Source organism: Taudactylus pleione, unplaced genomic scaffold (genome assembly GCF_031769625.1).
Source record: "Taudactylus pleione unplaced genomic scaffold, aTauple2 ptg000179l, whole genome shotgun sequence".
NCBI lineage: Eukaryota > Metazoa > Chordata > Amphibia > Anura > Myobatrachidae > Taudactylus > Taudactylus pleione.
In genome coordinates, this window is record NW_028284581.1 from 11,761,139 (window position 1) to 11,887,598 (window position 126,460).

The 126,460-nt window shown below is 44.0% G+C and overlaps 3 protein-coding genes across 6 annotated transcripts in view; 1 reads left to right on the top strand and 2 right to left on the bottom strand.

Annotated features, from left to right (window-relative positions):
• Positions 1–2,628, bottom strand: part of GPLD1 (glycosylphosphatidylinositol specific phospholipase D1) — an 85,536-nt gene extending 82,908 nt beyond the window's left edge. For both annotated transcript variants that reach the window (XM_088475961.1, XM_088475959.1), the window contains exon 1: positions 2,541–2,628. In XM_088475961.1, the coding sequence (XP_088332087.1) occupies positions 2,541–2,628 (88 nt within the window). The remainder of the gene's footprint in view (positions 1–2,540) is intronic.
• A 20,559-nt stretch (positions 2,629–23,187) lies between these two features.
• ALDH5A1 (aldehyde dehydrogenase 5 family member A1) lies at positions 23,188–37,793 on the top strand. 2 transcript variants are annotated; one of them, XM_088475860.1, is made up of 11 exons: positions 23,188–23,427; positions 23,800–24,036; positions 24,921–25,004; positions 26,229–26,399; positions 27,990–28,106; positions 28,189–28,332; positions 30,455–30,598; positions 32,232–32,390; positions 32,673–32,842; positions 33,990–34,048; positions 36,008–37,793. In XM_088475860.1, the coding sequence occupies exons 2-11, from the start codon at positions 23,812–23,814 to the stop codon at positions 36,211–36,213; spliced, it is 1,479 nt and encodes a 492-aa protein (XP_088331986.1). In that variant the 5' UTR covers positions 23,188–23,427; positions 23,800–23,811; the 3' UTR covers positions 36,214–37,793. The 2 variants fall into 2 exon arrangements, with proteins under 2 accessions (XP_088331986.1, XP_088331985.1); XM_088475859.1 differs by having other exon boundaries at positions 23,188–24,036.
• A 12,669-nt stretch (positions 37,794–50,462) lies between these two features.
• On the bottom strand, positions 50,463–117,004 carry KIAA0319 (KIAA0319 ortholog). 2 transcript variants are annotated; one of them, XM_088475862.1, is made up of 23 exons: positions 116,582–117,004; positions 113,190–113,381; positions 109,931–110,203; positions 100,605–100,726; positions 94,722–95,428; positions 91,825–92,017; positions 87,464–87,562; positions 81,562–81,659; positions 80,926–81,013; positions 76,699–76,791; positions 76,218–76,350; positions 72,693–72,921; positions 72,139–72,262; positions 66,777–66,909; positions 65,275–65,423; positions 63,761–63,912; positions 59,682–59,820; positions 57,262–57,421; positions 55,901–56,043; positions 55,549–55,671; positions 54,048–54,138; positions 53,412–53,503; positions 50,463–51,538 (listed from the first exon to the last, which is right to left on the bottom strand). In XM_088475862.1, the coding sequence occupies exons 4-23, from the start codon at positions 100,669–100,671 to the stop codon at positions 51,360–51,362; spliced, it is 3,192 nt and encodes a 1,063-aa protein (XP_088331988.1). In that variant the 5' UTR covers positions 100,672–100,726; positions 109,931–110,203; positions 113,190–113,381; positions 116,582–117,004; the 3' UTR covers positions 50,463–51,359. The 2 variants fall into 2 exon arrangements, with proteins under 2 accessions (XP_088331988.1, XP_088331987.1); XM_088475861.1 differs by having other exon boundaries at positions 53,391–53,503.
• Between the last annotated feature and the right edge of the window lie 9,456 nt (positions 117,005–126,460).

Sequence of the window (126,460 nt, forward strand, 5' to 3'; positions counted from 1 at the left end):
TTAGGGGGCCCTGCAACGCATCCCCTGCACCCAAAGTATATTTACCTTGTGCCAGAAAGTGGTTCTCTCCTCTGTGACGCCATCTTCCCATTGACATCTTCAGGAATTGATGGAAATTAATTGACTTGGACTTAAGGCCCATACACACTAGACAATGTGTACTGGGCGATGTCCTCAGCGGCGGGACTGGCGGGGGCGCTGGCATCGGTAAGTGCATCCACACTTGCTGATGCCGGCCACAACGAACGATGGCAGGGGGGCGGGGCCATGCTGCATTCGGCAGCATGGCATTGTTAACGATTTCCCCATATTGAGCTGCGTGTACAGCCAACTGGGGATATCGTCCCACGGGAGTGCGCATTGTTCGGCGGTGACTGCCTCTGGATCAGGTACTTCCATTTTCATCTCTCACACACAGTCATCCCGAACAGAATCAGATTTATGTGCACAGAAATAATAGTGCAAAAGTAACATTCAAAAATGTTACTTTTGCACTATATTATTTGAATACAGTATGTGTAAGATATTGCTTTTGTGAAGAAATTGGTCTGACAGATTTGTTAATATTTACCATAAACCAGCGACTAACTCACTCTCTCTCTCTCTTTTAATTTTAAACCATAGAGGCCCCTCTTTACTTAAGTGTATCAATCCCCCAAACCTTAATCCAGCTCTGTGGGTATAGCAGGGGATGTATTTATGAGACCGGCAGCCGCGATGCCACCAGTCTCAACCTTGACAAGGATATCCCGACAAGGGACCTAAAATAGGCATCGAAATACCGACGCCTATCTTAATCCTGACGCTGGAACGCCGAAGGACGCGTGCCCTAATGCGGTAAATCCGGTCATCTCCTTAGCAATAGCCAATGGGGGGGGGGGGGTTAGGTTTAGAGAGCGTAGCGGGGTTAGGTTTTTTGGGGGGGTTAGGGTTAGGCACCCTAGGGAGTAGGGTTAGGAACCCCTGCGGGAGGGTTAGGTTTAGGGTGTGGTAATGGGGGTTAGGGTTAGGCATCCCCGGGGGAAAGTTAGGGTTAGGCACTATGGGGGAGGGAGTTAGGGTTAGGCACCACTAAGGGAGGGTTGGGGGGAAGAGGGGTAGGGTTAGAGTACCTACCTGCGCTGTCGGGATCTTCTCCCTTTGGGCTGCCGGCTTCGGGATATGAACCAGCCGCTATTTAGCCACTGGGACTTTATACATAATTCCTATAGCATGTAGTGTAAAAACTATTTGCTAGAACATTAGTACAGATACAGATACACTATATCAGTATTTCCCAAACTGGGTGCTATGGACACTTGCAGGGCTGACATGTGTTGGTGGTCAAGGAACAAATTCATTTATTTATGGTCATTGTGATAGGCAAAACCAGAACTGGTGGCTGCCAATCATTTGGGGGAAAAGAATTGCAACTCTGTTCACAACCACATAACTGAACCTAATGATGACATATAAGCACCAAAGGCTTCATTTAAATGCTGATACTCTAGGGCGCCGTGATTCCAGAAAGTTTGGGAACCAAAGCTGCACGCAACAATCATAGAGCATATTGGCACTCGTGTGCCAGGAATTGGTGGCTTAAACTACCTGCTACTGTATGTGCAGTCAGATACAGACGGTAGTCACTGAGATCCTGGGAGGAATTCGTGCAGTTCCAGTGTCCATGCCTCACTAGCCTTACACACAGACTGTGCTTATTTTCTGCTTGTACTCAATGGTACTGAGTACTGGCACATGCTTTCCTCTCCAAAAAAGCACTGAGGACAGATAATTGTCTTCACGTAAAAGCATCAGTTCCCAATTAAGGGCCAGATGTGGCCGCAGTGTGTGCTCGGAAATAAATATGTATATCCGTCTGTATTCAGAGTTTGCTACGTTTGGAGCAGCTCCATCAGATCCATTTGCTTGTGAAAGTAGTCATCATCACTGTCAGCACACAACTGCATACGCCTAACTTGGAATAGTCCGTAATTGTACCTACACACCCACAACACACTCGGGCATAGCTGGCCATTCTCACGTAGGCTAGGTTCAGTGTTGACGGCATTATGCGCTATGCAGAAAGAGCTTTTACACCTAGTATAGGACTGATAATGATGACGGCTATGAAATTAAGCATACAGATAGGAGCAGTCTGGCTGCATTTATTTCCATGCACACATTGAGCAATTACGATCGACTTACATTGTGCTATTAATCTGGTAATTTAGGTTCACAAATATATATTGATATTTAGCAATTTCTTCCAGATCAACAAGATGGACCATGAAATTACATTGGATAATGTTTATTCTCAAAAACAGCTGGATGGATTTTGGATGGATCAATTCTACAGAAAATAACTGAATCAAGTTTTGTAAAATAAAAATGTAAGAAGAAGACTGTAATAGTTAAAAAAAAAATTACAATTATCATTTGAATGATCTCATCTCTGGATTTCTTCATTCAACGATCTCTAGGGGTTGACATGAATACTTATTATACATATATTTTGTTACTGGGGTTCTCCAACAATAAATCACAATAACACTCTCACTTACCTATCTCTATATGTGCTGAGATTCCACATGTTTCACTTTGTTGCGTAAAAAACAAAAAAAACAAAAGTAATGTAATGTGACCAGTCATGATTTTCAAATGGCTATACGTAACACATGATGAGTGAAACTGCTCTGGAAATTGGCGGAACAACCTTTGGAGTTTCATGCGCTAGTCCTACAGGGACATCAATATTGACACAAAAGTTAAACTGTTAACTAGGCACCTGGGAATAAATGTACTTGAAAAAGAACAGATCCTTAGACATGCGCAGGGCTGGATTGGGAATGTAAAGTGGCCCTGGAAAAATGTCAGAAAGTGGCCCAACATTGGGCAAATGAAAGAGTAAGTTATGTCCTTTTGCACCTGAAAAAAATGGGCGTGTCCTTATGAGAAGGGACGTGTCATGTGAAATACCGTGGCTGCGAGCCATGCCTCTTGTTTTTGTCACACTTGGGGCATGCCCAGCCCTCCAGGAGCACGTCCCCAGTCTCTCTGTCTCCAGTGAATGGACACCCTGCGCATGTGCACAGTATCTATTCAGTGGGTGAGAGGGGGCTTCCCAACCTCCCCCCACCGCAAGGGGAGATCTGTCTCACAAGACAAGGATGCGTATTTTCTTGTACAGCTTAATCTGTGAAGTTCATTTTTTTACTTTTTATATATACAGTATGACGTAGTTTTGAGGACCTTTTCTATATTGGCTTAGACAGTGCGTTTCATTAAGATGCTGTATCTCATTTCTACTGCCATCTTGTGGCTTTGGGACTAAATGCACTGAGTGAATTGTCTATCTGTTTTTTATCCAGCCATCGTAGGGATTCCTGGGTAGCGCCTGGAGGCACGTGTCGCACTTGGTGTGACTTCACCAGGACCCAGCCGGCGGCAAATGGGGCATGTCAGCTGTCTAATCACCGGGGATCTTTTATTCTGTATAAAGGTAAGCACGATGCACTGTATCGTTGTCCTAACGAAATAGGAGTTTCCCTGATCAAACTATTTTATATAAAATAGATTTGCTAATTTTGTATAATTTGTATAAGTAATACGGTTTCATTAGAATTGGTGTCTTACTGAAGATTACTGTTCCCCAGCCTTTTCTTCTAAACCTACCAGTGGTTATATCTATGTGTGTCTCCAGCACCAAACCCTGTGTGTCTCGACCTAAATAACCCTCAGTATGTGACCCCCTGGCCCTGTTTTACCTGCAGTAAGGGCCCCCTGCCCCTGTATCACCCACAATTAGTGCCCCCCTGCTCATGTATCATCCACAATTAATGTCCTTATGCCCCTGTTTTCACCACATTTAGTGTCCCCCTGCCCCTGTATCACCCACAATTAGTGCCCCACTGCCCATATATCGCCCACAGTAAGTGCCTCCCTGCCTCTGTTTCATCCACCATTAGTGCCCCCCCTGCCCCTGTATCACCCACAATTAGTGCCCCTCCTGCTATACCACAATTAGTGCCTTTCCAATAAGTGCCCCGCAGTAAGAGCCCCCCCCTTGCCCCTGTATCAGCATGGCCTCAGTAGGCCTTTATCTCTTCCCACAGGAGCTGCTTATCCCAGCTGATGGCTATGTCAGTTTGGCTGTCTGTAAAGCAGGCAGAGGCCTCTTCATGGACGGCTTCACCAGGCACCCCCTTGTCCTCCTCTCCGGCTTCCTGCTGTACATGGCGGAGGGTTCTTCTCCTCCTCCACCATGATGCTGCTGCTGCTGACTCGGCTTTGCCCACCTCCGGGCTCCTCCTCACTGTTATCAGAGCTGGACTGCTCTGTTCTCCATATCCCTATGACGCCTTCAATTGCTGCTGCGCTCATAGCCCAGCTCCACCTGCCTCCCATACTGTCACCCACGGTCCCATCTCCCACACTGTCACTCGGTGCCCCCGCCTCCCACGCTGTCACCCGTGGCCCCACCTCATTCACCTGTTTGTTTGTTTTTAATAGGAAACAAAAAATAAACAAAAACTGTCTGACAGGCGGCCCCACAGTGTGTCGGCCCACCGGGAATATTCCTGCTACACTTTACAGCCAATCCGCCCCTGCCCAGGGTACATGTGCAACTAGTGTTACGGGCCATTCATACCCATCTTTGGGGAGGCCATCTCAGAGAGGAAAAAAGCCTAGATCATATCCTGCTCTGATTCTTTTGGCCAGGAGTGACGGCCAAAGTCAAACAGTTTTGCCAACTGTGTCCCGTGTGTCAGAGGACCAACCCGAGACCCCATTTAAGGGCCACTCTGGTCCCATTGCCTATTATCGGAATACCATTTGACCGCATTACAATGGATCTCGTAGGTTTGCTGGAGAAATCAAAATGCGGTAACCAACATGTCCTGGTAATCTTGGACTATGCTACCCGTTATCCAGAGGTGATACCCCTGCGGAACACCAAGACAACTACTATTTCCAAGGAGTTGCTGCTACTCTTTTCTCGCCTTGGATTTCCTAAAGAAATTCTTACAGACCAGGGGACTTCATTTATGTCCCAGGTGATGTCAGAGTTGGGAATAACCCGTCTTCATACCTCAGCCTACCACACACAGACGGATGGGTTGGTTGAAAGATTCAACAGGATCTTAAAATCTATGATCCACCATGCTGTCCTGGATAATAAACGAGAGTAGGTTGAAGTACTCCCTTATCTCATGTTTGCCATATGTGAGGTACCTCAATCATTAACCGGGTTTAGCTCTTTTGAACTTCTCTTTGGAAGGCAATCAAGTGGCATTCTAGACATTTTGAAGGAAGGTTGGGAACAGCAGAAAATAGAGGAACCGAACGTTGTGTTCATTAGAAAATTTTATGAACGGCTGTATAAAAGAGGGCCCATTGTTGACAAAACCTTATAGAGGCCCAAGTTCGTCAGAAACGAGCCTATGATGCCAAAGCTCAGGTCAGAAAGTTTCATCCAGTTCTAGTGTTGGTGCCGACACAAGAGAGTAAGTTGTTTGCCCATTGGCACGGGCCCTGCAAAGTGGCAGAACCTATAGGACCGGTCAGACAGCCAGGAAGGAGACATGCAGAGCAGATATACCATGTCAACTTGCTCAAACTCTGGCAAGAGTACGATCCCTGTACTCCTAACTAGACCATGCAGTTCTCCCACTGTCCCTTTGAGGGATACATTGTCTACAAAACAGAGGAAAATAGTAAAATCCGGGGGAATGATGGATGTTTACTCCTTTCCCAGAACGCACCACATTCTTCAGGTATGAGGAAGATGCACCTGGAAATGTGTTCAGGAAGCATCAGTCTGGTAAACGAACCAGGTACACAGACATCTGTTCCAGGGAATTTAGGAAGTCTGAATGGCCTCGGCTTTCACAAAGGAAGATGTGCACTTCTCCAAGCTTGGAAAAGTGAAAGGGGGGGGAAGGGATGTGTGATGAGAAGGGTTTCATCTCACCTGAATTACCCACATTCCTGTGAGATCAGCTCCCTCCAAGTGAGACTAAAGTAAAACCTGTGCTGTTGCAGTAGCAGTGGAGGTTTGGAACTTCGGGTTTTCAGGATTGCACAGGTACAGCTGCAAGTCATTACTGAAAGACAGGAACAGTTTAAAACTCTCATTCATCCAGTGCTCTGGGCACTGACGCCAAATAGTGGCCAGCAAGTAGACCTGAGTTTCCATGTGCCAGGAACTTTCGGATTTGGGAGTGCTAGGAAGCATAGCAGACTGTGACTGCATACTATTGCAGCATTCTGAACATTAGCACTTTGGGTGCGGGATCATTTGTTTCCACCTGCATGTCTAATCACTGTGCCAGCTTGTCCAGGCCTTTGTGTATATATGTTAAACTGCAGTGTCTGCTGCCATTAAAAGACACTGTTTCAACGGGAACCTGCCTGTCGTGTGTCCTGCTTTCTGTGACCCTATATATATATAGAAATAGAGAATAATATGTCTTTGCAAAAAGTTCTTAAGCTGTATTAACCAGCACTCTTTTTTCAAGGTAACATGTAAAAAAAGAGTGTGTGTGTGCTCTGAAACATTTGTGGTGATCGCTGTAACATGCAGGCAGCTGAACATTATGGGAGTTTGAGTGCCAATCCAATTGTCTATATTATAAGGGAACGGTCGTACCCTTATATTGAGGCTGAATCAAATAAATGGAATTCTCCCATTGGGAATTCCTGAGATGGGGACATGGGGCCTGATTCAGAGCCGCTTGTAAGCGGCCGCTCGTTCGCTCCGAGCGATGTTCTCACAACTGCGCATGCACATGGGTCGTAATGCGTATGCGCCAACCAGTCAGTGCGGTCGGAAATCGAGCGCTCGCAAAATAGCAAGTGCCTGCTTATTTGAGTGACAGGATGAGGCGTTTGTGGGTGGTAACAGGGGAAGGTGCTTGAAAACGGGGAGTGGAGATCCGAACGCAGGCGTGCCAAACGATCAAAACGGGCGTTTTAAGGGTGTGCATAATTAACAAAGCAGCGTCATCGGCCACGTCAGTTGGTTGTCTCTTAGCCTGAACTGTTCGCATGATTGCGGTAGGAAAATCCTACCACAAGCACTGCGAGCAGTTCAGACGCCTTTCGATGTACTCGATTAATCAAATAAATAGCGGAGATGATGTAGGATGCGAGCGGCCAGGGGGCGTCTTTACAAAATAGCGAGCGCATGTTTCGTTTGCTCGCGTAGACATAGAGGCGTCAACAGACCGCAAAGAGCGAGCGCTCAATTTAAGTAGCCGGCCCCTTTTTCTGAACGAGCGAGCACAAATAGCGTCCGGGCTCTGAATCAGGCCCATGGTGTGTGAGGGGCTACATCTCAAAAGCTATTGGACGTACTGAGCTAAAATTTGGCATGGACGGGTTGAACTCTCGCTCGGTGCTGCATGCCAAATTTCATGGCAAAAAACCCCCAAAAAATTAGTAATTGGGAACAATCTAAAGTTTAAACTAGAAGAACAAAGAAAGAGACTCCGCACTGGATTGGTATAATTAGAAACACATTCAGAAAAAAAACAACATATAAATCGCTCTATAGGGTGTTGAGAAACACATCCCAAGCTTATAAACTGGTTGGTGGTGCTCCCCAGGAGTAAGGGCTATATACAACTTGAAAAGATTGTCCTATAGAGTAGGACAGCAGAAAGAAACTCCTTCTTGGGGGCACTCTTAATAGATCATATACAAAAAATTATTACTTAATACGTAACCTTTATTTATGGATGCACTAAAAAGGACAAAGACAGACAGACAACAGTAAACAAAAACCATGGTATATAAATATTTTTTAAAAAGAGAAATATCAGCTCCACAGTGTTTAGTACCATATATAACTGTAGAGCATGCACATAGTTTATACCACGGGTATTAACAAATCAAGTCTAACCTTCGTGTATAAAACACAAAGCAGAAGTGGGACTGGATATATAGTATAATATCCTATTATATCCCTTTACCATCCAATTGTGATGAAAGAGAATCTGGCGAAAATATTGAGTATGCTTGATACCATAAAAAACAATAATCAATTACCATATAGACTGGTTCTTGTGTTCAAGCAAAGACAGTGGCAGGCATCTGAAATTGCAATTCTTGCACTCTAGTGCATAACCATAGAATCTTTGTTAAGTGTAAGTACAATGGTTCATAATACTCGTACTAACATGTACATTGCAACCTTCATACACCAGAGAGATATATAATTGGTAATAATAGCCCTATAAGTTAACTGTTTCCTAAGTTAATATTTCATATATATGCACATTGTAATAGTCCTCCTCTGAGTAATAATTTTTTTACGACGTATATGACGTTTTTTAATGTGTATATGTACAATGTTTGTGTAAAATATGAATTGGGATTTTTAGAACTAAGTGCATTGCAGAAGTGGATATGTTGTTAAAATATTTTTAGTTTTTGAAACAACCTTTTGTTAGGTGGTATCCGTTGATTGGATGTTAGTCACATGTGATCTTAGGGTATAAATACCCATTATGGATTGTTCACCTCCACATCCTGAGGAAGGAAAATACATTCCGAAACGCATTGATGAGTTGTAGGATCCCACAGGTTATGAACTATCTCTAATATTGGCTGTATATTTTTCCATTCTGAAGAACGGTTCCATATCCCATCCTTATGCCCGGGACATGAGTGGTGAGAGGAATGTGTTCTCAGCCTCAGTACAGTAGAGGAGAACAAACCTAAATATATGTGGGATTTGTTATTTTTAATGTTTTGAATTTTTGTCCTTGTATGTATATTTTTATGATTAAAAACTTTTTTGAAGTAATAAGGAGTCCATTTCCACTTGAGTGCCATCCAGTTTTTGGTTGCATTTGGAAGGAATTAGGAACTACTAAGGACAAGCTTACCTAGACGAAAAAGATACCTTTATGTGCATGCAGCGGCTAACTATTTGGTGAGTTCTATTCCATGGGGAAAATTGAGCTATAGTTGGGTGCATATAGAGAAGAATAAAGATACCTTTTGATGAATGCATTTAACATATTTGCGGTGAGTCTGGAAACACAGTACACTGTTTAGTCTGGCTACAACAACTTAAGTCGGAGAATGCATGTTCTCGCGACTTAACCTGGGTGTTTAGTTGTGAGAACCGGTATTCTGTAATTAAAGTGCTGGCCGCGAGGATGTTATTGCTGCACTGCGCTGGCAAAGAGCCTCACGGCCAGCACTTTTGTTGGATTTCTGCTCTCACCTCAGGAGGGTAAGAGCAGTGAATCCGCTAGTCGGACTAATCAACGCGGTCAATTGAATAACTCTGGGGACTCCTTTCTGGCACTATTCAATATTGCGCTGAATTGAATTGTCCCCATTGAGGCAATGATGTGCTGTCATCAGTGAGGCAGCGACCTGCTGCTATTTTGTCAGTAGTGTTTCTGGGCGGAATGTACAAAAGTGCAAAATGTGGTGAAACCCCTGAAAATTCAGTTATATGGGGTTTTACAGCATTTTCCATACGTACAAAGTACCGGAATTGCTTTGTCCCGATGGGTAACACTATCTTCAGGTGATGTTACCCTATAGAAGCCTATGGGCTTTTTTCTGGGATGCTCTCCCTGAAAGGGATCCAATCGGATCCCTCCCATCTCCCCCCCCCCCCCGTGGCCCGCGGTCTTCTGTGCATATGTGCAGAAGGACGCCAGAGGGGCTGCTGTGTGTTATACCCGGAAGTCCCTCTATCCGTGGATATCACAAAGGTCAGTGGTAATCAACTGCGGTATGTACTCGATGAGAGGCAGGATGTACCACAATGTTGATGTGGTGCTTAGTACATCCCACCTTCTGTTAGTGATGCTAGTGTTTACAATTGGATCTGTTTACAGATAGTGCTGTGACAGTTGGAAGCAGTGCAGGTGTGCAGTTGTACTTGAAATTGCGGCTGCTGGTAAATAATGCACAGTCATGTGACCTATAGTGCCCAATTATGTTACTGAGTTTTATATATATATATTATATTATTCTTATTCTATTATTATATTATACCATTTGGCTATCGTGCCTATAGATAGTGTGACAGAATCACCAGTGTGTGCTGGGAAGTCACTGTTGGCTATGAAGCCAGGGGTTAGACCTACAGGAGGTAGGGAGAACCCTAAACCTCTGAAAGACTGTGTTGAGACTGCAACTGTGAGGCTGTGGCAGCCAGCCTGCTAAAGACCAGGCCAGAGCCTGTGTCAGGACAGCTGATAATTGAGCAGCCAGAGGCCAAGCCAGGCAAAGCTAAATATCCCAGTGCTACTCTGCAGGAAGCAGAAAGAAACTTTGGACTTTATTTGCAGACTAGCTGCCCAAAGGTAGTCAGGGGCAAAGAAGTGAGTCATGGTCTGAAATCTGGACTAGGTGTTTGTTATTTTCCTTCTAAAGTATGCTGACAGTAAAGCACTTTTCTTTTATTTAAACCTGAAAAGATTTGGACCATGATTGAGCGCCTTAGACACTGCACCACTGACACCCATCTACCAGCTAATTACCCCAAGTTATCACAATAGATAGATATATATGCATACGAGTTGCACCCACCTTCCAGGTCAATTGCTGGGTGCAGTATAAAAATCTCTCCACTACTGCAGCCTGAAGCAGACTGCACTACAAGAAATATACCAGCACTTCATGTGTAATGCAAAAAAATCATTTTTACTGTGCCATCAACAAAATATAGCCATAACCATGTGCCAATAAAATCAGTATAAATGCTTATCAATCTTCATGATATCTTAAAGAGGGAAGCAATCGGGAAGCTGACTGCCTAAATACCGGCAGCCGGCTTCCCGACTGTCTTATCCCGCCATGGGTGAAATGCTGGGCGTCTAGATGTAGACGCCCGCATTTCCCCGACGCCGGGAGACCGGTGCCCGGCATCACGATCGTAGTGATGCCGGGCGCCGCGAGCGGACAGTCACGGGGGGGAGGGTTAGGTTTAGGGCTCCCGGGGGGGGACTTAGGGTTAGGCACCCCCGCCGGGAGGGTTAGGGTTAGGCTAGGGGGAGGGAGGGTTAGGGTTAGGCACCCCCGGGGGGGACTTAGGGTTAGGCACACCCCCGGGGGACTTAGGTTTAGGCAGCAGGGAAGGGGGTGGTTAGGGTTAGGCACTTAGAGGGGGGATTAGGGTTAGGCACTTGGGGGGGAAGTTAGGGTTAGGCACCCCTAAGGAGGGTTAGGGTTAGGGGGGTTAGGTTAGCAGATACTTACCTTGCCACGATCGGGATTTCTAGCGCTGTCGGGCTTCCGCTGCTTCGCACTCTGCTCCTGTCAGGCTGCCGCTGATGGGAATCGAACCGTGCGTCCGGCGGTATATCATACCCATTCCCTTAAAGAAGCCTGCTGGTTGCAAGCCATATAACAGACATAGGGCCTGATTCAGACCCACTCGCTAGATGTGGCCGCTCGCTCCCAGCGTATGGAAATTCAGCTAAGTGACGTCAAGGCAGCCGCTCGCATGGCAAGGCATAAGCACGCCCACTATGTCTTGTCGAGCGATCACTTTGTGTTTACAGATGCCCACCAGTCTGTCTTTAGCAGCCCACTAGCATCGGGTACATCGGGTTCCATCGGATCTGCCCGCAGCGATTGCGGTTGACTGTACCCTACCACAAGCACTGCGAGCAGTTCATTGTGTTATTCAACCAGGTGACGTGTACTATGACGCTGCCTGTTAGTTATGCATGCCCCAGAAACGGCATGGAAAAACTCAGGCAAGCCTGCGTCCGCAACTCTACTCCCCAGTTATTACTGGCCTGCCCTTGTTACCACCCACAAACGGCCTCTCCTGTCACTCATTCCACTGGGCTGTCTTTGCAGGGAGAGTGAGCACATTCCGATCACTCAAACTAGTTTGCACATGTTCACTGCGAACTACGCGCATGCGCACATTAGCGAACATCGTCTGCAACGAGCGGCCGCTTGCTAGCAAGCAGGTCTGAATCAGGTCCATAGTCCCAACAGCTATTTCTGTTTTGTCAAAGCTGGACAAGATCAGTTTAAAATTGAAGCGTGCGCGACGCCATCTTGCAAATGGCAGCTAGACTCCATTTTAGAAATAAGAATCTGCAAGACGCCGTTTTGCGACCAGCGTCACTGAAAGTATCTTGATTGTCTTTCACCAGTTTAAATCTTTATTGAAAAGCATAGGATTTTGTCTCAGAATGGGAGCCATGCAAATAGTAGAAGATGTTAGACAATGATGTGCTGCTAATGAAAGCTCCAATTGGATCGGCCCGTCGTATTATGCATACTAAGGCCCTCATTCAGAGCCGTACGCTCTGAGCAGAGCGCACGCTCTGCATGAGGGCCGGGCTCCATTTTCATGGAGCGTCCTCCTGGACGCTCGTATAGCTGTGGGTCACCACCCACAGGCTATACGAGCGTGCATTTTGATGGCCGCGATGGTCATGACCATCGCGACCATCGAAATTGCGAGCCGGAGCCTGCGGTTGAGGTTTTCAACCGCAAGCTCCGGAGTGATTTTGGTTCTATCAGAGCCAAAATCACTCCCACTGACATCACTAGTGATGTCAGTGGGCCGGCTTCTGACGGGAGGCGTTCCCATGGGAACGCCCCCGTCAGGGAGGCACGCCCCCGGCACGCCCACCAAAGGGGTCAATCAACATTGACAGCACGCCCCCTTTGATCGGACACAACGAGCGAAGGAAAGTCCTTCGCTCGTCGTGTCTGGCGCATGCGCACGACGGAGCTCCCTCCGTCGTGCGCATGCTCAGTGCAGACCATCGACCCACTTGCGAGTGGGTCTGAATCAGGCCCTAAGTACGGTACTTATGCAATAAGGTATTGTGATGTATGGTTTAAAATGACGATGAAGAGTGTTAGACCGTTTTCCAGAATTGGTGGTTTTGATAAAAATGTGTTAGATAATGTCCGGGATCACATCAGTCTGATGCGCTCCCGGGATAAAAAGGTTAAATATTTTGAGCGTTTAAAACTGTGGCGGCATGAAGGGGATGCGTGGCTTAAGAACGTGCAAACGACGCAAACTAGCGTTGTGAGCAGCGCTACCAGTCTGCATCCCATTCGGACAATAACTGTTCCAAATGGAAATGCAGATGCGAACGGTATAGTGCCCCTGAAGGAAGTAGTAATGCATTGTCCTCGGACAAGAGCAGAACTAAATTCCATCATACATGATTTCCCCGATCCCAAAAAGGAATTAGCCAAATGTCAAAGATTTTTGAGAAATTTGGGTAGTTCACATGAACCCACTAATAAAGATTGGCGTGTGGTGTTAAGGGCCTGTCTACCACGCAATACCGACGTGACAAAATTTATCACGGATTGTGTATTGGATGGTGACGTTCCCTTAACAGACCAAGTAAACCAAGGTAACATTTCCCGCATTGTAACTCAATTGGGTATACATTTTCCAGTAGTAGTTAACTGGAACAAAATTTTCACCATTAAGCAGAAGGAGAGTTTAAAAACCCGGGTTCAGACCTCACAACCTGGCTGGAGGGGAGTCACAATAGATACACTCATAGAATCTGCCATAGAGCATAATAAAAATATCACAAAGAAGAGATAGAGGCCCAGAGTGAAAAACTAATGGCTGTCAGTATCCAAGCTCTGGAGGGAATGACAATAACATCACAGCCAACGGACACACCTGCACCCACACACACACCTGCACCTGAATAGTTACACATCCTTACCCCACATATCATACACAACCACAGGCCTCATACTACCCACAAACTTCATACCTCCCACCATACCCTTATCCTCCACATCCTTACCCATACCCACCACCTTTCCCTCTTGCTCAACTCCCACAACAATCCTTTCATCCAACCCGTTCAAAAACATGTTTTAACTGCAACCAAGCAGGACACATAAGTAAGTACTGCAAAGTAAAGAACACCACACAGGAACACGAGTTTCCCATGGGTTCATAGGCAACCCCAGTATCTTCTCCCAGGCCTTATATGACTGTTTACAATCTTTTCAACCTGCCGATGGATCTGTTCTAGTGTAGAATGTGGACGATTTATTGTTGTATTTAGGTAATGTTTAAATGATATTAAACTGTTGTGCTTTGTCTCCCACTCACAGGACACAAGGTTGATAAGGATAAACGGCAGCCATGCCAGGCTAAGGTTGACTACTCGGAATATTATCCAACCCAGTGGCCCAGGCATTATTTAGAGCAGTAGCTATTAATAACAAAATTTAATTGCAGGAACCTGTATGCAGATACTATATCCCTAGAATTATTAAAAATGATAGGGGGACTTATTTTACAGGTGACGTTTCCAAGAACATGTGTAAGGTGATGGGTAACAACACTAAGATTATCCCAGACTGTCTTTTCCATTATTTGCCCCCCTTTGAGATACAGGGCTTGATTCAGAGCCGCTCGTAAGCGGCCGCTCGTTTGTTCCGAGCGATGTTTGCACAACTGCGCATGCGTACGGATCGTAATACGCATGCGCGAACCAGTCAGTGCGGCCGAAAATCGTTTGTTCGCTAAATAGCGAATGCCTGCTATTTTGAGTGACAGGAGGAGGCGTATGTGGGTGGTAACAAGGGAAGGTGCTTGATAACGGGGAGTGGAGATCCGAACGCAGGCGTGCTTAAAGGTCAAAACGGGCGTTTTATGGGTGTGCATAATTAATACAGCAGCGTCATTGACCACATCACTGGGTTATTTTATAGTCAGAACTGCTCGCAAGATTGCGGTAGGAAAAACCAACCACAAGAATAGCGAGCAGTTCATACGCTGGTCGATGTACTCGATTAATCTAATAAATAGCGGACATGACATAGGATGCGAGAGCGGCCAGGGGGCGTAGTTATCCAAAAAACGACCGCAAGTTTTGTTCGCTCGTTCAGACATAGAGGCGTGAACAGACCGCAGAGAGCGAACGGTTCATTTGAATAGCCACCCCTTTTTTTGTGAATGAACGACCGCAAATAGCGTCCGGCTCTGAATGAGGTCCACTGTTCAAACAGGCAGCCTCATGTGAAAATATGATAATGAGGTTACTGTACAGGGTCTCACGAAGATGAATGCGAATAACAGAAATTGAAAGTGTTATTAACTAACATATTTAATGCAAACTGTCATGATGCCAAATCTGGAGAATTTGTTATGATCCAAATTGTTTTAGCTCAGGTTGTTTGACTGATCGGTGGAAAGGTCCGTATCTGACGATACAACATCCACAAAGGGTGGCCGAGGAAGACACGTGGGTCCATTCCACTCACTATTTGGGGAGGTTAACCAACCGGTGGAGATACAAGGCGGAGACAAGGCCGGTAACGTGGACCTGTCGATTGCGAGCTTGTGCTGGAAGGATTAAAAAGGTGACGGTGAGATATCTGAGCTAAACAAATGTGTAGATCAGTGCTTCCAGCAATGGAGTGGTCTGCTGTGGTCATCCTAGTTCTGTTTTTCTAGAGTTTCTGTCGTGATGATCTGTTTGGGGATACCCAGTGTCTGTGATGGAGGACCGATAAAGGAAACGTGAGCTGATGGCAGAGCTGATGGAGTGGAGTCAGGAGGAGGAGTGCTATACGAAACTAGGGGAGTGTCTGACCAGTCTTAGTATTGTAATTGTTATGTTATTTGGGAAGAATACTTCCAGAACTTATGACCCTCACACATGTTGAAATGCTTGGTATACGTAAAAAAAAAACATACCATCACCATATCTTCACACGCAATATGAACACAGAGGCAAAAGAAACATACCTGGTGATGTGCATAAAGCCGCTCAGTTAATCAGTGAGACAACTGGCTTTCAAGTTTTAGTCGCATTGGATCCCACCAGGATTGCTCTGGGTACATTAAATTTTAGATATATTCAGGAACTTGCTAAATTGATAGATAATATCACTGAGGTGTATGATGACACATTCAGGTATACAGGGAGAGAATTGCAAGAGTACAAGAAAGAACTGGTGCAACACAGACTAGTGCTAAATTATTTAACTGCTGTTACTGGAGGGTATTGCGTAACGTTAGCCACCCAGTTCGGAGTAAAATGTTGCACCTATGTCACCAATGATACCAGCAACCCTAAGGAGGTTATAGACCGGAGGATGGATGAAATTCTGCAGCTAAAATGGGAATTTCGTAAGAACCATAATGCTTCAGTGGCTGAAGTAGGGGAAAAGATAGAAGGATGGGTGTTATGGCTGAACCCAGTGAAATGGTTCTCAGGTCTAGGGGAATGGGTCCAGGAAGTGATCGCCAGCATAGGCAAATTCTTGATCCTTATACTGATTGTCATCATAATTGGCATATGCGTCCGGTGTGTTCCTATTGTGTTGAAGTGTGGAAAATGTAAAAATAGAGTAAAACGAAAGAATTAAATTATGATGGTGGCCAGTATGAATACCGAGGTAAATACAGAACTGCATTACAACCCTGAGCTAGGAAATACCATCATTTAATGTATTATATTTAGCCATGCATAGAATACATTATCTGAGGTGTTCTTATAAATAACATTTCAATAATACAAAGTCTCAATTCCCCTTCAAGACTGCTTTTATAAGACTGGTGCATTCCCACACCTTTCACATGATCTTCCAAGATCCGCGGTGTGCGTATAATAGTAGTTTTATGTCCCCACCCAGAGACACATTATTGATGGATTAAGAACCACCTTGTGCCATCCCATAATAACACTAAATAATATGTAAATGTAAGCCTAAACTAAATTCTAATAGCAGATTGTGATAGCATGTTGTTCGCTATCAAAGGGTGGACTGTTAAAGCTGTATAATTGGCTGAGACAAGATCAGTTTAAAAATGAAGCGTGCGTGATGCCATCTTGCGAAGGGCAGCTAGACTCCATATTAGAAGCAAGAATCTGCAAGACGCCATTTTGTGACCAGCGTCACTTTAAGCTACAACTCACGAGCTAAGAACAGATGGCAATGTTTTTGATAATTTGAATAGAATAGACAATGCACCAGAAACTGTGAGTATTTTCCATACAAATTGGGAATCCCTTTTGGCAATTGTAATATAATCCAGGCATTGATCTACACAATTGGATTTGTCTGAATCCAAACAGGTTTTAGTTTCATACCCAGACAGGATGGTTTATTTTCACAACTGGAAGTCACATTTGCATTGCAGTCTGAAACTGTGAGTGAGGAATGATGTGTGTGTATGTATGTATATGTGTATATATATATATATGTGTGTGTGTGTATGTGTATATATATATGTATATATATATGTCCATCATAGATGGAATCTCATGCATAAACACCGCACATTACGCACAATTGAGCTGCTAACATGACGCCCAGTAGCGAATGCACAATTATTAGCATCATGCAATTGCATCTTTCACCATTTTACATACACACATTATGCTTAAGACCCCGAATGAAAATACCGTTTAGTAGCTAAATGCGCACGCATCTGTCCCCAGTTAACGAGCGTCTTCATATCAAACCCCGTACACTCACACATTACATATTCACTTACAAGGTTCCATTAGCTTTAAGATATAAGATTTAAGTTTATTCAGTTAATATAAACACTGTGAAATAAAGATATTTGATAACTAAGGTTTTATACATGCTAAACAAGTCGTGTTTGGTTTTGTAATGATGCGTACTCTTTTTACAGTATTCCGGTGTTATCGGTGTGGAGGTTGCATCATGCATTCTGGAGTTATGGATCGCAGAGGCTACAAGCAACAAAATGTATATTTCATGAACAACTGTTAGGATGTTACAGGGGGCGGGAAGGGAAAGACACCCAGCTGTTGGAGGCAGGGAGAGTCTATTTGAACCAGCCTGTTAAATGTTTTGTAACAAATGCTTCTCCCCTGGGAACCAATGGCATCAGCAGGAAAATTCTCTATTGTCCTGTCTATTCTGGGGGGTATAAATATGTGTGCTCCAACACTGGGTCTTTAGTCTTCTTGCTGAATGCTGACTGAGGGGTTTCTTGCTGATGCCCAACATCTGGTACCGGAAGCGCTGCGTATGTATACTGTACTTGGGTCTGTATAATTCCTTTTGCGCCTAAATTGTGTCTGGATCAATTGCGTGTAACTGTCTGAACTTTTACTTGAATAACACTTGTGCTTTGGAACCACAGATTCCAGGTCTAAGTCTTTATTTACTGTATGACTGCGTACGCAAATTAGCGTCATCCTTAGAGGTTTATAGGAAGAATTTTAGAAGGTACAGGCAGGGGTATATAGAGGTTCTTTTTAATATCATCAGTGTGAAGACACCTTTCTCAAGAGACCATCTAACAATAAGTTGCACATCTCCGGCTAATATAGAATAAAGCATAAGCTAACAGATCTCACCTGTGCGTCCAATTCCCACTCACAGTCGCTACCGGTCACCGGTATCTCAACACTCGTAACACCCTGCACAGTGACTGAGAGCGTCCCATGCCACCGGAAGTCACACCAGCAACAGGAACAAATCTCTCCAGTACTGTGAACGGGGAAGAGAGAGCAGTTCCCCTGTACCGGAAGTGACATAGCATGTCGACATAAACAATAACAAAAGTGACAGTGACTTATTGATTATACTAACACATACGCAAAATAGCTGTGTGATACAGACCATCAATTATTACATACAAATATACATATACGTATATATACATTAATCCATATGAGAAATAGGTCCTAGGTTAAAAGTAAACCATTATAATCATTGTGAGATGAGAGCAAATATCACAATAGGATATGTCAAGAATAACATATCTAATTGATGTAACCTAATCAAATACATGCAGTTTGCCAAAACTATTCACAAAAAGACTGATAGTGAAAAATCTTCATTCAGTCCAGAAGGTGGCATAGTTTGTAATTTATGGATCCACTGGCACTCCCACTGTAGTAACATTTTGTGCCGATCTGCTCCCCTGCGTAGCCGTGGTATATGATCGATAGGCATAAAGAGGATATCCTTCATAGTGTGTCCCTTCACTGCCCAATGTTTCGCGATTGGTGGTGTGTTCTGTTCAATCAATTGGTTAGCTTTTTTTAATTGATGACCTGTGCAATGCAATTCTTTCTTTCACCATGCATATGGTTTTGCCCATGTACTTACAGGGACACGTTTTTATATAAATCACGTATTTGGTCTCACAGTTCATCCGATGGAGTAGTGAATATTCAGTCCCCAGCTTGGGGTGTCTGAACTTGTTGCCAGTCAACATATAGTGACAATTGACACAGCCTAGGCATCAATAAGCACCAATTTGGGAGCTCAATCAGCAGTTTTTTTGTGGGGCTTTGGCACTTATATCAGAATGGCTTATGAGTTCTTTGAGGTTATGGCTTCATTTTTAACAGAAGAGAGGTACATTTTGGCACTTCCTACTAGTATCAGGTCCGTGACAATGAAATGCCAATGTTTCAAAATGTTTTTACGCAATGTCCTGGAGCTGATAGAATATGTACTCGAGAACACCTTCCTCTCAGGTTTAACTTCACAAGGTTTAACCTGTAATAGTTGTTACCTATCCAAAGTAAGACAGTTGCCAATGGCATCTCTCACTTATCATTTATCATAACACCTATTTTCCAGCGCCCCAGTTAGCTCTCCAGTGTCCAAAGTAATGCGAACTACTCTTATCAACTGGGAAAGAAGAAGTCCTTTTTTCAAAGGTTGGGGATGGAAACTTGACGCCAACAGAAGAGTACTTTTTATCAGTAGGCTTCTTAAAAATTTCAGTGGAAAAACCTTCCTTGTGAGCAGTTATGTTGATATCCAAAAAATCTATTTTCTGTGAACTGCATGTATAAGTGAACCTAATGTAACCAGGCAACATGTTTAGGGTATCCACAAACCGTTTAAGCAAAGCTTCGCCTCCAGTCCACACCATAAACAGGTCATCAATAAACCTTACATAGAATGAAATATACCTAGAAAATCTATCATTGGTCATAATATGCATTTGCTTATATTCATACATATAGAGGTTCGCATACGATGACCCCCATCGCAGTTCCCTTTAACTGCAGAAAAAAAAGCATTGTTGAATAAATTTTTTTTGTGTAGAATCATTTCCATCAACAGTAACAAAAATTCAATAGGAAGACCTGTATAATGTGGACCTGGGGCTCAAGGCTCTACTAACTGCCTGCATTCCCTCAACATGGTTTATGTTGGCATATAAGCTCGAGATGTCTTGCGTGCGTGAGTACACAATTAGCAGGTGGCTTACCAAGGGTGGTCAACTTATTCAAAAAAATCAGAGGTATCCCTCAAGAAATAGTGGGTGCTTCACACCGAAACAGCTGTCGGGACTATGTCTGTTATATGGCTTGTAACCAGCAGGCTTTTTTAAAATATCATGAAGATTGATAAGTATTATGCTGATTTTATTGGCACATGGTTATGGCTATATTTTGTTGATGGCACAGTAAAAACAATTTTTTTGCATTACACTTGAAGTGCTGGTATATTTCACAGTAAAACATAGTTTACAGCGCTATGGGCCATACTTGCTGACTATTAGCTCCCTCCTTTCAGAAGGAAGCTGTTGGGCTTCCACAGCGGGGGGGCGTGTCGTGGCAAAAGGAGGCGTGACCTGGCAATGATGCATCATTGGAGGCGGAGCATTGAGCATGACAGTGTGATTGCGTCATCGTGGCATTGTGAAGCAGGGGGCTGGCCACGATGATGAGATTCAGCATAAATCACGTCACCCTCCCCTCTGCCGGGGTTTATACTGTAACCGTGGGAGAGGGGGTGGGGGGGCGCCGCGGGAGGCTTGCCTGCCTTTCCAGTGTGCTGGGAGCAGCACCTGATTTTCGGGAGGCTCCCGGCCAAATCGGGAGGGTAGGCAAGTATGCTATGGGCAGGGCCAAAACTTGGATTTTTGTCACCTGGGGCAAGGCCATAATTTGGCGCCCCCCAAAAAAATTACAACATAGAGGACGAAAAGGGTGTGTGGTTTTGTGACACAGTAATACCCCTTAAAACACATTATGCCACACATTAATGACACTTATGCAAGGGCATATTTATAATGGGTGCAGAGTGTGTGGGGCACACGGGCCCGCACCGCACACCCTGCACCCATAAAACTTACCTCTCCGGAGTCCCACGTCGACTCCAGTGTCTCCGCCTGTAAAGATGGCTGGAAAATGCCTGCCACGGCCATTTTCCCGTCATTTGCGCATGTGCAGTACATGGAAAATGGCCATTTTCCCGGTGACCTGTGCATGCACTATAGACTCTGGGCACACTCTATTGCCCAGCGTCTCACGGAGTGTGAGTGACCACCAGGCAGGAGGGATTGTTCAGTCATTTAAATAATAGGTGGCTCTGCTGTCACTGCCTTTTTTTTTGGATCCCACACCAGCATTTTTAAATTTAAAATCATGTCCTTGCACTGGAATGCGGCTTGATATAAACAGGTCCTGGGTCTGACGACCTTGGTTACTTGTTTACACTGAGCTTTACTATGTAATACAGATTTTCCATTATACTGCTGGGTTGCACCAGGGATTATGTTCACACGCCCATCTCGACAGGCAGGCGTGTGAACAGACAGGCTGCCCGATCCGGCACTAATGCCGGGTCAATGACACCATCGGCATCATGTGTGGAGCCGGCGCTTGCATAGAATGGGACCTGGGTCGCATCGACCCAGGTTATCCGTTCACACTGCTTCACGAGCTCATTGGCAAATGCAGGGGGGGTTTCCGTCTGCCTGGAAACCCCCACCCCCCAGCAGACACCATGACCACAATAGAAATAGTAATATAATAAGGTGCATACACACGGTCAGTTATGTCAGATGAACGATTTTTAAAATCGTTGCCGGCAGCTGTGTGTTTGTTTCAGCAGCTGATAAGAGTCTGTCAGACTCTCATCGGCTGCTGCTGCTGCTCCCACTGCGGGAGCCATCTTCCGGCTCCCGCAGTGGGTAATGGGAGAGACTTCAAGACGTCATGAAGTCTCTCCCATAATGCAAAGCGGCCATGGAGAATGGTCGGGAGTAGCTGATATCGGCAGCGGGAGCAGGAGCGGGGGGTTAAGGTAAGTGTTTTTTTTTTATTACGTCTGTCTCTACTGGGGGGGGCTACAAGGGGGGATTACTACTGGGGGCACTTGAAGGGGGGATTACTACTGGGGGTACTTGAAGGGGAGATTACTACTGGGGGCACTAGAAGGGGGGATTACTACTTGGGCACTTGAAGGGGGGATTACTACTGGTGGCACTAGAAGGGAGGATTACTACTGGGGGCACTAGAAGGGAGGATTAATACTGGGGGCACTTGAAGGGGGGATTACTACAGGGGCACTAGAAGGGAGGATTACTACTTGGGCTCTAGAAGGGAGGATTACTACTGGGGGCACTTGAAGGGGGGATTACTACTGGTGGCATTAGAAGGGAGGATTACTACTGGAGGCACTAGAAGGGGGGATTACTACTGGTGGCACTAGAAGGGGGGATTACTACTGGGGGTACTTGAAGGGGGGATTACTACAGGGGGCACTAGAAGGGAGGATTACTACTGGGGCACTTGAAGGAGGGATTACTAATGGGGGCACTACAAGGGAGGATTACTAATGGGGCACTGCATAAGGGGACTACTACTGGGGGAACTATATAAGCTTACTAATGGGGGCACAAGGGGCACTGCACAGGGGGGACCACTACCGCGGGCACTGCATGGGGGGGCGCCAAAAAACCTACTCGCTTACCAAAAAATTTGGGCTAGGGCCGGCCCTGATCGCTGGTCCTGTATATGCTGGAATTATGCAACACAATACACTTTGTATGTTACATATTAAAGCTGGATAAGTGCTAATTATGCCCTTTTATGGACAGGCCACACTCACTCTAAAATCAAGCATTTGGAAACCCCCTTCTAGAAATCCTGCGTTTGCTACTGGAGCTTCACTACTCGTGATCAGGCTTGAAATGCTGTGTCACTCGACAGGCTTATTTCAACCCTGCCCTTTCACACTGCACAGTAGACATGGTTGCTGCGCGCTCACATGCAATAATCCAGGTTAAAAGCATACAGTAGCTAGCAAATAGCTGCAAACTTGGACCGGTTAGCTAAACATTAAAAATGCTGACATCCCACCAGCAGATGGCGCTAAAAGTTCCAAACAGGATTTGTACGAGGTTGCTCCACTCTTGATTCAGCGAGATGAAAGCGTCACGCAGATGATTGGAGGACACCGGAGGGCTGGATCCTGGAGAGCGTGTGATTGAAGGAGAGGCGGTGACTCCCTCTGCATGGAAAGAAACAATCGCAGCCTGCAAGACCTAGGTTCTGTGCGCTGCAGCGCTGCTATACAAGCTCTGCAGCCAGTAGTCACTGTGTGTGCATACGGGAGTGTGGTTCTACAGCTGCGGCCATTACTGTATTGTCACCTGCTCATTTTTTTGAATCTGCAGAGAACAGGAGTGGTTCTGTAGCTCCTTGTCTGTGTCAGGTCAGGGTGATGCTCTTCGTGCGGCCCCGCTGTCATTTCTGATAGAGATTGTTTTCTATATTGCTGCAGGAATATTAGTAACAATCCGGGTTTTTTTCTCCCTCCCTATCGCTTCCATGTTTATTATACTAAGATTAATCATTACACTGCCTTTACCAGATACATGGCCACTGGCCACACATGTATTGCATTTTATAAATAATTAAGCTACTTGTGTATTTGTCAGTTATATAGTGTAAGGATTGCTGCTTTTATTACATGTAAAGGTTGCTGAGCACTTAGCAGGTGGAGATTATCCTTTTGCTCCCAGTGCTGTGAGTTCAGTACTGAGAGATAATGCTGTCACATCTGCCCTTGTCTGGCATCCTACAGCTTCCATGCAGGATGTCCTCCTCTGTGGCCTCAGCATTGCCCGCGTCTCTCTTGCGCTCTGCTGCCTATGTTGGGGGTTCCTGGCTGCAATCCTTTGACTCTGCAACTTTCCCTGTGGTGGATCCTGCAACTGGCAAAGAACTAGTTCAGGTCACTGACTGTGGCCCCAGCGAATGTAGGGAGGCAGTCAAAGCAGCCGCTGGAGCCTTTCGGACTTGGAAAGAGGTGCCCAGCAAGGTGAGCATGAGCTTATTAAGATACCCTGCTCCTGTTATGTTTTAAATCATAGAGCCAGAAACTAGAACTTTAAAGGCCCCATAGCAAGATTGTAAAGGGCATCCCATTCCAATGTGGCATTGTTGTGCCCCCAGTTCACATTGGTGACCTTTTACTTACCAAGCTCCTCGACCCTGGCTGCTTTTTCCCTGCGCCAAATCTGCACACAGTATATTGTGAGGCGCATGCTGGTAGAAAGGGACATTCTACAAACTACTCCAGAATCCAGTGTATTCAATACACTAGTATTGTGGTGTTTCTTATTACACTGTCTAACACTGATGCCAATATGAGCTGGGCACATGGGAGGCGGCGGTGGGCTGTGGAGGTGCCCCCTTACTCCTGCTAATGTTATGCCCCTGCATATTCATTCTTTGGAAATAAAAGGAAAATAGGCTTCTCATTTTTTTCTTTACATTAATGTCCTGGAATATGTTTAGTTTTCGTCTGTAAGTAAATATTTACACAATACTTTTATATACCTTCTGGTTGTTGCAAGAGTGTTAGGATAAAATTGAAAATATAAAACACATCTACCACTACTACACAACATTAGCTATACACATGTCTTCCACCTCCCCCAAGACATTTCCCCTATGACTCGTAAATTCCTGTGATATACTTCATGCAATATTGTGACACAGGGGGTCCTGACATAATATTTGGGAATCACCCATGAACAGTGGAAGTGATCCTGATTTATCAGTTTAGTTACAACTGTCACATTTGTAAGAATATGATCACGTCTGGATTTTTCAGCAGTGCTGAGTCTTTTGTGCCATAATATCTGTACTGTAATGTGAGCCGCATTAACTGCTTCCACATGCTCTTGTTTTTTATTTTAGGAGCGAAGTAACTTGTTACGCAAGTGGTACGACCTAATGATCCAGAACAAAGAGGATCTTGCTCAGATTATAACAGCAGAAAATGTAAGAATACTGAATTGTGTTCTTGTGGTTTTATGGAATATGTTCTACAGGGAACTGTAAAAATGAGTACTGTAATCCAGACGTGCAGCCTATGGGTTGGTGCTGCAATGGAGGTTCCACCATCTGTTTTCGGTGTCCTTAGTTTGTCAGCTATTAGCAGTATATTAGCATTTCCTTCTGGGGTCCTGCAGCAATGACATGTTACCACTTGGGCTCCTGGGACAATGACACACCAACACTAAGGATTCTATATTTAAAAATGGAATTTTCTTTATCTTCTGCAGTGTAAATGAAAAGTGTACAGAATATGATTGGTTGGCATCTTCATCTCTAGTTACCTGTAGGACCGGTCTCACATACAGATATTTCCTTCCTTGTCTATCTGCCGTGCGTTATAAGTCGCTTTACACAGGGTGCATGAGAGCAACCGGCTCCCGTGCAACTCGGTCGACGGAGGCGTCTTTTTCACCGCAAGTGATTCTTATTTGCTATGTGATGTGAATAAAACACGATCAGACTATGCTGATTAAAATGATATGTGACATGTGTATGTTCTGTGTGTGACCTAGTCTGTAAAATCATTACAATGGAACGTGGTATGTGGAAAACAGCCGCTGATACTGTAACGTAGCATTTCATATACAGCTGCAGTCACACACAGAACAAACACATGCCGCATGTCATATTAATAGGCAAAGTCTGCATGTGCGTCTCATGCACATCGCATTGCAAATAAGGCGTATTTGCGGTGAGTAATACGAATACTCACATGGGACTAGGCGCGACTAGAAGGACTGTTTAACGTGACTGCAACATAAAACATTGGAGGACACATTTGTATGTCTCCTATTGTGTTTTGACGTTTACGTTGTTGTGTAACTTATTTGTATGTCAGGAGTCCTCAAACTCTGAAACCAGTCAAGGTTTTAAGCATATCCATGCTTTTGCACAGATGGTGTAATAAAACTAATACACTAATGAAGTCACCTGCGCATAAGCATGGATATCTTTAAATCCTGGACTTGAGGACCGAGTTTGGGAACCACTGTTGTATACAATATTTGGTTACAATCAGTGTCAGATACCTGGTGATTAAAATGTATAGTTCATACAGACTTGGTTTGAGCTATTTTATATACCTGCTGCAACTTTAAGTATTTTACTTTACAGAATGACTGCAGTGACTTGTAGCATGTGCTGTAAGATTTCTGTTTTCCTTTACAGGGAAAACCTACAAAAGAAGCACTTGGGGAAATAGTTTACGCTGCTGGATTTCTGGAGTGGTTTTCAGAAGAGGCTCGTCGCATATACGGAGATGTCATTTCTGTGCCAATGAGAGACCGCAGGGCTTTAGTCCTCAAACAGCCTGTTGGAGTTGCAACTGTTATTACGCCAGTGAGTATATGTAAGAACCCCAAAATGTTATGTTATATAGGTTCACTAAATAAGCCAATGTGGTGATTTGTACTTTGTGGAATTATTTTCCAGAGCTTCAAGCTTGGTCTCCATTACCAGGCTCTGTAGCTGGCTCTAGACCAGGGGTAGGGAACCTCAGGCCCCCGGAATCATTTGGTCTGGCCCTCTGAGCTTTTTCTGCTAGCCTCATCTGGCTAGCAGGGTGCCTAGAATGGTACACTGCAGCCAGAATCTATGCAGCAGTGCCGCCTGGGGCGTCCTTAGGATGCTTCAGATGGTCACACTGCCGGGCATTGCTGTAATCACCGGTGATTGTGGCCCCGCCCCTTGTGACATCACATGGAGGGTGTGTGTCCTGCAACGGCCCCCGAATAATGTTATATATATCAAAATGGCCCTCGGCAGAAAAATGGTTCCCCACCCCTGCTCTAAACTGCGGGCCAATATTGTTTTTGCTCGTAAAAGTTATTTTACATCTTTGTTATTATAAGTTTGAAATTAAATTAGGTTTTACATATTCTGTATATGACAGATTTATGAGAGATACTCTGTAAACAGTGTTTGTTTGTCTTGCAAAAATTAACTTGACTTTGTGCATTTTGGATGCCTTTAAATTCTGTTTGTCTAACTCTTATGGAGCATACACACTGTCAGATTTGTCAGATGAACGATTGAACAATTTTACCAAAGTTTTGAACGATTGAACGATTTTTGACTGCATTAAAATGAATGGAATCGTCCAAGTCTGACTGCAAACACATCAGATGTCAGATATCGTTATCTGACAAACGGGAACGCGCATCGTTCATCGTCCATCGTTCAGGCATGTTAGATATGTCAGATTTTCCTTCAGATATGAACGACTGAACGATTTTTAAATCGTTATCGTTCAGATCTGAAGGAAAAATCTGACCGTGTGTATGCACCATTATTCCGCTGATGTTAGAAATAGGGAATAAGATTATAGCAATAGGTGTAGAGCACACTTATTGATGAGAATTGCTCTGTGGAAGTATAAACTGGTCAGTTAAAAAATTCTGACAAAAGCTTTCATTTGCTGCGCGGTTTAGCCTTCTTTAAGTCCTCTTTGGGGCAGATTCCTTTAGGAGCGAGCTTCTTTGGCGCACATAACTGGAAAATCTTGCTTTTTGTTAACACCTCTATATATCACAAGCAAAAACAGTCAAGGTTTTCCTGCCATTTATAACCCTAGTAGTATTAACATAAATGCTCCCCACCACCATCTTTCTCATAAAAACTGTGGTAGGGGTGGCCATTTTAACCTGCCATTTCATCGTGCACTTATACAATCGGCTGACTAGCTGAAGATGACTTCCATGTTACTGAGGGCATCTCCTTCCCTAAATATACTGCAGCTATGACCGACCTATTGTAACAGTAGTACTGAGCTAGCAAAACCAGGAATGACTTGCAGTGTATAACTGATATTAAGTATCTGGATTGTTGGTGATACAATTCATAATTTGGTTTGAAACAGTCCTTTTTGTGTGTTTTATTTGTTTTAATATTTGCAATTAACCTGTTCCTTGTCTGTTCTTCCGATGTCAGTGGAATTTCCCCAGTGCTATGATCACGAGGAAGGTGGGTGCTGCCCTAGCTGCTGGATGTACAGTTGTGGTGAAGCCTGCAGAAGATACCCCATTATCTGCCTTAGCACTTGCCGAGGTATTACTTGTATGTAATAGGTTGTGTTTATCACTGTATGGTATTGCTGCATGGCCCTAACACCTCTTGTGTGTTTTTGTAGCTTGCTCACCAAGCTGGGATCCCAGCAGGAGTTTATAATGTTGTACCATGTTCCCGGGAGAAAGCTCCAGCAGTCGGAGAGGTTCTCTGTACAGACCATTCTGTAGCTAAAATTTCTTTTACTGGGTCCACGGCAACGGGAAAGGTAAAACATGAGCTTAAGCCCTTTAGTGTATTAGTGCCTATTAAGCTGTTTTCAGATTTTAGTACGTGAACATAATATATAATTTAATCTGCTCTTGCTGTTATATTGTGGACTAAGGCCCTGATTCAGAGCCGCTCGTAAGCGGCCGCTCGTTCATTCTGACCGATGTTCGCACACCTGCGCATGCGTACGGATTTTAATACGCATGCGCGAACCAGTCAGTGCGGCCGAAAATCGTTTGTACGCTATATAGCGAATGCCTGCTATTTTGAGTGACAGAATGAGGCGTATGTGGGTGGTAACAGGGGAAGGTGCTTAAACGGGGGAGTGGAATTAGAACGCAGGCGTGCTTAAAGGTCAAAACGGGCGTTTTAAGGGAGTGCATAATTAATATAGCAGCGTCATTGACCACGTCACTTGGTTTTTTTTACTCAGAACTGCTCGCAAAATAGCGGTTGAAAAAACCAGCCACAAGAATAGCGAGCAGTTCATACGCTGTTCGATGTACTCGATTAATCTAATAAATAGCGGACATGACGTATGGCGCGAGCGGCAAGGGGGCGTATTTTTCAAAATTACAACCGCAAGTTTTGCTCGCTCGTTCAGACTTAGAGGCGTGAACAGACCGCAATGAGCGAACGGTTCATTTGAATAGCCACCCCTTGTTTTATAACGAACGACCGCAAATAGCGAGCGGCTCTGAATGCGGGCCTAAATCAACATTCATGAAAGTACAGTTTATCAATTTAGAGGGAGCCAGTGACCTCACAGAGATTGTAGTCTACCCAAATAGTCTGGACCAGTAGCCTTGGTGAGGCTTTTTTGCCTAATAAAGTAGTTTAACTATGTGCTTCATGGACTTCTTATGGATATCGGCTCCACCAACTGTGTACAGATAACTAGTGCAATTTAAGAGACACGGGGCCTGATTCAGAGCCGGACGCAATTAGCGCTCACTCGTCCAGAAAATAGGGGTGGCTATTCAAATGAACCGTTTGCTCTTTGCGGTCTGTTCACGCCTCTAGGTCTGAACGAGCGAACAAAACTTGCCGTCATTTTTTGTGAAAATACGCCCCCTGGCCGCTCGCATCCTACGTCATGTCCGCTATTTATTAGATTAATCGAGTACATCGACCAGGGTATGAACTGCTCGCTATTCTTGTGGTTGGTTTTTGCTACCACAATCTTGCGAGCAGTTCTGGCTATAAAATAACCCAGTGACGTGGTCAATGACGCTGCTGTTTTAATTATGCACACCCATAAAACGCCCGTTTTGACCTTTAAGCACGCCTGCGTTCTGATCTCCACTCCCCGTTTTCAAGCACCTTCCCCTGTTACCACCCACATACGCCTCTTTCTGTCACTCAAATTATCAGGCATTCGCTATTTTGCGAGCAAATGAATTTCGACCGCACTGACTGATTCGCGCATGCGTATAACGATCCGTACGCATGCGCAGTTGGGCAAACATCGCTCGGAGCGAACGAGCGGCCGCTTACGAGCGGCTCTGAATCAGGCCCACAGAGTAGCCACAACCTGCTGCATGCACTAGCCAACCAGATGCGCTTTGCTCAGGTCTGTAGTGTTTGTGAGGTTTAAAGTGGTATAGTTGAAGAAAAATGAATTGGCGTCTGTTCTGATTGTTGGGCATAAACTATACAATTGTACTGTGTAAGCGCGTTCGATCCAAATATATCGATTGGTCAGGCATGCCGGATCATCCATCATGTTCGCTCGATGCGATATTTTGAAGTTACAAGTTGGCCGCACCTGGCTGTGTAGGCACTGCCGCGGGCCGACCAATGGGCATTTACCCTGTTCCTTCACAGAGTAGGAACAGGGAAATGTCTCCTCCCCAGGGGAGGAAGCCAGATATCTGGTGCCATACACTGTGACATATCTTACAGTGTATATCTATGACATCTGCTGGGTGTCATGCTGTCAGATTGAATACCTGCTGGTCTGACACACATTGTATCTGTCAGTGTATGCCCAGCATTAGTAGATTTAAATATATTGAGTTAGAAAGTTGTGAATAGTTATATGCTTGAAGTTACTTTGTATAACAGACAGGTGTATTACTATATACTGTATATGTGACTATATTTATTTTTCCATGTAGATTCTGCTTCGCTATGCAGCAGAGTCTGTGAAGCGAGTGTCTATGGAACTCGGTGGACATGCTCCTTTCATTGTTTTTGACAGTGCTAACGTTGACCAGGCTGTTGCCGGAGCTCTTGCTTCCAAATTTCGCAATTCTGGCCAGGTAGGTTTGTGTATGTGTATATATGTGTGTAGGTTTGTGTGTGTATACTCATTTTCACTGTTATGTACTTGAAGTTGGTTTAAGTAGTAATATTTTTCATTTCTTGTTTTCTTTTCTCTTCTGTGATTGCATTTCTTAAAATCAGCCATGTACCCGTCCTTGTTAAATGAGCAAGGGAAGGTTAGACATCAATATCTGAATTCCTGTATTGTGGTGTAAATAGTCAGTTCATAGAGAATGTAAACATATGAATTTAATAGCTGTACATAGTGAGTTTTTATCCTTCCAGGTGTATGAATGTGACTCCTACATCTCTTATTGATTCAGTATTGTGAGGAGAAGAAAAACTGCCATGTGTTATTAGATTTACATAGTGTCGTCTGCTTTATGCTGCATACACACGGTCAGATCTGTCAGATGAACAATTGAACGATTTTTACCAACGATTTGAATGATTTCAGACAGAATTAAAATGAATGAAATCGTCAAAATCTGACTGCAAAGACAGACTATGTCAGATATCGTTATCTGACATGCGGGAACGCTCATTGTTCATCGTTGCAGGCCCACATGTTCAGATCTGAAAGAAAATCTAGACTATTTTTAAAATAGTTATCGTTCATATCGGACAAAAAATCTGACCGTGTGTATGCACCATTACTTATATGCTGGTTACAGAGTACTTTCCCTTGTTGTCCGATGACTCCTTGCATCATTAGACTCTTGTAGTGTGGTTGGGCGATGACCATACACACAGGCCAGTAGTTTTTCTCATCCAACCCCATCCAGTAGCAGTGCACGATAATGATGGAATAGGGTATTAAATCAGACGATCAGATGTGATATACCAATTTTGATCATTATTGGGAATCCTGTTTTTTTTCGCAGGTAGTTTCTCAATACTGCAGCCCCTTTGGGAAACATTACTTTACCAAGACCTATAGCCAACATCTGCAAAAGATAAAAGATTTCACAGGTTTAAGCCAAAGGTTATAATTTTGTTTTTTATTTAATTTGAAGACTGGTTAATATAAGCATTTTCTTTAGCCATTAGCTGTCTTTGTTCTGTGACCAGTAGGAGGTCGCTGGACAGATTCTTGGCTTTATAATAAGAAGGGGAAGCTAAGTAGAGAGACTGCAGGTATAATTGTATATTTGATTATACCCCTTTCACACTGCCAACAATGACCTGGGCTATTTCACGTGAATGCGCAGCAACCCAGGCTACTGTGCAGTGTGAGGGTCCAGTTGAAATATTGCAGGTCGAGCGACCTGGCATTTCAACTTGGGTAACGAGCCTGGGTTCAACTCTGCTTATGGTGCAATGTGAGTGGGTAACCCGGGTCGATGTGCCCCAGGTCCAGTTCACAGCATAGGAAGAGCTGGAGCTTGGAGATGATCTCATCTCCAAACGCCAGCTCAGCATGTGATGGCGGTGACGCTATCGACCCGGCAATAAGCCAGGTCAGGCCGCCAGTCTGAAAGGAGTTGCACCCGGGATGGACCTGTGTACAAAATCCCAGGTGCCACCTGGGTTTGCAATGTGAAAGGGGTAGTAGTGACCATAGATAATGCTTGTGATACCTGTGTGTTTTTATAGACCCTTTTTTTCATCTTGTTGGTTTTGTTTCAGACATGCGTATGTACAAACAGATTCCTGGTTCAGAAAGGGATCCATGATGTCTTTGTGAAAAAGCTGTCAGCATTGATCGAGAAGGACCTTCATGTTGGAAATGGATTTGAAGAAGGTGTTACCCAGGGGCCACTCATAAATGAGAGAGCAGTGGAGAAGGTTCTGGTCTTCTGCATGATAATTGTGTATTTGAGTTCTGTACAAATTGATACAGTAGCATTGAGTAATCATCTAACTGCAGCTGCAACACAGGTTGCTTTCCAGAAGTAAACTATGTGTTGATGGCAATATACTTAGGAAGCTTGATCAAACTTTAGCAAAGATCTATCTGTCAAACTAGCCTCACCTGCATCGCTTTGTAATTTGAAATATCTACGTGTACTTTTAGCCTAATGGTTGATTATGGTGTTGAGGGTGATTTTGCTATGTGTTTGCCTGCAGGTGGAGCAGCATGTAAGGGATGCAGTGTCTCAAGGGGCACATGTTGAAACTGGAGGAAAACGATCTACGTTTGGGAAGAACTTTTATGAACCAACATTGCTCAGCAATGTTACCACAAACATGCTCTGCAGCAGGGAGGAAACATTTGGGCCTTTAGCGCCTGTCATCAAGTAAGAAACCTTTCAGTTGGGTCTTTGCACCAAACATTTACTTTTGAACATTTATCCTGCAAAAAAGAATGTAAAGCACATCTTTAAAAATAAAACCACTGAGTATCTTATATGGAATGCACTAATCCTTGCTAATACATTTATTTTTATTAACACTTCCTTATATATTGCAACATATTCCGTTGCGCTTCACAATTGGAAACATTAAAAGAACAAAACTGGGTAATAACAGACAGACAGACATTTCTACTTATACATAATGAACATTTCACATCTTACTCAATCAGAAATATATCTGGTGCCTACTTATAATGAGAAGCTCCTGCATTGGGGCGGTAAATGCAGGGGCAGTGCCAAGCTGAAGCGGAAAACCTGTACCAGCCTATATGAGCTAACACCACAATAGGAGTTTGACAGCAGCATGTATACATAAATAAACCTGCACTATACTTTAGCTGATCTGTTAAGGATAGTTTTACATCTTTCAGGACCAGATTGCAGGGATCTTTTATCCAGCTGCTGCACATTAGCAGCGCCCAGAGCAATATGTGACTGGACAGAAGGAGAATCATTTACCCTGGTATAATGTGAATTAAATAGACAACACCAGCATTCAGTATTCTCATTTGGCCAATTTTTATTTCCCTAACACTTTAAAAGAAAAATGTTCTTCACATTTGATTGGCTGCCTGCCCTAGTCATTATGTGCTTTTCATGCAGGTGTAAATGTCTAGCCCTAGAAAAGGGTTGTAGAATACCTAAAGCATCTTTCTCCGCTAACACTGTAGTTTTGTCAGGGGCTCTTGGTGGTGTATTGGCAGGCTGTGTCCATTTCTCAGTGCTGGTCTAATATGCCTGTCATAGAACAGTATCAAGTTATTTGTAAAATGTGGTTTCTAGGTACCTTGAAAAAAATTGTTGACCTAAGTGCAAGTGTCATCAGTCATGTGTTACTAAGAGAAGACATTACTGTTTAATATTTATTCCTGTAACATCCACATTTTGGTGATGAGTAAAACCTAATACATAAAGATGTGTTTGGAGGATGCAGACTGTTACCTGGTGTTAGATGGGAATGTTTCAAAATAAATAAAGTACTTTAAATGTTAACTACTTGGTGTTGATATTGTGTGTTTCCATTTGCCAGGTTTAACACTGAAGATGAAGCCATCACCATCGCAAACTCAGCCAATGTGGGCTTAGCAGGTACACCCCCATTTTCAGTACAATAGAAGTCAGCTAGATGACCACTTAAAGACTTTTTTTTTACATTATTTTTTTAGAAGATTCTAAAGTGTTTTTCAATCAATTGCCAATAATTAAAAGACAAATAGCAAATGTCCAGAAGCATTACTGCAGTATAATAACACTCATATCTGAACTTTAAGGATATAGGGCCTGATTCTGCGTTACACACAACGTGTAATATCTGAATCAGGCCCTAACGTGTAATGCAAACCGAATGCTAATGCAGCTGTACGCATCTATGTGATTGCACCACCCCACGTTTCTGTACGTGAGAGCAGCCATCATTATTAGCCCATGCTAGGTACAGGAAATCCGTCTGCCTTTGGCATCCAGAATGCATACGCACAACTCAGAACGGTTCTGTTGTGAGCGTTCCCATCCAGTTATCATCCAAAAACATTCATTTAGCGTCCACAGAGAAACAACTGTGATGCATACTACTTTGTATGGTGCCTACGTTCATAAAGATGCATTTGCAGTGTGGCGGCATTCGAAGCTGCGTGCAACCCAGAATCAGGCCGATCGTACAGCCAACACTGGCAATTCTACAACAAGCAACTGAAAAAGTGATGAGGGAAAGGGAAAAAGAAAAACTGGCAAAACATTTAAGAGGGAGAAAGGGAAGAGGAGATATCAAAAGACAATGTTACAGTTAGAATATTAAGAAATAAAAAGCCATTGACATTATGACAAGGTAAAACGTGAAAAGAGAAGGCAAAGACTGAAATATACCAATTACAACGTCGTATACAGCAAAGAGTTAGACATCTACTCCTGGAGGAAGATCTTGGTGAGGCCATATGTGTAGAACAGTAGTCAGACCATAGTCACATTTTATTAGGGGTGAGGAGGCTGAAGAGGAATATTTGAAACACCCCACTTGAGATTTCAGCAGCAAATTCAAGACCCTCGTATTATCTGGTGCTAAAGTCAACTTGATCCTGATTTACTGAGCGAGGAAGTAGGGGGTTAAGTCTGTTAGCTGACAATTTAGCAAATATCGTTGAGCTGAGAAGGGCTATAGTTCGATAGTTTTGGGGACGTGCCGGGTTCTTCCCAGGTTTATGGACGTAATAATCCTAGCCATTAACATTTCATAAGGAAAACCGGAGTTCTTTGAGGCATTCAAGTACAAATTAGTAAGGATGGGCACCAAATCCGAAAGAAAGCCAAGATCAAACTGTTCGTAAAGCCATCCGGGCCAGGTGCAGGGCTACTAAACTCTAAAATTGAAGTTGATACAATATGAAACTGCTCTTGACAGAAATGAAATGTGTTGCTTACGGCCTTTGAACGGACTGCAGGAGATGAGTCCAACTATTCATTATGTACTGTCCACAGGAAGTTGTGTGGATGGTGGTGGGGGGTCTGTATAGAACAATAACACATTTCTTTGTATGAAATTTTCATAGCTCAGTGTAGTGCATTGTCATCTGTGTGGAGTTTGAATATTCTCCTAGAGTTTGTATGGATTTTTTCCATGTGCCCCAGTTTCCTGCTACGGTCCAAAAACTTTGTGATATTTTAATTGGCTGCTGCTAACTGAATTGACCCGTGAGTTTTAGGGCAGTGGTTCCCAAACTTAGGGGCTGATTCAGTTACGTGCAATGCTGAAGGCAGATTAATGATTATCAAGAATCGCACGCAGCCCCTACTATGAAACCTCGGTCGCAGTGCTGGGATTGCAGATGCATACACCTCCTGCTTCATACACCTAAGCCAATGTGCACCTAATTGAATGGACCCCTAAAAGGTAACGTATTTAAGCCCATGATTACAAGGGGTACTTCCTCCTGTAATCTTTTATTTCATGTAGCTGAGACTTATGTATTCCAAGGCAAGGTTCTCTTAGCTAATGGACAAGTGTGTTTTATATACAGGATGTAGTATAATTTTTTATTCTAAATCTGGGTGCAGGTTACTTTTATTCGCAAGACCCAGCGCAAATATGGAGAGTGGCTGAACACCTGGAAGTTGGGATGGTGGGGGTTAATGAAGGCTTGCTATCATCTGTCGAGTGTCCATTTGGTGGCGTGAAGCAGTCTGGCCTCGGGAGAGAAGGATCAAAATATGGCATTGATGAGTATTTAGAAGTTAAATATGTTTGCTTTGGGGGCCTATAATGTATGCACTATTCTATAAATATAATATACAGTGTTTGTACCAGTAGTCAGTGGGATAGATACTGTACATAGGCACAGTGAATATGTAATAGCGATATATAGGATTTGAGTCATGAATCGGTTGCCTGTTAGTTTTGTGTGGGGAGAGATTGATTCTCTTAACCTAATTTGTACTGTTTATGAATCTGTAAAGCATAGTAATATTGTTGAATGAGAGTTAAAAACTGAATTTAAATTCAATGTTCTTGTGAAAGGGATTGGATGTCCACAATTTTATACATGTTAAGTGCTTTTGAACAGCAGTGAAATGTGCTCATAGACTTGCGTCTCCTATTCCTACTTGTGGAACAAAATTGGATTTGGAAATTGTTTGCAAGACTGTTAAAGCCCTTTGCCTGCAGACAGCTGTCCAGGAGCCCTTCTCCCACAGTGGTTTCCTATGCTGCAATTGGCAGAGCACTAACAGACTTGTCATTGGTTATCATGCTTGAATTGTTTTATAGTGATATTCCTAGAGTTCACCAGCCGTGTGCATATGAGATAATACATTATCATAGCATTACTGGCGCTATGATGAGAAGAGGTTTAGATATGGCAGAATTTTTATTTCTAATCAACTGTGAAATAGTTGGGTTTATTACATGTATAGTGCCAAATTTATAGTTATGTCCTGTCATTTCTGGATCTTTGTACATGTTTATATAGTTACAGGAGTGCCAAATCTCATTTTCTTGTTCAGTAGTAAGAAAAAAAAAAATCAACAATAATCTATTTTAAATAGGAACCAGAGATCTTGTATATCAAATGTATTTAATGCTGTAAACATTGCAGAAAACATGTTAGAAATGCACTAATATTAATATTTATAAAATATGAGTAATTATTATTTCATGCCAAGCAGTATACAGAATCTTACTGTATACATGGGTTCACCACAGCTGCTATTAGGCATAAATATAGAATTTACTTAGCAAAAAATATATTTGTCTAATTAAAATGTTAATGTCCAGCCATTTACCTGTACCAAATACAGATATTCAATATGGCTGGGTCTAAAAGCACAATGTGAAGATTTGCAAACAGTTAATTGTGACAGGACAGGCGGATAGGCCAACTATAAATATAGTATTTTGTGAACAATGACATTTATTAAATATAGTTTTTTTTTTTTTATTTACATGTGTCTTCACAACTTTTCTGCCATGCCAACACTATTTGATTTTCTAACTTAGCGCAGTGCCATATACTGACTCTGAATAAGGCAACGTTTGAGAATTTCAAACAATGGCAAGAAAATTAAAAATGTATTGCTGTACTTTTAAATAACATCTATGCATATATTAACAACTCCCACATCTGTACTGGGATAAATGTGAGAATGACCTGTATTTCCTCTAAGAAAAACTAATGCCCTCAGGCTGGTTAGATCCACCATCATGTGTAGATATAATCTTAGAAAATTATTGTTGTATCTGTTTTCATTTATGGTTACTGATAAATACTTGAACTGACATAATACATATTATTACTGTACCATACTATTCCTGTCTAGCTACGTAATGATAATAAACAGACTTTAATTAAGGACTAAGCATTGTGTATTTCTTGGTTATTGTACTGTAATAATAGTGCCACTTGTCATCCAGTAACTAAAGGTGACCTGAATGGTGGAGGTACATGGAGAAGATGTGATTTAATATAATTGTGAGATAATACTTATTGATCAACTAGATTTCCCACCATTAAATTACTTTCATCCACTGAGCTGTACAATAACTTCTACAACTTTACTAAAAATCTTTTTCTGGTTTAATTAACTTTTCAGTCATTTATTTAGTTTATTTATTAACTGTTTTTATGCAGTGACAGCATATTCCTCTGTGCTTTATATAATCATTTACCAGCATTATGTTGCCTAGGATATGCACAGAGTACAGAAGAGCTGTTTTTACAAACCAGACTGCTGTATATCTCCATTGCTCTGGGGGCATGAAAGGTTTATAATATTACTACTGATATTAATTATTTAAGGTGTCCTGAAGATAGACAAACTTTTAAAACACATATGTACATTATTTACAAAAAGTAATACTATATGACAAACTTTACAAATTAACCAAACTAGGAAAACAGTGTATGTGTGTATGTTGGGGTGGTTTTGTGTCCTTACAGCGAAGGTTGGCACAAAACCATGCAAACATTGGAGGAGTTTGTACATGTTGTAAACATGAGCGACTCCTATGTCTTAGGATATACATTTTGCTTTGATTTTTACCATTTGTAAATGTTATCAAGGTTTATCATTTCCATTTAACACAACCATAAAGCAATTCACTACAATACTATGATTTGTTCTAATACTCAGTATCTAGACCATTTATCCCAGAATTTGGAGGTCATTTGAACCTATTTCTCTTATTGCTCAAAAAAGGAACTGTTTTTCATAAGAATGCATTGTTACTAACTAATTATATGGGAACCACAAACTATAGATATTAATGTTTTAAACATTGATGATAATGGTCATTATGTATTAGAGCTACCTAGAACATCATATTTTTATATATACTTTAGCGCAGTTGCACACCACCCTATTGTAACAATCGGAATATAACCACAAAGTGCACCACAAAAAGCTGCCTGGGCCAAAATGAACCACACTTTCAAAGAAAATATAGAATACATAGTAAGATATCTTAGTTTTTGCACTTAACCAAAAAATAAGGAGTTATGGTAAAACTTACATTGGTTAACTCTTTCTTCGAAGTCCACAGGGAGACAGTGGGGTGTAGGTGGGACCTGGAGGACCAGACACCTACAGCAAAGCTTTTCAGTCCCAGGATTCTCCAGTCCTTTCCCCTATACCCCGCCCACAGCCTGATGGCACTTCCGTATTGTTAACAAGCCCAAGGCAGGATAGGAGAGAAGAAAGAATGGAACACTGAGGAACCACACTGTCACACAGAGAAGAAAACAAGTGACCAGCAGAAGAAACCCATAGAAGCTAGGAGCATCAGGGTGGGTGCCCTATGGACTTCGAAGAAAGAGAGTTAACCAAGGTAAGTTTTTCCATAACTCTCCTTTCTTCTTCAGTGTCCATAGGGCTCCACAGGGAGACATTGGGAATGCCCCAAAGCAGTTGTTCAAGTGCGGGAACGCTCCTGAGCTGATATAAGTACCCTACGCCCGAAGGAAGCATCCTGAGAGGCAAATGTATCAAAGGCAGAAAACCTAAGAAAGGTGTGGACAGATCATCAGGTGGCAGCCTTGCATAGCTGTTCAGCTGATGCGCCACGCCGGGCTTACCACAAGGGCGAGTAGAGTGAGCAGATACTGAAGCTGGCACAGGAAGCCCAGTCTGCGTGTAAGCCTGTGAGATAGTCAAGCGAATCCATCTGGCCAGAGTCTTTGTCAGCTGGCCATATCTTCTTGTGGAATCCATATAGGACAAAGAGGGAGTCCAATTTCCTGATGGAAGTAGTGCGGTCCAGGGAGATCTTCAGAGCACGGACCACATCCAACGAGGCCTCACCTGCCGAGAGGTCTGGTGAATGAAATGCTGGAACCACAATTTCCTCATTCAGGTGGAAGCGAAAAACCACCTTGGGAAGGAAACCTGGGCGTGTACAAAGAACAGCCCTGTCCTGATGAAATATTAAGAAGGGGGAGCAACATGAAGCGCCCCCTAAATCTGATACCCTAAGGGCTATAGCCAGACGAAACAGCCACTTGTCATCCACTGATTCCAGGGGTTCGAATAGAGGTTCCTGAAGTGCTTGGAGCACCATTGACAAATCCCATGGAGCCACAGGAGGGACAAAGGGAGGTTGTATACGTAGAACACCTTGCAAGAACGTGTGAACATCCAGTATAGTAGCATTTCTGCGCTGAAACCAGATAGACAAAGCAGAGACCTGCAGTTTCAGAGATGCTAGGCGGAGGCTTAGATCCTGTCCAGCCTGAAGAAAGGCAAGAATTCGAGAAACCTTAAAGACTTGCGGGTCGTAGTTTCTTGGAGCACACCATTGGAAATATATATGCCATATTCTGTGGTAAATCCTGGCTGAGGCCGGTTTACGTGCTCTGAGCATGGTCTGGACCACAGAGCTGGAGAAACCCTTAGCCGTTAGGAGGGATATCTCAAGAGCCAAGCTGTTAAAGACAGATGGGCTAGGTCCGGATGTAGACATGGACCCTGAGACAACAGGTCTACTCGTAGAGGAAGTTGAAGAGGAATGTCTATGGAGAGCCTTTGAAGATTGGAGTACTAATGACGTCTGGGCCAAGCCGGAGCTATGAACAGGATTGTGCCCCCCTCCTGTCTGAACTTTCAAAGCACTCGAGGAAGTAGGGATAATGGAGGGAAGAGATATGCCAAATGGAAGTTCCATTTCACCAACAATGTGTCCATGAAGGCCGCGTCAGGGTCCTGTGTTCTGGCTCCATAAATTGGAAGTTTGTTGTTGTGTCTTGAAGCCATGTGATCCAGTTCGGGGAGACCCCATTTGTCCACTAGAAGCTGCAAGACTTCTGGATGTAGAGACCATTCTCCTGCATGCACGTTGTGACTGCTGATGAAAATCCACTTCCCAATTAAGAAACCCCAGGATGAACACTGCGGAGATGGCTGGGAGATTGCGTTCGGCCCATGTGAGAATATGGGACACTTCTGTCATTGCTGACTGACTTCAAGTGCCCCCTTGGTGATTGAGGTAGGCCACAGCTGTGGGGTTGTCGGTGAGCCAGACTGAGAGCTCTGTAGATGACTCGAAGTTCCAGGATGTTAATTGGTAACTGCCTCGACTGGGGACCATCGGCCCTGGAAAGAGTGCTGGTCGGTTACTGCACCCCACCCTTGGAGGCTTACGTCCGTGGTGCGGCGAGCCCAGTCCGGGATCCAAAAGGGACGACCCTTGTTCAAATGAGAAGTCTGTAGCCAACAGGCTAGGAACAGGCGAACCTCTGGGGGGAGGCTCATCGTCTGGGATTTGAGCAGATGGGGGTAGCCTTTTCCACCTGGAGAGGATCAGGTGTTGTAGGGGCATGGAGTGAAACTGGGCGAACTCCACCATGTCGAAGGTGGACACCTAAGGTCTGCACTGCAGAGTGAATTGACATTCAGCGATTGTGGAGCAGTCGCCGTAGTCTGTGCTGGATTGCTGAAATCTTGTTCACAGTTAGGAAGATTCTCTGAACTCGAGAGTCCAGTAGGGCTCCCAAATGTACCATCCTTTGAGAGGGTGTTGGGGAAGATGTTTTTCAGTTGATCAGCCAACTGTACATTTGAAGAAAGGCAATGGTTACCTGTAGATGGTGTTGAAAAGTCTCTGGGGAGCTGGGCAACCGCAAGAGATCGTCCAAGTATGGGAGCAGTCTGATCCCTTGACGACAGAGAGGCTGCCATGATCTTGGTAAAGACCCAAGGGGCCGTTGAAAGGGCGAATGGCAGAGCCTGAAATTGGTAATGTTACTGTAGTATAGTAAACCGGAGATGATGATGAGAAGACTCTATAGGTACATGTACATAAGCGTCCTGAATGTCTAGAGATACCATAATTTCTACTTCAGGGTCCATAGGGGTCCACAGGGTGACCTTGGGGTATAGCTGGATCCTGGATCCTCGGGCACCACGGAGTTAAAGCTTTTAGCTGCTCCCAGGATGCACTTGGGTCCAACCTCCCCTATACCCCGCCCCCGAGCCACAGGCATCTCAGTTTAAGATGGTGCCCGGCCGGAGTCGGGTCACGCTGCGGGGGGGGGGCAGCCCCCTAAAGCTTTTTATTTAACTAGGTTAAATTTATTTTTACATTAGTTTTGTTCTCCAGAGCGGCAGCGCTGGGCTGTCTGTACAGACGCCCACGCTGCTGCTCCTTCTCCCTGCTGGCGCCGCGACGCCAGCACTGAACTGGGGATCGCGGCGGGGGAAGCCAGAGTCTGTACTAGCCGGACTCTGGTTTCCCCCGGGACTGCTGCCGGAAGACGCCGGGCAGCTTAAGGTAAGCCGCGCGCCGCTGATTAGCGGCGGTGCGCGGGTAATGCCTTTTATATGCAGTCCCATGCCCCCGGTCTAGGGGACAGACCGGGGGTGCTAGCGGTGGCGGCGGGCCCCCCCTCTATCGGAGGCATACCCAGTCAGACCACTAGACCACCAGGGTAAATTAAGCGGCAAGTGGGATGCCGCAACCCGGGGGTTAATATGCTAGCCAGGGGAGGAAGCCTTCCCTGTCTAGCGGCTCCTCCCCTCAGCTCAGCGCGCCTTTCAGCACAGAGTCTGGCGTCGCTGAGCTGCAGCTACTCGGGCCACTCCTCCTCTGAGGTCTCCAGCGGCCATTTTCTTCAAGTGGCAGCGCAGATCTTCAGGGAGCACGCGGACCGGTCCCCCTGTGTACCTCTCCCCTGCAAAAGGACAGTGTACACAGCACTATAGCCCTCCCAGACACTGAATCTGGGAGGTTGATTGTAGTGGAAAGGTGCAGTGAGTATATCTTCCTGCATGGTATGTGACTTTTGCTAGTGCTGCCTGTCTGTGTCTTTTTTCTACTTACTGTCAGCCTGTACCTATCCCTTTCCTTCTCCTACAAGCCCTACAGGTGTGCGGGGGAAGGGTGTTTCTACTGACCTCACCTATATAGATCACGTATTTGTGAGGTCCGTCACATACAGTTGTGTGCTACACGGTGCCATATTGTGGGCTGTTGTTCAGCACACTGGTGAGTGCGTACGTTTTTTTCCTAAGTCATGTCTGAGGAGGAGATTGAGCACTGCTGGGGTGTTCTGCAGGAGTGGATAGGGAGGATTTGTCACAGGACGGCCTGTGCGGACGGTGCCAGGCGGTCCCTGGTACGTCTAAACCTCCCATGTCGCAGGAGCCACCATGGGCGATGTTTTCCCAGGTGCTGGTGTCCATCGCGGACCGTCTGTCGGTCCCGACTGCCGCCCCTACTAGGGCGTTGCCCCAGCCTGCCATCCCCCATTCCCCGGGTGTCCCACAATTATTGCAGACTCCCCCGGGGTCTCAGCCTGTTGGTCCCTATGCGGGGTTGCCAATGTATATTCAGTCCACTCCTGTGGCACAGCCGGCTGTGGTGCCGTTTCAGGCTCCTGTGACAGCTCCTCCACCCTGGGTGGATGCGCTTTCCAACACTGTCCAAGATTTGGCGGCAGCATCTTCGGCTTTTCAGTCGATGTTGCGCAGTGACGTGCCCTCCAGGGCGTCTAAACGCTCAGTCATGGCACAGGCTGCGCATCTTTCGGATTCTGAGGGGTCCTCGGATGATGGTGAGGTGCAGGATGACTCAGCCTCAGATGCCTCAGTCCAGGAGGTAGACACTAAGTCTTCCATCAATGTGCGGGCTCTGGTTAAGGCGGTGCGGGCCATTCTTCTGATTGAGGATGAGGCACCCGCTCCCAAGTCAAGGTATCCTAGTTTTAAAAAAGCTAAGGTTACTTCTACAGCGTTCCCCTTGTCTGATCAGTTGACTGATCACATGGCGGTGGCCTGGCAGACGCCCAGTAAGCGTTTCCTGCCACAGAAACGCTTGGCGTCCAATTATCCATTCCCGGAAGCGCATTGTAAGAGATGGGAAACTCCGCCTGCAGTCGATTCCCATGTAACACGCCTCATCAGGAGTGCTACTTTGCCATTGCCGTCTATATCCTCGCTGAAGGATCCTACGGACAGGAAGGTGGAGACTTGTCTAAAGTCTATTTATTCTCTCTCAGGGGCTGTAGCCCGGCCGTCCATGGCCATCTCCTGGGTGGCCAAGGCCATTGAGGGGTGGGCCAACGCCTTGGAGGACACGTTTACGGATGAATCTCCGGACGTCCAGAGGGCGTTGTTAGGACAGATGAGAGATGCCGCCTCCTACATTGGAGAAGCATCTTTGGATGCTAGCCTGTTGACCTCTAGGGTTTCGGCGGCAGCAGTGTCTGCTCGTAGATCCTTGTGGTTGCGGTCTTGGAGAGCAGACGCGGATTCAAAGAAAGGCTTGGAGGCCTTACCTTTTAATGGGGAATTACTATTTGGTCCGGACCTGGACAAAATAGTAGATACCCTGGCAAAATCCAAGTCAGCCTTCCTCCCTTCAGCTACTACACCTGCTAAGGTCCGGAGCTCGGCGTTTCGTTCCTTTCGGGTTCAGGGCAAGGCAAAGGGTCAGTCCTTCCCGAGGCAGTCCGCACCCAAGACCGCCTCAAAGCCAAAGAAGCAAGCCTGGAGTGCTAGGCGCCCTTCTTCCAAGCCAGAAGATAAGCCTTCTGCGTGATGGGACGGGCCTCCCTCTGGGGGACCCCAGAGTGGGAGGCCGACTTCTTCAATTCGCCCAGTGCTGGCACAATACCACCACGGATGCCTGGGTGCGAGAAGTGGTCTCCCAGGGGTACGCCCTGTCTTTTCGGCACAAGCCGCCTTGCCAGTTTTTTTGCACAAGTCCTTCTCAGGACAAAACCAAGGCCTTGCAGGTTGAGGAAGCCATAGAGGCCTTGCTGACGGCGGGGGTCATTATACCCGTACCACAGTCTCAACGTGGGATGGGGTATTACTCTACGCTGTTTCTGGTGCAGAAACCCAATGGCTCTCATCGCCCCATCCTCAATTTGAAGTCCCTGAACAGGTTTCTCAGGGTTCCCAAATTCAGGATGGAAACTTTGCGTTCCATCATACTGGCGATGGAACCGGGGGATTATATGGTCTCTCTGGATATCCAGGACGCCTACCTCCATGTGCCTATAGCAACATCGCACCAACGGTTTCTGCGGTTTGCTATTCTCCACAACCACTACCAATTCAGGGCTCTACCCTTTGGTCTCTCCCCGGCACCAAGGGTATTTACCAAGGTGATGGCGGTCATGGCGGCTCACCTTCGGAGCCAGGGGATACGGTTGCTACCGTATCTAGACGACCTCCTCTTGCTGGCAAGCTCCCCGGAGGTACTGATCCAGCATCTCCACCTGACGGTCGCTTGTCTACAGGCGCACGGCTGGTTGATCAACTGGAAGAAATCCTCCCTCATCCCATCACAACGGATGGTTCATTTGGGGGCCCTGCTGGACTCTCGTCAGCAACGGATTTTTCTGACTCCAGAGAAGGTCTCCTCCTTACAGCTGCGGATTCACAGTTGTCTGAGCAGTGGCAGAGTGTCGGTGCACTCAGCGATGAGAGTTTTGGGGTCCATGGTGTCGGCATTCGACATGGTGGAGTTTGCCCAGTTCCATTCCAGGCCCCTGCAGGGGCTGATTCTTTCGGAATGGAACGGATTGCCACACAGGATCCGCTCTCAGATGCTGGTGTTGTCCTCGGAGGTGCGTCTGTCCCTAGCCTGGTGGCTGCAGACAGCTCATCTCCTGGAGGGGCGCCCCTTTTGGATCCCGGAATGGATTCTGCTCACGACAGATGCCAGTCTCCGGGGGTGGGGGGCGGTGACAGGCTCCTTGTCACTTCAGGGTCGTTGGTCGGCGGAGGAAGCGATTCTTCCCATCAACATCCTGGAACTGCGGGCAGTATACAGAGCCCTGCAGTCGTCCGGCACCGCTCTTCACGGAAGGGCCGTTCAGGTGCAGTCAGACAACGCCACCACGGTGGCGTACATCAATCACCAGGGAGGGACTCGCAGTCGAGCTGCGATGTCGGAGGTGTCCCGCGTCCTGGCTTGGGCGGAGCGCTATCTTCCAGCTCTCTCGGCAGTTTTCATCCCAGGAGTCCTCAATTGGGAGGCAGACTTCCTCAGCCGTTACGATGTGCATCCCGGGGAATGGTCGCTTCATCCAGAGGTATTCCAACTACTCGTGGACAAGTGGGGGCTGCCAGAGCTGGACCTGATGGCGTCCCGTCACAATCACAAGCTGCCTGTGTACGGGTCAAGGACAAGGGACGCAGGCGCAAGTCTGATAGACGCGCTGTCGGTGAAATGGCTGTTTCAACTGGCTTACTTGTTCCCTCCGATATCTCTGCTGCCTCGGGTCCTGCGCAAGTTCAAACAGGACGGAGGCACACTGATCCTGGTGGCCCCAGCGTGGCCCAGAAGGCCGTGGTACTCCGATCTGCGGAGCCTGTCCATCGACGCTCCGTACCTCCTACCTCAACGGCGGGACCTGTTGTCTCAGGGGCCCTGTCTTCACCCGGATCTGGGTCGACTATCTTTGACGGCGTGGCTCTTGAGACAGCCGTCCTGAGGTCTCGGGGCTTTTCTAGCTCCGTTATTACCACCATGCTGAGGGTGCGCAAGCCTGCTTCCGCGAGGATCTATCACAGAGTGTGGCACACTTACTTTCAGTGGTGCGAGGCCAGAAACTATGATCCCCAGGTGTTCCGGGTTTCGCGTATTCTGGCTTTCCTTCAGTCGGGTTTGGACTTAGGATTACGTCTTTCTTCACTGAAGGTACACGTGTCTGCTCTGTCGGTGTGGTTCCAGCACAGGATCGCTGCTATGCCGGACGTACACACCTTTTTCCAGGGTGTTTTGAGAATCCAGCCTCCCTTTGTGCCACCTGTGGCCCCGTGGGATTTGGCGGTGGTTCTTCGGGCCTTACAGGGTCCTCTTTTTGAGCCCTTGGAGTCAGTGGAGCTCAAGTGGCTAACTTTTAAAACTGTTTTCCTCTTGGCAATTGCTTCTGCCAGGAGGGTTTCAGATTTGGGGGCGCTTTCTTGTCGTCCCCCTTTTCTGATTTTTCATCAGGACAGAGCGGTGCTTCGCACTCGTCCTGATTTCCTGCCTAAGGTGGTTTCCAGGTTCCACATTAATCAGGAAATTGTTGTACCAGCCTTTCAGTCACCTGATCTTTCGGCTGGGGAGACTTCCTTAGACATTGTCCGGGCACTCCAGGTTTATGTGGACCGGACTAGTTCTGTGAGGAAGTCGGATTCTTTGTTTATCCTCTTTGGTTTTCACAAGAGGGGTTGGCCTGCCAACAAACAGACTCTAGCCCGTTGGCTTCGTTCTGTTATTGAGGCTTATATGCAGGAGGGTTTACCTGTTCCAGCTTCTGTTAAGGCTCATTCCACTCGGTCCGTGGGCCCTTCTTGGGCTGCTAGCCGTGGCGCCTCTGCTGTTCAGCTCTGTAAGGCGGCCACCTGGTCTTCCATTCAGACCTTTTTGAGGTTCTATGCGTTTGACACCTTTGCCTCTCAGGATGCATCCTTTGGGCGCCGGGTTCTCCTATCAGCACAGGAGCGTCCCCGCCCTTAGTTGGACTGCTTTGGGACATCCCCAAGGTCACCCTGTGGACCCTGAAGTAGAAAACAAGAGATATGGTAAGAACTTACCTTTGTTATCTCTGTTTCTACGAAGTCCATAGGGTCCACAGGGCACCCGCCCTGACGCACCTGGCTTCATATGGGCTCTGTGACTGGTCACCGGTTTTCCGTCTCCCATTTCTGTGAGTATGGTTCTTGTGTGTTCCAGTCTTCCTTCTCTCTGTTTCGTCTCCTCCTCCGGCCTGGGCTGCTTACCAACTGAGGTGCCTGTGGCTCGGGGGCGGGGTATAGGGGAGGTTGGACCCAAGTGTATCCTGGGAGCAGCTAAAAGCTTTAACTCAGTGGTGCCCGAGGATCCAGGATCCAGCTATACCCCAAGGTCACCCTGTGGACCCTATGGACTTCGTAGAAACAGAGATAACAAAGGTAAGTTCTTACCATATCTCTTGTTATCCCCAGGCTCTATAGCTAGGATAATGGAACGGAGGGTTTACATACGAAACTTGGGCACCCTGATAAACTTGTTCAGAGATTTGAGGATAGGCCAATGAGACCCGTTGGGCTTCTTAACTAAGAAAAGGGTAGAATAATAGCCCTTGCCCCGTTGTGAGGAGGGGACCCAAATTATTACTCCTGAATTCAGTAAAGACTGAATTACTTTTTGAAGCAGCAGGGCCTTGGTTGAGTCCGATTGAGGTCCTGTGCAAAAGAACTGCCTTCTCATTCCTCGCCTCAGGAATGAGAGGGCATATCCGTGGGAGACCACTTCCCTTACCCAGGCATCTGATGTGGTGTGATGCCAAACCTGGGCGAATTGAAGAAGTCTGCCTACCAGACAGAGAGGCGCACCCAGTCAGGCTGTAGGCTTGTCCTCTGACTTGGCAGGTGGATGTCTAGTAGCCCAGGCCTGTTTGGTCCTAGGCTTGGAGGCCTTGGTTGATGTCTGCAGTCGTGGAAAAGACTGACCCTTGGCTTTTCCTTTAGGGCAAAACGATGACGTCCGAGGCTTTGTATTATATGCAGAGGGCAGGAATGCAGTCTTGTTAGCCGCATACGTAGTCACAATTTTATCCAATTCTGGACCAAATAAGATGTCTCCCTGGGGGGGAGCAGCCCAGGGAACACCTAGACCACAGTGGAATGGTGCCCTGGACAGGGGGAGGGGCTAGAGGGAGAGCACCGTCTCCCCTTGCTGTCAGGGTCCCCTGGCCTCCTTACATATGCCCTGCGCCAGTATATTATATGCCCCGGTGGTCTGAATTAGTTGTGGGCGCACCAGTGTCCACATCAGCGCCTCTGGTCTGTCTCGTGAGACCGTAGGCAAGACTGCACAACAATGCGGGTCCTGCCTCACCTGTCCCCTGAATTCCAGGCTGCAGTCTGGGGTCCGAGGAGCCCCGCCGAGAGTACCTAGCACAGGCTTGAGTCACGGTGCCTCGATGGGGTGTTAGGGCGGCAGCACAGATGGCCGGAGGACAGTCTGGTGCTGCTCTCCCGTTATAGTAAAAAAATAGAAATAAATTAAATCATAAAATAAAAAGCTTGGGCTGCTTAATGCAGCCCCGTTATAATGGTGGTCCAGCTCCCGCTGGACACCAACGAAACCGAGTTGCCCTCAGGCTGTAGGCGGGGTATAGGGGGAAGGACCAGGGCATTCTGGGTTTGAAAAGCTTTGCTGTTGGTGTCCGGTCCTCCAGGTCCCACCTACACCCCCAATGTCTCTCTGTAGAGCCCTATCGACCCTGAAGAAGAAATAACAGGTAAACCACATACATAAAGCCAGTGTGTATCTGATAAGTCCAGTAACCGTTCATGAATAAATTCTAAACACCATGGTCACAAAATCCCCTCCAAGAAAATGTATGGAATGAGAAAAGCGAGAGGGACAATATGGTATGTGATGTACACAATGACAAAACCCACAATTTGGTAAATGGACATGTTGATTTAGACTATGTACAAATCACGGTATTATCATAATATTAACAATGTTAGGTTATGTCTTTGATATGTCTAGCTCTTCCATACATTCTGTAAACACATTACCTTAGGTATAGAAGATCTAGGCATATACAAGACTTTTTTAGATTCAGATTCTCCACTCTGGTCTTCTCTCAACCAAAGTGGTGGAAATGGTCAACAGTCAGTGGTTGCCCTGGGAACACCACCAGACTGCATAGGCTTCAAGGAGTTTGTTGTCCATCAGTTCATACAAACATTGGCTAAAGAAGGGTGGCTGCTGCGTTCCTTTGTGGTATTAGTAGCCTTTATGGCTGAAATATCTTCACCCCTGTAATTGCTATTTTTATCTAAACTATGGTCAGCGCTGCTCATATCCTGTCTATTCCGGGGGCATGTCACAGACTTTGATCCCATATACAGTAAAAGTGGCTCTGGCTCTTCAGTTCCCATGGGCATTCTGCACAACCGATAGGGCTGATCAGATGGTCTATTATCAAGCGATGTGCGGCCGATGGTTGCGTCCCTGTACGTGAGCGTCAGACTTGATAAGCAGTCAGTGGGTGTCTTAACACAAAGCTAGGAGGCTGTGACATTTGTATATTATCGCAAGCGTGCTGCATATGGGATCGCAGCTGAGCGCCATCTACATCCACATCTGCATCCGGCACAATATTCCTATATACATGTAGAAGGACAGCTCTCTAAGCAGTCATTCAGGTGCTCTTCTGTTTTTATTGCTCTATCATTCAAACAAGTTATTGAGTATTTATGCGCTGATTAGTTACCGTATAAGTCACCATGCCCAGACTCATTTCTAAATGATCCTTAAACAGTGGCCAGCTACCATCTTGTATAATTATCCCCAGCAACCAGACATTACATCATACAAGTGGCAGGCAAGAACCGGCTCATGAGGAGAAATTTGGAAACTCTTTTATCAGACTAAATTTCTGCATTAAATTATAACTTTGTTAGTACAGTGCAACAATATATAAAGGGTAATAACCGGTTATAAATATTGTGAATTTCACTTAAATCCTCATGTTCTCATAGTTTGAAATAAGCAAAATAACACCAGAGACTTAAAAGTGGTAACAGTACAAACTTTTACTAAAAACATTGTCCATTCCATTTGTGCAAATGCCTCCATTTGATTACACATCTCTCTATTAACATTATAGACAAGTTATTCACGTTTACATGTATATAGCATAGTATTATGAGCATAGAAAATATGGAGATTCTCACTTATACCTGTAAGAGTAGAAGGATCAGTTGAACAATTATATAGTAAAATCTTACACAAAACTGATTATTCTTCATAAAATCACCTGTATCGGTTTATTCTCACATGTGCTAAGCCTGTTCTAAACCCTCTTTCCAGTATATTCCTAAGAGCCATCTATTGTCAGTATTCTCCCGTACAGATGATTCCTCATATACCGAGCCTTCGGTCGCGCCACACAGCCCCTCTTGGCGTGCCAGGTCCCGTGCGAAAGTCTGAATCTGTATATAATGAGCTACGATGCAGCAGCCGCAGCTTTTTCTCACACCGCGTTGTGCTTCATGTGCGACACTGCACCTGTTTAAAACTAATTCTTGCATGGTGAACGTCACAGGCCAGTATCTAGTACACGCTGAGTGGTGTTTCGCTACATCTGATGCGATTAAGACGTAACATTTAAAGAAAAAGATGGTACGCTCTGAGCTATTCAGTCGCACTGGGCGTATTGTAGTTATATTCTCATATACCTATCTGTATGTGGCTGATGCATTTAGAAGCAGCGATGTAACAGCACAGTAAATATAATATTCCTCAGAAAATCAGTTTGATAAATTACCATGGTCAGTTGCAATGACATACTTACAGATATTTTAAAATGTTTAATTATACAATAATGTTTTAAAAATCTGTAAGTCCTCAACATTTCCATTTTCAAGTGCAATCCGACACATGATCCTGAAAATACATTTCTTCTCTTTCGTGCTCAGTTTATCTGCACTTTGAACTAAAGTTAAATGGAGCGCCATTCTTGAGGGCTCCGCTAGCGATATTTTTCGGGTTCACCTGTTCAACCTTCTCACGACTAAAAATCGTATCTTGGTCACTGTCGAACTCCGACTCCGATACCATAAGGCTGGAATTGTGTTCTGTACTCCTGTGTTTTATACCTGTGAAATAGAAAGATTAAGTTAAACTAAAACCCAAAGGGTAAAATTACCCACAATTCACAGTTTTCACTGAAATTAGTTCGTATGATCAATGTGGAACAAAATAAAATAACTGCCTCCCCTGACACCACATTTAGTTGCAAGTTACAAAGTATATTATATATTATTTAATATATTTTATATATAATCTCCAAAACGTTTTGTTTAACCTCCAGCAGTTTACTGGTTACCTTTGTACAATTATAGGTTATTCTATACACTTGAATAACATATACACATACTAGCGCCCAGATACACACAGGAGCAATTTCATCTCGCCACAGCCTCCGGCATCTCATAACAAGCTACACCATGTAACCACAGTCCCCTGCATCTCATCACAGCCTACTGCTTCTCACTCCTGCTCCCTGCATCTCACAACAGCCTCCTGCTTCTCACTCCTGCCCCCTGCATCTCACAACAGCCTCCTGCTTCTCACTCCTGCCCCCTGCATCTCACAACAGCCTCCTGTTTCTCACTCCTGCCCCCTGCATCTCACAACAGCCTCCTGCTTCTCACTCCTGCCCCCTGCATCTCATAACAGCCTCCTGCTTCTCACTACTGCTCCCTGAATTTTACCCCAGCTCCTTGCATCTCACCAAAGGCTCCTGCTTCTTACCACAGGACTTCTGCATCTCACCGCAACCCCCTGCATCACCACCGCACCCCGCTGATGCCCTGCGGCTGGCTGGGACCCAGTCACGGGGATGTGCTAGGAAGGGCAGGAGGATCATGGATGACAGATTTGTATTGTAGCTACCAAAAGCATTATCAACAGCATGTCCCTGTGGCTGGGGTACCTGTGCATATTTCTGCAGCGTCCATGCGCACCCCTCCACAGCTGACAAACGTGGCGATGAGCAATGTCCTCTTTGCACAATGTAGCCTGTATTTCCTGTTGAGCTTTCTTGCCATGGTGCCCCGTTTGAGAACAGCGCTGACTTCCATGGGAGGTGCCTCCTGTTCACTGAGGGCATGAAGCTGAGCGAGAACATGAACTGGAGAGGGAGCACTTCACAGTGGAGGAGTGGTGGCGAGAGTCTTCCTACAGGTTCACTGTAGGATGGACATTACTAACTAACCATCGTTACTAACCATCAATGTTTTTGTACCATTTGATGGTGGTGGTCTGATGATAGCTACAGATATGCCCAGCTATATACTTGCCGCTGGTGCGGCAAATCGCGAGACGCGCCCACGAGCGGATATGCGCCTCCATAGGAATGCATGGTGCGATCGCAGTGCGCGCCATAGCATATGCAGACGCTGAGAATTGCATGGCGTGATGCGTGCGTGCGTACGTTTGTGGCACAATCAGCCACAATGTAACTGGGCACATCTGTATGCCTCCCCTGGCTCCTGTGTCTGCATCAGGGCATCTTCATGGGTTAATTGGAGGCTGCCTCTCATTCTCTGTCTGACTCAGAAGTGAACCTGCTCAGTCCCTGACTCTCTCCCCTCTCTAGGCTGCTGCTAAGCAACAGGGCACATTGTGATTTCTGATTGGCTTTCACTGTCTTTTGCTGTTTCAGAACCCTGGTCAGCTCCTATACAGCAACTTAGTGCATGATTTCTTTCTGTGACTTAGCTTCACTGAAATAGTTACTGCTCGGCTCCTTTTTTGTCATGGATGAATGGTTCATACACCTAAACCTTCCACAACCAATGCTGTATAGAATAGTGAAAACCCTATCAAAATCTGTTCAGTGGTTCAAGAGATTAGCCCAAACAAACAGACAGACCCCTAAACCGGGGACTAATGTCACTAATTGTTAGTGAAGTAATGGATAATTACACAGTGCCAGTTAGTTACCTGTAATGTCTTTGTACATACCATACTTGGGTCTCAGTGCCATTCTTTCTTGCTCATCAAAGTTATCCAGTATAGTATATTTAGTTTTTTTCCGTATTTTTGTCCTTTTGCGGCTGTTATGAAACAAATATATAAATTTTATGTACAAACCTAGATACGTACGTGCATATATTAATGTGAAACTTGACAAAAATATTAATGTAATAATTTTACAATAAATTGACCAGTCATGCAAGTTGGCTACAAGCTTGGAAGATTCTCCTAACAAACATACAAAGTTCTTATTTAGGAACTGGACGCACAATTAGTAATTATGAATAATTATTATTATTATTTTTTTGCTTTAATGTTAAAAGTCCAGAAAATACAAAGCAAAGGCAAAGTGCCAACAACACGTTATGTATGGTGCAGTACACATTTGTGTATGTCATTTTATTTTTGGTTTCACTTTTTTTGTCACTAGCAATCTGTCCTAATTTTTCATTGTATTGCTTTTATTTCCTGTATCTATATAATTTGAGAAAAATATGATGAAAAGTGGACAAAAAGCAGGAAGGTTTATAAGGAAAATGTGTGTCCAGTGCTATCAGGCCTGACATCTGAATACCTTGAAATACAGAGGCAAATATGGAGGGTTCTCCATCCAAAGTGGTTTACCTCTTGTAGCAGCAAATGCAAAACCATGTTAGACCCATCAGGAAGGCAACCAAGGCGAATGTGAGCACACTGATATAAAGGACACTCCATTCTGCAAGACAAATCAACAACTAGGAAATAATCCTAAAGGATTACATTGAAGTATGTATAGAAATTGTACAATTCAGTCCTACACCTGCCATACAGTATATAGTGCCTGCACCTACACCTGCCATACAGTATATAGTGCATGCACCTACACCTGCCATACAGTATATAGTGCATGCACCTACACCTGCCATACAGTATATAGTGCATGCACCTACACCTGCCATACAGTATATAGTGCCTGCACCTACACCTGCCATACAGTATATAGTGCCTGCACCTACACCTGCCATACAGTATATAGTGCATGCACCTACACCTGCCATACAGTATATAGTGCATGCACCTACACCTGCCATACAGTATATAGTGCATGCACCTACACCTGCCATACAGTATATAGTGCATGCACCTACACCTGCCATACAGTATATAGTGCATGCACCTACACCTGCCATACAGTATATAGTGCATGCACTGCTCTGTGACATCATTTGTATTACACAATCACTTTAAATACAATCAGATTTCAAACCACGGGATTGTAAGTGGGTCTTAATTGTATATTAATGTTGTATAGAAATTCAATCAATAGAAGCATATGGGACTAGCTTGATGGATCCGGTTTGTTTGAATAAGACTAGTGATTGTGTAGTAGACCATATCTGTAACAAAAGGCCTTGTGCCTGAAATAACAGATAAAGATGGCTTACATTTAGTCACAAATATCAGAACATATCAATGTTATTAGTCATTTCTTTTTCATCTATATAGCGGGATGTAGTTTCCATCCTGGTGGTCGGGCTGGCGTCGCTTTGTAGATTTAATGAACCTATAGGATGCACAGATAACTCGCACAAAGATGGTGCTAGACACCACTTGTCTATATCATGTTGCTGATGGCGCATTACTTTAATAGATTGTCTGTGCAGTGTCTCAAAAAGCTAACGTGACAGGCTGCACAGCAGCAACACTGATCAGTGGTCCAGTCACCTCCATGGATAGTATGGGCACTGCACATAATGTGATGTGGGGGCCATAGCCTGGTACAGTACGGGGCTTCACAGACTGATGTGGCTTCCTGTGTTACAATTTAGGGATGCCATCAGACAGGATCTGATCTGTAAATATATATTGCAAATGGGATGTAATTAGGAGGTAGCGGAAGGCAGTAATGTGTATAAGGGGTATATGTACTAAGCCTTGGAGAGAGAGAAAGTGGACAGAGATGAAGTACCAACCAATCAGCTCCTGTCACTTCACAGGCTGTGTTTGAAAAATGACAGGAGCTGATTGGTTGGTAGTTTATCACTTTCCAGAGCTTAGTACATCTGTCCCCAAATGTGATAAGATGGCTGGAATGGGAAGAGTAGCTGGGCAGTGATTTAGGGAACTGGCTATAGAGTGTACTTACCACAATTGCTCTCTCCATCATTTATATAACGCTGGATCAAGTTCTCCATCCAAAACGGATAGCAAAGACAGGATTTTGTGATTGGATCACAGTGTCCGTGGCCCGAACATTTCAAAAGACAGACTAGTAATAAGAGTAATTAAGGGTTAACTGAAGTGCTGGAATCATGGATATATTGTCTTTTGATTTAAATAAACACATTGTGAACATGTCTGGATGCAAAAAGCAGTTGTATGCGTGCATTGAAGGCACACACTTTATTATAGTAATAATGCACTTTGTCCAAAAGTTTTATAAAAGAGCAATAAATGTGTTTGCAAACTAAAGTACTTAGTACATATATATTACTTACCAGCAACATCTACTCTGATCACCTTGTACAGTAGGAAATCTGCCTTCTCCTTCAAAAGCTGTTTCTGCAGTGTACGTGCTACATCTGCTGCCTTTCGTATTTTAAGGGGGTGACCACTTTGGACATAGAATAAAATGACCGTGCTATGTGGAGATATAAAATCGAGGTAGAATAAAATGACCGTGCTGTTTTGGAGATATAAAATAGAGGTAGTCATACAGAGGTATGTTGTAAGTGTTAATAAGCTAAACATTGTAAAGACAATCTCTTTTGCAAAGTAAGTAGAACATTGAGTAAAATCATGCTGACGTCACTAATACCTCTTTTCCACCAAAAACCCAGGTCCGACCTGGGATTTTGGACATGGTTCCAACCCTGGTCAGACCCATTTACACTGCACTTTCGATCTGGGTAACTCCCAGGTCAGCCCTGTTCACACTGAACTCAGGTCTGCCCTGCTAAACCTGTGAGGTCATAAAAAGTGGGAGGTGAATGCCCCACAACCACCAATCAGCTCATTTTAGGCATGACCCAGGTCAGATAACCCGGGTTGCACCGTTTACACTGCACCATTTCCCGGGTCCATCCTGGGTCCAACCCTGATAGCTATCTGGGTTGGATTGCTGGGTCACTTGACCTGGGTTATTTTTCAGGGACCCTTTTACACTGAGCTGCGACCCAGGTAGACCCAGCAAAAACCTAGGTTTTTGCTCTGGTGTAAAAGGGGTATAAGGTGTGCATTAAAACCTTGGGCACAGCACAGCTTTCTCCATACAACTACACGGGCTGTTCTATAGCGGAAGATGCCCAACTAGGGAGAGATCTACTGAGAGGGGATTTTCCAACCTCCTGTATACTGATCAAAGTCATCAGACATCAACATTAACCCCCCCTCCCCCCAAAAAAACCACAACCATTCATTCTATGAAGAAGATTTTTTTCTCTATTCCATCTTATTTTAGTGATTTATCCCAATCTTGGCTGGCAATGAAGAAAGCCTTAAACGGATATTTTCACATTTATTTCAATGTGCCCTTTCATTTCAATGTAGTTATGCAATAGAAATATAGCACATTGTGGAAACAGTTGTCCTAAAACTTATAAAGCTCTTGAACCTAATTATTACATATTTAATACATTTATGGTTCCCTAATTGTTAGTTGTTATGAAACACCTGCTGCCAGACAGCATACTGTATAATGTCTATTTATCAACAAAAAACAACAATTGTCTAACACTTTTGTGACATCCAGCTTCTCATCTTTAAACACTGTTTGGGAATCATTTCTATTGTTAAAACTTTGCAGTTTATTATTTCACTTTCTTATATACAAAAACTAAAAGGAGTATTGGCAGTATACCATAATTCTGAATGTGCTTGTATCTTCTCAACCTTAATGTCAGAGTCGAGTACATTAAGCAGGACTGCCAGCTGTCTCACTAGTGTGTCTTTCTGTTGTTCGCTCAGCTGACCGACTGTCACCTCTAAAATCAGCTCTACCAAGTTCTGTTTCTTTGGATCTTTGAAAACAGTTACAATATCACAGAAGAGAAAGTAAAGTACATAGTTATGCAGATGCTTCATACATAATACTGAAAGTGAGCAGATTCACAGCTACAATGAGAAGACATACCGTATAGATAATAGAATACCATCTATTTCTCCCTGTGAGAGGGGGTGGAGGTCACTGTACTCTAATATTTTAAATACAGAAAACCAAATTACAGTCACAATATTTAACTACAAAACAATGGTAACGTCGATACTGATATGGCAATGCAATGGGCTGGTATTCTGACTGCTGTCAGGATTCAGTCTGCCGGCATTGTCTGAGCCAGGATGCTGACTACACTTCCATACAGCAATACTGTTATAAAGCAGCACTATGCACCATTTTCTTTGAATAAGATACATGGAGTTATATTAAATAACAAAGTCTAAGTTCAGAAATGTATTGTAACCCATACCAACCATTCAGATGATATATGTCATTTGTAAAGCTGCATTAGAACTCTGAACCCCAGAATATGATTTGGTACTATAGGTTATAGCACATTTGACAGATTGCACCGTTATTAAATAAGCCCCCTGGACAAGTGAAAGATGACAAAAAACTTTAACACCTACAATAAATGACAAACTCCCCCATCAAATGTCAAAGCAAATCTTCAAAGTGAAGAGTTGCTTATGCTGAATGATATCTTCCCTGGTGACACTATCACCATATCATGTGGTCTGTGTGGCCAGAAGGTTAGCCTGCACTGTCTATAGCTCACATCACAGAAGGACTTGATCCATAGAGCTCTACTGAAAAAAGACAAGACCATCCTTATAACATCTTCAGGTAGCAGGGCATAAAAAATTTACCCGACACCAAATAAGGGTAACACATAATTATGGCACCACAGGCTGAAAGATCTACAGTAGAGGGAGGGGCAACACAAGGTAAAGACCTAGTTCACTTTGGAGACCACACCTTGGGATGAATGTTTATAAAATAGAACATATTCAAAGTATAACTACAAAAATGGTTATGGGAGTTATCATGTGTAGCTTATTATGTCCTGCTTGGAAGAAAGAAGAGAATCTGGGGAAGTAGCAGCAGCCATGTCTGAAAAATCCAAACGTTTTCAATGGTATCTGGATAGAAGATTGACAATGAATAGGTTGACAATCAGTAGGTCGACATGCAAAAGGTTAACTGACAAAAGGTCAACAGGTTCAAATGGTCGACAAATGCTTTTTATTTTTTTAATGGTTTTTCAACATTTTTAAGGTTAGGGTTAGGCACTTGGGGAAGGGTTAGGCTGACAGAGGGGAGAGTTAGGGTTAGGCAGAAGAAGGAGGGTTAGGCTGACAGAGGGGATAGTTAGGGTTAGGCAGAAGGAGGAGGATTAGCATTAGATAAAAAAAATAAAGTTGAACATGTGTGTGTCGACTTTTTAACTTTGTCTACCTTTTGCACTGTTGACTTTTTGTCCCTGTCAACATATTGCAGGTCGACCATTTGGTGTCGTCATTTATATCGCATGATTTCAATAACCTCAGACCAAGTACACATCTGGAAATTAAAGGAGTAGTGTTAAAATAGTAGATGTCTGTAAAACAGTGGGGCATTAAAGGAATGTAAACCGAAGTCTGTTCTGGTATGTATATGTATTAAGTAAAATGGGCACACAAAATGGATCAAGTGCTCTTTTTGGCCAATGGTCAACTGGTCTCTGTATGAAAAGCTGCATTCTGTACAGACAACAGGAAACTATAATAACTATTTACCAACAGAAATAATGATGTGTTCTATTTCTATACCATAGTGACAATAAAATCTACAATATGGTTTCTTCACAATACTTATTTATCCACAGTGACCACTATATACACATTCAAAGCTTACTATGCAAGAAGGCGTTCATTTTCCCAAACTCATTCCTCAGGAAGCACTAACAGTGCATGGTTTCCATTGTTCCTAGTTGGTGCACAGGTGTAGTCATTACTGGCTGACACACTTCAATAAATCCACAGGTGGAGCTAATTATTTCACTTGCAATTCTGTGAGGAGACATGGAAAACATGCACTGGCAGTGCTCCCTGAGGAACGAGTTTGGGAAACACTGCCCTATATCATTGGTTCCCAAGCTCAGTCCTCAAGGCACCAGTCCCGGTTTTAAGGCTATCCTTGTCATCGGTGCACAATCAGGGACATACTTAAAACCTGGACTATGAAGGTGCCTTGAGCCATATAGCATAGGTTTCATCTACTTGTCCTTAAAACTTTCATACCAGGACGCACTTCCACTGTTGCTGTGTCAGTATCTGACTCTCCTTTGGCATCTGTGACCTTCAAATGAAATAGATATATTCCTTCTACTAGGCTGGTAAGTTGCAGGACTGGCTTGTGCTCAGATTGGTCCATCACATCCTGCCAAATACAGATGTACATATTTTATGGTTTGGAAGACATTTTAACCAGCTGTGAAATGGATTAAAAATAAAGTATATGTTTCAACTCAAAATCAAAGACCATGTAAGACTGTTGTGTATTACTTGTGTATATTTGTAGTTTAGTTGTGAAAATAAATGTGCATCTTGTCCATGAAACAATCCTGGCTAATAGGCTACCAATGAATGGGGTGCAGTGTAAGAGCGCCCATAGACATGGAGATTTCAGTTTATACCTAATGTATGTTTGACTACACAAATTATACCGTATAGGGTCCAGTTGTTCAGCCAGAGTGCTAAATAAATACCTGGGTCTATCTTATTTATCCACACGAGTATGTGACATAGGGCCTGATTCAGACCCGCTCGTAAGCGTACGCGCACGCTCGCTCTGAGCTATGGCCACACAACTGCGTATGGTTCGCAATGCGCGTGCGCAAACCAGTCATTGCGGTCAGAAATTGAGCGCTCGTAAAACACAGAGGGGCTGCTATTTTGAGTGACAGAATGTGCCGTTTGTGGGTGGTAACAGGGGAAGGTGCTTGAAAACGGGGGAGTGGTTGTGCGAACACAGGCGTGCCCAATGGTCAAAACGGCGTTTAATGGGAGTGCATAATTAGCAAAGGAGCGTAATCGATCACGTCACTTGGTTGTCTTTTAGCCTCAACTGCTCGCAGTGATTACGGGAAGTAATTCCTACCTCAAGCCCTGCGAGCAATTCAGATGCTGTTCGATGTTCCCGATTAATCCAATAAAAACAGGAGATGACGTGATTTGCGAACGGCAAAGGGGCGTCTTGAAAAAATAGCTAGCGCATTTAGCGGACGCTTACACAGACATAGAGGCGTCCTCACACCGCAAAGAGCGAGCGCTCAATTTAAATATCCATTCCATTTTTGAGAGCGAGCGGCCGCAAAAAGCGTCCGGGTCTGAATCAGGCCCATAGATCATTCCGCTTGGTAACTGGAGCTGCCCATGTATAGTTTCTAACATAACAACAAGAAACCTAACACCTCATATATGAAGTGCCAATGGTGGATTTATAATGGGTGCAGGGTGTGAGGTGTACATGGGCCTTTGTGTCCAGGAAGGCCCACACCACACACTCTGCACCCATATATAGTTATACTCTCTGTAATCCTGCGTCTGCTGGTGGCTCGGAGCTGCGTGGCAGAAAAATTTACAGTAATTGGGACAGCGGACATTTTCCCAGTGATTTATGTAGTATTCCCACTAGGCTGTATCAGCGGGGCGCCGCACCCTGCCCAATTTCTAGAGGGCAGAAAGCACCCTCTCTTCCGGTGCGGCACCCCACTGAAACAGCCTGCGGGTTCTGTCCCCTCCCACGGGCATCAGTGTCCCGCGGGTGGGGAAAACAACGATGCAGCGGTCACCGCCAATCCATTCACAGTGATCGCAGCGCTTGGGGGTTGCCCGGCATGTCAGTAGGTGGCAGGCATGCCCTCTACAGTGACGAAAATGGGATGCGTCATAAATACATACCCCCTTTTCAGGCGCGCGCAGAAGTACCCTTTCTCTAGGTCCAGCGCCGGACCTAGAGTGAACACTATTACGCATGCACACTGGAGATGTCCCTGGGAATAAGGTGTGGGCGCCATTTTCCCAGAGACCTGCACATGCACAGTAGGCTCTACTGCGCTGTCAGAGGGAAGGAGGCCCACATGGAACCTGCACTTGGGCCCCGCTCTTAAACCGCCTTTGTGAAGCGCCCAGGATGGGCACCATAAATGACTCCCACTATGGGGAAGGTTATGGGCAGGAATTAAGGATAGAGGAGAAATACTTACTAAAACTGCCACTCGTCAGAAGTCTGCCCTGGAATTGCTGCAAATGTCACCGCTGGGACTTGAAAGACCACGAAGACACTGTTGCTGATGGGAACAGGTAAGTGACCGCTGGGTCACCGGGGACGTTAGGTCGACATTCTATCATGTTGACATGTCATCTGTGTAGACATGATGAACGTTGACATGGTCACAGGCAACATCTTAAGCATGCCATTTTTTGACCATGTCGACATGAGAACTGTTGACTAACACACCACACCCATAAAAAAGGGAGGAAAAGCTGTTATATATGACTAGGCCGGGACAGTTGTAGAAGAACACGCTATATTACATTGAGTAAGCTCATAAATCCAGACAGTGTTTCTCCTAAAGTAGGAAAGGAATATCGGTGACTGGATGATCACTATACATGTATCCATACGTACATTTAAAGGGAACTACAACCATTTATCTGTTTGGGAAAATATATATATCACACTATTGATAATAATAAGATTAACAAAATCGTATACGTTTTCTCAGGCAGCCATAACTATTGATGGATTTTGAAATTGTTGCAAGAATGTATTAGTTATCTGCAATAGTCAGACTAGGAGCCCTCGTCCATTAGCTTCAAAGTGCATGCTAGTACTATTTGTTATTGTGTTTTATAGCAGTAAAAGCGCGGGAATGGACTGGATTTGACATGTGGTCTCAGTGACGTGTAACGCAAAGCTAATGCATAAGGCTCCTTACTACTACATAGAAAGAAACTCACTGTAAATCAACATTTAGGGGGGAAGAAAATAATAAAAAAAAACATTGCAAGTAGTTTTATCAATGGAGGATAGGAATTAAAAAAAGAAGAGACATCTTATATTTGTTAAACCCAAATTGGCCCTAAAAAGCAGCTTGTGTGGTCAACCAAACAGTAGCTTGACCCAATCTGACTGCATTTAATCCAAACAATCCAGTTGTAGTTGCTCATTTTCTATTGCAACACAAAGCTGCTCTCTGGGTGCAAGTGCTTCTAAAGGCCCCCATACTGTACATCAGTAATCTGAAAGCCACAATTGAACAATTTGAAGATTCGTTGCCCGATTTTAGGATTTCTTAATCTAGCAATCTGCGCCCATACATTACAGATCTTTTTCAGTGATTTGCAGATCGATTGCAGCAAACACAGATCTGACAATCTTGAAAGGCCCATCATTTTAATAGTAACGGTCTGCAAATCTGCTGATCATGTTCATACACTAGCAATCTACAGCCCCAATCCATCTGTGAAATCCAACATGCTGGACAATCTGATTTAACAATTCCAATCACTTTTTGGTTGCAGTCTGCGATCTGTGAAGCCCATACATTGCAGATTTTTATACACAATCGATTGCAGAATTGCCTTAATTCAAAGAGCACAGCCAAGTTGTGTCTGGATCACAGGTAAAGACCCCCTTACATAAGCAATCGATTGTGGCAATTCTGCAATTTGCAATCGATTGTGTATAAAAATCTGCAATGTATGGACTTCACAGATCGCAGATTGCAACCAAAAAGTGATTGGTATTGTTAAATCAGATTGTCCAACATGTTGGATTTCACAGATGGATTGGGGCTGTAGATTGCTAGTGTATGGACATGATCAGCAGATTTGCAGACCGTTACTAGTAAATTTATGGGCCTTTCAAGATTGTCAGATCTGTGTTTGCTGCAATCGATCTGCCAATCACTGAAAAAGATCTGTAATGTATGGGCGCAGATTGCTAGATTAAGAAATCCTAAAATCGGGCAATAAATCTTCAAATTGTTCCATTGTGGTTTTCAGATTACTGATGTACAGTATGGGGGCCTTTACAGAAGTGAACATTTCTACCTGCCTATATAACTACATGCTTGAAAAGGACAAAAATGATGCTAGAAAAATACAAATACATTAAGTTCACCTGAAGTTGATAAAACCCTTTATGGCTGGTTATAGCTTATATTACTGAGTACTAATTCAATTCTCCATCAAAATTGATTCTCCATCATTACAAATCCTATGTTATGGTATTAAAACTGATGAGAAATTGGTTTATGTCATTTGTCTCTGTATTTCATTATTTGTATATAAATAAAAGCGTATGTAAGTACCCCGGCTGCTGGACTCTGGCCATCTCTCACCCACTGGTATGACACTATTCCCTGATCATCAACAGATTTTGATCCATCCAAAGAAATGGAGCAATTAGGGAGCACAAGAACATGTGTCCCACCAGCATAAGCTTTAGGGGGGCTGTTCTTTCCTAAAACAAAAATATATATTATGTTATATACATAGGTAACAAAAAATAAGGACACAATTATTTTAAAGGCTTCATACATTCTGGACCTTCAAGGTGTCTAAGTAAAAAGGCCGCTATACCCAATACATTACAAGCATGTGCTAATGATACATTTATCTGTACTAAAGCATAGATTTTATTCAGAATGGAAAATTTGTGAGATACGGCTACATGCAAAAGACTTAGGAAGATATAACAATGGTATCTCAAATATCTACAGGTATGAAAGGTTACATATATTCAGTATATTTAGATTGTATTAGCACAGACCCAGCAAGCTTTTCCAGCTGATTGGTGGGAGGGCATGCTAGGACTTGCAGTTCTACAACAGCTGGAGAGGCACAGCTTGGCCGGGCCTAAATTAGTATATCCATTACATAAGATAATATTTTGATACGATTTTGTTCCAGTTTGAACTCTAAGAATTGCTTCAGAAATAAGCTTGTATCAAACTTACCGGACTATTTATCTAAAGAACTCAGGGCACCGGAGGTCACTTGACAGCAATCACTTAATAGTTCTATGATCCTGCTCAGGGGGCTTACTCTTTAGAGGTGTTGCAATTGGTTGTTAGGAGTTTAAATTGCAGGGAGTGTAGAGTCTTCCTGACGGTGATAGTGTTTCTTCCTGTACTGATCCTGCACATTGTGTGTTTTACAGTGTCTGTTTTCTACTTCTTTTAGACCTTTGGCTTTTTTTGCTTATTGGATTACTCTGTCTGCTGCCTGCCCTGAACTTCTTGCTATGTCTACTGGTTTACTCTTACTTGCTGCCTGCCCTGACCTTTGTCATATCTTGCTGATTTCCTCTTATTTGCCCCCTGTCTTTACCTGTGGATTGTTCTATGTTATTTTACCGCAACTATCAAACCCAGTTCCATTGTTCCACTCTGTTTGTAATCCATCTGGTACTTCACTTATCTCCATACTTCTTCATTAGCTGACCCTCAAGTAAGTCCCTTCTACTCTGAGTCTTAGGTAAGCACAGGCTCTACAGTTATTGTGGAACTACAAGTTTTAACATGCTAAGCTTGCTGGGATTTTAGTGACCAGCTGGGATGCTACAGGCTGCCAGCATTTGGCCCAGAGAATACAAGGAAAGATGTAGTACAACAACTGTATTTAAGTATTTACGACTTGCTGTATGAAATAGTATTGCTTTTATATTGGTCTGAAAAACATAAGGGAAAATCTAAACACTATACTGAATGAATTTTGATGCAGTGAACAGCCTACTAAGATCGTAAAACATGTAATGACAGGTTTACAATGCTTTAAGTCATGTGCACACATCTTCGCTATAGCTAATCTCCGTAATGCTTACCTTCTTTAACAGTTACAGACAGAATAGCTGTGCTACCTAGCCCTTGATGGTCTTTGACAGTCAATAGAAAGCGATATGTTCCAAGTTGCAAGTCAGACACAACAGCCACTGGTTTCTCACAGTCCTGAATTCTCACTGTAGTTGGACCACTGAAACATTGACAAAGAAATCACTGTTAGTTTCTTAAATCTAAATAAAATGATGGATCTTTATAGATGTGAACGAATATTAATTGTCTAATAGGTAATGTAGCAAATAGTTTAATCTTATATATAAAATTTGCTTAGTCCCTTTGTCCGGAACGCTCTTTGAATTTGAATATATCAAAGACTAAGATATTAATGTGATTCTTTTGCGACGGATTTCAATGAGCAATAAATTACAGAATATTGAAAAAAACTGTATAACATTTGATGAAAAAATAAAAAAAAAATTGCCAAAAACCATAATAAATGCTTTGGTATAGCTAACCTTAAAATGTCAAGAAAACTAAAAACACAGAGCCGGCACAGTGACCTGGGGAAAGCGGGATTGGGGTGACCGCCGCCCGCTGCTGTTCTCATGCACTACTAGTAGTCTGTATTCTTACATGGACCCGGCGCCCTAGCCATGTGCGGACAGTTTACCTTCTGCCCAGTTCGGCTCCTGATTGGCCGCTTGGCTGCGTGACGTAGTTATTATATAATGAGGGCGCGCGGCCGGCACAACATGTGACACTGCTGCCGTAGGGGGCGCTCTTCCCTCACCTATTTTCTCCAGCACCGGGTTTACGCCTCGAAAGCAACGCCTCTTTTCTCTGCTTTCCACGACAGCTGCCGGCAGCTGCTGATTGGTGGGAGGCTGGGAGACGGTGAGGCGGAGTAACAGTGCATTATCATTTGCATCCATAGGGGTTCAGTTTGCAATACCCTGAAAACGGGGTCCATTTTGCTTCAGAGTCCATGGCCAAATATATAATCGCACTTACAAATTGGCGAAATGTTACAATTAAAAAATCCCCCCCAAACCATAAAAGGGCATGGCTTAGTCAGTTATGTTTCACACACATCTTTTATTACCCGATTCCGTCGTTTTAACATATGATCTAGCCATTATCTAGCGAAGCATTTTCCGTACATATGGTCTGGGTTCAAATTGGCGATATGTTTGCCACGGACATACTAGTTAATTTATATTTAACTAAAACTGAAAAAGTTATGCATTTCCAAAGAGGCACTCTGTGTTATTATACTATACCACTTGGCCAGTCAGGTTCTGCAATATTGTGGAAAATACAGTATCTATGGTATAGTGTAAGTGAACCAAACCAAGCACAAGTGTATAAAACTATTTAAAATGTTTACAGTAGACATCAATCCACAGTACCTACTACAGTGGCTGTAAGTATAATAAGCTAACACATTAGTCACAGGCAAACTGTAATAGACACTGCAACGAGAAAAGAATGTTTAGATTGGAAAAGTTAACAAACGCTGGTAACAATCTTGCTGAATGTTTTGTACCTGATGTTGTCCCATTCATAAGAGACAATGTCATGATCATCTCTACTTTTGCTCCCATCTAAAGTAGTAGATTTCACTGGGAAAGTCAATTCTTTATCAGGCCCGGCCTCTGCTATCGGTGGACTGTTACTCTCTATGGACAAAATACAGAAATGTCTTTCATATTATATACAGTACTACATTCTGGACCTTATATTGGCAGCCATGTCTAAGTCTTTATGCTAATGCTGCAATTGATTTAATTAAAACTGAGATGCCCACATGCAGCGCCTTGTGACGGTGAAAATACGTCTTCATGCATCTTTAGACGGATCATCGGTGCGCCATTGGACGCAACATTTAAAACTTGTGCCAGCACTATGTCAGGTGTCTTTAGACAGAGCCACTGTCAGCGTCATGCCATAACTGTTTCCTCCCAGAAATGCACACTTAACTCCACACTGCCTTCATCCAAATTTGTTCTGCATCTCCGTAACCATCGTATGCACAGTATTTAAACATCGCCCAACTGTGTGCATATCGGCATTGTGTGCAACTCAGAATCAGACACTCTATATTTACATTTATATGTTGAATGCAACATTAGTAAAGGTATGGGATCTGCTATCCAGAATACTTGGGATTTTCTGGGTTAGTGGATTTGTCCATAACTTGGAGAACCTTGCCTAAAATACACAGCTTAACAATTACACCAGTCTAATTACTTACTGCATCTAGCAAGGGATGTAGTTAATATACCTACATGCGGCATCCCGGCTGAGGAAATTCGGGCGCCGGAATGACAGGCTAGAAGACCGGTGCCGGGATACCGACAGTAGGTGACATGCCGACGCCGGAAACCCGACAGCCGGGATGCTGAACATAAGTATAGCGGGCTTGTTAGGACTTAGCCACCGGGGGGGGAGGGTTAGGTGTAGCCGTCACAGGGGGAGTTAAGGTTAGGCTAGGGAAGGGGGAGGTTAGGGTTAGGTAACCCCTGGGTGGGTTAGGGTTAGGCACCACTGATGGGGGTTAGCTTTAGGCACTAAGTAGGGATGGTTAGGTTTAGGCACCAAGGGGAAAGGGTTAGGTTTAGGCACTAATGGGGAGGGTTAGGTTTAGGATGGGGTGGGGGGAGAGTTAGCGTTAGGATGTAGGAACAGAGGGTTAGGGGGAGAAGGGGGAAGGGTTACCATACTTACCGGCAGGGGCTGGCTGGCAACTTTTAGCCTGGTGGAGCAAGCACACGGCACTGACCCATGAGCAGCCTACCACTCTCGGTGCCCGGAGGCAGTGTTAACTGAATTTTTAAGTGGGGGTATGAAAAATGTCAGTGGAACCCCCAACTACAAAGATTTTGATAATGGGAATTAGCCTCTGCTTCCATCTCAACACCCTGCACCCTCACTGCCTAAATCCTTCTCCTACCCCCTGCACTCACTGCCTACGTCCCTCTCCTACCCTCTGCACTCTCACTGCCTACGTCCCTCTCCTACCCCCTGCACTCTCACTGCCTAGGTCCCTCTCCTACCCCCTGCACTCTCACTGCCTACGTCCCTCTCCTACCCCCTGCACTCTCACTACCTACGTCCCTCTCCTACCCCCTGCACTCTCACTGCCTACGTCCCTCTCCTACCCTCTGCACTCTCACTGCCTACGTCCCTCTCCTACCCCCTGCACTCTCACTGCCTATGTCCCTCTCCTACCCCCTGCACCTCTCATTGCCTATGTCCCTCTCCTACCCCCTGCACCTCTCATTGCCTATGTCCCTCTCCTACCCCCTGCACCTCTCATTGCCTACGTCCCTCTCCTACCCCTTGCACTCTCACTGCCTAAGTCCCTCTCCTACCCCCTGCACTCTCACTGCCTACATCCCTCTCCTACCCCCTGCACTCTCACTGCCTACGTCCCTCTCCTACCCCCTGCACTCTCACTGCCTATGTCCCTCTCCTACCCCCTGCACCTCTCACTGCCTATGTCCCTCTCCTACCCCCTGCACCTCTCATTGCCTACGTCCCTCTCCTACCCCCTGCACTCTCACTGCCTACGTCCCTCTCCTACCCCCTGCACTCTCACTGCCTACGTCCCTCTCCTACCCCCTGCACTCTCACTGCCTACGTCCCTCTCCTACCCTCTGCACTCTCACTGCCTATATCCCTCTCCTACCCCCTGCACTCACTGCCTACGTCCCTCTCCTATCCCCTGCACATCTCACTGCCTACATCCCTCTCCTACCCTCCTGCACCTCTCACTGCCTACGTCCCTCTCCTACCCCCTGCACTCTCACTGCCTACGTCCCTCTCCTACCCCCTGCACACTCACTGCCTACGTCCCTCTCCTACCCCCTGCACACTCACTGCCTACGTCCCTCTCCTAATCCTGCACTCTCACTGCCTACGTCTCTCTCCCCTACACCCTGCACTCTCACTGCCTACGTCCCTCTCCTACCCTCCTGCACCTCTCAATGCCTACTTCCCTCTCCTACCCCCTGCACTCTCACTGCCTACGTCCCTCTCCTACCCCCTGCACACTCACTGCCTACGTCCCTCTCCTACCCCCTGCACACTCACTGCCTACGTCCCTCTCCTACCCCCTGCACTCTCACTGCCTACGTCCCTCTCCTACCCCCTGCACACTCACTGCCTACTTCCCTCTCCTACCCCCTGCACCTCTCACTGCCTATGTCCCTCTCCTACCCCCTGCACCTCTCATTGCCTACGTCCCTCTCCTACCCCCTGCACTCTCACTGCCTACGTCCCTCTCCTACCCCCTGCACTCTCACTGCCTACGTCCCTCTCCTACCCCCTGCACTCTCACTGCCTACGTCCCTCTCCTACCCTCTGCACTCTCACTGCCTATATCCCTCTCCTACCCCCTGCACTCACTGCCTACGTCCCTCTCCTATCCCCTGCACATCTCACTGCCTACATCCCTCTCCTACCCTCCTGCACCTCTCACTGCCTACGTCCCTCTCCTACCCCCTGCACTCTCACTGCCTACGTCCCTCTCCTACCCCCTGCACACTCACTGCCTACGTCCCTCTCCTACCCCCTGCACACTCACTGCCTACGTCCCTCTCCTAATCCTGCACTCTCACTGCCTACGTCTCTCTCCCCTACACCCTGCACTCTCACTGCCTACGTCCCTCTCCTACCCTCCTGCACCTCTCACTGCCTACGTCCCTCTCCTACCCCCTGCACTCTCACTGCCTACGTCCCTCTCCTACCCCCTGCACACTCACTGCCTACGTCCCTCTCCTACCCCCTGCACACTCACTGCCTACGTCCCTCTCCTAATCCTGCACTCTCACTGCCTACGTCTCTCTCCCCTACACCCTGCACTCTCACTGCCTACGTCCCTCTCCTACCCTCCTGCACCTCTCAATGCCTACTTCCCTGTTTCACTCCCTGCACCTCACAGTGTTCACCTCGCCCCCAGTACCTCTCAGTCCATCAGCGCTGACAGAGACCGGCTCCATCTCTTCCTCCCCGTCCCCTGGCTGGCAGTGGGCACCGCAGGCGGCTCGGCACAAGCAGGGGCACTTTTTCTCCTCCTCCCCATCCCATGGCAGGCAGTGGGCTCTCCACGGCGGCTCGGCACAAAGCAAGTACACACACACATCTTTGATCTGTGCTGGGACAGAGTAGTGGGTCCCAGCGCCAGGTCATGAGGGCTGATGTGGCGGCAGTTTAAACTTTGCGCCGGCCGTGAACCAATCACAGCGACTGACAGCCAATCGAAAGCAGCCACGCAACTGCTTCCGATTGGCTGCCGGACCACAAGCCATTATTGGCTAGTGGCCTGTGACAAAATGAAAGGGCTATCACAGATTCCTCTCTTTGATTGGCCACCGATCCGAGATTGGTTCACGGCCGGCGACAACTATAAACTGCAGTGCTGCTGCATCCGCTCTGGAGTTGGGTCTTATGCGCAGTCAAGCCAGCGCTGACCAGAGATGTGTGCCTCCAGCTGGACACATCTCCAAATAATGCTGCCGGCCCAAATCATTCAATAGTGCACCGGACAAGGGGGCACATGGCCCCCTGATCCCCGTCCCAGCCCGTCCCTGCTAACCGGACCCTTGTCGGGATCCTGAGCATCGTGATGCCGCTGACACTATATTGACAGCAGGCATCCCGACTGCCGGGATTTCATACCCATTCCTCTAGCAATCATGTCTTGTTCAATAGTGGTCCTCAGAGAGACTATAGAAAATGCACACTGTGTATAACAATGTTACTGAATAGAAAGAATTATTAACTTGGTTGTTTTTCTGTTTTTAAAAAAAAAAAAACTTTTTGGATGAAGGATTTTTAAGTATTAACAGTAAATGACAGTATCTTTGTAGTGGTGGTAGTAGTTTATCTGTCTCTTCATTAACCTGCAGGCATGGGCCAGTCCACTTTCAGATCATATTAACTTTAACTTATTTTTATTTATTTATTGTCAAGAAAGTGAATAAGCTACTTACAGCATGTTAAAAGATGCTGCTTTGCAGTTGTAATGCCGATCAGATTAACATGTAACTAGCATGTTAACCTTCTTGACATGCATGCACCTGCATTCTGAGATCAATATCGTCAGGCCCATCTCTTCCATTGGGCTTGTTGGGCAGTTGCCCAAGGGCCCGAAGTTTGTAGGGGCCCACCAACCAGCCCCCCTGCAGCCGTGACCAGTTGGTAAATTTGTGATATTTTTATAAGACGGCCGCCGGTGCACTGTATTCCGATCTAACCTCCCCCACCCCATCCCCCCCCCGTGATGAGTACTCACCTCAGTCCCAGTTTCACTTCATCTAGTCAGACAGAGTCTCTCTGCATGTGTGGGAGGTCTGATGGGCATGCAAGAGAGTTTAATTTTATTGACCATTTAATTTTTTTTCCCGTGAATGGATGGATAGGGGCCCCAGTGCATTGCTTTGCCCAGGGCCCACACTGCTGTTAAGACAACCTTGAATATCGTCACTGTCGACATAGTGACTGTCGTACCTGCATACCCAATTCCTGTGAAGCTCAAGCTATGGAATCGTTTAAATGTCACTGTCCTTCACATATGCCCATGGTACACAGGATACATTGTAGCTAGCTACAAACATGTGCCATTCATTCTTATGGGTGGTGTTACATGAGCGCTTTTCACACCATATAAAATGCAGCACCCAATCATTCTTTTGTACAAGTAGAGCAAAGAGGAAGTTATATGAGCACTTTAATGGAGAGTCCAAAGACTCTCCATTTGAAAAGATTATATTTGATTATTCCATGTCAAGCAAAGCAGTCGATCCAATTAGCCTCGAGGGGAACGAGTTGCTGTTGGAACCAAACATTTTTTCAAATCATAAAAGTCATTTATGTAGGAATGTATGGTGAGAAGTGTCACCTACCAGGCAGTACAGTCACCATCACCTGAGCAGTGGATTGTTGCTTGGAGGAATCAGTAACTGTCAGTTGAAATGTATAATCTCCAACCTGCATTGTAGTAGCTTGAAGATATGGAGAGTGCACACCCTGTGTAACACAAGAGGTAAGTTATATGTACCCCATAAAACCATCCCTGGAGGTATACTGAAATACTGAAATACTTGTTGCTAGAATACAGCCCCTAGCAGCACACTGCAAGCCAATGCCCAAAGTCTATTGAATCCTACAATGTTTTGATATATAACATTATCCAGAAAAAAAATATTTTTGAATTTATAACTAATATATTTTTCCAGTGTAAATAATGACAAAATGTGAAGTTGATTTTGATGAACAATTTCTCAATTTCAGCAATAAAATTTGTTATACTTAATGTTGGTTCCAAGCGTATATTTGGTCTGCATTGCCTATGAATTCTGACTTTTGTATCTATATGAACAGGACAACCTGTATGTGCCCACACATGATGCTGCCTCCATATACCCACTATTGTCAGCAGACATATTATCCCCATTACCTGCATGGCCACCACTTTTCCTGCACTACTGGGGCTCAGGGACCACTCGTAGCTGACAATGTGATGGTCATCACTGCTCATATTTCCATTCAGAGTGATGTGATTTAGGGGAAGGGTTATGACTTGATTGAGTCCAGCACTGGCAATGGGTGGGTTGTCCACAGGATCGGTCACGGTCACACAGGCTTCAGTAGAATTTGTACTTCCATCAGAATCAGTTACAGTTAACCTGAATACATAAGAACCAAGTCTAAAACGAATGTAAGCAAGAAACTCTTATTACATCCCTTCACTCTACATTATGAACACATGCATGTTACTAAATATTTCTCATGCTACAAATGATTGCACTGTATTTCCTTACAGTGGTCCTACCAGGAAGGTAACCAGAGCTAATATCAGGATAGCAGAGCTGTTTTCCTTTCTCGTGTAGACATCAAAGTCTCCCCCTTGCCACTGTTGTTCTGTCTGGTCATCGTATCTGTCTTTCCATGTATCTGCTACTTGCCCTGTCAGTCACTATATTTCCTGCCTATCTGCCCAGTGTGACAATTTCTCGCTATCCTGGAAATCTGTATAGAGTATGTCCTCATACTGTCTGTCCAAGTCCTTGAAGTCAGCATATTCTGTCTGTTATTGTCATGTTCTTTCAGTCTGTGTCTGTGCTCCTCCTTCCTTACTGAGATGTTTTCTTACAAAACTAAATAAATACATTTCTATTCATGTTTTTTTTTAATTGAGGGAACAGTAAGAGGCCCATACATCAACAATCAATTGGGGCAATTCACCATTTTGCAGATGAATGTGTAAAAAAAATCTGCAATGTATGGGGTTCACAAAAAGTGATCTAAATCAGTAAATCAGGTTGTCCAATATCTTGGATTTCACCAACCAATTGGAGACGTAGATTACTAGTGTATGCAGGGACGGTTCTAGGGGCAGGCTAACAGAGCCGTCACCCTGAGCGCTGACCCCTGGAGGGCGCCGCTGCGTCCCTATATATAAAAAAAGAAGAATGTCTTTATTGCCGGGCAGCGCTGAGTCCTGACTCCTGAGCACTCGGCTCAAACGCTGCCTGGCTGTGCGCAGCGCTGTGGCATGACATCAAAGGTCGCGCAGCGTCTCACAGTGCAACTCCATGCCGCCTGGGTTGCTGCTAGATCCTATGTGGAGAAAGGACCTCTGTGACGTATCAACCACGTGACCGCTGCAGGAGGGCTGGACCGCTCCTGTGTTACCATCGACGTGGGCATAGAGGGGGAATAAATATTTGTGGCGAGTGTAGTGAGCCACCGTGCCTGAATCGTGGCGAGCGCAGCGAGCCCGCGAGGGGACACTTTTGGTCCCCCGTTAGCATCCCCGCCCCTCCCCCTTTGATGCTGGGTCACGTGGGTTTGACGTCACAGGTCCATTAGAGCTCTCTAGTCTAGACCTAACCATTCCACCTGTCCTCCTTCACCGGCACCCACCCGCAGGCTGCATATTAGACAGTGGAGCGCTGACACAGGCACACTAGTGCCTTTCTGTCATATCCCAGAGTGCAGAGTCTTAAGCAGAGGAGGACTGAGCGGCATGGCTGTGGGGGGTAGTGTGGCGTCAGGCAACCAGTGACAAACTGTTCGGGAGAAGGGAGGGAAGTAGCCCTGCTGCTGCTGCACCACCCCCAGGGAAGGAGCCATGCTGCTGCACATTGAGGGAAGGAGCCATGCTGCTGCACATTGAGGGAAGGAGCCATGCTGCTGCACATTGAGGGAAGGAGCCCTGCTGCTGCACATTGAGGGAAGGAGCCCTGCTGCTGCACATTGAGGGAAGGAGCCATGCTGCTGCACATTGAGGGAAGGAGCCATGCTGCTGCACATTGAGGGAAGGAGCCATGCTGCTGCACATTGAGGGAAGGAGCCCTGCTGCTGCACATTGAGGGAAGGAGCCCTGCTGCTGCACATTGAGGGAAGGAGCCCTGCTGCTGCACATTGAGGGAAGGAGCCCTGCTGCTGCACATTGAGGGAAGGAGCCCTGCTGCTGCACATTGAGGGAAGGAGCCCTGCTGCTGCACATTGAGGGAAGGAGCCCTGCTGCTGCACATTGAGGGAAGGAGTCCTGCTGCTGCACCCCCAGGGAAGGAGCCCTGCTGCTGCACGCCCAGAGAAGGAGCCCTGCTGCTGCACGCCCAGGGAAGGAGCCCTGTTGCTGCATGCCCAGGGAAGGAGCCGTGCTGCTGCAAGCCTGCACCCCCACACAGTGACTGACTGTCAGTCTGGCTAGAGCACCCCTTGCTGCATGGCTGCTGGTTTGGACGAGACTGGACTGGAGAGTGAGACGAGTCGTACATACAGTAGTGGCTTGGGTGAGTCTCCTCTCTGAGGATGATGTATATTTTATTTGCAAATTCATCATGGGCCTCCTGTGCTGTGGTATGGGGAAAGGGGGGGCTGGAAGCCCTGGGGCCAGGGCTGGCCATAAATGTTAATTTATTCCTGTTGCGGACTGTTGAGGCCCGGCCAGGGGCCATTAAAGATTAATTTTTTTCCTGTGGGCCTGTGCTGGGCTATGAATGTAATTTTTTTTTAGTACCTGTGGTACTGGGAGGCCCCGGCTGAGCCCTAACACCACAGAAATAAAATAACATTCCAGCACAGGCCTGTACGAAAAAAAAATATATTTTTATTGACCAACTCCCAACATCCCAGGATTGAAAAAACAGCCCGGGGTGGGTACCGTGGTATGTATTGTTGTGCAAATGTGTAACTGTATATGAATATATGTATACCTATGGATATTAGTGTATGTATATATGTAGCTATGTATATGTGTATCTGGTATCTGTACATGAGCGTGTCTCTGTATATATGTACCAACACTATGTATGTGTATCTTGTTTTTGTTTCTAGATATTTGTGTACCTAAGTGTGATGATTTGGGGGTGTTCCGCAAGGACACGCTCCCTCCCTGATTAGTCAAGCCCCCTTTCCAGAAGCCAGAAAGAAACACCAACTATAAAACTTTTTTTTTTTGATGGGGAGTGCAACTGGGTACTTGTGTCCACAGTGTCTAGAACCGGCCCTGAGTGCATGGTTACGATCAGCAGATTTGCTGACCATTACTAGTAAAAGATAGGGCCTTTCACAATTGGTAGATATAATATTTGCTGAAAATTATCTGCTAATCACTGAAACTATCTAATGTATGGGCGCATATTGGGGGATTGGGGAATCTTGAAATAAGGGGAAAAAAATGCAGAATCATTTTATTCTGATGTATGGGCCCCATTAGTCACATGGGAAATATGTTTTGGAGCCTGTCAGTACAGTACTGCACACATGTTAATAACTACCACTCTCATTATTTTAACATACTTTACTGTGCCTGGCCTAATACTTAGAGAGAAACTTAGCTCTGGTAGAATATTGAATATAACAAATAATGTCTACTACAAATAGTACCTCTAACATAGCCTCTATTGTATGCCATTATAATTTTAAGATACAACAAGCATAGTCAGTGTAAATCATACAGTGCTAGCCTCACCTAAATGTATAGTTTCCAGTTACCAGATCAGACAAATGCAAGATTGGTTGATCTCCTAATGTCTTCAGTTCTTGTAAAGGTCCTCTAATCTCTTCCCAATGATACGCTACTATTTTATCATCATCTGTGCTTTCTGTGTTAGAAACATAAGAGAACACACTAGTTTGAAGCATCTCTCACAAATTATATTTATAAAATAAAATTATATGCAGATTAATCCAATAAACCTCACATACATATTGCATATGCTTAACCAACAATGTGCTTTAATGTTAATGAGCAATGTGCAAAAAAAAAACATAAGTAGACAGATACATAACTTACCCTTTATCTTGATCATTACAAATAAGCAAAAGAATATAAACAATAAAGGAAATTAAGGAGGTGTATGCAATACATGCAGGTCTGTGATTACTGGGCAATATAATAAAACTGTATATAGCATCTATCAAATATAGAGAAATTATTATACAGTACTTACGAGTTGCATCAATAAAGACCGAAGTTGTAGGTAAGTATACTTCCTGTGTTTTTGGTGATACAACTGCAACTGGAAGCTGATTGATTCTGGCTGCTTCAGAAAATAACAATCTTATGTTAACTATTTGTACCATGCATTATACTTAATACTTAAGTGAAGGTGATCAATGTGAATTTCTACAGCAAACTGGGCTGAAATGCTAGATGCAAATATCCAAACATACTGTATTACAATCATTTTTCAATCATACTTTATGTGTTGTTTGATGGTCACCTGGCATGGTCTAATAATATATGCACATGACCAGGGGTATGAGATCCAGGTGGTTGGGATGCCGCCGGTCAGAATACTGAAAGCGGCATCCCAACAGTCAGAATTCCAACATCCTTAGGTAAGTATCCTAACCCTCACCTCCTACCCCTCCCCGCTGCCTAACCCTAACCTCCCTCCTTAGTGCCAAACCCTGACCTCCCCCTCCCTGGTGTCTAACGCTAACCTCCCTCCTTAGTGCCTAACCCTAATGTCTCCCTCCTTAGTGCCTAACCCTAATCTCCCCCTCCCTGGTGTCTAACCGTAACCTCCCTCCTTAGTGCTTAACCCTAACCTCCCCCTCCCTGGTGTCTAACCCTAACCTCCCTCCTTAGTGCCTAACCCTAACGTCTCCCTCCTTGGTGTCTAACCCTAACCTCCCTCCTTAGTGCCTAACCCTAACCTCTCCCTCCTTGGTGTCTAACCCTAACCTCCCTCCTTAGTGCCTGACCCTAACATCTCCCCCCTGGTGCCTAAACCTAACCCTCCTTCTAACCCCAGAAACTTACCTTCGTTATGCCGGCAGTCGGGATTCTAGTTACAGGACCCTAACGCTGTCGGGATTTCGGTGCCGGTATTTCGACCGTCGGCATCCCGCACGCTGGGATGTTGACTACATCACCACATGACCTTCATGCTGATAAAGCATGCACAAGGAGTTGTCACTCATTTTAATAGACACACACACAGGGCCTGATTCAGAGATGAAAACACTCAGACATGGGCTAGACGGACACTGAGCAGAGAGACCGATAAGGTGGAGAAGTTGTCTATAGTAACCAATCAGCTTCTAACTGTCATTTTACAGACTTCTCCACTTTCTCTCTCTCAGAAGTGTGATACATCTCCACTAGGGTGAGAGGATGCTAAAAATAAGATATGAGGAGCACAGACATATCAAGATATCTCAAAAAGGTACCTAACATTTTCAGTATTGGTGATGCAAAATCTTAACACAAAAAGTGGCCACAATGTGTTCTCAATGGTTAATCCTAAATAGGGGTTGGGTATGGGATCCCGATGGTCAGGATGCAGACGGTCAGAATAACGACAGATTTCTGTAAGTATTATAACCAGGGCCGTTTCTAGGGGCGGGCGACCCATGCACACGTACTGGGCGCTCTGCCTTCCACCCTCAGCTAGCCGTCCCTGACACAATGCTGTAGCGGCCACTGCACAATGCTCACCGCTCCCCCATCCCTGAATGTCCTGGCTCACCCTTCGCATGACGTGGCTGCGTTGTGACGTCACATTGAGCAGCCCGCAGAGGATCCCGGGTGCTATTCCTGCTGAGAGTGGGAAAAGACGCCACCGCCAACCGGGCACGGGGCTCCCACCTGCCCTCCCATCCATCTATCCACCCGCATGCCCGCCCACACGCTGCAGCTCTGCTCAGCCCCAGCGGCCAGCCGATGAGAGTCAGCAGGTAAGTGTAGTTTTATTTTATTCTGTGGGGGAGCAATGTTATTTGATCTGCGGGGGAGAAATTTGTTTTTCTGTGGAGGGCAATGTTCTTTTTTTCTGTGGGGGGGGGGCAATGTTCTTTTTTATGTGGGGGGGCAATGTTCTATTTTCTGTGAGGGAGCAATGTTCTTTTTTCTGTGGGGGAGCAATGTTCTTTTTTTCTGTGAGGGAGCAATATTCTTTTTTCTGTGGGGGAGCAATGTTCTTTTTTCTGTGGGGGAGCAATGTTCTTTTTTTATGTGGAGGGGGCAATGTTATTTCCTCTGTGGAGGGGCAATGTTATTTCCTCTGTGGGGGGGGGCAATGTTCTCTTTTATGTGGGGGAGCAATGTTATTTCCTCTGTGGGGAGCAATGTGCTTTTTTCTGTGAGGGAGCAATGTGTTTTTTTCTGTAGGGGAGCAATGTTATTTCCTCTGTGGGGAGAAATGTGTTTTTTTTTTCTGTGGGGGAGCAATGTTCTTTTTTATGTGGGGGGGCAATGTTCTTTTTTATGTGGGGAGCAATGTTATTTCCTCTGTGGCAATGTTCTCTTTTATGTGGGGGAGCAATGTTATTTCCTCTGTGGGGAGCAATGTGTTTTTTTTCTGTAGGGGAACAATGTTATTTCCTCTGTGGGGAGAAATGTTTTTTTTTTTCTATGGGAGAGCAATGTTATTTTCTCTGTGGGTGAGCAATGTGTTTTTTTCTCCTGTGGAGGGAGGGGCTAATGGTGTGTTAGAACAGGAAAACAGCAGTTGGTTTTACTGTCCCTAATCATAATTTATTCATAAGGTAGTCTTTTCATTTGAGGTCATGCCCCTTATTGTGAGACGACACCCCTTACAGTGAGGCCACGCCCCATAATGTTTTGTACTAGTTTTTTGGGGGGACGTATTTTGTCTATTCGCACTGGGAGCCCCAGCCCCTAGAAATAGCCCTGATTATTATAACCCTAATCCTCCCGTCCTGCAGCCTAACCCTAATCCTCCCGTCCTGCAGCCTAACACTAACCCACCTGTCCCGCAGCCTAACACTAACCCTCCCATGCTGCAGCCTAGCCCTAACCCTGCCCTCTCACAGCCTAACCCTCTCCATAGTGCCTAACCCAAAGCCCCACCCTAACCCTAATACCTCCGCAATCTGTTAGTATTCTGACAGCCGGGATGCTGACTACATCCTCTAAATCAGTGATGGGAACCTCCGGCCCGCGGGCCAAATACGGCCCGAAAGATCATTTCATCAGGCCCGACTGGCTGAGGCTCTCTCCCCTTCAGTAGCAGCAGTGACAGCGCAGCGGGCATCCCCCTCAGTGGCAGGCATAGGAACGCGTGGAGTGGTCCGAGTGCAGAACACCCTCCCCTCCTCCCTCTGCACCCAATGGCTTGTTAAGCAGCGTGAGTGGCGTTGATCGTGGTCCAATAAGCGCGGGAGCAGCAGAAGTGGCACCCCACCAAGCCTTTCGTGTGGAGGAAAGTGGGGGGGGGCGGCTTAGGTTTTGCCATGTTACGGAGCGCTCAGTCCCAGCGGATCTCTGAAGATGGTGGCAGCTTCAGCGGTGGGAGGAAGGTCATCTTATTACGGGACTAAGGGTGGCCGTGACCCAAAGAGAATAAAGACAGGCGGTAGCAATGACAATGCAGCGTCGGTAAGAGTGCAGCCCTGTGCCTGGGATGGGCTGGCGGGGGCCCTGTGTGGGCTGTATAACAGTGTAGAAGAGCCACCATTGTGTGTGTGACCGCCTGGGGCCTACCAGTCACTAACACTGCACACTGGTATGCACAATGCACAATATAGGCATGCAGTATAGGTTCCTTTGCCCTATATACAGACATTTCCCAGTAGATACTGCGAAGAGTGCTGCTAAAGGTAGCGCTTTTAGTGTAAGGGTCAGTATGGGGGGAACAGCAGGGCTGCTGGGTGATACATCTCTTACATTGCTTGTCTGCAACTCCAGAGATCCTATCCCAACTTTATTGGTGCATATTCCACACACTGTACTTTATAACTTTTAATAATATGGGATATATCTCCAATCCTTATCTGTTCTGTTTTAGACTAAAGTTGCCACCTTACATTATGAATGCATAGCACTGTGTGTGGGTTGTCTCACCTAAGTGGTCTCATTGTATGGCTGCTCTTAGCCTGGTTCCATTCACTATCGACCCCCCACCCTTCCATTGCAGTAAGGTAAATTTGGGGGATTGGGATTTAGGGGGGACCACCTGTCATCCTGTGTGTGTGTTTGTGTCTCTTAAGCTGGGTACACACTGTGTCAACACAGTGGATTCGCCGGCACAATGGCCGGTATGACCCCCAACTGATTTTATAAATATCCAAATGGCCATTGGCAGAAAAAAAGGTTTCCCACCCCTGCTCTAAATACATAGTGTGTTTGTAAATATATGAAAAAGTCATGTTAAATAGTATTAAATGCTGCAAAGTGATAACTCTGTGCATAGGAATATTACAATTACCTGGCTTAACAGTAACGTTAACAAATCCTTCTCCAACAGCATCTTCTCTTGAGACAGTCACTCTCAGTGTGTACAGGCCTGCTGTAAGCTGCAATAGTCATTCGCACATGATAATCATGTCTATCACAGTGCACTTTCAGCCTAGCAATATCCGAACACTTCACTAGTAATGACTAAAGTAATAAATGGCACACACTTTAATATAAATTGCAAGTTAAACTGAAGTTTATTGTTTACAAGTTTGATATTGTTCTAGATCTACCACTGACTTGGTGTTGCTAACAGGTAGAGACGAGTGCAAGTGTAAAGAGTGGAATGTCCCCTGTCATTATTTATTAACTGTTTTATAGAATTATAACATAATAGCAAAACATATTCCCTCATTTAAGGGGCGTTGTATCAAGCCTTGGAGAGAGATAAAGTGGAGAAGTTGCTCAAAGCAACCAATCAGCTTTTAACTATCATTTATCTAGCACAGTCTTTGAAGCTGATTGGTTGCTTTGGGCAACTGTTCCACTTTCTCTCTCTCCGAGGCTTGTTACATCTCCCCATTAAAGTGGTTTGCAAGGGCTATTAAGAGCAACACAACACAGAAATAGAAGATGTGTAGAAAAGAGAAGGGGAAAGCTCACTTACTTCTGACAGTATTGGTGACCTTGTATTCTTCATTTTCAATTCCCCCTGGAAATCTGATGGCTGCATTATCGTCTCCCACGCAAATGTATATGGCATGTCTGTAAGTGATAAGACGTTACAGCAGACAGACCCACTGTATATACATGTACTTTTATGGAGCAACTCCTATTCCAATTAACAATTGAAGATACTTAAAACATTACAGAACTGGTGAAATTTGCTAAGTGGAGTTTTGGGTGTGGAAGATTTGTTTGTGAGGGAATTTCTTTTTTGGAGTTTTTTCATAAAACAAGTGTGTGTGTGTGTGTGTGTGTGTGTGTGTGTGTGTGTGTGTGTGTAATATATATATATATATATATATATATTATACACACATACATATACACACACATATATATATATATATATATATATATATACAGTCAGGTGCATAAATATTGGGACATTTACAGAATTTTCATATTTTGGCCTCTATTCACCACCACAATGGCTTTGAAATGAACCAAACAAGATGTGCTTTCACTGCAGACTTTCAGATTTAATTTGAGGGTAATTACATCCAAATCAGGTGAACGGTGTAGGAATTACAACGGTTTATATATTTGCCTCCCACTTTTTAAGGGGCCAAAAGTAATGGGACTATCAACTCAAAAGCTATTTCATGGACAGGTGTGGGCTATTCCCTCGTTATTTCATTATCAATTAAGCAGGTAAAAGGTCTGGAGTTGATTCTAGGTGTGACATTTGCATTTGGAATCAGTTGCTGTCGACTCTCAATATGAGATACAAAGAGCTGTCACTATCAGTGAAGCAAGTCATCATTAGGCTGAAAAATCAAAACAAACCCATCAGAGAGATAGCAAAAACATTAGGTGTGGCCAAATCAACTGTTTGTTTATTAAAAAGAAAGAATGCACCGGAGAGCTCAGCAACATCAAAAGACCCGGAAGACCACGGAAAACAACTGTGGTGGATGACAGAAGAATTATTTCCCTGGTGAAGAAAAACCCCTTCACAACAGTTGGCCAAATCAAGAACACTCTCCAGGAGGTAGGTGTATATGTGTCAAAGTCAACAATCAAGAGAAGACTTCACAAGAGTGAATATAGAGGGTTCACCACAAGATGTAAACAATTGGTGAGCTGCAAAAACAGGAAGACCAGATTAGAGTTTGCCAAACAACATCTAAAAAAGCCATTACAGTTCTGGAACAACATCCTATGGACGGATGAGACAAAGATCAACTTGTACCAGAGTGATGGGACGAGAAGAGTATGGAGAAGGAAAGGAACTGCTCATGATCCAAAACATACCACCTCATCAGTGAAGTATGGTGATGCTAGTGTCATGGCGTGGGCATGTATGGCTGCCAATGGAAACTGGTTCCCTTGTATTTATTGATGATGTGACTGCTGACAAAAGCAGCAGAATGAATTCTGAAGTGTTTGGGGCAATATTATATGCTCATATTCAGTCAAATGCTTCAGAACTCATTGGACAGCGCTTCACAGTGCAGATGGACAATGACCCGAAGCATACTGCAAAAGCAACCAAAGAGTTTTTTAAGGCTAAAAAGTGGAATGTTAAGCAATGGCCAAGTCAATCCCCTGACCTGAATCCGATTGAGTATGCATTTCACTTGATGAAGACAAAACTGAAGGGAAAATGCCCCAAGAACAAGCAGGAACTGAAGACATTTGCAGTAGAGGCCTGGCAGAGCATCACCAGGGATGAAACCCAGCGTCTGCTGATGTCTATGCGTTCCAGACTTCAGGCTGTAATTGCCTGCAAAGGATTTGCAACAAATTATTAAAAAGTGAAAGTTAGATTTAGGATTATTTAGTTTGTCCCATTACTTTTGGCCCCTTAAAAAGTGGGAGGCACATATAGAAACCGTTGTAATTCCTACACTGCACCTGATTTGGATGTAATTACCCTCAAATTAAATCTGAAAGTCTGCAGTTAAAGCACATCTTGTTTGTTTCATTTCAAAGCCATTGTTGTGGTGAACAGAGGCCAAAATATGAAAATTCTGTTAATGTCCCAATATTTATGCACCTGACTGTATATATATATATATACATAAATATATATTTTATGCTTTCCCTGTAGTGTTTTTGTACTTCCCCTGCAGTGTTATAGTCTTATTGTATTTCACTATGTACTTGTTAGATGTTATCCTTGTGGTTGTGTCCTGTATTACATTCCATACTATTCAGTTAATTAACCCCGCCCAGCTTCAGGTTGTTTTTATTCTCTCTCAAATCAGGTTAGTTAGTTAGTTAGTTAGTTAGTTAGTTAGTTAGTTAGTTAGTGTTTTACCCCTCATTACTTGCCACATAAGGGGCTTCATTAGAGACCAGAATGGCTTGTTCAAGACTCTAGTTCCATATACTGGTTGATATCAACTTCATATGAATTCCTCTACACTAGGAAAGCCAATACAGGGATCCCGGAGGTTTTTGAATACCTGGTATTATAATCATTAACTCCCAAGTATTATGAGATTCAAAAGACACTGTGGATTGGGCCAGGGCAGTGGTATAACACTTATCTTCTTGGTTCCAGTTGTATTATCCGGTCCTCTCAGGTTCTCCCAGCTGCCCGTAGAATACATGGGAGTCCAATTATGAAGTTGCTCTCAGTTACTGATAAAGTGGGAGCGCACTGCACGGTGACATCATCACTGTGCGGCACACTCTAAACCAATCAGTGACTGAGAGCAGCTGCCTCACACACACCTCCAGCTCTTCTACTGCAGCTGAGCCTGTGATAGGACCGGACAACGTGTCCTCCAACAAGAGCTGCCCCTTCTCACCACCGCTGTGTGACTTAGGTAAGTGAAAGGGGAGGGGTGAAACGGGAGTGGGGTGCCTTGGGGGGGGGTTGAAGAGGAAGGAAGACAGGGACCGGGAGCGGAGGAGGTTTTGATGATATCTGTACAATTCAATCCTGGGATTCCCGGGACTGAGATTTTTTTCAATCCTAAATTTTATGATTACAAAAATGGGGCGGGACTGGCTTCCTCACTCTACACTTATAACATTTAATGAATTCTTTCATTGATCTTGAATGGCATCTGAGGTTGTGACATTGATTAATTTGGCAAATTGTGATACCTCTTGAATACCTCAGATTATTATAAGGAACCTGCAACTGTATTTTTGTTTTATTTTTGATGTCTGATCAACTGTACCCTGTGAAATCATGAAAAATAAGTAAATATAGAGGTATCCGTGGATCAGGCACTAGATAGTGATCTACAAATAATTTGTGAAACTGTGCAGATTTCTACTATAATTCTTTTGTGACTGTGTTCGCTGCTACACAATGGAAGTATTTGCACTTCTATAATTTAATCATGTTGCTAGTAATATTTTAGTTGCTTCTTATTAAGATAATATTGAGCTCTATCGTTGCTTTTACTCATGTATGTTGGTTTGTATATTTGCGTATTTTAGATGGATTAATAAAAGTGAAGTTTTAATATAACTAATGAGTGCCCCCCAAAAAAGAGAGTTCCTTTTCTCCATATCTCTTGCTCTGTCTAATATTATACTCTCAGGGGTGCACCCCCACATTGGTGATATTTGGTGATAATTGCATACCAGAAGACTCATTTTGAATAGTGGGTAATCTACAATCAATTTTATGTCATCATTGTGTTATTTAACATTTCTTACCAGTGCTTAGGTTTTCCCTCGTTCCCCTTTTTTCCCTTGTGATTAACATTTAATGAAGCTCAGTTTTCTGTGAAGATTGTATTCACTCTAACAGATTAATATATATCCTATATATTGTTAAAAAATAAACAGACACAACGCTTAATTAATTTCATCCCCACCTAAGGTTTTTCTGATGCCATCATTCATAATAAAAAAGTGACACATGACATTAATAATGACGCCAGGTAGAATGTTATCTACTACATCACTGTCAGAATTTTTTTTTGTCATGTAATTTTATGAATGGTGTAATCAGAAAATTCCTGGTGGTGGTTAATGCTTGAGTGTAGCATTAATAGCAAAAAAAATGTACAGTCAGGTCCATAAATATTGGGACATTGACAGAATTTTCATATTTTGTCCTCTATTCACCACCACAATGATTTTGAAATGAAACAAACAAGATGTGATTTAACTTCAGACTTTCAGATTTAATTTGAGGGTAATTACATCCAAATCAGGTGAACGGTGTAGGAATTACAACGGTTTCTATATGTGCCTCCCACTTTTTAAGGGGCCAAAAGTAATGGGACAAACTAAACAATCCTAAATCTAACTTTCACTTTTTAATACTTTGTTGCAAATCCTTTGCAGGCAATTACAGCCTGAAGTCTGGAACGCATAGACATCACCAGACGCTGGGTTTCATCCCTGGTGATGCTCTGCCAGGCCTCTACTGCAAATGTCTTCAGTTCCTGCTTGTTCTTGGGGCATTTTCCCTTCAGTTTTGTCTTCATAAAGTGAAATGCATGCTCAATCGGATTCAGGTCAGGGGATTGACTTGGCCATTGCATAACATTCCACTTTCTAGCCTTAAAAAACTCTTTGGTTGCTCTTGCAGTATGCTTCGGGTCATTCTCCATCTGCACTGTGAAGCGCCGTCTAATGAGTTCTGAAGCATGTGACTGAATATGAGCATATAATATTGCCCCAAACACTTCAGAATTCATTCTGCTGCTTTTGTCAGCAGTCACATCATCAATAAATACAAGGGAACCAGTTTCATTGGCAGCCATACATGCCCACGCCATGACACTACCACCACCATGCTTCACTGATGAGGTGGTATGTTTTGGATCATGAGCAGTTCCTTTCCTTCTCTTCTCTTCCCATCACTCTGGTACAAGTTGACTTTGTCTCATCTGTCCATAGGATGTTGTTCCAGAACTGTAATGGGTTTTTTAGATGTTGTTTGGCAAACTCTAATCTGGTCTTCTTGTTTTTGTGGCTCACCAATTGTTTACATCTTGTGGTGAACCTTCTATATTCACTCTTGTGAAGTCTTCTCTTGATTGTTGACTTTGACACATATACATCTACCTCCTGGAGAGTGTTCTTGATTTGGCCAACTGTTGTGAAGGGGTTTTTCTTCACCAGGGAAATAATTCTTTTGTCATCCACCACAGTTGTTTTCCGTGGTCTTCCGGGTCTTTTGGTGTTGTTGAGCTCTCCGGTGCGTTCTTTCTTTTTAAGAAAGTTCCAAACAGTTGATTTGGCCACACCTAATGTTTTTGCTATCTCTCTGATGGGTTTGTCTTGATTTTTCAGCCTAATGATGGCTTGCTTCACTGATAGTGACAGCTCTTTGGATCTCATATTGAGAGTTGACAGCAACTGATTCCAAACGCAAATGTCACACCTAATATCAACTCCAGACCTTTTACCTGCTTAATTGATAATGAAATAACAAGGGAATAGCCCACACCTGTCCATGAAATAGCTTTTGAGTTGATAGTCCCATTACTTTTGGCCCCTTAAAAAGTGGGAGGCACATATTGAAACTGTTGTAATTCCTACACCGTTCATCCGATTTGGATTAATTACCCTCAAATTAAATCTGAATGTCTGCAGTTAAAGCATAACTTGTTTGTTTAATTTCAAAACCATTGTGGTGGTGAATAGAGGCCAAAATCTGAAAATTCTGTCAATGTCCCAATATTTATGGACCTGACTGTATGTATTAGTACATTTTTTACATACAGTATATTTCCTGTATTTTATTTAGACCTAAAACAAAAATGGTTATTCTGAGATTGCGATTCTGAGCAAGGTGCATCTCAGCCATTGCCCTGTTATGGCAGAATGGGTGTTACTGGGTGGCAGTGGGGTGGTCACACAGAGAAGAATCAAGCAATTTAATTATCATTTTAGTATATACAGTAAATTACCCAAGTTACCTGCTTGTGCTTCAGGGTGAACAAAGACATTAAGCTGAACTTCATGGGTCGGCAAAGTCACTTCAATGCTGCCTGCAGTCGTCACTGTTACAGCTTGCACTACAATTTCAATGATACACCAATAAATGTGATTTCTATAGCAAGTACACACACATACACACGCACTTACACAAGCACACACACACACAATTACTTCCAACACCAAAGAGGAATATTTCCTTTACACGTAGACATTTGAAACAACAAATATAAGTTTCTGTATAATTAGTTGTCTATAAATTATTATATACTAGTATATTGTACATGGCATATGCCAGGTCACCTCGGTCCATCTACTGCTCTGCCCCGTCCCATTCCCGATGTATATACTTATTGCTTCCTGGTGCACGGTGGTCCTCCATCCAGGCCTATCCCATAGCTCACAGCTCACTGTAGTGGGAGCCATTGAAGGTGTGACCTGGCACCCACTGTGCATACATATTGGAGACGGGACAGATCTTAAAACAGATTATTATATAGATTGGATGATTTTTTACCAAGTTATATTGGGGTGCTATGAATTCACTAAATAAAACTGTTTTGGTGGCAAGTGTCCCATTTCATTTCCCCATCATCTTCTATCGCACCTACCTATTAATTATTATTAACTAAAAGAATGGCAACTTATATCGGCTTATGCATCTGTACAGGTACAGATATGTCCTCTTGCATCTTTGCATCAAATCGCACCATGCATTACATGAGTCGAAAAACCTGCAAATGGGTACGCGCACCTGCAACTCCATAAGATTGCATGGTGCAAATGCAGCACGCTACATGGCGTACCATTGCGCACACAGCCTGGCTAAGAGCATGGCCCGATGTGTGCGCACGTTTGCAACGTGGGCGGCAAAGATGCAAGAGGTCACATCTGCATGGCTGCAGGATTTTGAAAGGGGGGTTTCCAATTCCTTGGTTACCTAACTAATGAAAAAACATCTAGCCACAAATGTAAAAAAAAAATATATATATAACAGCTTACACAGGATTTAGGACCACTACAGTAAAATATACCACTGAGCCTATGACGGGGTACACACACACTGACACAGACACACACAGACAGGCACACACACACCTCTATCACTAAAAAACATGAATGCAGCAGGCAAATAAATACAGACAGCACGATTTAATAAAGACCCCCCTCCCCCCAGTAGTGCCCCTTATACAGTGCCCCCAGTAGTGGTCGCCCTATGCAGTGCCCCCTGATACCATGCCCCCAATAGTGCCTCTTATACAGTGCCCCCAGTAGTGCCCCTTATGCAGTGACCCCAGTAGTGTCCCATATACAGTGCCCCCTGTAGTGGTCCCCCTCTGCAGTGCCACCAGTAGTGCCCTTTATACAGTGTCCCCAGTAGTGGTCCCGCTATGCAGGGCCCCCACTAGTGCCCCTTATACAGTGCCTCCAGTAGTGCCTCTTATACAGTGCCCCCAATAGTGCTAGTGCCCCATATTTAGTGCCCCCTATGTAGTGCCCCCAGTAGTGGTCCCCCTATGCAGTGCCCCTATGTAGTGCCCCCAGTGGTGGTCCCCCCTATGTAGAGCTCCCAGTAGTGGTCCCCCTATGTAGTGCCCCTTATACAGTGCCCCCAGTAGTGGTCTCCCCTATGCAATGCCCCTTATACAGTGCCCGCAGTAGTAGCCCCCCTTATTCAGTGCCCCTTATACAGTGCCCCCAGTAGTGGTCTCCCCTATGCAATGCCCCTTATACAGTGCCCGCAGTAGTAGCCCCCCTTATTCAGTGCCCCCAGTAGTGGCCCTCCCTATGCAGTGCCCCTTACATGTATAGGACAAAGACAAAGAGTGAGCTCCAGGCCGGCTCCGGCAGTGGGCGCAGCAGCCAATGAGAGCCTGTCTGACTCTCATTGGCTGCTAAAACAAACACACCGCCGCATTGTAGTACGAGTGTACTAACCGTTGCCGGCATGCTTGTTACTGTGTAGTGCGGACTGCACTCACTGCGCTCGGCACTACATTTACTGATCGGCGGGAAGGGGGGGTTTCTGGGTACTCAGAAACCCTCATGCGTGCGCGTATGATTGGTATACTTGAAAGGCTGTGCAATGAGCTGACTAACATGAAATAACTGAATGTTTATACTTTCACTACATATGTCCACAAAGCTGTCCTTCTTTCCTCTGCAGAAATGTGCTGTTTGTTGTGTACATGCTCCCGCACTAAGCATATGCAACTACAGGAGATGCCGAGTGGTACACAAACCAAACATATTTCTATTTGCGCCTGAAGGGCTATAACAGGGCTGTAACAGGGTGTTCTCACTTTGGCTAAATTCAGATATGGAACTGAATTGCTGGCTATGCATTGTTGTGCATACGTGCAATTGCACCTGTGGTCAGGCAGCTCTTTTGCACCAAGGATATGGCTGGTGTAAGTGCCCACTCATAATGATGACAGCTATGAAACCAAGTGGACAGGGGAGGTCCATACAACTCTGCATATGGGAGAATATACATATAGTTCCGTGCAAGCAACTGCATGAGCATTTACGGCTTTTTTGGGTACAACTCTGGATCAGGCCCATAGTAACTAAAGGTGGGTACACACTAGACGATATGTCGCCCGGCGGATCGAGCTAATGTATCGTCCACATCAGCCAGTGTGTACCCACTATGAGCAACCATGTGCCCTCCCACGGGGTCGTTCATCGCATCGACAGATCGAGCTTACATGCTGCTCAATCTGTACATTTGATGAATGACCCCATGCATTTGGATGCGTCTGGTGACTGACATATTGTGTGGTCAGTCACCAGATCGTGCTGTGTGTACACACGATATTCATCTGTAAAATGTCCTCAAGTAAACAAAAAAGTAGATATCCAAGGGCCTATACACAAATGAAGAAAAACTATCACTATGTACAGTACTACCTCATATAAGCTGTATATAAAGGAATGCTAGAAGAAAGCAGTACATATGCTAAATTGCACCTGTATCATATGTGTCAGGTATTAATGAGGCATATGTAAGGTATACTTACAGTAACTTACCCTAATGTTTTGATTTTAAATGACGCAATCATTGTTAGTTGTGAATATAATAAATGAACCCCCCGGAATACAACATGCACAACTCTCCTTTTTGTGTACCAATAAAAATGAAAAAACATTCTTCCTAAAATGTGCTCACACAAGCAATTCAGTCAGCCAATCAGCAGCGCTTATCTAGTGCTGGCACCTGTCATGATCATGCCCTAAGCCTGGTACAATGAAATGGCTGGCAGGCGTATCGGCATCTCTGTAATGATCTGCATCTGTTTACAATTACACAAACATGCCATTACTATACTGGGCCTATGTTAGAATGGCCCATCTGTTCCCTGCCTCTCCTACCCAGTCGCGAGCAGTCATGTCAGATTCATAGAAATCTACATGGTCACAAATGCTTTGCCCAGTTTTCTGGGAATGTGCAGGGCTTAATTATTATTCTGCGTTATGAAAATTGGCTGGAGTCCAAGTTCATCTCTGCATCATCCCCTCTATGTCTAATTTTCACCTAGATCAGGGGTTCCCAACCATGGTCCTCAAGGCACACTAACAGTCCAGGTTTTAAGGATAGCCACACTTGAGCACAGGTGACTTAGCTACTTTGATTTAACCATCTGTACTTAAGCATGGATATCACTAAAACCAGGACTGTTGGTGTGCCTTGAGGACCGAGGTTGGGAATCACTGACCTAGATGATCTCTGATGGGGGAGTTAAGGCTTTCTCTCCCGGTCTTGTGCCACACTAGATGCTCTGATTTAGCACATTGCGACCCATTATAAAGTATTGACAACTCTTTTTATTTATACACTGTGACTACTGACTTTTGCGGTAAGACCATTAATAGGACGGATACCAGAATCTCCTGTGATGTGGGTTTAGTAGTTAGCTTTCTTACATACTCTTTGTGGAAATACTAATGATTTAAAATGAACCAAATTTTGTCACAATTGTGGTAGCGTGGAGTTGCCCAGCTGGTCATTTAGCCAGCTGCAGCCTTCAATGACTCTTTAATTTCCTACAGCTTCCCTGAAAAACACCAAAATACTCAATTCTGTTTTTTAATGGGATTCTATTTTTTAATGGAAGCTAAAAATTTGAATTTTTAACGGAAGTTCCACAACTTCCCGTGAATAGACCTGGATGACACTAGTGACACTTTAACCTAATTTCAGAAGTTGGAAATGATAAGCTCATTTTGGTACATTTGACAAAGGCAAGTAAGATCCCATTTTTATGTAACCAAAAAAAGACTGGCATGTTGAAAATATAAGTAAACATTGTTTTATATAGTCCTGTGTCACGTAACTTACTGGGCACTTGGGCAGAGGAGGTGGGCAAAACTTGTGTAACAGTGGGATTCCATGGTTCAGTATTGGTTGTGCGTTCTGTGACCTCCTGATGTTCTGTCATCCACTGAAATGTTGTATTGGTTTCACTTTTCTCAGCTACCCCAGGTAATACTTGTTTATCCAGAGATGAGGAATTAGGCAAAAGAGTTGGAAGCTACAAGTGTGATAAGACAAAGTTAGGAGGAAAAATATGTTTTTATTAATACAGGTCTACTGTAATAGAATACAAAAATAGTATTAGAAAACCTATATATAATAACAGGATGGAGATTTTTTTTTTTTAAATGGAGACTTAAAATATCGTAATATATGAAAGTGAGGGGATATTGGAGCTGTCTTTATTACATGTTTTTATTTTGTGTGCCTGAACTTTTTATTTTTTTTGCACTAGTGGAAATGCAAACAGTTTTTTTAAGTATAACATGTGCAAAGAAAGTACAAAATATATACCACTGAAAATCCATTTGCAGTGAAGATGACCACCATAAACAGGGTACACCCCTGTAAATGTGCTCTTCACAACTTAATTCTTATATCCATATTATAGTCCTACAATATAAAATCTTGTTTTTGTATGAGGGTGAATAACTAGGTGCATTCATGTGACCAGCCTGCACTCAGCAAGACCAGATCAACCTAGCTCAGAGATTCCCAAATTTGGTCCTCAAGACACCCTAACCAGATTTTAAGGATATCCATGGTTGAGCAGATGGTTAAATCAAAAGACATAGGGGTCGATTTACTAAGCCTTGGATGGAGATAAAGTGCCAACCAATCAGCTCCTGACTGCCATGTCACAGGCTGTATTTGAAAAAGGCTTACTAAATAGACCCCTGAGGCATTCACTAAGTCACCTGTGCTCAAGTATGGTGATCCTGGACCATTAGGGTGTCTTGAGGACAGAATTTGGGAACCTCTGGCCTAGCTAATCCCACCAGAGGATGCAAGAAGTGTGCCTATAGGGCCTGATTCAGATATGGATACAAATGCCATCATGACCGTGATTCTGTATGCAGTGGTTGTGGGAAAATATGTAAATGTTGCCACCATCTGGATTTGAATTGAGACACCACCAGTGGCTTTGCAAATCCAAGCGACTGTGTACAAAGACACAGATCAGCCGATAATTGGCCTGCTGTGTAACCCTATGGTCGCATAGAATGCCCACCGGAACTGAGACACCTGACCCATTTTGACTGTGTACAGGATTGCAGTCGCAGGCAGAGACACACCCAGAAAATGGTCACGGCATGCCTGCGTTTGAGTTGCCACCAACAAATGGTCACTGCCTGTGAATCACTTTGCGAATAAATCCTCACTGCAAGCAACTTCAGTAATGAGACAGCTGCATAACTGTGTCCATCTCTAAATCAGGCACTTGAGGAGGTGGATTTTGGACTACAGTGAACTTGTCACTCTAATAACAAAGCTAAACAACATTAAATCAAGCCATTTATATGAAGGTGGTGTTTAAATCTTTTTTGCAGTTACAGTTGGAGTTTGGTTTTCCTAATACGGGTTTATATAGATAATTGCAACATTCAATACAAGTTCAATTTGGTAACTCCTCTCCAATAATATCTCCCTCTCTCCGGTTAAAACTATGATCAGGCGGTTGGGCTCTAGGGATCAAATCTCCTCTATATAGGCTAGTCTTAATACTAACTTGTTATCAGAGTTGTTAGATCCCCTCAAACTGAAATGGGAAATTAATCTGGATTCTATTTCTGATGAACAATTGTCGCAAATTCTAGGCTCTATGAAATTCACCATCCCATGTGTGCAGTACCAGCAGGTTTTCTTTTATATCTTGCATAGGGTGTACCGTACACCACTTTCCTTATAGTGGTATGGTGTGTGTCCCAACGTTAATTGCCCAAGATGTACGGTAGTATTTTCATTCTGGTCAAAAGTCTGGAACAATATTAGGACCACGGCCCCTTTACTTTCCCCATTAGACCCGAGGATATGTTTATTCGGATTGGATTTAGAGGAATTGCACTCATTGGTACTTTATAGGTATACTATGTGCCTTACTACCCTGGCGAAGGTTATAATAGCCACAGTTTGGTATGCAGCTAACCCTCCTGATGTTTTCAAATGGAGAGCACAGTATAATGATGTCGTTATACACAAACAATATCTATTTAGAAATTGCAATGCTGTCTCTCAATGCCATACAAAATAGGATGGTTAGGGCCAGTCCAGACTGGGTAAAAGGTCTGATACTTCCTTAGCATCCTAGTACCAAGTTTATAATTTTAGAAACTTTTTGTCATTTAGACTATAAAGGATATATTTACTAAATTGAGAGTTTTTAGAAGTGGAGATGTTGCCCATAACAACCAATCAGATTTCAGCTATTATCTTCTAGAAGGTGCTAGTTAAATGTAGTAGAATCTGATTGGTTGCTATGGGCAACATCTCCAATTCTAAAAACTCTCACTTTAGTAAATCTACTCCTAAGTGTTACATATACTGTATGTTCATAAATTCCACTGCACACATCTTAGTTATAATATACAATTGCTCCAGTTTTCCTTTTGTGTATACTGAAGACAAAGGTTAAGATTTATTCTTCTTTTCCTTGGATTGTAGTCAGGCTCTTATTTTTTTGTGTATTGATTTGTGTAATGCCTCATCATGATGAAATTGTTATGTTTTGTTTGTATTTCTTTGATTTGTGTTTACGTAAAACTCTAATAAAACAATTATATCAAGCCAAGAACCCTCTAATAACTTAAAACAAAAAATAAAATAAGACTGTATAAGCAAAAAAATTGTCAGAATATGAGCATACGTTCTTCTACCCACTATGTAATGGAAATTACATTCCGAAAATATGAAGATGAAAATACCTCTCCTTGAGTAGTTGTCAAAACGATCTCTGCTTGTGTTATAGTAGGAGTTGAATGAGCTCCAGAAGATGTCTTAGAAACATTGTTCACAACCACATTACTCATTGAGGACTCTTCTCTGGGATGTTCTGCTGCATCATCATTGCGTCTACCGACATCTACAGCAGTGGCATTCTTCTGTACTTCTGGCAAAAGCCACCCTATGTAGTCCAAGTCAGGTCTTACTTTGTCCTCTTCCTTACCACTTAGATGAAGAAAATCCATTTGCGGGCCAACATAGTCTTCTGCGTACTCTGTCAGATCCTCTAGGGTGGGGCTTTTAATTAGGGAAGATAATTCTTTAAGACTGACCATATCGTCCTTAGGGTCATCCTGATCTCCCAATAAATATTCTCGATTTGGGGCAAAGTTTTCATAGAGTGGTAAGGGTATAAATCTTGGAGAAGGCCTTAGGACAAATGTTAGGTAAGACTGCATGCTGTCTATCTTTTGGGGCTCACAGCTCTCTTTATGCTGACAGTTTACAATATAGCATTGCCTGCCCAACATCCAGGACATATCACAGCCGGAATGGTTACAACAAGCTGTAGTGCAGTCTGACATAGTTCTAGCGTTTGGCACTCTCATTAGGCGTGTCTTTTGTAAGTTAGGCGTTATAGCTGCATTAGTGAACGTGGCCCCCTCTTTGCACTGGTCACACAGATAACCTGGAGAGTACACAAACAAACAACATATTTTGGAACAGCGATATGTGACAAACAGAACTGTTGATTCAGCCGAGTGCTCTAAATTGTAGTTATTTTTAACTGAGTAAAGCAAGTATGTCATTTTAATCACATGAAATAAATAAATAATTTTATTTTTCATTTTGTCCAATTTTTTTATATTGTGCATAATGTGTTTGTGTGTATTGTATAAATTGCTAATTTGCAGTCCCGCTAATTTAGAACTTAGTGCGGTGCAAACCTTCTATAATAATAGGCATGAATTTTACAAGTATGATGGTCAGCATTTTAACTACATCCCGTTTTGAAGTAGTCTCTAATGCTGGAGACTGCTAGTTGCAACAAATATTAACAACCAAATAGTTTCTTCTAAATGTTACTTTTTACAATGTTACATTAAATCTGGGTACACACTATAAGATTCTGCCCAACGATACTAAAGACGAGACCGATTCAGACCGACCTAAACGATCAGGAAAAAGGCAGTTATACACCATACACACTACCCAACAATCGGTACTGTAAGATTTGCACATTCATGATTGCACGGGAAGAATTTACGGACAAATTTGGAACCCGTTGAGAAATAAAATAATTGATAAACTGCTCCACACATGGAGCAATTTATTATCTAATGTGTCCATATGAGAAAATATATGTGGGAATGACGAAGACATTGTAGATGGAACACATCTACAATATCAACAATATAATAACAGATTCTGATGCTTATTATATAATATTATCTCCACTCATGTGCATATACTGTATATAAAAAAAGCTGCTGTGTGGTACAAACCGGGGGTGATCCTAGCACGGATGGGCTCACAGCAGTCATATAGTAGAGACTGCTAGCAAGCAAAGTGCAACTGAATTCAGTAGTATATAACCAAACTGCAGTGCCCAATTCTGATACTTTTGTTGCAACTGAGAAATATACATCAATACTTTGGGCTTATGTATCAAGCTGTTTGATATAGAAAATTATGCAGAAACCGCAGTTTTTGCATAATTTTTTGCATTGTTCCTATGTACTAAAAGCGCAATGCAGGAGATTCCACAGAAATCTCTGGCAAAGAGCTAATTAGCGCTGCAGATCGCAGTCCCCATTATTATCACTGGGGACTACTTATCTGATCACTACTGTACTAAACTTCAAAAAGCAAAGCTTTTCGGCCACGGTAGTTTACACCATCTTTATATGGTGTAAACTACTATAAGCCTATGGGGGCTCCAGGGGCAGGAGAGAGATCTTTCGATCTCTCCCCCGCAGCCCCCAGCCAGTTCTGGAAGCTGACAGTGTCAGCTTCCCCTGGGGAAGTCTTTCACTTCTGTGAAAGACCTCCTAAATGCAGGAGGTTATAATTTGCAGGGACATCGGTTACCGAAAACGCTGTCCCTATGAGTACCCTGTAGTACATAGCCAGGATATTTTTATTAAAAATGAAAATATCCTCGGCGAGATAGGTACATAATAATCGTGACTGGTCTGCGATCATAAGTACATAGACCCTTTTGTATCAAGTTCAATGTGTGATTGGCAGCACAAATGTCTGCTTTACAGTCTATTGCCTAATATTTTGAGTATTAAACTGAATGATCAGTTTAATATTCCACTTACTATCTCCTGATAAATCGGAGTAAGACAGAGGGGAGTGAAATAACTAAAATAAGAAAATAAAAATTGATGAATAATGAGTCTATGAGGTATGAAAACATAAGGATCTTTTGATTGAGACATCAGAATAGCCATAATATGGGTAATTAAACTGTGTCTCTATACATAGCAACGATTATAAATAACAGTTTACTTGGAGATACACAAAATGGAGTATGACATCTAGGACTAAACTAAACCCCTGATTAAATATAGAGCATATGTTGGCTGTAAGTTCTCTTAAATTTCACAGCTACAATAACATATCCCAATATTTGGGTAATGTAGCAAGAATTGAATTGAACTTACAATCTACAACAGGGAGTTGGTGATCCACAGGGCATTATACTAAAGGTGTAATAAGCTCAGTTCATGTATGGTTTCTTTTTGAATTGACTACGTAGTCATTATAGTGATAATACTGCTAAAAACACTGCACATAGATGATCTGCATCGCACAGGGATGTGTGTGACATTGTACAGCCTTATATTAATATTTTTCTTCTTTACAGTTTTGTTTTATTTCACTGTTTTTAAAGAAATATATTTTCACTAAGTTAAGTGGTTATTAATAATGTTAAGAAAAGTTATATTTTACATGAGAAAACAAAAAAATTAAAATAAAAATTAGAAACAGGATTTTGTGCACCCCTTAGAATAGGGGTAGGCAATAAGTGCCCCCTGTCCAGCTGTTGTAGAACTACACATCCCAACATGTCCTGCCACAGTTTTGCCATTTGGCCATGCTAATATGGTTGCAATGCATGCTGGAGAGTCGCTTATTGCCCACTCCTGCCTTAGAAAGACTACTTTTTCTAGCATTTATTTTATTTAACAGGTGAGTTTGGTAGTAAGATCCCTATGTGGCATGATTCACCACCAGACTTTATCACTGACGTTATAAATCAGAGTTCTTCACAAAGAGATTATATCGTCTGTGGTCATTCCAGCTGCTGTAAACCCAATACATCATGGGTTACCCCAGTTATGCAGACATTCACCTACTTTGGACTGGCACAAGCCTTGGTTACAACCTCTCAGGTTCCAGACTCTGAAAGGATCCTGATAAACTCTTTGCTATTGCTATCAGGTCAAGAATCATTGGCTTAAAAGCCATTCAACAATTTCTAGGTTTTAGCAACTATTACCAAAATTTCATTAAAAACTATTCCTCCGTGGTAACTTCTATCACCGCTCTGACTAGGAAACATAAAGATACAAAATTATTGGCCTTAAGAGTTAGAAGACGCCCATTTCTTAAACAGCTCTTTGTTTCCAATACTGAGGTGACGTGTACTTAATTCACCTTTATACCTGTACATGGATGCCTCCACAGTAGGTGTTGTACTTTCCAATAGAAGTTCGCTTGGAAAATGGCATCCCTGTTCCTTCTTTCACGTACATTTCTGGATCCTGAGAAAAATGATGCCATAGGCGACAAGGAACTGTTGACAAATAAACTGGTTTTGCAGGAGTGGCATCATCTTTTGGAGGGGGTGATATATTCCGCAGCGCTTTACAGAGAATATTTGGCCATTCACATCAGTCCCTGCCCCAATGGAGCTTACAATCTAAATTTCCTACTACAGTGTCCAGTCTCTGTTTCCTTCCAGTTCTGACCCAGCTTTCCTGATGATTCTGCCTGCCCTCTGATCCTGATATAGTATTACTTTGTACTGGTCCTGGCTATGTACAACTGCTCCTCCATCTGCTCCCCACTACAAGGTTGACCCAGTCTCATTGTCCATACTCCTGACTGTCTGCTATCCAGGTTCCTCCACCCTCTCCTGGACTTTATTCTATATTACCAGTCTGTTACATAATGAACAGTGTACCAGGCGCAGCAAAGTCCAAATCCCCTTGTTGAAATCGTACTTGTTGAAAACCACCAGGTGCATTTGATTCCGCGCCTGTTATGGGAGGCACCAATCCTAGTTCAAAGTACCAGGTCCATGAAATCCTTGCTCAATTGTTACACTGCTTTACTGGCTCACTATCCCTATCCCCCTCATCACGTCAACTCCACCCAGATAACTGCCTCTCACACCCAGGCCAATATTTCTACACCTAATCTTCATATGTAAAGGTGCTCATCCATTAGCAGACATGAAAACGACTGCATGATTACGACATTATAATTGTGCAGTCGTTTGTAAGTCTGTGATGAGCCTACACTGAACGAGCAGTCTTTCAGTGCAGGCTCATCAATCATCTGGAAACATGCTGAACCTGACAATATCGTCAGATTGTCCAGCACATTTGCACGATGATAGATATCGGAAGTGACCAGTGGATACGCGCATCGATGGTCGTTTAAGACATTTTTACAAACGATTTGCAAGCGATTTGCAAATGATTGAACGATAACGATATCATTATCGTTCAATCGCTCACATAAATCGTCTAGTGGATGGGCACCTTAAGCTATCAAAGACAGGGCCCCCACTCCTCTTGTTCTTCCCTTAGAACTTATAATGCCACCTGTGCTCCTTATTTTATCTTTTAAATTTATGTGTCCAATAGTGATTGCCCTCATGTAGGGTACAGGTTCATCGGGTGCCGATTTGTGTCCTCAATGTGACTCACCACCAGTTGCCCTACTATTACATATATTATGTATGTCCCCGAAGACGGGGGACAGGTCCCCGAAACGTCGGCAATAAAGGACTTTTAAGCCTGCAGAGTGCCGCCTATTTGTTGTTCCCTATATATATATATATATCATTGTTCCCTCTAGCGGGAAGGGCAGGGTGCTTGGGGGGGTTGCCCAAAAAAAAAAAAGCATGGCAACCAGGGAGGGGCATGTCCTTGGAATAGATGCGTGCGGCGTCTATTCACCTGGCGGTGATCGGTCATTGCAACTTGTCCCACCCACGGGACACTGGGCAGGGCAAATTTATCCCTTTTAAAATCACTGTGGACACTGGTCAGGGTGCGGCACCCCGCTAAAACAAGCTAGCGGGAACACTATATGTATGCTCTATCCTCATCACTTGTCCCCACCTTCAGTAGGCAGGGTACACATCAGAACGATGTGTATCTCGACCGACGGCCTGACCGACGAGACGAGATGTCGAACTGTCGTACACACTGAACGATATAGCGCATGATTGTGCGCTATATTGTTCATGGCAGCATTCAGCTGTATGCAATCTCTGCGGTGCACATGGGGCACACTGCCAGAGTCTACTGCACCGCCGGAGAGGAGGAGGCCAGATCGGATGTGTACAATATGCTGCTCCAAACGGCAGGATTGGACAATATATCGTCTGATGTGTACTCACCCTTAATTTTATTGCTTTGTGCTGTTCCTAAGATCCTCAGTATACATTGTATTCTGCTTATGATATGTAAAATTACAATGTTACTATGTATATTATTTGAATGACACTGCTGACATTTTGGGTGCCTTAAAGTAAAAGATAATAACAAATTGATTTAAGCAAAAAAGAAGAACTTGTTCAAATGAAATGTTCAGAATTGTGATTAAATTACTCTTACCAGTAACTGAGCACAACCAGATGAACAAAGTGTATAAACACAAAGTCATGATGTCACGTGCCGCCATTATAGGAGGTCAGAAAACGCCCTCTTTTGTGAGTTATATATATTCATGTATGAGCCTGTAGAAGAACAAACAAACAAAATAACATTTAAAGACAACCACAGCCAACAAAATAACATTGCTCATTTTTAGTGTACACCATTAAGTTTCCATTTGTTTTCTAAAAGATGCAACTGATAGGGCTTTATTTTCGAAGCAGAAATCTTTATTTATATTGTTTACATAGTGTTGCAAAATAAATATATATTTTGATATTTTATAAAATTATATGGACAATAAAAATAGCAAATTTATCACCAATTTTACTGGGCTACTTGTAATGGTTATATGGACACCAAATATGTGCACTTTAGTTAATATCTGCCTCAATAGTAGAGTCAAAGAGCAAATAAAATATGCACAATAGCCTGAAAATATTTTTTCTCTGATGGCATATAGTGACTGCAGAGGGCTGTGGGTAAAGTGTGAGTGAGTGGACCAAAAGAGATGGATGGGCATTATTTTTGGAGCATGAAATAGCTTCATTTTGTGCCTCTTCTATCCAACACCTTGTAAGGAGAGTGAGCTGAACTGCAACCAAATCTCTATGCTGGCAGCCTGAATTCCCCAATGTCAAATTAATGGCATAGAGGAGGGGACGGCTCAAATATTCAGTGTGGACAGAATTCAGCTGACAGCTTGAAGCCCCTGGTGTTGGGGAAGGTGCACGTAGGGAGGTGGGGGGGGATTTGCTGGGGAGAGATCTTAAGCCACTACATTATAAAACATCAGAGGTTGCAGGGGCAAACGCAGGATAATTAAAGAGGGTTTTCCGAGTCCTCAATTCGGAACAAAGAAAAAGCAATTTTATATAATATATATATATATTATTTATTAACAGTTTCTTATATAGCGCAGTATATTCCATTGCACTTTACAATTTGAAACGACATTAACAACATTAATTAATTAAAACTGGATTGTAAGAGACAGACAAAGGTTGGTGGGCCCTGCTCGCAAGCTTACAATCTATAGGGAAATAGGTGTTGATACACAAGGATAGGTGCTACATATTGCAAATTGGTCCAGTCAGATTGCAGAGGTTATTGGTGCGCTGTATGATCCAGTCACACAGGAAAGTTGGCCTAGGGTTAGGAGGTTGTGAAATTGAAGAAAGAGAAAATGTGATATGTGTATACTATAAGGGAGTTAGATAGGGAAGCTATAAAGGTTATGTAGGAGATTCTGGAATCTGATAAGCTTGTCTGAAGAGTTGAGTTTTCAGAGAACGCTTGAATGTTTGGAGGCTAGCGGAAAGTCTTATTGTGCGTGGGAGGGCATTCCACAGGGTGGGTGCAGGACGAAAAAAGTCCTGTAACCGTGAAAGGGAACAAGTAATGAGTAAGGAGGAGAGGCGCAGATCTTGTGCAGAGCGGAGATGTTGGGTTGGAAGATATTTTGAGATAAGTGTAGAGATGTATGTTGGTGTATATTGGTTACATAGCGCTTGAATAGGAACATCAAGTCCGAAATGCATTGTTCGGCGGCCAAAACTATCTAAATTTGGGACTTTGGATCTACCATTCTTCAAAGGGCTAAAGCGCTTGTGGTGTGTTGTGGATCTCAGCCTGAATCCGGACGACGGCTCCATAACAACAGTTTACATACACCACGGGACCAATATGATATGAACTGAAAGATCCCACTATATATGTTTATCCTGCCCGTTACATTGATTCTGGACCATGTATATGGTCATTTAGTAATGTCCAAATTTATTTTTGTCTGTGCTTTTTTAATAAATGTGTTTACTTTTTGGATAATTCGGTCTCGTTTTCAGTAAATTGAGTACCTATTAATTTATATTGACGTATAATCTACTGTACATCTAACATCAAGGAGCACTGTGTTTTATCCAATTACCTACTTTTTACTATTGCATTTGAGTATAGGTGTTTTACTCACTATATTGAATTGAACCTGTTGCATATTTGGTGTGCACTGAGCCAGATAAGATTATTTCAATACTGTGTTGATCATTGGTGTGTGTGCAGGGGGGGTTTCTAGGTTTCTAGGTACTTAGAACCTGAGTGCGCCACCTATCTACGTTGTATGTAGATCCTCCGGGGGTTGAGAACACACCACCATCGAAGCAACAACGGACGCAAACCAACTTCTCGAGTAAGTCCTGGGCTGCTCAGATTCCGGATCAACGGTTTCCCTGAACCTAGCCACTGAGACTGTGGGTCTGCGAATAGGAACACAGCCAGAAGCGAAGACACACCCCTGGAACTCCCATAACATGACCACGGACCAGTCTCTTTTTGCAAACACTTTCAGTCACCTCCCCAATTCCACCCAGGAACGCCCATGGATTGCAGAGACCTGCTCAGGAACTTGCAATAACCGAGACATTGCGAAAGCAAACTCAAATAATAGTTTGAGCCTGCGCAGTGGGACATTCCATAGAGAAACAACCGGTAACATTGAGTAACATCAGACAGTTCATGAAGCCCAGACCATACTCAGGATTTGCTTACTTCAGCGCACACTATGAGGCCTCAGGCGGCATCTGGTATCGTAGTGGCTAATTTATGCATGCCCATGCAATGGAGTTGAAATGCACTGGCATTCCTGCGTTTGCCTGATCATCCCCCCCCCAGTCACCACCCACAAATGGTACTTTCTGTTAATCGCTCTGCCATGGGTCTGCATATCCTCTGCAATCTCTGTCCCGATCACAGTGGCCAGTTTTCCCACTGCGATGCATACCATGCGCATTACGCAGCAATCGGCCGATCGCGTGCGTATAAGCAACTGCGTTCCTTGCTGAATCAGGCCCTCAGTCACCAGTACAGCTGAGCAATGCTCAGTTTCCCGGTGATACTGGCTTGGAGCAGTAAAAAAGCAACTCATTCCATTGCCGGCAGTCGTGAACCCTTTGGCACGTGTGCATCCCGGTATTATAATTTATTTTAAATATTTTAAATATATTAATACTTACTTTTATAATATTTATTACTATCATTATTACAGGTGATCCAAGTAATTTATCTGGAGTCTACATGCAGCTACATTCATTTTAGTTCCTTGCAGAGACAGCGTTCATTGTACTGATAGGCAGCCTCAGACCACCACCACCACCACCACCAATGGCCCGCGGTCCCTGTGCCCTAGGCAGCTGGCGAGTGGTACTGTAGCTCCGGAACAAAGGAGGTGAACCTTTGCACTAGTTTACAGAAGAATATCAGCCTGAACCCCGTACAGATTTTGATTTAATTTTAAGAGAGAGAGGAAAGAGTTATCTCAAAGTGGAGCACATTTTTTAAAACATAACTTTTAATGCATATTATTATTTAAAATTTGTGTAACGTTAGCAAAATATTGTTTAAAACCAATAAACAATAAATAATTAATAATAATAAAAAATTTGAAAATAAAAAGAAGAAAAGAAACCTGTGGATTCCTTGTCAATGCTTTCCTTCCTATTTACTCTGAATATGTGTGTGTGCATGTTTATTTATATATTAGGTGTTCTTGTTAGTATTAGTAGAGCAAAGTCACAATTATTCTGCATGCAAGTAACCTTTCAATTGGATTCCTGTCAGGGGCGTTTCTAGAGAGGAGGGGACCTGTGTGCAGTCTCCAACACAGGCCCCCTCCTCTCCGCCTGGTGGCCGGCAGCACACTGAGCTGTGCGCGCCCAGCGCCGGAGTTATAGACTCTGGGCACTTTATTTTATTATCCTGTACTAGATTAATCTGGCTATATTACAGACAATCTTATAGTTTAAACTATTATATTATTTGCAAAATAGATAATTACATAGGTAGATTCAGCTAGAAAGGGGTAAATATATTGTCTGTTTACCAGATTGTACTGGATGAATTTCAGACAAAACTGAAAATAACATTATATTCTTAGTAATTACCAGATCTTATCCAGCTATTGAGCACAATTAGGTTCTAATATAAGCCACATAAATGTTCCATATATATTACTGTATATTAGTTCTTATTCCACCTTGCTATAGCCCTGATCATTTTCTCTTGTACTGTAAAAATCCTGTGACCAAACATTTCTTCACTCACCGACTGTGTAAAAGTTTATTATACACTGCTCAATCTTATTAAACAAATGCTTATGTAATTCTTTAAAATAATAATAAATGAACTATGTATTAAATTATATTCATCCTTCTTTTACACAGCAACTAAACTGGCCTACAAAATTTCAGACAGTCAGGTTGGGATTTCTCCCTGGCACAGCTATAGTTAAATGTCTGTAAGGTCATAGTGATGCGCCATAATAACTGATAACATCACAGGCATTACGTCAGTTTGCATTGTAACCTTTTTAAGTGCTCCTCTGTCTTTCAATGCTTCACAGTGCTTTGCGCTCAGTGCTGCTATATCTCAGTGCAGCTTCAACTTGTTCACTCATTGACTGTTCATAGAGAGAGCAGGATTCTAGTACGAATCAGATAAGGAACACGAGTTCCTACTTATTTTGTTTATGTGCCTCCCGATTTCTGGTGAACTCTACACTAGGCCTCTTCCAGCTGGACGGACAGATGCCTCCATGGAAGAGCCTTCCAAAAAACACTTTAAGGAATGGCTATATGAGTGCCATCATGTGCATCATCAGGAATAACATCATGTGCACCATGAGGCCAGCATCATGTGCGCCATCAGGAACAGCATTATGTGCAGCATCAGGAACAACATCATGCGCACCATCAGGAACAACATCATGTGCACCAAGAGGAACGGCATCATGTGCACCAAGAGGAACGGCATCATGTGCACCAAGAGGAACGGCATCATGTGCACCATCAGGAACGGCATCATGTGCACCATCAGGAACGGCATCATGTGCACCATCAGGAACGGCATCATGCGCACCATCAGGAACAACATCATGCGCACCATCAGGAACAACATCATGCGCACCATCAGGAACAACATCATGTGCACCATGAGGAACAGCATCATGTGCGCCATCAGGAACGGCATCATAAGCGCTATCAGGAAGGCCATCAGACTTCTGGGTTCCGTGTCTGGAATGGTGAAGTGGCTGCTGATTGCTGTGGCAGCCTGTGCAGTATTTGTATGTCTATGCTTGTACTGCTTGGACAAATGGCTGCACAGATATGGGGACAAAATACCCTTTGACCAACTGGGAGTATTAAAAAGCAATCCTAACCTTCACCTACAGCAATTCCATCTACCAGCTCCATCAACAAAGGGTCAAGACAAGTGCTTTTGCTTCTCCAAGCAAGATTCCACAAAGCATCAGGATCACCTCCTTCCACATTTCTTTATCTGCCTCCTGCTTCCATGTGTCCTATACGCCAGACCTTTCCCAGATGGCTGGGACAATCATACCCTATGATGGCTGAAGCATTAATAGATCATCATCAGGAATGACATTGGAAACGGCATCAGGCATCATTGTGCATGTGCTGTTTGCACAAATGTGGTGACAAAATACTATATGACAAATTACAAGCAAGGAATGTCGTGCCTTAAATTGAACTATAGGAATTCCACCAGCCAGATCCAGCCACAAAGGGACAAAGTCGTATACATTATATTATATAGCAATATAGTACAACTTGCTAAATTAAATTGGTAATGATGTGATTGATGTGGTTTTAGTAACTGATTAGCTCTGTCACATTACTCTGGTACACACTCAGTGTCATGTAGAAATGAGCAAACCGAGTTATGTTGGGGAACCTGCATGCAGCCATTGGCAGAAGCAATGGATATATAAGTTATGTCTGGCTGTCAATATGGATCTTGTGTGCAATATTTGTTGTTCTGTGCCCAAATTTTGTATGTAGTACTGTATGTGGATTACTAATAATAACATAGAGAAGAAACGGGTGGTACCAGCGGTTGTGCAGCACCGCAATAAAGGGGCTCACTGACTCATTATAGTACGCCGCCGCTGCACTGCGGGCCTTAGCAAAGAAGAGATGTGGTCTGGCCGCAGAGGGGTCCTCCTGGTTCTCACCTTTCCTCCCTCCATCTCTCCACGAGTTCCTGTGGATTTCTTCTTCCCTGCAGCTCTACCGTGGGCCCAGGTACGTAAATTGTAATACATGTAATATATTTGTCACCCACTGCCTGTCACACAATGCCTCTCCCCGTCACCCTCTGCCTTCCCCTATTACCCACTCCCCGTCACCCTCCGTCTCCCCCTTTATTTTGGAATTCATCCTCATTTGAAGCTGTGCCCACAGAACATTCCAATACAGTATGGATAATATTTTAAAACAGGCACATACATTTTATACTAATGGTACGCAGTTACCTTACTCATTTCATAAATTTTTACTGTTTATACTACACTAATAGCTCTTTATCAACGATTCTTATTACAGGCAGCATATTTAATTTAGTATCACAGAGCTACTACTGATTATGCCTTCGGTATTTAACATAACTTACCTCTCCAGCGAGGTCCAGCAGTTTCCCTCTCCTCGGCGGTGTTCTCCACTGTGCTGCTGGTAACCTACCACTGCCAGCGATGGGCAGCTGTGCAAAGCGCAGGCGCGATGGTCATCTGCGTGTAAGCTGTGCAGCCAGCAGGGACTCAGCAAGGCCTCTAAGGTTTCACTGAATCCGGAAAGGCTTTTACTGGAACCCCATCGCTATAGTATGGCGTTAGCGATGGTGACAAACGGCTGTGAGCTTATCTTACTACTGTTTGTTAGATACTGAATTGAGGACATAACATTAGCAAGTGCTAAAGGGGTTATGTCTCATTGTTAAATGGAACCTTATGAGCGGACGGCCCCTTTTCTTTATTTAGGATTTACAAAAGGGGTGTAAATATGGAACTGCCGATAGGGTGGGTAACGTGCAGCATTAACTTCAGCTGGCCAATGGGAAAGTGATGCCAGGCAGAATCTAGTACCTGCCAAAAAAAATAAAAGGACAGGGATTGGTGTACAGACAAAGGGGAAGAGAGAAAGGGGGATGTCTATTGAGGTGTAAGTCAGTAGAAGCTCAAAACATGACATCCACATACATTTTCACAATATTTTTACTTTAGTACCCACTAAATGATTGAAAATAGTGTAACTTCTAGTTTAGAAAGTGTAGGAAGTTTGGAAACTGCAGCAAGCTGAGGTAGGTCCCTTATAATTCTACAATTCTGGTGACTAGCCATCCACAGCCTAATACAGTAATTTCATCTAGGAAGTGTAGGAAGTTTGGAAACTGCAGCAAGCTGAGGTAGGTCCCTTATAATTCTACAATTCTGGTGACTAGCCATCCACAGCCTAATACAGTAATTTCATCCTTTTCAACTCGAGGCACACTACATGATTTTACAATTGCCAAGGCACACTATCCGGCGATGTGGTGTGCGTGACTAATGAAAATACATAAACATTGTTCCATACTTGCCAACTCTCTCTGATTGTCAGGGAGACTCCCTAAAATAGTAGCAACCTCCCTGTCTCCCTGATTGCACATTACCCCCATTATGAAGTGGTTATATAAAAAACCCCAGAGATATATACATTCAAATGGGATCATTAGTATCATTTCCCTGCATTGGTTATAAGGTACAATGATCCCTATGGTTGCATTTTCTGAAAAGTATCGGTGTGTTTTCATGAATAAGTAGATCTTACTAACTGCCTTGAGTCTCATTTACATTTATATATAAATCAATTTATGACACGCCTCTCAGATGTAGCAGTACACGCCCACTTTACTGCGGCACTCATAGGTGTTGCTTTCACAATCTCCCTGAAATGATTCTTCAAAAGTAGGCATGTATGCATTGGTTCCCACATAAAAAAATACACACCCATTGGCTTCCACAGGAATAAAACATGCTACATTGGCTTCCACAGGAATTAAACATACTACATTGGCCTCCAAAGGAATTAAACATACTACATTGGCCTCCAAAGGAATTAAACATACTACATTGGCCTTCTCAGGAATAAAACACACTACAGTACAAGTGCGCTGAGTTGACCAGCACAGTGGTTGAAAGATGATGGCCTAATATAAAAAAACAGTTCTGGCCCAAGGCATAGACCATATAGGTAAATATCTAGGTCACCAATGCTCCAGGGTGGCGTTGAGCATGCACGGCGGCTGCCCACATATCGCCTAGCACGCAGACCACATGGCCTCTCCCAGCAGTCGCCTATAAGGAGACAGAGTGCATGAATTTGTTGCATAATCATGTGAACTAGGGACTGTCATACGTGGCATAATCATGTGAACAAGGGACTGTCATACGTGTCATAATCATGTAAACTGGGGGCATCAATTTGTAGCATAATCTTGTCAGTATTAAGTATCGCACTCAAGAACACATTAGTTTGGATGTTGTGTCTATTTTGTTGTGTGCATTTTGCACAATACCCTTATTTATACAGTAGAACTTCTTGTTATTTTAGATTATATTTCTGTGGTTAGTTCCTTGATATTTATATCATAGATTTGTGGTTTGTACATTTAACACTAGTTTCTTTAAAAATATAAAATCTCAAAGACATACATCTGTATAGTATGTGAGTGTATGAACACTATTCTTTGTGGTGGGACTGGCTGTAATTTAATGGGTACCACTTATAATGTTCCCCAGGGCACCACATTGGTCAGGGCTGGATCTGATTTAAAAAAAAAAAAAAAAGTAATACTATATAATGTATTTCATATTCAATTAAAGTATTTAACTGCTGCTTGACTACAAACCTCAATCAAGGTAGGTTCTTTAAACAGCAGAGTGATAGAGTAAGATATATTCTAATATATAATATATTTGCATGCATTTTTACTCTGATTACATAGTAGTCGTCATGTAAAATGGCTGGCTCTTTTATTTTAATTTAAAATTAGATCATAAAACAATGGTGAGAGGAGACGCTACAAATGATTGGAAAAATGTGATTATGGTAGTAATTTGTGCAGAGTGATTCATCCATTAGTAGTAATACTTAGTCATGAAGCTGCTATCAGTATCTACATTGCAAAATAAAGATTATTTAATACAATGTACCTACTTCCTACAGCTGCCAAATTGACTGCCAAACAAACATACATGAATGTTACCAGCTTTGATGGTGCAATATGTAGTAACAGTTTCTAGCTGTAAAGGAGCTCCCATGTGGTAGGTGATAAAACATAAATTAGCATGATCATGCAGTTTCTGGCCCAAGCTAGCTGATTCAGAGCAGGAATTGGTTATGGCTAGTCAGGAAGGACTAGCAATTCCTGCAGAAAACATTGAGCCTCTTGTGTCTTACCTGCGTTGCTGATGATGGAGATGAGATGCTGGCTGCTGCTTGTGAGACGCCCGAGATGCTGGCTGCTGCTTGTGAGACGCCCCCAAATGCTGGCTGCTGCTTGTGAGACGCCCGAGATGCTGGCTGCTGCTTGTGAGAGGCACGTCTGTGTGTCTCTTGTTGCCTGATGTCTTCCTGTCTTTCTCATGTTCACAGATGGGCTGGAGGTGAGGGGAGTGGTGGAGCTGCTATTACTGCAGGGGGTGGAGGTGGGGCTGGTGCTAGTCTGTATCTCTGTGGATGAGACAAGAAGATCTGTGCTGCTTGTTTGTGTACACATGATAATAAATGAATAGTGCTTTAATAGAATTTAATGTTCATGTAAGAGATATATATTTTTATTGGTGTGAATATTATCTGGAAACATTTTGATGCTGTCATAATCATTCTGATTTTTTCAGGATGATTTGACCATACAGATAAGATGATTAGAAATGGTTTTACCTCGCTGTTGTGCTGTTCACCTAGAATCCTACCAGGAGCATACGTTTGAGGTACAAAATGGCTGCACATGTGGAGGAGCAGATGTTAGCACAGACAGAGGGGCATGGTTGGGTGGGGATGGGGGAAGATCCCACTGACATACGGAAGAGGCGCTTTTCATGTTGAGGTGTAGTGCAAAAATCTAATTTTCTGTGGGATGGAGAATGTTCCTAGCCATGCACAGCCATTCCCCCTGGCTGACAACTTCCCATGCACAAAGCACTGGGTTATAAAAATAAATAGTTGGTTAAAAATGGAGAAGGAAGAAATGAAAAGAAAGAAGAAACTGTCTTGGCCAGCTTGGAGCTGCAATTCACTATACCAAGTGTGGTGTAGTGGAAGCCCAGGCTACGTATTGCTAGTACTGGCTGAGGATATGGGGGTGGGGAGTCGCTGACCTTTTTTATTATCTCATTTTGTTTGCACAAGGCACATTAAACTCTACATGGAGGGCTGTCATTATTACAGATAGCAAATGCACCTTTCTGCCAAACAGTAAATATATAATCAGCCTTTAGTGGATGATGTATTTCTAATGCTGGGTATACACCGATCAATTATCGTCCCAATCAGCCAATAATGGTCAGGTTGATAGCTGAACAGTGTATTGGCGCGACTGAGCAGTAATTATCAGTCTGGATCAGATGGAAACTGATCAATTTCCTGATTCCGGTGAAAATGTGAAACCAACTTAGGGATGAAGGACGGCCGAATGCGGAGAACCGTCCGGTCCGCATGAAAAAACAAAAGGGGAGAGCTGGCAGAGCTTCCACATTAGCCACCATAATTCCACTGACTCTAGTGGCTGAAAGGGAGCCAGCTGGAGAGCAGCCAGCACTAGTGCAAGTTTTTAGAAGTGGACTTGTTGCCTATAGCAACCAATCAGATTCTAGTTATTATCTTCTAGAAGGTGCTAGATAAATGTTAAGTGGTATCTGATTGGTTGCTATGGGCAACAACTCCACAACTAAAAACTCGCACTATAGTAAATATATCCCTAGGTTAAAGTCCCATGGTGTACCAGGTAGAACATAAGGCGGCTGGACATCCAATACCCCCTGCATGATAGAGTCATCTGTGCAATGATGCGCTCCACTTCTGGCCCAAATAAGGATTGTCCCATGAAAGGTATTGTCTCCAAAATCATCTTAGATTTATTATCCGCCTGCCAAGAGCGCAACCAGAGCTACCTTCTGCCTGAGATACAGAAGGCTGATATACCGGAAAGGAGAGAAATAACATCCAAGGATGCAAGACTTCTATAAATGGAAGTCTGCTTAAGGTTGTCTACCAGGGCTAGGAGATCCAAAGGGTCTGCTCCCGCTTGAATAGCCTCTGTTAATTGGTCTGACCAAGTCTCTATAGCTTTGGTAGCCCAGGCCCTCCCCAACACTGGATGCAGGGTAGTAATTGTCAATGAGAATAAAGATTTAAGTAAGGGTTGACACCTATGATCCGTAGAATCCTTTAAGGCGACCGCAGTAGTTGTTGTAAGATCCGTGGCCTTGGCTAAACGGGCAATAGAGACATCCACTGCTGGAGGTACCTCCCACGCTGCTGTATCCTTCTCAGCAAAGGGATAAATAAACTTAAAACCTGCTGGGAGCTTAAATCGCTTATCTGGTTTAAGTCATGCTTTGCCCAAAACGTCAGAAAAATTAGTAAATGAAGGAAAAGTCAAAACCTGTTTCTTCTTTCTCTTAAGTAAGCCTGAAGGAGCTGCCGAGGCAAAAGACTCCTGATCCTCAATTTTCAGGATCTGGCAGATAGCCTGAATAAGCTCAGTGACTCCCAGACTGTCTTACAATCCGGAATGGTCTAGCCAGTTTTGATCAACCACTTCTGCAGAGGATCCCTCTGAATCCTCTACCCCAAAAATGCACAATCTGTGCAGGCTGGCGTTTACAGGCACTAGTCCCAGACGAACCCTGGACTGCTCCTAATGATGAACAGACCCTAGAAAGTCTATCCATCTGTAGAGTCAACCCCCATATCTACAGGCTTACTGAGTATATTAAGGAAGGGGACTGAGCCGATGGCGTCTGCTGCAGAGCCAAGGGAACTGAAGCACTTACCTCAGCCTGGCTACGGGCATCACATACTTATTTGGCTAAGTTTGCAATGAACTAAGCCATGGGTCTTCAACCTTGGCCCTCCAGCTGCTGTGGAACTACACATCCCAGCATGCCTTGCCACCGTTTTGATATAACAGCATGCTAAAACTGTGGCAGGGCATTCTGGGATCTGTAGTTCCATAGCAGCTGGAGGGCCAAGGTTGAAGACCACTGGACTAAGCCATTACCTTCACCCATGTTGGTAACACCTCCTCTGGTGGAGTTTCCCTGGCCGATTATTCACCAAGCGCCTAAGCCTTACGATCTGTACCCCCTGCTCCTTACTCCCTTTAAGAAGTTTGGCAGAACATTTAAAACATGTATAATGTTCCACATGCACAGACCCCTGGGAAGTCAATCTCCCTTTGCAGACATACTGTCACCACTAGTGGTGACACTCGCAGAGATAAAATCACAAGACCTGTGTCCTTAATCTGTACCCCCCCCTCAAACTATATCAAAGCAATACAATAATTTGATAGTTTGATACTACCACCTTAAGTAATAAAAAGAGCTGAACTATATATGTTTAATACTCACTAGCTTGTCTGAACATACAATATATATAAGTCAAGCCACCAAGAAAGAAAAAAACGCACACCAAAAAAAACAAGAATACCTACCTTCAGTTATTACTAACTAACTGATAAATGCACCAGCAGAAAACAACTACAATGATTTTCAGTTTGTACAATATTACACTCATCAGCCTCCGGACTCCTCAGATGTAACATGGAGCAGAGCAGCTGCCTTCCTTTTCAAGCAGCGCTGGGAAGCAGCTGGATGTGGCCTGACTCAGGACCTCCCACTGGCACCTAATACAGGGGGGGAAAAAACAAGGCTAGAAATAAATAAACAAGCTCTAACAATATCTTCAGGAGCTAAGGGAAGGTATATGAGGAAGGGGGAATTTCAGCTTAACCATTTAGTGCCTACTCCTGTGCCTCTCCTTCATCACCCAGCGTCAGTGCTCTCCAGATAGCATGAAAGAGGAAAGTGAATGTAAACCTACTACAGTGAAAACTTCACAACACTTTATAATATTTGAGGCCCTAATACTCCAAACCACACCATCAGGCTCCAGGAGCTGCCCTGGTGCAAAAAATGTGTTACCCATAATCAAATATTTATGGAGAATAAGGTGGCACTCTCCTTACCTATGATCGCACAGGTCCTTCCACTGCATGTCAACAGTAAATCTAAAGCTATTCTATGATACAACACAACCGTCCTGATTGCAGAGAGCTATACACTTATATGAGATTGTCAAATCAGCTTCATTACTGACCCTCTCTAATGTACAAGTCAGTGGCTGCACCACTACAATGTCTTAGCGTCAATCATAAACTGGATTTGGAAAAGACAGAGGGCCTGCTTCAGCAAGGAATGCAGTTCCTATTACGCACGCAATCGGTCGATTGCTGCATACTGCACATGCATAGCAGTGCGCGAACTAGCAATTGCGTTCAGAACTGCGATTGCAGAGGCTGCGCAGACCCAGAGCAGAGTGATTGACTGGAAGTGCTGTTTTTGGTGGTGACGGGGGGGGTGGTCGGGCGAACGTGGACATGCCAGTGCATTGCAACGCTGTTGCAGGGGCGTGCATAAATTATACACTGCGTGGCCATAAGCAGCCATAGCACTGATAGCTTGTGTGGCTGGTAGCAATTTCTGAGTAAGGTCAGGGCATATGGGTCCGATGTTACCGATTGTTTTGCTATGTTGACCTTGTATACAGATGTAAGGGGAAGTGGGCGTCCTTATGTCTTATGTCCTTATGTGAATGCAAACATTTAAATAGCACCGCTGATATTAGCAACTGCGGTGGGTGCATATAAGCAGAATTGCCATCCGTAGTGAATCAGGCTCAGAGTCTGATCATGGGTGCTAGGTTTGAGTTTCCCCGATGACATACAGGATTTACCCAAATGAACGACATCATAACCTATAAAAGAATGCAATTGGAAACTGCTAAATCCATGTGCCTGCTGCATCTTGCCCCGGGCACCAGAAGACGTAATATGAATTTTGATAGTGTAACACAGAGGTTCCCAAACTTTTGTGAATCACGGCGCCCTAGAGTATCAGCATTTTTTCCACGGCACCCCTAAGCCAAATGTTTGTTATTGAGAAATTCAGAAAAAAATTAAATGAAGTAAATTGTACTTATATCATATGTCACCCTTTGGTCACCCTTTGGTGCAGTTATGTGGTGGCTGACAGGGCTGCACTTCTTTTTGTCCACATTCTTTGATTGTCAGCCATTAGCACTGGTTTTGCCTATCCCACTGAATAAAATTAATTTTATTTGGTACTGGACCACCAACCCAAGGCACCCCTGCAAGTGCCCTGAGGCACCCCAGGGTGCCACGGCACCTAGTTTGGGATCCACTGGTGTAACATATAAGCTGCATACACACACACACACACAACGATTTTGTTTATATTATGAACGATTTTCTGTCAGATTTTTTAAAGTTGAATGAAGGTTTTTTTGAACTACACACTATTTTTGTAACTTCCCTTAATGAAAATCGTTCAGTTTGTCAGTCAGAATGAACTACAAACGGGAAAGCGCATGAACGATAATTGGTCATCATTATAACGCAGAAACTGAAAGATTTTTTCGACGATTGAACGAGAACGACGTTGTTATAGTAAAATCGTTACGTGTGTATGCACCTATAGCTTTAAGATGAGTGCCTAAAGAGACATTAGTGACTGACCCCTTAGGGCGAGTGCCATTATTCACATAACAAATAAACCCATGGCAGACATAGCTAACAGAATAAATATTGTCAGTAACCTTTCCATTCTATGACTTTCGCTCCCTATGCATTTAAATGCCAACTAAAATGGCGACAAGGGTGTAACAATAGTTTATCATTGGAAAGAGCATAAACTCAGAGTGGCTGGGAACATGAACACATCCCAGCATTTTTTCTCGTTAAAGTATTTTGAAACATAATATCCATAAAGTTATTTTGAGCATCAGCATGAGCAATATTTTACAGGACTACCAATAAGTAAATAAGATACACATTCGACCTCTTAACGCTTCTTGATTCCTAGGGGTAAATTTACTAAAGTGAGAGTTTTTAGAAGTGGAGATGTTGCCCATAGCAACCAGTCAGATTCTAGTTAATATCTTCTACAAGGTGCTAGTTAAATGTTAAGTAGAATCTGATTGGTTGCTATGGGCAACATCTGCCCTTCTAAAAACCCTCACTATAGTAAATTTACCCCCCAGAATCACAGCATCTAGGTGGAAATGAGAAATGGAGCATTATTGAGTCCAACTGCAATATGCACGGACAGAGCCGTAACTACACTTTTTGATGCCCTCTGCCAAAATGATCATCGGCGTCCCCCCCAGAGCCGGCCCTAGGCATAGGCATTCTAAGCAAATGCCTAGGGCAACTGGAATGCCTAAGGGCATTCCACAGCACTCCACCCCACCACTATCGGTAACAGTTTGAGTGATTGGGACACAGACTTGGAGGGGAGGGTGCTGGAGACACAGACATTAGGGTACAGGAGCTGGGGACACAGACATGGAGGTGAGGGTGCTGTGGACACAGACATTGAGGTGATGGTGCTGGGGACACAGACATTAGGGTGCATTATGTCTGCATCCCCAGTTCCTGCACCGTATTGTATGTGTCCCCAGCACCCTCACCTCCATATCTGTGTCCAGTCCCTGCACCGTATTGTATGTGTCCCCAGCACCCTCACCTCCATATCTGTGTCCAGACCCTGCACCCTAATGTATGTGTCCCCAGTACCCTCACCTCCATATTTGTGTCCACAGTCCCTGCACCCTAATGTTTGTGTCCCCAGCACCCTCACCTCTATATCTTTATGCGCAGTCCCTGCGCTCTGTCTGTGTCCCCAGCACCATCACCTCCATGTGTCTCCAGCTTCTGCACCCTAATGTCTGTGTCCACAGCACCCTCAGCTCCATGTCTGTGTCCCCAGCACCCTCGTCTCCATGCTTTGTCTCCAGCACCCTCACCTCCAAGTCTTTGTCCCCAGTCACTCACACCGTTACCAGGCACAGCCGCACAGGGAGGAGGCGTCAGCACGGAGAGAAAAGTAAGGAGGTGAGGCTTCTCTCCCCACACACACTGGTGCAGCTAGGAGCCGGGACCGTTACAGTCTGTTGGAGCTCTGGTGTGAGAAGGGCTGACTGGGCGCACCGCTGTGTAACATACATCGCATCTCTTGCCCTGGAAAATACAGATTGTGGGGGCAGCTGGTTCCTCCACGGGCACTGTGTGCGACTGAACCTGCCTAGTTACAGGCCTGAGCAAAAGTCAAATCCCCAACTACTGGCAGCAGTTGAGACAATGATATGTAACATTCCTAGAACAGGAATCTTGCAGTGGCCTTTAAACAATATGCTGTGTAGACCCGGGATGTAGTCACTATCTTGGTGGTTGGGATGCAGGCGTCGGGATGTTGCTGTCGGTATTTTGACCGCCGGCATGTGTATATGTGTGGTTAGGAAAACATGGTACGGTCCAGTTCACCTTGGATCTAGAGAAGGCTTTATTTTCTACACCAGTGATTCCCAACATCGGTCCTCAAGGCACACTAACAGTCCTGGTTTTAGTGATATCCAGGCTTGAGCACAGATGGTTAAATCAAAATAACTGAAGTACTAATTAAGTCACCTGTGCTCCAGTATGGCTATCCTTAAAACCTGGACTGTTAATGTGCCTTGAGGACCGTGGTTTTGAACCCCTGTTCTACACCATGATATAGAGCAGGCTCCTGTGTCCAGGCTGTATTAAATGATATGGTTGATTTGGTTGTTGTCATAGCACAGTGGTTATCAAACTCGGTCCTCAAGACTCCACAGTTCACGTTTTCCAGGTCACCCAGCAGCTACACAGGTGAATTCATTACTCACTGACATTTAAAAGATCCAGAGGTGGTGCTAATTATTTAACTTGTGATTCTGTGAGAAGCCCTGGAAAACATGCACTGTTTGGGGTCCTGAGGACTGAGTTTGAGAACCTGTGTCATAGGGTATCACAGATTTCTGAGTGAAAATAATTGGCACATTCAAGTATTGTTTACAATAGTCCAGAATAAGATAATCAGTAAATTGTAATTCAAGTAAAGAAAGGAACTGGTGGAGACAATGGTAATCACCCAGGTCAGAACATTAATATTACATGATGGCAGACAGGTCTTTCTGTTAATAGATGCCATTAGGGCTATAAATCATACGTCACGCCATTAACCTTATATATGCATATATTTCTGCATATCTCATGTTATATAATTAAACGCACGTAACAGTGAGTAGTATTTATTCTATAGTTAGCATAATTTAAAGTATAATCACATTTGTGCAAAGATGCATGCCATACACTTGGCACGTGTTTCCAAAGCACATGGGCATAAATATGGCACATATGCTGCCAATACGGAGGCTGGGGCATCACCAGATGTGTTTGGCTCTGCATATGGTCCTCATCATCCAGGTTTCTCATGTCTTTTGTCCAACTGTGCTTGGACATTAGCCATCAGACATGAATTCAAGCCTGGTACTAGACCTCTGGCATTTCAATACGATTCAGGGCAATAGGGAGCCTGCAAATCATGAAGGCTTGGGAGTGCTGAGATGGCAGGCCTGTGCTGCAAGTCTAAGTAGAGACTTGTATGTTCTCATATGAAATCACCAAAGTTTGGTATTTTCTGGCTTTAGGGAGGACTATAAATGTGGCCTCAGTAAATCTGCTTGGAGTATTACCAATAAGATTGTATTGTGAGTTTAGTATCAGGATTATGTTCTCTTATGGCTGTTTAGTATTGTGCACTGAAGACTTCTGGTCTTTGACTGATGTTTTAATAGTATTTGTAATCGACTCCCTTCCCCCAAGGATAAACATGATTTGCTTGCATATAGTTTGCTTTATTAATTTCAATTCGGTCGTAATTTGTATTGCCGGTAGGTTGGAGTGTGGCACTAAGCTCTGATAAGTAAATTCCCTAATGTGTGTTCAAGAGAAAGCTTGATTTAGGTACCGCGTAAACCTCCAATTTGCAGTGTAATAATTGGTTAAATCCAGCTTTATGATTATGGTAACTGGGGTATGACCACAAATAATGATATTCCTAACCACTTAACTATTTTTTTTTCTAAAAACCGCTCCAAAATTGTCTTTTTTTTTTTTTTTTTTTTAGTGAATTAGGTGAGGAACATCTATTTTAACTTATTTAAAATGGTTTCATAGAAAAAAAAGATTTTTTTTTTAAAGTTTAAAAAAAAAAAAAAAACGTTTTTTTTCAAATATCGGAACATAAGAACCATCGGAACATCGCGACCAGCGCGACGTTCAATTTGAAACCGGATCCAGGCACCAGGTACATAAGGGTGGGAAGTTGACTTACTTTTCCCCAGAAGCTGCTCAGTTCTGCAAGCGCTGGGTAGGGGGTCCTGCTTTGCTGACCGATCAGCAGTGATCGGCAGCACAGCAGACAGAGGGGGAGAGGGTGCTGACAAGCAGAGGGACTGGAAGGTCCCTCTGAGAGCAGCAGCTGCGAGAAGATTCTCTTCCTGCAGCCGCCCTCATGTTTATCTGTCTGGACTAAATTTTACGTCCACTACAGATAAAGAATTGCCTGGTGTGGACAGAAGCTTACGTCCATGCCAGGCAAATGGTTAATAAAAGATTTTCCCACCTTTGAGGTGAGATGCTAAGAAAAGGAGAGTTATGGTAAAACTTTCATTAACTCTCTTTATCCAAGTCCACAGGGAGACATTGGGGTGTAGATGGGACCTGGAGGACCGAACACCAACAGCAAAGCTTTTCAATCCCAGGATGCTCCGGTACTTCCCCTACACAGTAAGATATCTTAGCCTTTGCACTTAACCAAAAAATAAGGAAAGTTATGGTAAAACTTACCTTGGTTAACTCTCTTTCTTCAAAGTCCACAGGGAGACAGTGGGGTGTAGGTGGGGCCTGGAGGACCGAACACCAACAGCAAAGCTTTTCAATCTCAGGATGCTCCGGTTCTTCCCCCTATACCCCACCCACAGCCTGAGGGCACTTCAGTTTTGTTAACAAGCCCAAGGCAGGAGCAGGACAGGAGAGAAGGAAGACTGGCACACTGTGGAATCACACTATCACGCAAAGAAGGAAACAAGTGACCAAGAGGAGAAGCCCATAGAAGCCAGGTGTGTCAGGGCGGTTGCCCTGTGGATCCTATGGACTTCGAAGAAAGAGAGTTAACGAAGGTAAGTTTTACCATAACTCTCCTTTTTCTTCTTCAGGGTCCATAGGGCTCCACTTGGAGACATTGGGGATGTCTCAAAGCAGTTGTTCAAGGGCGGGACGCTCCTGAGCTGATAGGAGAACCCTATGCCCGAAGGAAGCATCCTGAGAGGCAAATGTATCAAAAGCATAAAACCTAAGAAAGGTGTGGACAGAAGACCAGGTGGCCACCTTGCATAGCTGTTCAGCTGTTGCGCAATGCTGGGCTGCCTACGAGGGACCCACAGAGCGAGTAAAATGAGCAGAGACTGTAGTCGGCACAGGAAGGCCAGTCTGTATGTAAGCCTGTGAGATAGTTATGCAAATACATCTGGCCAGAGTTTGTTTGTTTGTTAGCTGGCCATCCCTTCTTGTGGAATCCATATAGGACAAAGAGGGAGCCTGATTTCCTGATGGAAGTAGTACAGTCCACGTAGATATTCATAGCACAGACCACATCCAAAGAGGCCTCACCTGCCGAAAGGTCTGGTGAATTTTTGCAGCTTTTTGCAGCTGGGGTTAAAAACACCAAGTGTTAAATGCACAAAGTGTGATTACATAACAGTTAATCAAACATTTATCCTGCATGAATATGGACTAATCATTTGTTTATTTAATTTCATCCCTCAGGTATGTGACTGTCTCATCTTGCTTATTGCACCGATATTCTGCATAGAACCTCATGCTTGCAATCGTGTGTGGATTCAAATGTATGTGACTGTCTCATCTTGCTTATTGCACCGATATTCTGCATAGAACCTCATGCTTGCAATCGTGTGTGGATTCAAATGTATGTGACTGTCTCATCTTGCTTATTGCACCGATATTCTGCATAGAACCTCATGCTTGCAATCGTGTGTGGATTCAAATGTATGTGACTGTCTCATCTTGCTTATTGCACCGATATTCTGCATAGAACCTCATGCTTGCAATCGTGTGTGGATTCAAATGTATGTGACTGTCTCATCTTGCTTATTGCACCGATATTCTGCATAGAACCTCATGCTTGCAATCGTGTGTGGATTCAAATGTATGTGACTGTCTCATCTTGCTTATTGCACCGATATTCTGCATAGAACCTTATGCTTGCAATCGTGTGTGGATTCAAATGTATGTGACTGTCTCATCTTGCTTATTGCACCGATATTCTGCATAGAACCTCATGCTTGCAATCGTGTGTGGATTCAAATGTATGTGACGGTCTCATCTTGCTTATTGCACCGATATTCTGCATAGAACCTCATGCTTGCAATCGTGTTTGGATTCAAATGTATGTGACGGTCTCATCTTGCTTATTGCACCGATATTCTGCATAGAACCTCATGCTTGCAATCGTGTGTGGATTCAAATGTATGTGACTGTCTCATCTTGCTTATTGCACCGATATTCTGAATAGAACCTCATGCTTGCAATCGTGTGTGGATTCAAATGTATGTGACTGTCTCATCTTGCTTATTGCACCGATATTCTGCATAGAACCTCATGCTTGCAATCGTGTGTGGATTCAAATGTATGTGACTGTATCTCTTGCATAGATTTTTTTTTTTCTCTTACTGTATAGTCTGTATTGGTCAGTGAAGCATAGTTTATGGTATATATCTGGCCTGGTTTTTGCTCCAACTCAGAGCAAGTTATCTCCTTTGATCAGCAAGCCAATTGAGTCAGTTGTAGCCTATCTTAATCAAGGGTTACCACTCCTTATATTCTGTCTAGGGGCAGCTGGGGCTGTTTGAAGCTGGGGTTAAAAACACCAAGTGTTAAATGCACAAAGTGTGATTACATAACAGTTAATCAAACAGTTGAACAAACATTGACCAACATCTAAGGTAATTTCAGATTAAGATACCATTACTTTAAAATTTGTCTAAAAAAAACAAACCTAAAACTCACCATGTACTACACATTTCTTTTTTTCAACTCCCTCCTTTGTATTTTCTCTAAGGATATAACATCCCTAACTCTCCCTGCATCTCCCCTCTCTGGGCACACTGCCGCCCTATTGAGTCACTCACCTCCTCTAAAAACTAATGAGATTTTTTTTCATCAAAAATTGACTATTACAGCCTCATTGTGTCACTATAAAAAATGTATACACACCTACAACTATATCTACTTCTCCATTCTTCTGCTTTTATTATCTGGTGACATATCACCAAATCCAGGCCCCACACACGGACAGCGGATATACTATGGAATAAATATCCTGCAAACCTCACATGTCTCCCATCACCCTCCAAATCAATAAATGTGCCTTATAGAATTCACACTTGATCACAACTTATTATTTTACATCTCAACATCTCTTTACAATAACTACTTTTACCAATTTCTACATTTACCTGAGACTGCTGGTTTATACGTTAACCAAACTCTCTAAATAGCCCTTCATGAAGTGGCTTCAGCTACCCGTCAGACTTCACGTAAACTGATATAACAGCCATGGCTTTCCACAGACACCTACAAAAACTGCCTCTTAAAGTACAATGTCAGTGGCATAATTCTTAATTCAAATGACTTCCACACATACTGTAAAATAGGAATCCACCCATCTGTCAGCCTAACCCTCTGTCCCATGCTCACTGTCTACCCCATCCGTGTCACCCCTGTCTGTTTGCCCATCCCCTCTAGAATGTAAGCTCTCACGAGCAGGGCCCTCTTTCCTCTTGTGCTTATCCTTTCTTTACTTATATTATCTGCTCTATACTCAAAAGCACCTAACCCGTGACTTTTGCCATCCTGCTTCTGTTGCAGCAGTGTTTATATACCATGTACTTGTATTGCATTGTCTTAAACTGTATGACACTGTTTTCTTGTTCTGCTCAACTGTCTATGTACTATGTTTGTGCACTATGTTTATGTACTATGTAAGGCGCTGCGGAACCCTTGTGGCGCCATATAAATAAAGGATAATAATAATAATTAAAGACCGGAACCACAATTTCTTCATTCAGGTGGAAGCAAGAAACCACCTTGGGAAGGAAGCCTGGGCGGGTTCGAAGAACAGCCTTGTTCTGATTAAATATTAAAAAGGGGGGAGCGACAGGAAAGCGCCCCTAAATCTGATACCCTACGGGCATACACTATAGCCAGAAGAAACAGAGTCTTCGCAGTGAGCCATTTGACATCCACTGATTCCAGGCATTCGAATGGAGGTTCCTGAAGTGCTTTGAGCACCACTGACAAATCCCATGGAGCCACAGGAGGGACAAAGGGATGTTGTATACATAGAACACCTTGCATGAAGGTGTGAATATCCGGTATAGGAGCAATTCTGCGCTGAAATCAGATAGACAAAGCAGAGACCTGCACTTTTAGAGATGCTAGACGGAGGCCTAGGTCTAGTCCAGCCTGAAGAAAGGCAAGAATACGAGAAACTTTAAACACTTGAGGGTCATAGTTTCTTGGAGCACACCATTGGAAATATGTATGCCATATACTGTGGTTAATCCTGGCTGAGGCCGGTTTACGTGCTCTGAGCATGGGGTAGCCCTTTCCACCAAGAGAGGATCAGGTGTTGTAGTGGCCTGGATTGAAACTGGGCGAATTCCACCATGTCGAAGGTGGACATCATTGATCCCAAGGCCTGTATTGCAGAGTGAATTGACACTCTGCGATCGTGGAGCAGTCTGCATAACCTGTGCTGTAGTGCTGAAATCTTGTCCGATGTTAGGAAGAGTCTCTGAACTTGAGAATCCAGGAGGGCTCCCAAATGTACCATCCTTTGGGAGGGTGTCAGGGAAGACTTTTTCTAGATGTTCAGCCAACCGTGCATTTGTAGAAAGGCAATGGTTACCTGCAGATGGCGGTGAAGAGTCTCTGGGGAACTGGCCAACAACAAGAGATCGTCCAGGTATGGGAGCAGTCTGATTCCTTGACGACGAATAGAGGCCGCCATAACTGCCATGATCTTGGTAAAAACCCGAGGGGCCATTGAAAGGCCAAATGGCAGAGCCTGAAATTGTTAATGTTGCTGCAGTGTAGCAAACCGGAGATGTTGTTGATGAGAAGGCGCCATAAGTACATGTAGGAAAGTGTCCTGAATGTCTAGTGATACCATAAAATCTCCAGGCTCCATAGCGAAGATAATAGAACGGAGGGTTTCCAAATGAAACCTGGGCACCCTGATACTAGCTCCTGTAAGTGAGTATATAGATTTATGACAAGCTTCTATACATCTATCTGTTGTCTCCTTCAAGGAGATTGCAGTATGAATGGGTAAGGTGGCATTTTTAACCAGACGTGTTACATGAGAATCCACTGCTGGAGGAACTTCCCATTTAGTACAATCAGTAGCTGGAAGTGGGTAAAAGGAACTGAACCATTTTACCGCGCATATTCAAAAGCTTCACTCATGTGCATGCGATTAGATAGCTGGTCAGAGTGAGGGAACTCTGGTAAAACCACTTTTTATTGCTTAAGAAAATGCATGTTTTTTTTTTTTCTTAGGAGCGGGTTCATCCTATATTTGTAGAATAGTTTTAACAGCTCTCACAAGAGCAGGTATATTTAGTTTAGAGGGTGGCTCCTCTTCTCCTGAGATAGAGTCAGAGAGATCTGCGTCTTCTGCCTCCCCAGATATCATCTCAGAATCAAATAACTGTGTGGATTGGGAAGATATCATAGTATGTTTAGTAGGCTTAGTAGGTAAAGGTTTATCTTTTTGCAGCATCTGCTTTAAAACCTAGAGGTATTTGCCAAACTATGTACTGAGGTAGAAAGTACGTCTATCCATGGGGAGGCAAAGGATTTGCAGGGAGTACCTGCTGTGGCCATCCAATAGGGGGAGCTACCACAGGGACTGCTACTTGGTCCGCAAGTTTTGCCAGCATTTGTGAAAAGGCAGCCCAGGGTGGGTCCTGAGGGAGAGACACTGGAGCTGAGGGGCCTGGGGCTGTGTAACAATTAATGCAGAAACCATCCTGAATGAGGTCCTCTGTGGCTAAGCCTGCAGAGCAGGACTTACATGACACCAGAGTAGGAGGAGCAGCATCAAGATGCTTGTTATTCTTTCCTTTGCCAGCCATAGCCACAAGAATAATAGAATACACAGTATGATACAGTGCAATGAACACCTTGCAGTATGTGCTGTATGGCATAATGTAGTGTGCAACCGCGGTATATAGTATGTGATAGTCCTCACAGTTATATAGCAGATGTGAGGAACAAGGAACCCCCAATACCTTAGTATGTCAGTGTATAGTAGAAAAATAAGGGAAAGTTATAATTGACAGTATAGAAAGTAGAGATTAGCGCTAGTCACATACAAACGCAGAAAAAATCATTACATGTCTGCAATGGGCACTAAAATCGACTACATACACCACAGTGGCTGGTAGGCTATAGCGCTGTATAACCTGGCCCGTGGGGTATACATGGAGACCCAGCGTTTTCCGGAGATCTGCTTGCTTAAAATGGCTGCCGCACATCTCTGAGGGGGAGGAGGGGGAGGGAGGTGCAGCTCAGGGGACCAAGAACGCAGTGGAAAGGCGCCCTGAGCTGGGGGAGGGGCTGCAGGGAGAGCGCCTTATCCCCTAGCTGACATTAACCACAGGGTCTCCTGGCCTTTAAAATATACCTCTGCGCCAGTAACATTGTGCCCCTGTGGTCTAGTGTAGTAGGCAAAGTCAGTGTCCACATCAGTGCCTCCGGTCTGTTTCCTGAGACTGGAGGCAAGACTGCACTAAAATGCGGCTCCCTGCAAACGGGATTCCACCTTACCTGTCCCCTGTATTCCTGGCTGAAGTCTGGGTAGCCTGCTAGCTTGTCCCCCTCTGATCCCCGCCAGGAGTACTTAGCGCAGGCTTGGTGTCACGGCGCCGCGGAGGGGTGATGGGGCAGCAGCACAGACATCCGGAGGACAGTCTGGTGCTGCTCGCCTATTTGTAAAAAAAAAAATATATAAAGTAAATAAAAGCATAAAAGTAAAGCTTGGGCTGCTTAATATAGCCCACTGTTATAATGGTGGTCCAGCTCCTGCTGGACACCAACAAAACTGAAGTGCCCTCAGGCTGTGGATTGGGTATAGGGGAAGAACCGAAGCATCCTGGGATTGAAAATCTTTGCAGTTGGTGTCCGGTCCTCCAGGTCCCACCTACACCCCAATGTCTCCCTGTGGAGCACTATGGACCCTGAAGAAGAAACTAAGATATAGACCTATATACAGTATAATAGCCTGTGAATTGCAGGAACCAACACAACTACAGCAATTTAGCCCATACATTTAATGGTGCAATAAGTTAACATTCAACAGGCTATTACACATGGGTCATAGGCAATACAAGAGGTGTGTAGCATGGTGAGGGCAAAAAAAGGTGCAATCCCTCTTTAAAATGTGTACCCATTCCACAGATCTGTTATATTTAAGTATGAGTTAAGGAATGTAATAATGCTAGGTGTTGTGTTGCAGGATAGTGAGAAAAGTTCTGCTGCTGCAAAAGCCTGGTAAAGAGCAAATGTGTTAGTTCTGGGCCTTTGATGCTCTCTGTAATGCCCAATATTCTTAAATTGTTTCACATGATGCGATTCTCTATTTCATTGACTTTATTGGCCAAAAAGCTGATTCATTTTGATCATGTCTGTCTGACAGAATCGGTCATCTTTTGTTTGAGATTCTTTGTTGTCATTGT

Excerpts from the sequence above, each read along its gene's own strand:
- KIAA0319 (XM_088475861.1), bottom strand. The coding sequence starts at position 100,671 with ATGGCGGCACGTGACATCATGACTTTGTGTTTATACACTTTGTTCATC. Across the intron at positions 65,424-66,776 it reads TATGAATGGGACAACATCAG|TGGTCCAACTACAGTGAGAA; the intron begins GTACAAAACATT and ends TCAATGTTTCAG. Across the intron at positions 59,821-63,760 it reads GCCAGAGTCCAGCAGCCGGG|GATGTGATGGACCAATCTGA; the intron begins GTACTTACATAC and ends TGTATTTGGCAG.
- ALDH5A1 (XM_088475859.1), top strand. The coding sequence starts at position 23,764 with ATGCTGTCACATCTGCCCTTGTCTGGCATCCTACAGCTTCCATGCAGG. Across the intron at positions 25,005-26,228 it reads AGATTATAACAGCAGAAAAT|GGAAAACCTACAAAAGAAGC; the intron begins GTAAGAATACTG and ends TTTCCTTTACAG. Across the intron at positions 28,107-28,188 it reads CTGCCTTAGCACTTGCCGAG|CTTGCTCACCAAGCTGGGAT; the intron begins GTATTACTTGTA and ends GTGTTTTTGTAG.